The sequence below is a fragment of the Lagopus leucura genome, unplaced genomic scaffold, assembly GCF_019238085.1.
Source record: "Lagopus leucura isolate 7727_CA_CO unplaced genomic scaffold, USGS_WTPT01 Super-Scaffold_760, whole genome shotgun sequence".
In the NCBI taxonomy this organism is placed as follows: Eukaryota; Metazoa; Chordata; class Aves; order Galliformes; family Phasianidae; genus Lagopus; species Lagopus leucura.
This window is the reverse complement of record NW_024962257.1, coordinates 8357785-8479680: the sequence shown is the minus strand read 5'-3', so window position 1 is coordinate 8479680 and position 121896 is coordinate 8357785. Positions and strand designations below refer to the sequence as shown.

The window sequence follows — 121896 nt, the reverse complement described above, 5'->3', positions numbered from 1 at the left end:
TAACACCTCGAGAATATACAGCATTCCAAAAAGCAGTAAAATTGGTGGGAACTTATAAACCATGATTACACAGCATGTAGGACAGCAGCAAGTCAGAGAGCAGTTTCAACGAGGAGTTAAGTTATTCCACCTATACAAAACACTGCGGAAGCTATTTGATGTGGGTTTTCAGGCAGTTTATTAGTTGTACGTGCAACTGGGAGACCGACAGCGCAGCTCAAACAGAAAAACAGGCAAAATCCTCGGGGCTCAGCAGAGACCCCCGCCCCGCCCGCCCCTCACCTCACTGAGGAAGAAGCCCCTCCGCTTGCCGCGTCGTCCCGCCCCACACTCACCTCAGCGGGAGACGGCTCTCCAGCTCCTATTCCTCCCCACGTCCCGGCAGTCTGGCGGACCGCCCCGCCGCACGGACCCCCGCTCAGCACCGCCAGCCCGAGCCGCTTCCCGCCCCTCCACAGCCGGCCGTGTGCGCGCTGTGTTACGGCGTTGCCGATGGAGACGGAGCGGCGCCGCTTCCCGCCGCCAGGGGGCGCTGAGGAGGGCACGGCACGGGCCGCGCGGCTTCCCTCAGTCAGCGCAGGCACGGCCGGGGATTTTAGTAGACAATTTATTTTGATAAACTTGATAACAAAAATACAAGTGTGAAGAAAATTATGTTCATTTTTATACAGTTTGTATTAACATTTGTTCAGAAATCATCGATTAAAAAAAAATAAAAAAAGAAATGTTGTAAGCACTTAGAAAACACTCCTCGGTAAAGGCGGGCGGACGGACGCAGGCAGCCAGGCCTGGGGCAGGGAGCGACGGGATGCCCGGGCCGCAGAGCCGCTGGCAGACACCGCTTCCTTCATTATTTTCATCCTTCACACAGTTTTTAAAGGACAATTTTATTATCTACAGGTGTGTTCTGAAGTGGTTAAGTAACAGCTCTGAAACACAGGCATTAAACGCAGGGCCCAGCTGGCATGGCCAGAGGGTCGGGCTCAGGAGCACAGCCCTGCCCAGCTCTGGTACAACGGGTGTCCCTGCCAGCAAAGCACCGTGAGGCTGAATGTGGCGGGCTGTGCACTCAAGGAAGCACGTTCTGCTCACCCCTGGGACAAATGGCTCTGAGGGGATCGTGTCTCAACCGTAAGATTTACACCAACACATCCAACAGTTTTCATTCTGAAGGTATTTCAAGCTTCTGATCTCACGCTTTGTAAGCCGAATAAACAACGTGCACATAGCAATAACCCCCTGGAGAATTTGGAAGCAGGAGACTGAAGAATTTCTAGTGATGCACAAAATGTCCTTCAAAAAACCAATGGCAGAAATAGAAAAGTTTATGTAAACACTCAACATAAATATGGGATTACCTTTGGAGAAGACTTGCATGGGAACTTTTCCTTTTCATGAACTGAAAAAGTCTACAGATGTCTAGGCATGTTCAATACGAACTTTCTGTAGTTTAAACCTTGTGCAAATAGAACCTATAAATAATATTCAGCAGATTTTACAGTGATGCTCTTAGGTATTGAAGAATAATGTACACATCTTTCAAACAAAAGTAACAGACAGAAGTTTGACAAATGATTGCACCATAAAACAGTGTTTTATATACAGTTTACAAGATATGATTTTCTGCTATAAATTAATACTGTACTATATAGTACTTAGTGACATTAAAAGCAACTGTTGACAGCTGTCTCTTCATTTACTGATGGAATCATTTTACTTTTAATGCAGATGGCTGTATCTATTTCTGGACTTGAAATGCTCCAATTATGAATAAAAACAGCTGGCTGGGTACATCTGTTATTTAATAACTCATAGCAACAGCATTGCCAGATCAGATCAATTCCCAGCCAGCCTGCCACAGTCTGGCTATGCTTAAAGAACAATATTTGTATTTTTTAATTATGGGATGATCCATTTAACTGAAGCCAAAATCCACTGCATACACAATGTTACTATACCTGAAATAAGGAGGCGAAGGGTGGCATCTTGGCAGCCAAGAAACTCTTCCACCCTCTATGTTCCAGTTACAAGAACCTAGAACTATTTACAAAAGTGATATTTCTGAAAACAGAAGAGCTTTCCTTTGTCACAATTTCAGTCTAAGTTTGAGCAAATACTTCAGCTTTGGTTAAACACACAGTAATGCTGAAAATTTAGACATATCCAGCAGCTTAACCTGACATTTTATTTTTTGTTAATATATCTATCTCCATAATTTATCTTCATTAATATATATATTCAATAATTCTATGATCTTTCCTCCAATATCCACTGGAAGGACTTAGAACATTCATACTGATAAAGGCTTAAGTTAGGAACCAAATCATTTACAAATAGCTGGGGCCTGACTGTATTTACAGGTTAGACTACTGCAGTAAAATTTAGTATTCTATGAACACTTCCACTTGTAAGGGAAAAAAAAGTCACTCACAGACTGTTAGAATGACAGGTTTGTTCAAGAACATTAAAATATGAACTATCAACTGTTCAATTCAGCAGAATCAGGGAGAAGTGCTAGAACAGGAATCCTGCAGGAACCAACTGGTACACAGTTTAAAAGAATTGAACAGAACATCTCATTTCAAACCCTTACGCTTACCTGATAAGTGATTATTTTGGTAAATCATGGATTAACTGGAAAGCAGATACTGAGAGTGCAGGCAGCCTTCCTGGGACAGTAACAGAAATGTTACTTTCTGCTAGGTAGACTGAGTAGTAAAGAATGATAACACCTACGGAGCCAAAGATTTTTTCCTGTGTTGAAAAGTAAAACTGCTTTTTTGTGAGGAACATTTACTTTAAATCTGGTTGGCCTTTAAATCTGCATTTATAATCACTTTAGTGAATGAGGCATATGCTGTTTATACAGTGATATTGCTTTTTTTTTTGTTTCTCTTTTTTCTTTTTGTAAAGGTGAATAAATCCATCTGTCTTTGCAGTGAAATAGTGTTTGCATTACTTTAAACATTACATTTTACCTGTGCTAGAGAAATGCTCATCTATAGTAAACAGTTATGTTTGAACACAAATGACTGTTAATATAACAATGCAGTAGAAAAAGAGACTCTCTGTACAACAGTTGCTAATAATTTAAATAGTGTCAGTTTCCCAAAATTAGAATTTTAACTTTAAGGTATGACATGATCTCACCTTCCACCCTCATATACAAATAAATTACCATAAAAAGAATTTTAGCTTAACTTAAAATTGCACCTAAAAAGGCATGGGATCGTTTGTACCTAATACAAAAACTGTTAAAATCAAGGGCTGCTACAAAGAATGAGGTAAACTGAAGACTCTCAGCTATGTGGCCTTCAGAGAAATGGCTTTTTTTTATATTGAGTTCTAGTTTTGCACACCACAGTGTTTTGCTAGCAAAGCGTTCTGAGTTCTCTTCCAGGAACCATTTGTGTGTATATACAAATATATACATATATGTGTATATACACACGCACACATACACACACACTGTATACTGCATCAGCAAAATATATATATATTTATATATATATTTATATAAATATAAGGAAGAAATCCCCCTCTAAAATGTTCTTTAGTGTTTTTCTACAGCTTATGGGGGAGGAGGGGATGTATGTCTTCTGGATGGTACGTACATTTTGGAGAACGTTTGCTCTATTGGCTTCTTGGTGCAGCAACGAAAGACTGATCCATACTGGTGCCAAAGGCTTTGCTCATGAGACAGAGGATGTAAAATACTAATCTCCTACACAGCGAGGCCAGCCTCGCTTGCATTTCTCTGCAACCCTCTGGTCTACCACAAAGTTCATAAATACTTTGACTTCCAAATCATTAGACGTTAAAAACTAGAACAGTACAGTAACATGGGGAATTATGCTTCTCAGTGTAAAGCATTCTTCACTAGTTCCTATCACAGTGCAGACCTGACTGCATTACATATGCTCAGGAGATTAGTCAGCATTATCTGTATTTGGTTATGGGAAAGGCTCTCCTTTTTATTAATCCAAAGTGCATAGTGAAAAAAAGTCAAAGCATTCCTCTTTTCAGTGAGTGTTTGATAGTCACATCTAGGCATCCTCCTGAGAATGCAATTCTGATGTCTTGCTCTTTTCCAAAACAAAGTCCCGCAGTTCAACATTCATCAGCCAGGTAAACAAACTTTGCCAGCAAATAGAAGTCCAACTATTGTAAAGAAAATGGATAAGACAAACAGTACATACGAAGACCCAACCACTGTGTTATTGGGTAATTTATATGGTTGACCTCCGACTTCATTGATGTAAAATCCTATTGGAAATATTAGGGCTGCCATACAGAATAGAATCACTGCAAAGAAAAGAGAAAAAAAAAACCAAAACAACAGTGTTAGAATCAAAATATTTTCCAGTTCATAGAGCAGTACAGAAAAGCAAAGCATTTTGAGCAAACTGAAAAGCTGAGATATTCCCACTATCACTAACTGGCTTTAAATGACTGATAACACTTGAGAAGATCCCACAAATACCACGCTGGTATTTCAGCTCTGCTCACCGGATCATAAACTGTTTTTACATAATAAAAGCTTGGCAGATATACTTCTATCACTATCCATGAATGTAGTCAGTTACTTCTCCAGATATTTTAGACAGTCATTTCCCCCCATATCAAACTAACATTCAAATTCCCTTTTTATTATCAAAGTTGTCTTCTACCAATTGTAGTCATCCTCTCCCCTTTTGCACAAACTCTTTTCCTGTAGAAGTTTTGCTAAACATTGCAGAGACTGTTACTATGGTTTCTGTCACTAAAATACATCGGTTTCCTAAATTCATGATTGTTTCTTAAGTAACAAAATCTCCTTAAGATCTTCCATTGGAGTTCAAAGAAAGTTTTCGGATTCAATTTAATCTAAGATTCTTAGTGAAAAACATTCAAAGTTCAAATTTTGTGAACTTAAGAGAACCAAGCAATGGGACTGATTTCATTTGAGTAGTTAAACTCAGGTATGTGGTTCACACACAACTGACCCTGTGTGAATACGCAAAAAACACCCCACCAACAAACAAGCACAGAATCCCTACTAAAGCCATTCATTGGAATTACATTATACATTTCACAGCCCTTCAGATGTTAATAGCGGCCAGCATTCCTCAGTACAGAAAATGCAGTGCTGTAATCTTTCCCAGATGAGAACACCAGTGCTCCTGTAGATAGCTCTGGATAAGTAACCTTACTTAGTGGGAACACAGCAAGGTACAGATCCATACTGTCTCTAGCAAGAGAATGGCCTCCAAATATATATACAGCATCTCTAAGAGGCAAGAGATTTCTCACAATAAAAAAAGATTATCTTTTAAGTTGGCTTGAGTGCGTATTCAATACTATAGCATTAGACACTGTCTTTTCCCCATCCTTTCTTTTTCTTCCATCAGTATTAGAACATAGAATTTTATTACTAGATAAATCAATTAGTGCCTTACTCTTATTTCACTTTCATGTATTTCAACTTTCTTTCAAATATTATTTACTGTGCGTGGAACATCCTTATTTTATATCAGAGGGACACAGGCACTGAACTTGTTCTGTTCTTCCACCAACTCTATAAATATTCACACAATCATCTCCTAATATGAAGCACAGTGACATCACCATCTCCCAGTCCTCGAAGTGTATATATAAAATGAGAAAACAAAATTCAGAAAATTCAAGCCAAACTACAGCGCCTCTGCCCGTAGCGTACTACATACTGATTTATTCAGTCTTTTGAATGCAGATTGCTGCTTTTTCTTAGTTAGTAAGAAATATAGGAACTGTACTTAAGCAACAGCAAAAAACAACACAAAACCAAACCAACCCAAACAACCCCTACCATGGCAGTAGTAACGGCTAGCTGGTTCCTGTACAAGTCAGCAATGCTTTTATTTCCAAAGGTACCGTAAGCAAATTCAGCAGCTCACTTGCTCTTAACAAGGCAGTCTCTACTCTTTCCAGCTGAGGATATGATGGCATAGAGCAGCTTCAATATTTTGGAATGCAATTTCACTACTCTTCTTCTGGCTAATGCTCTGGTTTTTCCAGTGTTACGTGGCAGTACTAAAAGATTTTTTTAATGAACTCCACGTTTATATACAAGATGAAATGTTTATCACATATATCTTAATGCTTAAAACATTGTGATTCACATAGTACAGGTCTCAGCTTCATGGAAGAACAGTCATGTTCTGTGGCAGAGACTAGTCATGAACATGATGGAGCTGAATTCAAGAAATGCCTATGCAAGATTTGCACAAACAAAACAGGATGGTTTGATCACATAATGCACATCCAACCATCAGCTGTTCTTTGCATTCCTGAACGCATGAAACAGCTTACACACATCTTGAGTCAAATGCTGCTAATATAAGAATCAGCCTCTCTGCTTATACTAAAATACTTAGTTGGGAATAAATAAAAATCAGAAGAACTAAATACATCAATCGTTCCACTAGAGGGAGCTTGTGTCTTGCTTTTAATAAAACTACAGCAGCAGATTAAGGATAAAAAAGGGCACGAGCGAATCTGGCAGCTGCAGTTACTAAACTCGTGCTCAGTGCTACCACATTAGGCTACAAAACAACCAAAGAACCAGAAACCACATATTAAATATTATTTCATCGTAAAGCTTTTAAATATATGGTTATGGATCCACAGAATCCCACTCTACACAATCAAATCCTTAAAGAATATTTCCCCTTTTAAAGCTGTATCTCAACCAGCAGGCTGTGCAGCTGAGGAGAGGAAGCCCAGGTATGTATTTTTTGAGATCAGTTTAAGTGCTGAAGAGCTCTCCATTGGAGTGGTCCAGAAAACAGTGGTTGACAACAAGTACTTATTAATGCAACACATAATTAGTAACAGTTTAAACAAGGCTCTGAGGATGGCTGACATTACCATAAGTCAGCATTTTCTACTACATCCAGTTTGCCCCTGAAGAACATTCCAGTTATTTACAGAATTGCTGTTACATTTTAACAGCAGTAAGCATGTTGGAAATAGCTTGAGGATGCTGAAACCACCACGTGCACTTTTAAGCTCACATCTCCCTTATCACATTCAAGAACCATACGAGCGGAAAAGTTCTGATGGCCGCATGGATAAGGCTGAAGAATAGATCTTTATCTCTCTTTACTAAGCAAATGCTCTTTGAGGCATGTTGTACATACACAAACCCAGCAGTGCTGCAGGTCTGAGAGTTGCTGGTGGCACTCTATTGCCATGGAGAGCACATGCCCAGTGACTCATTGCATTTCTGCCTGAGGACAGAAGCACACAGATACCTCAACTCTCCCTCAGCTCACAAGAGCAAAATAAATAAATTCTGGAAATGCAGGCAGTGTGAATAATGCTGATTCACATCCACATTTCAGAAGTAACCAGAGACCTTTTTTCTTCTAAATAACAATAGTGCTATGAAGGCTTCCGAGCAATTCTACTCAGTGTGGTCTGAATTTTTAATCTACTGAAATAGCAAATGAAAAACAGTTTTCATCAAGTTCTTTGTCAGACTAGGAAGCCAAATTATGGCAATTTTTTGAGATGATAGTAAGAAAAGACCACATGATAAATGTACTAAAACAACAACACCGAAACTAAAGAGAAGATCTAAGAGAGGAAGCACTGTGTTAACTCAGTGTGTATTCTTTAAGAAGAAGAATTGTTGCCTAGAGGGTAGAAATTTCTCCTACAAGCTGAAAATATCTGTTCATATCTGGTAGTATAAACTCAGTGGATTTCCATCCAGCAACCCCTAAAGAACTTCTCCCTTAAAAGTCTGTTCTTACAATTTCAGGGAAAAACTGCAGAAAAGACAACCATTACAATTTCTATTAACAAAAGTATTCAGTAACAGAACACAACCATTTTTTGGCTACTTCCAGTGGCTGTCAGAAGAGGTCTAGATCCTTTAATTCTTAAGCTCAAAATCGTTTTGAGCATTCAGTGGCAATAACTTCTATGAACCCAGATAAAGCACATTAAAAAAAAAAAAAGAAGTATGGTTCAGAGATGCATGTACCAAGACAGTACCAAACCCAGGTTACTTTCCTGCTACCAATCTATGCCACCATATTATGGGCATAACCAGTGACAAAGCAGTACAGAGTTGGGATGGCAACAGACAGTTGGCTTGAGCAACAAGTAAACAATACCATGCAACGAAGAGCTGATAGATTTTTGGCTGCCATCAACAGGCGAGGCACGGCTACAAGTTTACAATGCCTCTTACTGAAGATGCACACAAAGACCTGGGCAGCACGGAAATGAACACCAAGATGGAATCCATACTTCATTACAGTGTGTGAATCTGACACTATGTTAACGGGGCTCAAAGAGCAATGATAGTTTTGACTGCATCTACACCCGGGTCACAATACCTATCACATCAGTTAGGAATACTGTGAGTCTTGAATAACCCTACAAGAAGAATATGAAACTTTTTGCATTTCCCGTAAGGAAGACTTTTATCATTCGTGCAGCATGGCCTGAAAGATTGAAAGCTCCCTCCCACCTACAAAGCTAGTTTGCATGGAAGCCAAAAAAGACAAGTTTCTGTGTAGTGAAACAATCAATGGCTGAGGAAAGATGCAAATACAATGCTAGTAAATACTCTCAGGTGCATCCTTTGCAAAGTGTAAACGGAAAAGAGCATGTATGACAGTAAAATTGTCCTTTGTGTGCCCGTTAGCTAACCAAGATAGAGAAGACCACTCAGCAATAACTCATATTTAGAAAGTGCACTGTTGAAAAGCATCATTGAAGATGACATCATTACAAGCAAGATTTCCACTAAAAAAAGTACATAATGCAGTTAGCTTAAATCTCAATATGATTTAGAAATCGAGGAGAACGGTTTCATTGCTGAGATAAAAAGTTTCTGATTCTTACTTCAGGAGAGCTACTCCTTTGTGATCTTTGCTAGAAACAAAAAGAAAAGCAAGCAGCTTTCTCTGCTGCCATCAGTAGTGCCAACAAAACCTGCTGAGGACAGAGCGATACGGGTGAAGGCTCATTCAGGGACCTATAGATCCCATCTACAGACATAACCTGGGTAAAATATTTAAGTGAAAATAGACTGCAATAGAAGCTGAAACCAACAGCCTGAATATTAAGTCATCACAATCCAAAACAATATCTAAAATCAATCTAATACTATCTTAATCTTTTAGTTGTAGCAGAAAAACACTATCCTACCTTTGCTTCTCTTTGAAGGTGTTGGTATAGGCATGCCAAGCAATCAGCACTAGTTTATGACCTGGACTCTTCTTCCCTGAATTATCATACTGTGCTCTGTAAAGTGAGCAAAGGAATGAAGTGCTGAAGATGTTTGCACCAATTTACTCTACAGAATTCTATCAATTGAGGAAAACATCAAATAGTCCCTTAAGAGTCTTTCATATGATTATCATAAAAATCAAGACAAAAGAATCAGGAAGTTCTTTTTCCCTACATTATATTGTTAAACCAGCTACGTGGAGCTGCTCTTCCAAGACCTTTCTCTTCTGCAAGGGAGGTCTTCATCTTCTTCCTCAAAAACAGAGGTATTTCAGATATCACCTATGGATAAGAACGAGACTTTCTCGTAACTTCTCTGGACTGCATTTCACCACCTTGGACAGAAGGTAGCTAGAGGGGATCTGCAACAAACTGACTTAACCCATTGGGGTCAAATTCCAGCACAAGCAAGGCAAGAATGACCTCTTGCCTGGCTCTCCTTGCTGCTGGCAGAGTTGCAAGGAAAGGGCTGAGCAAGAGATTCCTTTGTCGTTAGATGATTTCATCTAGACCCCCCTTGCATTTGAAGAGAACAGAGCTGCCAGTCCCAGAGATGCCTTTAGCAATCCCAGCAGACTTCACTGCCACTTAGGACAGCACATCCTATGTCATGTTCTGAAAGTTCTGCGAGGAGAGTATCTGCTAGCCGCCTGTACTGGGCTGTTCAGTCTTGAAATCACCTGCAGAAGAAATGTAATACAATTATGAAGTTTTCCCTACTCTGTTCTAATGAATTACCCACGTTTTCATAATAGAGCACTCTGCCACTTCACAGGAAGGTTCATGGTAGTTAATGCCACACGTTTGCATGCATGCTAATATCAATCTACAAATAGAATACTCATCTGTGTTGCCATACAATGAACCACAAAATTTCTTTACATTGACTTCCTGAAGAATAAATAACTCTGCCTTCCATTCACTTCTTTTCTTACAAGTGAGTTAAGGAATAAAATTTCCCATCATCATTGTTAATACAGAGTTCATAGAGTCATATGTATTGGAGATAAATATCCGCTGGTAAATTTCAGCAACACAGCAAATGTATCTTAATAGAATTACAAATAATTCTGAGTTGCAAGAGGACAAATTGATGTGCTTCATTTTAAATATCTCATACCAAAGGTAAGTGCTGAAACATAGCAGTATCCTTCTACAGTTAAGGCTTCTAATAGTGACCCTACTGCAAGCCCAAAGGAATCCACAGAGGGGAAAAATAAAACACCAAAACAACAAGCTCTAAGGTATCAGAATTTTTATCTGAAGTAAGCATCAAAGTTGTAGAAAATTAGAGATGCAAGGATTTGATTATTGGAAATACTTTAAAGAATATGTAAAAATCAAAATGCAAGCTGTGAACTGTGGGGAAAAAAAACCTCAATAAATAAATACTTTATAGTACCCAAAAAACCTCAGTAACCCACAAACAACCAAATACTTGAGAACTGAATAGCTCTGAGATCTCCTCACTGCAAGTGTCTTAATCTTATATAGCATTTCAAATTTAAACCCTTCTGTGTACCTTAGAAATATGTATTAATAGACAATGGCAACTAGAAAAGCTGGCATGGGACATTCAACAATCTGTATGTCTATTTTAGCCATTCATTGGAAAATGAATAAAAGCCAACCACAATGGATAAGCACTCCAATAGTTCCTTTCTCTGCAATTGCTGCACTGACAGTTTAATATGCTGCATAGAAAAGTTGTCAGAAAGACAGCTTTGATTGTACAAGTCCTCAGCAAAGTGTCTCTGCTGAAGCTCAGGGCATTTTGTTTGTTTGCTGTATTTTTTTTGCTGTTGTTAACATTATTCCCTTTTCCAAACAACCTTAAATTCATTTATATTAGATGTCATTAGATGCCACAGACTTCCATTAAACCTTACTTATGTTTGTATAAACCACAAGCTTGCATTTTCTAGTTAGTGTGTACACTGTTGTCCATATGTCAACTTAAAAGCAGTCAGATTTTGAATTTTTTCATGCCATCATCACCACCATTAAAGCACCATTTTACAGCTGGCATAAGCCTGGAATACACATTAAGGAAAAAGAAGTTTGAGAGCTATTCCCTTACTTGTGGGTTAAATGTTTTTTACTTTTGCACTGAAGTAGGCACAGCATACGTTTCCCTGTGTAGAAACACAGGGCTGCTGGAGGAGGCTCAGTCTTTGCTGTGAGGAATTATGCTGGCGTTCATGCAGCACACAATGAAGGGAGGCAGAAAAACATTAGTGCTATTCCCTGTGCTGAAGAGCTGCTGCAGGACACTTAAGGGAAGCAAGCCTCAGTGCTGTGAAGCACAGCAGGTGCTCTGCAGTGGGCAGTCCTCCCCCACAGCCAATTAGAATGCAGATACTGTGAATAAAACACCCGTTGTGAGCATCAAGCAGGACTGAACCAGTGTCAACGTTGAATGAGGTATTCAGCAGCAACACCTTAAGTGGGGATGGACTTCAGACTGCAGTGAGTCTCAGATGCATCAACTACACAGGGGAATTCCCAGTCATCCCATTTGGCTCAAAGTGCTGGATAGAGGGGCGTAGGGAAGGAAGAATTATCCGGGACTGACCTCTTGCTATTTCTGCTCATTTCCACAGGTCAGCAAATGGCACTCCTCAAGGAAGGCAAAGGGGTCAGGGCATACAAGGCCCTCCTTTCTCTCACCTTGGACTCACAGGCCATCAATCCCTCTCAATTATCAGTCACTTAAGATATCAATCTCTCAGTTTTTGAATAATTTCCTTTTCCTCTCAGATGCAGTATTTGAAGAGAAAGAGTATTTTGTAAAGAAGGAGCCCTAAGAACTGCTCCCTGACAGCACCACGTGTTATTTCAGACTCCACCAGTTTATCCTGTGTACAGGTCAACTGTGCAGTTGAGGTCACTTACTTCCAGTGAAAGCTATCCAGCGGGCATATTTAGTAGCTTCTCTTCGCCAGTGGGAAGCCACCAGCAAACCACATGTGACAGTTAGTGAAATGATTCCCATTATGATGAAAAATAACGTAGTGACCCACTCAGGAGGCAGCCGTGGAGGAATACAGGTCCTGTCACGTCCATGGATGGTTTGACACTGTCGCACAAGGCCAACTGTGAGAGCACCTGAAAATACACAGCAGAGAGGCATGTAAACTTTCAAAATCCTCTCTGAGGGGCGCTCAATTGCAAACTGCATCTCAGGTTTGTTCTAAAATAAGGGATTCTTTCTTTGATGAGCCTTAATAAGCCTGTCAAAGACAGTGGATAGAAGGGACATGTTTAAAGCATCTATCTTCATATTCTTTCATCAAACACTTGCATAAATGCAGTGAGATAGCTACAGGCTATATCTGTTCTTGAGTGGCAGTCAAGCTCTCATCAGAGCAATAAAGCACTCCTGTAAATCCTGCCACTGCAAGCTGAAGTGGTGGCGGAGTTGAAGAGAGCACCACTCCATCTTCACAAGGTAAGAAACTTTCATAATGTAACCAAACAGGATGCAGCCCCCTGAAGTGTCCTTAATTGCCTAATGCCTTTTCCCCTTATCCATAAAGACAGCTCTAAACTTCTAGGTCTCACAGTGGGATCTGCGTTTAGTTCACACTAAGATTTTAAGAATATTAAAAAAAAAGCAACAACCATACTTCTTGACAGTAAGTGTTTAAGAGCCCCTCTACCCAAGAGGCTTAGGACAATTATTTTGACAAATAACATGGGTTACTACACTCAACAACTGGGATATCTATACTACTGGTTGAAAAGATCCTAAGAACAGACCAAGACTGGTAACGGAACCATACTGTATTGACAAATTCTGCCAAGAAAACAAAAATAACGTAAGATGTATTTGACTCTTGAAATAGCAAAATGGAATGCAACTGGAGGGCTGAGCATAGGATATATCACAACACACAGAACTCTGTGACACAAAACGAGGTATTTTCAAATAGATCCAAATAGTTCTGATTTAAAAATCTATTTCAGTACTTTAGAGACTCATGCACAAAGCAGCGTTTAATGGAATTTAATAGCGAAATTTTCTTTATCTTGAAAATTTTACCTCAATATTAATATTTAAGGTCAAAATCCATTTCTTCCAGTGTCTCTTCTTAAGTCCTATATTTTTCAAATGTGTCTCTTCTGAGCTCTTTCCTTAAATAATCACAATTGTCCTTTATCTAAATTAGAAGTCAAAGTCAACAGTGGAAAGTATTAGAGTCATCTTCCTCCACAAATTTCGGTAAGTAAAAACTGTCTGTAGTTGATCTGCTTATAAAGAAGAGGCAACTCCTTTCCAGAAAGAAGCAAGCTAACAGTCAAAAGAACTAACACCATGTTGCATTAGTTAGAGCCTGTGGTACGCTCCCAGAGGATGAGAAGAACAAAAGCATTACTGATTCAATTCTTCTGAAGCATTCCTGTAACCTCTAGGCTACGGTCCTATTCAAATGTATCATCTTAATTACATATTCATCAGCTGAAAGATTTGGAGATTAATTTTTACTTAGAAGTTAAAGTCCTTAAAAAATGAGTCACTTCCAAAACCCACAATTATTAAACTACAAAATTGGCATTTTCAACTGCATCTGAAGCAGCTGAACCGTGGCTGTGCACCAGGATTACACAGAGCTCAGCCAGAGTCACCCAAGCACTCTCACCCCGTTCACATACCTGCACAGTACAGTTTTACATGAACTGCTTCTCAGTTGCTTTCTCATAGTCTGCTATGTTTTCATTTTAAACAAGCTGCCAGGCCAGAAGGGAGACATGCACATGTCTTTAAAAGTCAGTGTCCTCAAAACACACACACAGCAGAACCTCATATGAAACACTAAGTAGCTTGGGGATAACGAGGCTGTTCACTGCACTATCACAGAACAGGAAATTAACTGCAATCACTTTGCAAGACTGAGATTTAACAATTTTCCTAATAGTAGTTCTGTCTAAACTGAGTTGTAAAATAAAGAATGACTTCTAAAAATGTAAAAACTGTATAACTCTATCAATAGATGCTTCCTGAATTCAGACATACTGAAAGCACCTTAACTTTGACAAAAGCAACACTGTGAAGTACCAGTGTGCTGGCCTCCATTCCATTTTGTGCATTTCCTTCAACTACCAGTTGCTGCTTTATTGGACAATGGACTCACCTTTCAGACTCACTTTGCAGTCAGTACTGAAGATGTTTTTCAATTAAAAAGAGCACACATAACATGCCAGTTTCAGAAGGGATCAAGGCTAAGCCCAGTAGTGCCTTAGCTAAAGAAAACAGAAAATAACTGTACTTGGAACTAATGTTTTTAAGAATTAAATCTTTCTGCTGTCCACTCCTACTCTTCCATGGGCTGATTCCCAACCCCCTCAAGAACCAACCAAACAGGTTAAAGCTCCAGTCTATCAGTATCAGCTAGCACCTCTTCCAAAGACACAAGCATAGCTGCAAGAAGCTACTTAGATTACGGTTTGCTAAATATCACACCCGTTGCCCAAGTGTGTTGTTCCACTCTGTATTTTTAATCAGATTTTTAAAGCACTGGCAAATAAATTGCAGCATGTGTTATTTTGGATGACCAATGCTGAACTTTATACTCTAGCATTAAGCTTTGCTAACACATACTCAGTATTTACTCTTAAGTGTGCTTCACGGATTACAGATTTGAAGTAGATACACTCCATCACTCCATGTTCAAGGCGTTGAACCTGGAGACTGGAGACTCCTGGGGGGGCAAGAGGGCAAAAGAAGATTTCTGAAGCACTCCCAAAGGATCCGTAGAGGCAGCGAGGAGAAACAACCTCATTATATGCTCAGGAATTTCAAGTTTCCTGTTCATAATACAGGATACCACACCTGTACACTAAAACTCAGGCAGAAGCAAGTTAAACCTCACAGCACAGCTTACTCCCATAGTAACATCTGTTGAAGGCAGATCCTAAAAGAAGAATGGGTACAAAATGGATCAGTGCTGAGTGCCAGAGAACATCCTACAAGCCAGCTGGAATTACTCTGCTGGGCAGATTCATACCTATGTAGGCGCACAGTTTGGTTCCATAAATAAAACTTTGGTGTAGAAAAGGTGTATTTATTTGCCAAGGAATTCAAAAGAAAAGAGGGTTTGCATGGTTTTCGGTCCTGCTCTGAAGGAAGCATGTGAATAGTTGCCAGGCAGTTGCCAATGATCTAACGTGGTACAGAAAACCTTGGTTAGCCTTAACTGGTCTGCCACTGAAAGGAGAGAGAGACTTACTCAGCTGGTGGAGAACAGCCCAGTCGTTCATCTCAAGCCAGCCATCAAGTTCCACTCTTATTCCTACGAGGAAAGCTTTTAGCCATTACTTCCAGAGTAATTGCAGTGTAACTGCTGAGAATCTAAGCACCTAAGACAGCAACAAAACAAACAGCATAGATAATGCCAGTAAAAAAGGATGGATATGCTCTATGGCTGTGTACACACAGCAGCCCACCTGCAGCCTGAGGGTGGCACCAGGAGGCTGCCAAGCGCTGCAGACCAGTTCAGCCTTGCTCAAAATTGAGGAAAACAGGTCAATGAAGCAGTCCTTAGTCTTTCACAGTACATCTATTCCCTAAAGTACCAGGGCACTTCCAACAGATCAGCCCACCTTCCTCTAGCCACCGTCTGACTATAAACAGGCCTTTGCTTTGTATCAGTGAAAGATTTCATGATTGCATTCCTACATGACCTCCCCCCACTCCTCCAGACCACCAGCAGCACTCACCTTCTGACACTGCGTATTTTTACAAAATCTCTAACAACAGAACTCTTCAACACATACTCTAGAACTTGGGAGCATCATTTGTTTAACAACTAAGTTTCACAAAGCTGTTGAGAGAAAAGGGAAAAGGCCCCAGATAGAAGGAAGGTGAGTCTGTGTTTCACACCTGGACACAAGTGCTGCTGCTCCCAGCAGCCCCATGCCAGCACACTGCTGTGCCATCCCACTGCCGTGCCATCCCACTGCCGTGCCATCCCACTGCCGTGCCATCCCACTGCCGTTTCCGTGGCAACAGCACAGCCACCAGGAGGCAGTGAACACTGCCCAGAAACAAAGAGTGCTGCAGACTTTACACTCTTCCAGCTCTCCATCACTTCTGAATTATTAACACGGCACAGTGATGCCATGGCTGGAAATCAGCAGCTCGGCAACAGCTATGCAGATGTTCACCCCTCATCTATTTGATGGTGGGAACATGCAGGACCTGGTGGGCACAGGAGGGGTGCTGGTGTGGTGCACTGTGGCATATGAAGTAATTAATGTGGTAAAAGCACAATGCACTGCCAACGTTGCCAAGACACTGATAAGTTTTATGATTTAGTAATGAGCACAGTACATCGAGCTGTGCTATATGGGCACACTAAAACATTCATAGCTGCTGGTTAGGTAACAGTCACATGCCAGAGAAGGACATGTAAAATAAGGACAGCTCAGCTAAGCCATTCCCTGCAACTTACTTGGCCACAGAGATAAGGACAGGAGGAAAGGAAGTTATTTTTGGAAAGTTTCTGATCTGTACAGTTAATAAACCTGAATGGAAAAAGGTCCAGATCCATCTAAGAGCAGGAACAGACTGCAGCTGTCTATGCAGAGCTGCAGCATGCTCCCGAATCCAAGTGGAAGCTTCATAGTCTAAAGTGAATACAGTGATTTGGTCATGGCAAACTAAATCTCTGCATCAGTGTTTTAAGTTATGTATTATCCAAAGAAGGAAGAGGGAATGACTTACTCCAGAGAACTGACACTGCTGATCCATCCCTACCACAGCCTCAGAGGTCCCTGCAGGGTGCATACAGTCAGTGCTACTTTCTCCAGTATAAGTGTGGTGAGAACTCAGGCTCTGCATCCTCTCTCATGAGAAGAGCAGTCATGATGCATGTAAGCAATGCAGAGGGTTAGAGGAAAAAGCTATGCCTTTGTGGGATGCTTGTGGTTTCTGGTATGAACTGATGAGGAAAGAAGGATTAACAACACGGGGAAAACTTCAATTCTCAGAGGCATGCAACAGTCAAGCCAAATCACGGGGTCTCTAGGAGAGGTTCCCCTGAAGGATGCCCACAGATGGAGCTCAGATTTTGTTAATCCAAAAACGATCAGAACATTAGTTTTTTAAAAGAGACGGCTGGTTGTCAACTAGAGTTTAGACTTCTGACTCATTAGAACATTTACAGCCTCAAATAATGTAATCTTTGAGCATTTCGTAAATTATTAACTGTAGTTAACTGCACGTATGTAAGTAACTGTAAGTCAAGTAACACTTTCCTTCACATTTTCACTTCAGTCAGTGTAGGACAGCAATATCTGGATCGTATCTAAAGAACTATGAAAGGTACATAAGAGGGTCAAATATAAGATAAGCAGAATCAATTTCCAATCAAGCATAAGAATACCATATCTGCTACCACCCCAACATAAATACTTACTTTTTTTGAGGGTTGGGGCATAGTTTGAATACACGTCACTTCACAGTTACACCACTAAAATATCTTTGAGGTTGCCATGCAAGTACAGCACTCGGATGTGCCATGACAGATTGATTCTTCTACTGCGATGTTCCAGTATGTCACTCAGTTAGCAGATTGAGGGAACCAGGTTCTGACTCACTAAGATAAGATTTATGAATGTTAGAGGACGATTTAAAGAAAGGCTTAAAAGAGTAAAGGAGGATTAACTGCAAAGGCACAAAATACACACACAGAGTCCAAAACAAAGGGATTATGGATTATCACTCCCATCCTTTGTATGCCAGATCTTACATTTTTTACATACTTTCTCTCTTGCTTATCTCACAGCTATGGCAATCCTGGAAATGTTTTGGAGCTTCTCACTCTGAAGCAGACCAGTACTGACTGACCAATTGACCAGGAGCATGGTCAGCTCATATGCCCAGTAGATATTTGTTGGTTCAAAACACACATCTAAAAAGTATTTTTTACAGTGTTTGAAGATCAGTTTTAATGAAGAATGAAATTTACTTGCAAAGTCCTTGCTATATCCAGAGTGCAATTTTTAAGAGCAGTTCTGCAAGATATGTTATATAAACTGCTATTTCTCTTCTACTTCTATTCTCTTCTACTCCATTTATTCCCTCAGACTATTCTCTCCTCAAACCAAGTTTGAAACACACCATTCTTCTTGCACTAGAAATGTAAATTATGTTCCTCTATTTCAAAAACTCAGTGACTTTCTTACAGAAAAACACCAATTCTGGCATTAATATGTAGCTTCACTCGCTTCAAACTGTTTGGTAGCTGTCATGAACCTATTAATTGAAATCTGTTTAACAATCTAACGTCCAGACTAGGTACCATTTCTGACACTGTTTAGAAATCCAAAGTTTATTCCTGGCTTTTAAACAGAAAAAATTTCATCTCAAAATTTTTAAAGGGTCGAGACATATCAGCAGAATGGCCTGCCTTGTTGCTGAACAGCTTGTGGAGCCTCAATTGCCTCAGAAGTCTTCAACTCAGTACTGGTACCATGCATAATTCAAACCAAATCTCCCTCCACAAAGAAGAGTTTTTCCTTCCTCCCTCCTCCTACCACCAGAGAGAAGTCAATAAATCAGGGGCAGTACACTGAGAAAAAACCCTTACGACTGACATGTGCTGGAAAAGCATACTGCTGCCGATGGCAGTCTTTAGGATTTAGGAGCTATGATGTTTGAATTGCAGATATTTGGACCAACAAGCACCAATTTTACTTCTGAACTTCAGCATATAAGACTTCAATGCAAGGTCTTTATTTATATTGTCTGTTTCAAAGAGATGAACCACCAAACACTGGGTTATCCTCAGGCCAAAACACAGGAACAACTCTCCTGAGGACATAACAAAGGCTCTGTGTGTTCTCACGTATCACTGTCAAGAAATCCACCCACGCTGACAGCGTTCTTTCCAACTTTAGAAGACAGCATTAATTAAATGTTGGTAAACAGGATCTATAGTAAGCAGCATCCTTCTGCTTGTTGCTTTTCTTACACTGTAAGTGTTTGTGTGAGAGAATAGTACCGCCAGCAAACACTACAAGCTTTGGTTGCTGAAATGGCAAGAGCCTGGCAGGGAGAACTTGTTCTGCTTTAAAACAAATACGCTGGAAGTGTAAGACTTTAATTTTAAAAAATAAACAAAATAAATCCGCGGCTATTTCCATTTTTTCCCCAATCAAAGTAAAACTACTGAAAGATGACAAAATTCAGTGCCTAAAAAAAGAAAGATCAAAGGCATTGTCAACATTTAAATGGATTTTTTCTATCAGCTTCACCAGTTTTATGCCATGCATTCAGTAGAATACCAGAAACTGTGACACCTCCTGCTGTTCTGCCAACAGGCTTGTGTTGCTGTTGTTTTTAATGAAGTTATATTTGGCTTTAGACAGAGCCACAAAGAGCCACCCTCCACCCGTCAGCCCGCAGTGCTGCCTGCTCTCCTCAGCATTCCGCTCCCCACAGCACAACCACACACGGCCATGCGTCCCCCCACTCCTGGCCAGCACCGTGAGGTGGCTGCAATGGCTGGCAGTGGCAGCACCAGGGGCTGCTGTGTGGTACAGACACAGCTGGCACCAACAAATTCCAGGTCTTTCAGTGGATCACCTTCCTCACAGCGTCTTACGCTGACCTGTTCACGGGTTGGCTACAACTGGAGAGCAGGGCTGTTGGTTTTTAACTCCTGTGCATCTCAAAGTACCATTTCACCAAGCCTTTTGAGTTTGGGTCTTCACAGATGTACATTCAAGTGGATCAGAACAAAAGTCTCCAGATCACACCAAGTAAAGCATTCTACTGCTTTCTTCATTCACAAAGAAGAAATATCTGAAGAAATATCTGTCAACCTTCCTGCTTGCAATCTGAAGCAACTTCTCTGGCCTGGTCACAGAGGCATTCAAGGGGAGGCAGAAAATCCGAGCTCTGGCCCAGCTCTCGAAAGGCTTGTACATTCTAACAAATGAAATTCTGAAGGAATAAGGATCATTTTCCTCTGTCAGCAATAACTGCTTCCAGCCTTTACTCTATTTCACCCTTTTATTTCATGTTTTTCGCACAGTAAGCTTCAGGGTGCTTTCTGCAGCCACCAAACAATCCAGTAACATTCCACTGACAGAAAGTCTCCTGCACAATCTTGTTGCAAGAAGTTGAGCCACATGTGAGTTTAAAAAACAAACTGAAACATGCTTCTTCCCATAGAAGTTTCTACAGCAGAAAACTACATCATTAACATGTTAATTAAAGCACACAATCAGTTTCAGAACAGAATTCAACATATGGAAAAGAAGCCCCTTCTTCACCCCTGTGACATCTTGCCCTGCACAGCGCTCCTCACGCTGCCCGGCACAGCAGCATTTTCCCCTGTGCTACAAAGGTAAAATCCTTGACTTCAGTGCCCACAAACAGCCATTTGATTATTAAACCATTGGGAATAACTCAGAGGCAGCTCAGCCCTACTAGCGAGTGCCCAATATCTATGCAAAAATTGCTCACGGGGAAGTTCAAGATGTAACGTAAATTCTATTCGGCTGACAAAAATATAAAACACAGTGGATTACTAAACATTACACCCTGGAAGACTGTCATCCTTAATGACCTCAAAGTGCTTTGTAAATTATGGCCCAGAACTGCAGCTACCACGAGGCTCCTGGGTAGCAGCCAGCTGTTCTGACTGCACTGTGCATGGAGTGCTGCTGTTTCTGCAGCAGCTCCCTCGAAGGCTGGTGAAACCTCCAGCAGGGAGCACGTCAGTTCACCCCAAGGACACAGACAGAACACACTAAGCATGTCTTGCTTCAAGAGAGGCACTGGAATCTACACACTCTGCAGACCTTTGGAACCCTAACCAGCGTTTCAGTGCAGTGAGTGTCTCCTATCAGCTCACCCTGCAGACAACCAGCACAACCACACTGCGTGCCCTATGGTACCTAAGAGAGCCCAAACTTTTGCAATCAATTCTATTGACAAGATTTAAAGAAAAAAAAAAAAACAAAACAAAATGCACACACAAACAAGATAACGCTTAAGTAAAAAATCAAATGCAATAAAATAGGAAGAAACCAAGAGCTTCTCTCTCAGAAAGAATTTAATCTACAGCTGTTAATTCCATACCAATTCCTGGGGATTTGGCAAATGTCATTTGCCACTCAAACGCTCCAGCATGTTTTCCCCTCTGCTTAAAACAGGCACATACCCTGCACAGATCCTCTTCTTGGCCATATCTCCAGCTTTTCAGACCTGTGCGTATTCCAGCAGTCAGAGCTTAGAGAGCAAAAGTGAGACTGAGAAGGGCAGCTGAAGAGAGCAGAAGGGGATTGCAGCAAAGCTACCACAGAAATTCGGTTCCTGCATATTGCCCCCAGTAGAAGGCTCTGCCCATTAGGAAAAATGTCATCACTGTGAATTGTAACAGCTTACAATAAAGCATTACAATACATTCATTTCAAAAGGTGAAGATTTATAAACTCTGAATTTATAATAATTTCTCATTCTCCCGTATTACTCTGTACAAGAATATTGTATTTGTTTCACCACACTACAAACCAATCTGCATTTGATTCAAAAGCAGCACATAACCTCTACACACTGCTCCTCCTCAGCCACGAATTACTGCAGTTACCATTTTCTGAGATACACAGGTGTGGGCAACATCTGGAAGAGGACACCACAACCAGCTGAAGAACTCCCACATGTGATGTAAATCCTAAATCTTGCAGCAGGCAAGAAAAGTCAGTTCTCTACTTTGCTTCAAGACTAACAAAAACGCATGTAGGAAGCAGCTGAGTTTGTGAAGTACCTATTAAAAAAAGTACCACCTATTAAAAAAAAAGTAGGTCAGGCTTAAGAGTTTGACCTACTGATCTTTGCTTTGGCAAAAGTACAAACTGAGTTTACATAATGCTGCTTGCATCTAAGTGCTGGCTGGAACCTAAGCAAAACAACTGTTCTGAATAAGCCTCAGTCATAAGCACGATTCCATTTTTCAGATGTCAGTTTTAAATCCCTGATTTGCAGTACATAGCATTGCAGCCTTACTTTTAAGATTCATATTTTAAGTGACACTTCCGTTAATCCCACTGTCGTATCACATCAATGAATGTAGTAAGCATGCCTGAAAGCAGCTCTAAGTTGATTTAAAGAAACCATTACTATTATTAGCAGAACACAGACAGTTCCCAAAGCCTCAACAATGCATCTTCATGACAATTAGTACCGTTTATAAGGCAGATTTACAATGATGTGCTCCTTGGAGGAAAGCAAAGGGCAGACCAAGGCCTGCAGCCACACCACTGAATGCAATCCAGTTCTACAGCAGCCGTACACATGGCTGTGAGACGAACACTTCCAAGAGAAAGTTATTCTAAATACGTAAAACTCAAGTACCCCACCAAAAATACCTGCTACCAGAAAAAGACAAATGCAGTACCAGTTACTCTTAAATTTATCCTCTGCTTAACAAAGCAAAGCTATGATAGGAAACCAAGGTTTAAAATGAATAAAATGAAAGCTTTGCTTCCAATTTCTCACGATGAAGAATAGCACCTCTGTTCTACTGAGAGCCCTGCCATGACAACTTTCCAGCACCCAACCTCAGTCACGCCAGGAGCTCGGGTTGGAAGGAGAACACAAGTTACTGGCTCCCAGACCTGTGCTCCTTAAACTATGGATTTCTTACCCAGTTCTTCAACACTCATTAGAGACCGAGTAACTCAACAGGACTTGGGGAGACACAAACTAACAACTGTATACAATCACACTAAAGAGAAAACAAGACATTTGCCTAACAGAAGCAGTATTCAGTTGTACAGTAAAAAGCAAATGCAAAAAAACTCGGTTCCCCTCTGGACAAAACCAGGCAGTTCTCTCCTCCCTGCTCCAGCATGCTCAAGTAACCAGGCTAACACAGCACTCTTTTATGAGATTCTTCCTACACATAAAATAGTTCCATATGTTTAAAAGTTGAGCAAGCACAAAGTTAATTCATTACAACAATGCCTCACTGCTAGCTTTTCTTGTGCCTTAAGGCCTGGTCAGTGACAGAGCTCCAACACAGCACACATGCTCTGCTCTGTCAGACGTTGGCACTGCCTGGAAGACATGTAGCTGTCAAAGGGAATGGATGGAGATCCTGAGGGTGTTGGGGCCACTCCCAGCAGGGGCACCCTGCTTACAGGCAGTATTCAGGACGTGGGTTTCTACACTCTGCCAATCCTTACTAATTCTTATGTGCTCTGTGTGGCTCTTCTCTTGGCATTCTCAGAGGCACCAAGACCTTGGGACTTGTTGCCCTGCTCAGCAGTGTGCCAGAGCACTGCCTCTGCCCATCATCCACCTAAGGCAGCCAAAGGAAAGTGTGTACTGGGACATGATAACCAAGAACCTGATTTTAAACACGTCTGATGCTCACAATGGCTTTGCAGATCACTTTTTAGCAAGCACTCATGTCACCCAAACTTGCTTTGTGGTGTGTACACAAAGCAGCCATAAGATTTTACCCTATGTCTCACTGCGATGCACATACCAATATAAAAGGATGCAACAAACACTTGCTTTGCGTCCACCACACTTAAATTCTGACATTCAATTTTACTTAATAGTTGCTTTGTACTGTAAGTTGGAATCACCAGTGCTCCATAGAGAGGGATAACTAAGGCACACAAAACAAGTTGATAGCATAGCTTGCAGAAAGGAAGGATTATTTGATTAAATCTCCTGCTGAATTATTTGACCCACCCTAAAAGCATTCCAAACCACCAACCCCCCCCAAACACGTACCACATCTTGTTTCAACTGTGGGTGCTGGTTGTGTCTTGTCCACAAAAGGACTCAGCACTGCTGCTTAATAACCTGTCACCCCCTTTCTCCCATACAAAACATCAAAACCATGATAGACCATCCCACACAGAAAGGGGACACACCATCAGCTTTTGAAGTTTGTTACAGAAGCATACAGATACAGGAGCAAAATTCATTACTAGTGAAATGAGTGAGATTATAGGCACTGACTTACGTTAAAGCCAACTCTGCCCTTATTTCTCACACGGGATACCAGTTTATGAATAAAAGGATGTCAGTACAGGAATGCTGGGGTTCCCAGATGGGCGTTTACCACTGTTATACAAGAGGTACAACTGAGAGCTCCGTGAGAGAAAAATCTCCTTTTCCAACTTTCCTTTATAAGCTCAAAGATGTATAAAATACCGGAAACTAAAATAAGGAATGATTCTTGCAAAAATTCGTAGAGGAAGAGCACCAAACAAAGACTTAGATCCACTTCCATGGAGGTGTATTTCCTCTCTGGGCCTATAAGCATCTGAAACCTTCAGTGCCCTCCATGGCACTCATTCCCTCATAATTACAGAGCTAGAGAGGAATTTTTACAGCCAACAGTTTTCAACTTACTATAAAGCTGCTTATAAGAGTAAAACTTGGGAGACACATCAGCCCTTCTCCCATACTGTTCTCCTGAGAATATAAGCTCCTTTAAATGAAACATTTAAAGCTATCTACATTTTTCAGGAAAAACAAAACAAAACAAAATCAACATTAAAGCACCCAATTTACTTTGATATCCCATTTAGCAGAAAAAATCACCAGCACCAATGGAGTATGATGTATGCATTACTTTGCATTTAGCCCAGAATGGATCTTTCTCCTGAAACCCAAGCCCCGGTTTCCAGTCTCAGTGGCTGCAGAGGGCTGTGATGGAGCTGCTGCAGTGCTGTGTCCCCACATCTGCTGAGAGCTCTGCTCTACGCAGTCCCCAAGCAGCTGCAGCACTGAGGCTGGGCTGCTCCGTGCTGCCTTCAGGACTGAGGGCAGCAGCCAAGCAAGGAAACATGATCCCTCCCCTTCCTCCTTGGTACCAGGCTGACTTGTAAGGCAGCACCTAGAATTACTCCCACAGCAGATGAACCAAAGGACAAAGAGGCTACGCAAAGAAACGGTTCCTTTCACCAGCTGAGAGCAGGACACTTCAGAAGACCTACTGTGCGGCTGTGAGGGGTCGGGTCTGTGTGCTGAAGGGTTCCTGCATCTTGCTAGCAGCTGGGGCTAAGATACAGTCAGGGCAGCATCCTCACAGCAGTGTCCTCCTATGCTGTACTTCTCCACAGCATCTCTGGCTACTGAATGGCACTCAAACAGCCACCTCATCATTCAGTACCACAGTGCTTACTACAGAAGTCCTTGAGTGAATGGGCATCTTTGCACTTCCTTTGAGTTTGGGCAAAAGGTTCCTTTCAGCAGTTCTAGGCACTGGAAATGCATGTTTATATTGCTTCTAGCCAGAAATCCTAGAACAGAGTAATTCAAATCCCACATCGACAAAGATCTACCTAACAGCCATTAAGGAAGCCATGGTATGATAGCCACCTCTCCTTCGTGATTTCTAAAAGCCAACAATTTGTTTGGCTTCAAAAGATGGCAATAAAATAAGTCACTGGTCTGTCAAAACACAATTTGAAAAGTGCTGCAGAAAATCCATACAGATTTCATGTTTGCCAGCCTAACTGCAGGTAAAACCTGTCTGCAATCCTAAAAACTCTAAAAGATAGGAATGGCAGGTGGTTGTCAAGCAATCACCCATCAAGTAACTGAGAATTCATGATTTCTATGCACATTATATCAAGGAGCTGTTTTTGTATTATAAACAGACATTAAGCATTTTCCTTTAACAGATACTAACGGTCTGCGCTTAGTTCCCCATGAGCAATTTTTTCAAGACAGATTTTACTATCTCATTGCTGGAAAGGCAGAGAGAAACCAACATCTGACACACGGGGTAAGATCTAGGGACAGACACATCTACATGTTTATCACAAGGATTAATTTATGTCACTGCCAGCGCCTACAGAAGGGCTCCTTACTGCAGCACACTGCTGTAGGGATGTAAGAGGAGAGAAGCCCTGCTCCTCAGGGCCACAGGCAGGAAGATCACCGCGACAGGGAGGACGGGACGTCCTATGGGGAGTGCTGAGCGCTGAGCTTGGTGAAGTGACTCGAGCAGGACCAGCCAGGTTCCAGGCTGGACTGACAGAAACAACACAGCCAAACCATACGGATAAAGACAGCGGGTCAGAGGAACGCCCTGCCATCAGCCTCTGTCTGCCGAGGCTTTCAATACTCCACCAGAGTAAAGGACACGACGACTCCACTTGGAACAGCTCAGTCCTCTTATAGAAGCCGAGCATCAGGCGAGGCAGCAGCAGGAAGTTTTAGAGCACCCTGCTCGCACACAGGACAGAAGCCTCCGGCTCCGTTCCGCGGATGCTCGGAGCACACCCCGCTCCGGAGACCCGCAGGACCGGCCCGCCCCGCGCCCCTGCCGCCCTCAGCAACAGGCGGCGACCGGCCGCTCCTACCGACAGCATCAGCGCGGCGCGCGGAGCGCCTCGTCCTGTTTTAGAGAAAGTAGAGCCGGGTTCTGGGCTGGAAGCCCTCGGCAGCCGCCGGCCCCGCCCCGCAGCACCGCAGCACCGCAGCCCGCCCGCGGCCCCCGCCTCCTCACCCGCAGACTCGCCGGTGTTGATCCAGTCGGGGTTGGCCAGGCTGGCGATGGCGAAGATGTCCGCGGCCAGGAAGAGGCATCCTGAGATGACGGTCAGTTTGTCCATCTCCTCCGGCCGCCGCCCGGCTCCCGCCGCGGGCCCGGGCCGGAGGCGCCTCACAGCCGCGGCTCCATGGGCCCCGCGCTCCCCTCGGCGGCGGCGCCAGGAACGGCCCCGCGCGGAGACGGAAGCGAACCCGGCGGGCGGGGGAGCGGCGGTGACTCCGGAAGGGAAACCGCGGCGGCCCTGGGCGGAGGGAGGCGGGGCCGGGGGGCGGGCGCTGGAACCGCGGGACCTCTGCTCCGGCACGGGCGGCCCGGGCTCACGGCTGCGGAGGAGCGTCCCGTAGGCGTGCAAATGAAACGCTTGACTCGAATCAACGCGGTGCCGCAAAAACCCTGCCTTCGTCACGGGAAGGAAAAGCAAACGCAACCTGCTTCCGCTGCCTTCCTCTGCGTCTCAGCCAAACTGACGAACCCACGTTCACACCGACACGCTTTCAGTCCCCGTTGCCTACAGGGGTTCTGTGCTGTCCTTTACAGCCCAAATCTTCGCTGCAGCCACGGGAAAGGTGACCAAGAGCCCGCTGGTGCCCCGTTACGTCCATCTCCTGGAGGAGACACGGATAGCAGCACCTGCTCTGCGCTGCGTGCCGTGCGTTCCAACGGAGCACATCGGCACGGCAAGTTCGGAACGCGAGCGCGGCCCCTGCCCCGCGGGAGCAGCAGGGATCCAACCAGGCTGCTGGGAATGGAGAAGTTAACCCACACTGTGGGTAAAAACTGCTGTGGAAAACCCCCTTCTGTTATTCGGTACCCTGTTCTCTACCTGCCTTTAACACATCACTATTTGCAATGAATGTTTATGTAACAGCGCTATTGCTTTTTTTTTTTTTTCCCTCTTGGTAAAAATGTATGACTAAGAAATCAGCCTCTAAATAACTGCTTTCAGGCTCTTTATTTGCCCAGAGCTGGTTTATGGAGTAATACTTCTTTGTCAGTATCATTATACAATTTTTCAGCAGCAACGCAGCAGGCAATGCATGGCCAGAGAGGCACTTAAGGAGGAGGGACTGAGCCATTCAGACAACTGAGAACAGCTACAGCCCCTGGTAAATGTCTCCTTAAACATCTTATTCAATAATACATTGAATACAATTGAATTACAGTTTAAACTGCTTAAATTATCCCCTCACTTCTCACAGGGCAGCTGCCAGTGCTGGAAAACATCACTTAACACAGGCTACAGAACTAAAGGCAAACATGAGGATGGGGGAAACAAGGATTGGGTCTCACATCTGTACCAAACAGACCTTGCTGAGGAAAGCTCTGCAGCCAGCGGTGGCAAGCTAAAAGTACAAAGAAACAGCAGTGATATTCAAATTTAACAGCAGAAGAAATACTCCCTTTCTGCACTGGTGCCTCGGGGCTCTCTCTGATTTATTTACACAGATCAAAAGAAACTCAATTTAAAATGACAGAGCAAAGAACCAAGCAGAAACTGCATAAAGCTAAGTGCCAGAATTCCATTGTAATGAAATGCCTCTGATCTTAAAATAGCTGATATGGGCAACTGTTTCATCACAATCAAGATTTAAGGCTATATGCAAATTCTGCAGGTAAAAAAAATCCCCTATTCATCACCAGGCTTGTTCAAAAACCAGTTGGACTATTACCTTCCAATAGCAAGAAAGCTTAACATTTTCATTCTTTGTTCAGTGCATTCTTGTTCAAATTATTTCACTCTATGAAATAGAACATAAAACTTCCTGATGGCTTGAAATTAATTTCCCTTTTTGTTTGCTTTCTGCTTCTCTTCATTACACAGAATTACACAAAGCAGCAATAAACCAATCTCTCTTCTCTGACGATACACACAGGTGTTCCTCCACTAAATACTTTAAACCTGAAACACACCTTATCAGTATTAGCAGACTACTGCTGATGATTAAGGTTTCTTGAACATCAGACACTTCTATTAAGCTTGTAATTGAAAGCTCTGTAAATTTGACTGTTTCATACGGGTCCCTAGACCAATTACATTAAACTCATGAACTACAGTTTGGGGACAGTAGTGTGCTGTGTTATTACCAAACATTAATTTGTCTGTAATTAGAAATCTATGAAGCAAAGTCTTAAGGGTAATGAAATAATTTAGAATTTCCTGGCTGTCCAGTGGAAATGCTTATCTTCAAGTTAGAGCAATTCTCCCAGCATTGTCCTCATAGTTCCAGTGGTTTCCTTCTCACGCGTTTCAGAGAGAATGTCAAGCACTAGGAAAGAAGATCTACTTGTATGAGGAGGTGAAAGCCATCAAGCAGAGTTCTTCACTTATTTTTAGAGAAAACTTTTCACTTTTGGTGCAAGTGTAAAAATCAGAGAAGTCCTGAGCATAAATAAGAAATGGATTTGCATTTGAGCCAAGTACTTTTTTATTATTAACTTAGGAGCTGATAGCTTTCATCTATTCCCTAAAAAAGCCCTTAGAATATGAAGCCCTTAGAATATGAAGCATATCTATGATTATGGTTTGGGAATTTTTCCTCAGATAGGTCAGCAAGTCAGTAAGATTCCTTGGGCTGCCTAAACTTCCCTGCTCCTAGTCCAACTCATTATTTTAAACATTAATGGCAGAATGACAGTTGCATATGAAGGCATAAACTCTTTGGACGTGGTTATTCCTGGTATTCTCATTACACCACCAGAAGATACAGTGGATCTACCTCTACTACTGAAGCTACCACACACAGCAGCACCAACTAGCAGGCGACACCTGGAAAAACAGGTTTACTATCTCAGAAATTCCCTCTCTGATGGATTTTTGGATGAAGTCTGCCTTAAGTACAAGCAACAAGGTAATTTAGAACAGCAGTGCAGTTATGTCAGGCTATCATTAGAAACTAGATTGTTCTGGTAAGCACCCCAAGTAGTCAAGACTCAGGAATGCTACCAGCCTGAACACAGAAGTGCCCATACTGACATTAGTACCAAGTTTTCCATTACTACTATTGGGTAGTTTGATTAGTTTTATATAAATCAGTACACATGTAGTATGTACAACTGCCCTGGATAGCACTAGTAACAGTTTTAAAAGTGAGCGGCTCACACATTCCCGTATCTCTCACAACACATCAACATACAAAGTGAATTCCTCTAATGACATGGGGGAGTAGTGCTGGAAAACAGGGAACTGACGAATGCACACAAACACACAGGGCAGCTGCTTCCCAAAACAACACAGTTTACTGCTGGCAGCTCTGACAGATACCAAAGGGAAGTGCCATTGTTGGCAGAAAAAACTGAATTCACAGAGATCGCTGTAGGACGTTGCAGCACCCCCAGCCCTGCCCCAACAGCCGCCGTGCTGCAGGCCAGCAGTGCCACCCCCGGGCACTGCTTCTCCTCAGCCACTCCTTCCTCTGAATAAGGAGCATCAAAATACCCAACGTGATCTTACCAAGCCAGGAGCAAGCTGTCCTAAACCAACTTTCTGCCTTACAGAGGGAAAAAAATAAAAACACAAAGCTCCAGAGAACAGCTTTATTTTACATGGCAGGATTTTTCAACCCAGAGGAACAATTTAGAAAAATGGAAGTCTTTTTAAAGATTGCAAGTTTATTGTGTAGTATGCTTAAGAAAAAAAAGCAAGCCAGGTGAAAATGGAAAGTACAAAAATAAATACACTTTTATGATGATATTACAACCACACACAAAATAAAATCAGATAAAATTAAATATGTATAAATAAACATACTAAGTACAAAACCAAATTCTGGCACTTGTCAAGAGAAAGGCCTCATGAAAGTTCAAACAAACAACTGCAGTGCAACACCTTGTTACACAGACCAGAAACATGCTGGAAGTAAGAGGTTCAGATGTGAAACCTGGAGGGAAGCACTCACATTTACTAACACTACTTTTATATCAACACACTACCTATTCTAACAATACAGACAGCATATAAAACAGCCTTTAAATACACCAACCCTTAGCACTGATAAAACCACAGCAGGCTTTTGTGTCACCTGTGACACAGGTCACACTCCGTCCTTTTCCCTCAGATGTTTTCTACTCCCATCCTGTGATAATCCAAACACAGGAAAGGTGGGAGCCAAAGCAGACATTTGATGACTGCTGGATAAGCAGGAAACACATCAGGCATTTTTTGGATTGCAGTTTTTTTCTTAAAAAAGAAAATCACCAAATTGATATGAGGGCAGCAGGTAGTTTACTGGTGTAAGCTTTTGCATTTACACCAGCAGGGAACCCACCTTAGAGCCACAGCAGAGCTGCCAAGCAGCATCTACCTCCAAAGCCTTTCAGCAGCCTTTTGCCTCAGATTTGTAAGTATACAATTTGGTATCACCTGTTAGAAACATTTAACACTGTCACCAGCTGTGGAAGACAGACTTACTGGTGCAACTCACAACTACTGCCACAACCACGCCAGCTAATTCACCACTGTCCCTGCAGATACTCTCTTCATCCTACTGTTAATGTTCTTTTTTTATAGTGGTTGCAAATTATGTTATTGATCACTCTTTCTCCTCATATCAGTGAGAAAATGTTACACAGGCCCCACTGTGTTGCACTGTATTGACACTGTGAAGTTATTTTGATTCCTTCCCCTTCAGGTGATCAGTTTCCTAGTACGACTCTAACAGAAAACCAAAAAACAGCACTGCACAGACTGCAATAGCCAAGCTTCTCTCTGCTCACTTCTGATGTTAACAACCTATCCTGTCTGAAAGTTGTATCCTTAGAGACATAAATAAACTTCCAGACTTATGCTCCCCTCAGGGTGAAGCATAACACCCATCAGTATGACGATCAAGGCAAAATACAAGCATCTTTCAGCATTCCATTTTCTTAAGGATGGGTGTTTTCGCAGGATTTTGGTAAGGATTTTCTTCCCCTTGAAATCAGGAAACATGACTTCATTTCAATATAAGAGATGTTAGATAATGGTATAAGAGAAACTGCTTAGAAAAATGGCAATTGTCATAAACAAAACATAAGGCATATTAATTATTAGACAGTTGTGTGCAAGTCTGAAACGGTAAAACAATTGAAATCTTGCCTTCTCAAATTTTTGTTGAACATTACGCTTCTCTTCATCCAGCCCAAAAGCTGTTTCCATAAGGAAATGCCACAGATAGCAAGGAAAGAAAATCCCAGGACATCCAGCACAGTGGTTTGATTTATCATGTGTATAAATGTGCAGTTTCTACAGAGAATGGAAGTACACCTGGCTGGATCCGTGCCTCTCCAACTCAGCACAATTGCAACAAATTTAGGCCATTAATACATGAAGTGATGTAACTGCATTCACACAAATACATTCAGAACAGCTGCTGACAAATTCAGACTGAAGAGTTCAGTTTTGTTTAAGGTTGTTTTTTTTTTCCCCTTTCTGCTTTCAGTATATGGTGAGAAACTAAAACTACATGTGCATGACTTCTTATTGTGGCAAACCATACAGAGAAATTGCCATCTTAAATAACACAAAAGTCATGTTGAAGATACAAAGTTAGAGCATATGATGTCCCAAATTAACTTAACGATGCTCTGTGGTCTTATTTGAATAACATTATGGATCTCATATATGCACACTATTGCATACACAACTTTTAACATGCAATTTTCACACAGGGTTAGAGCTTTACAGCTCTTCATTACTTCAATATGATTGCATTAATATGTCCTCATCTGAAAAAGACAAAGGAGGCTTATCACTTCAAAAAGTAACTATGCATTTATGGATCAGTGCTGAGAATACCATCACCAAAGAACAGCCTGTTCATCCTAGTGAGTGCTGTCGTCTTAAATTGTCACAACATTTGGCTTCTTTCTTTGGGTTCTTCCTGCATATGCTCCTAAAAACAGAAGGAGAAAGTACCTCTTACAGTTGATAATATTGACCTTCGCAACAAGAATATCCAACAGAAATAGCTAATAATACAACATTAAGGCATTGTTATATATTTAGTATCTGCTTTTAAAAGGAGTTTTCCTTGTGTTACATTTGAAATGCCTTACAAATGCTGAAGTAAAACAGGTTAATAAAACTACTTATAAGTTTGCAAGTAACAACATATTACAGAACACTTATCAAAGAAGAAAATAGCCATTTTTCCACTACTCTAAAACATCTACAACTATAATTCAGAAGTTTTAAGATAAGTCTGTTTGTAATTTTACCAAGACAATGTGATTAAAGTATTTTTTAAAATGATATATAAATACCAATTTAATAATACAATACAAAGTCAAATGTTTAAGACAAGCTTTCCTTTTCCACCTCCCCTATGAATAAACAAAGAGAAGTTGAGACAGAGCAAGAATAATGCAAAGCATAGGAAGTTAGCATTACAGGTCTTCCAGTTACTTCTAATCATCTTCATTCTGATTTCTTTGGGACATTGGCCTAAACTCTATTCCTCAACATCCACACATACAGATCTCTCTTCTGTTGCACCTGTTCTTCCATCTGCATAGCAGCTGCCAGTCTGAATAACTTCAGCATCAGCATAAAAGTGCACAGAAGCAAAAGGGAAGCAAGTGTAAGGCATTAGCAAAATACAAAGTTCCTTCCCTTCACACATAACTCCTTTCCTCCTTCATCATGTGATCCAACTTTCTACAAGCAGCTAAAAATGCAAAGAAGTCCTGGCTAAAACTGAGAAAGAGGGCTCCAGAACTGAGAAATGGACACAGTGAGGTGGCCAAAACAAGGTGCACATGTGCTGCCACAACAGCAGCCTTGTCTTCCTGCAGATCTCTTACATGATTTAAACAGAAGATAGGGACCAAATCTTGCACTCACCACACCTTCATTAAGTTTCCACTTGCCAAAACCTCTCTGGTAGAAAATTACAGGAATTGTTGATCGAAATTACTTTGCACACCTTAAATTACATTGCATCAGGCATCCTCCTTTGAGAGCTATAGCTATCAGTAACATTAGCAGATAGCTACAACTTCATAGTAACTTAACTGTTAAGCCTAAAGAGAACTCAACAACCTATGAAAAAGGAGTTAGAAACATATGCCAGAGAATACTCAAATCTTAATAAAACTGAACTGTCTTTTCAAAGGAACAGCTGTAGGTTTCCATATGTTAATAAATACAACCAGAATTAGAAGTGCAGCACAAATAATATCACCAGGCAAAGGCTGTATGAAAAGAGAACTACTTGAGAAAATAAAATAAACATCTCTCCACATGTAACAAACAGATCTTTAGAAAGGCATATTACACTGTGCACAGCACAAGTTTCTTCCAGTAATAAGGCTTTAGCACTGCAGGCTGCTAAGAAGTCACACAGTTCAGCATTCCTTAGGTTCAAGCAGGTACTGAGTGCCTAGTAATGAGAGCAAACATTTATACAAAGCAGTGAACATCACATCACATGGTGCAGAGCAGTGGAAATGAAAGACAGCCATGGAAAAGAAAGTTCTCAGGCAATTAAGTGAGCATAACAAAGTAGGTGCCGGTGCTTTTTACAATTTCCAGTTCCTTTTTGCCAGACTTGCAGTAGTCACTTACAGGTGCCCAAGAGCTGTGTTCAGCACAGTGCAAAGCAGCTTTGGAAATGCCCGAGAGACCTTACCATCACAGGAACCCTTCACAACTGAACACTGTTTCCTACTATACAAAAAGGAATCCTCAGTGGCCCAACACTCTTCAGTGCTGTGTTCTTCAGCTCACCTGCGATCCCATACAACGAACCAGGATGACAGGTATGATGGTTTATCAGGGATTTAATGCTACTCTTAATTCTCCTTGTGTGCATTCCAAGTCATATAGAAATGTCACATAGAGAAAATAAGGGTACAATTTTTACCATTACGAAATAAATAGGTATATTTCAAGTCAGTTTCCTCCCTCCACCCACCAGATAACTAAATCTTATAGGAATTAAGTTGGTTTTGTTTTTTTTTTTGTTTTTTTTTTGTTTTTAATTTATAACAGTTACACGAGTTTAATTTTACATCAATTTATCCTTCCCTAAGATAAACTTATTTAACTGTACATAGAGCTAATCTATTTAAATGCAGAGAGAAACAGACAATATAGGGAATCTAGACTAGGAAATTAAAGAAGTCAGCTTTACTGAGAAGGGTTACAGCTTTTCTGGACACAACAATTACCCACCATTTTACTGTGCCAGGGCAAATAACCTCTTCTTCTCAGTCATGTAATCACCCTGCTGCTCTCACACCATAAACCTGATGCCCCCAGAAGCACTGTGTGAAACACCAATACATTTGGCAGCACACATTTCTCACTCAGGCCATCTGCTCCCTGCTCAGGCTGGAGAAGCACACAGAAAGATCACGCTTGGCTCAGCACTGCTACTGCCCAAATACTCTGTGCCTAATGCCCCACTATATCTGTCACTGAACACTTACTCAGACTGGGCAGAAATAAACGAGGTGGGAAGGCACAGTGGCAGCAGCAGGCTGATCTCAATCACCTTCTTTGTAACACCACATTAAATGCCCTGCTTAGCACAACTCTGTTCTGCTCACAAAGCAGTGAAACTGCTTCTGGCATGTTCTTGGCAATACCAGGCAAAGTATGCATGGGTAGGCCAACAGCCATATACAAAAAGAAGACCTGAACTCACTCAGCTGGCGAAGGGGATTTCTGAACAAGAAGCACTCCTCAGGAAGCAGCCCAAGTCCAAGAGAAGCTCTCTTTCCAGTGCCCAGCCCTTATCTGAGCTGGGCATCTCAGAGGAAGAGGGACTCCACCCTTTAAGGTCACCTGGGGAGCACAGGTGCAAACCATCCCCTCTGCTCCCTAGACAGCCACAGCCCTTCCCCAGGTGCTCAATCACAGTTCAAGTTGTGACCTCACAGCTCCTTACTCCTCTAACAAGCACAATTTAACTGGGAGTCAGGGACAAGTAAGGACAAGAAATGAAATAGAAATACTATGGGTTAGGAATATTGCAAACTGGCATAGTTACACACAGAAGTAAGCCTCTGGAGGTGAGCTGGAACTAGATGATCTTTTAGGTCCCTTCCAACCCAAGCCATTCTATGACTCTATGATTCTGTACTGTCAAACCACTGCTGTGAGTCTACATTTTCTGATTTGTGCAAGTTCTACTAAAATGAGAGAAGAATACACACTTATTTTGCATTTCCATTTTATTTATAGATTGACTTAAAATTACAGTTTCTGTCTCTAGTTTCAGACAGAAATTGCTGCCTCGCTACAGATGACTCTCAAGAACCTCTCTAGAAAAGATTTCTTGACTAAGACCAGATTTTTAAAGTTGCTAACAAAAGGTTCTAAAAACAACTGTTCAACATATTGCAAAGCCTTTCCCTATTCAAATTTTATCCATAGAGAAAACCACATCCCATATAAATGTATTCAACTGAAGGTATTTTTCGTTGTGCGAAGTTATGCAGATTTCTTTCACACCAAGCATTCCCTGTCTAATAATTTCAGAATGTATTCCTACTCACTTAACACAGCAGTCCAATCTATTCATAAAAGAGCACATGGAAGTACTGGTATTATACCACAGTACACATGCGATGTCCAAACACCAACTGAGGCTATGCTGTACAATCATACTAGACAGCACAATATTGATCTATTTTAAGTTCCAAGATGATCATAAGGAAGGCATTAAGTAGCTTTCCAGTTACTCAACAAACACAGTAAGAAAGGTAACGAGAAATTCAGAGGTGTGCTCCAGAAGATTCCTTCCATTACCTACTATCAACTATCATGACTTGCATAATTACAGCTAAGGGAAACTCAGAGACTTGATAAAGCAACACATATATATGGCCAACACAGAAGAGTGATAGAGAATGTTTTAACTGGATGTCTGATGCCAGATCGAAATGTAAAGAACACCACATATCATTATAGATTCAGCATCAATTAGAAGAGATCTGTGTTCCCCAAAAATTAACTCTAAACTCGATACTGCACATCCTTGCACTACTACTCTCCTACAACTTCTTTAACACTCTAACTGGAAGAGTTGACTGTTTTTGTCAAACTCGTAGATAACAACTGCCTTACAGTTAATTTTGTCTGCTACTCATATATTACATAAAATTCTTACTTATATTTCAGGAGAGATTGTTTCCCATCTTTGTTAATTTTTCAGTAATGTCACTGGGTGCAACTGAATAATTGCTGTTTCATTGTGTTTTATTCTCTTCATGCCTGTGCAGGTTTAATCATAGAGGTTTGGCACTACTATCAAACTTACTTATTAAAAAGAGTAACCTATCAGTAATCTCTGTATACAAGCTCAGGAAGATTCCACTTCTGAATTTGTCTCTTTGAGGTTCACGCGTTCTGTAAGATGCTACAGAATAAATGGCAGTCTAAGACTGTGAGTGTGGAATGCCCACTGCTAAGTCTTCCCAAACTATCCTATCTTCAAAACAAAGCCTACTGAAAGGAGAAGTTATACACGTACAGAAATACGATGGCAATATGATTCCAACCCACCAGTTTGACTGCTATTAGTTTCCCAAACAGTTACAGTGAGTATTTCTGGCAAAACTTTTTAATGGTTGGGCATCTGGTGAGTGAAAGCAAATGAGCTATAAAGTACATTCTATACACTATGTTTATAGAATCTTAGAGTGGATGGTGAAGTTATCAGCACATGTCCAAAGAGATAGGTTAGATTTAAGACACAGCAAAGCAGGTGCAGAAGAAAAAGAAAAGAAGAAATCCCCCACTCAGTTTTTCTTGACACTGGAACTTATTTACTATACGATCCAAGCACCAATTTTCTACACACCTGAAACAGCCTTGTTAGACACTCTGCTCTCTGAGGCCTTCTTTCTATTTTGCTCAACCCCCTTCATTGAGGTCTTAGGGGTTCTAATTAAATATAAAAGAGTTAATAAGTCACTTGCATCAAAGCTGAAAGACTGTATCCAACAACATAAAGATACTAGCAAACTGTTAGGCATGAAATCACTTTTACACTGTCCTATATAGTATCCTCCTAAGTATGTGTACAATTCCTACTGAAATTATACTTAAGAAGATAGAGTAAATAGCAGAATATTTCCCCATGTACATATTTTAAAATCTCTGCTCAGGAAATGGATTCATTTCCAACGCTGTGGCATTACAGCCTGTACTTGAAAATACAAATGTTTCATTAAGGGGAAGCAAAGCTTCATGGAATGAGTGTTACAAATAGAAATGTCAAAACAGTGTAAATGGAGACAATACACAAGGAGATGGTAACACTAAATAACTTTCTTGCAGTGTAAGGTACAACAAAGCTTTACCACTCTCTCAAAATACTGTAAGAATCATTTTGCCTTTAAACAACAGTTGTACCATTAAATGTAAGTACTGTGTAGAAATTAATGTGTTCTTGCATTTTACATTTACTTTTAACCTTAGGCTAGGAACATGCTGTGTCCTTACCCTTGTCTGCAAAGTAATCTATGAACTGGGGCATTCTGTCCTTGATTTGGCTGAAGTACTCTGTCAAAACACAAACAATTTCTGTTAGTACCTTTTCCCTGCTTAAAAAAAAAATAAAATAAATCTTAGAAAGAATATTGAATTATGCATCATCTTCCGAATAGCGACTTTCAGAATGGCTGAAAGGCTACATAACACAGATGATGCATGCAAAAGTGCCAGGCATTAGAATTCCTGAATAAAATTACTGTTTTCACTTGTTCTTTAAAGCAAAGAAACTAAAAAAAGCAGCCACAAAAAACTTTCCTCAAAAGTGCCTTGGGTTTATAGTCATTGATAAAACATACAGGAAAAAAAAGCGTTGATGCATTTTAACAAGTCATTGTAGACTAAACTATACAATTAGATAGCACATCTTCAGAACTATCAGATAATCATGGAATAAGAAATGTTTTTAAGAGATGCCAGGTATCTGAGTTGTCATAGCAGAAAAAGCAGTAAGGCAGCAGCCCCTCTCTTAACAGCAAGTGCTGAGTACTGTCATTTCTGGGATCCAAGTTAACAACTGCACAAACTAGAAGCAATAACTTTTTTCCAAGAGAGATAGACACTTATTTTCTGACAGCTTTCTAAAGTGAACATTTAACATTATAAAGGCTATTAAGAAAGGTACTGGTGTCAAAATGAAGCTTAAGAGTTAGTAACAGTGTATCTGAGAGAAACCTGGAACCTGAGCACAGAGTTAAAGCCATAAAGAAATTATTTTTGAACTGACATTGAAAAAAACAATTTTTAGCTTTTTCCCCAGCCCTTACCAAATCTGATTTCATTCCTATTATAAATTGAGCAAGTCAGTAACACAGATCAAAGGATCCAACATTCTAAGACAATTCTTTAAAAGAATCACAATGTACAAAGTAACCTTCACTCACCGGCTCTCAGGACTTCTTTGTTTTATGACTATTTTTTTACTAGGCATTCCCATTTCTGAAGCCCTAGAAAAACAACAGCAACGATATATAATTAAATTACAAAATCATCATGTAGGTCTTACATGGAAATAGAACCAGAAAAACAGCAACGAAAGCAGCATCTGCATGTTATACTGCCATAACTGTTCTACAGATTACTGCTTTTTACTCAACTGTGTTGCAGGAGACAGATAATGCCTGCCACCGTCCCAAAAACACCCTCAAGGAACTACCAAAGACATCTCTTGCTAAGCACTTTGAAAAGATTTAAAAGATTGATAACATAACCTGCAAAAATCTACCACAAGCTGAGAGCATGGGGACTGTTTTTCAAAACTGAAATCTTGTACATCATAAACACAAACCAACCATTTTGCTCACAGAGACAAGAAGTCTCTCAAAAGTTAAACTCAACTACCACAAGTGGTAGCGTACCACACACCTGATGAAGGTTTTTTCGTTAATACTTTCTAAAAGATATACTATTTTGCAAAGAAACTGTTCCCACAAAAACCTATTTTCAGTATCTCCTACTCTTCCTCATCACCCTGTGGCCCCCTCCCCTCACCACAAAAGGAGATCTGCACATACTTCATGTACTTTTTCCTATCCAGAGATTTCTGTGTAGCTGTTGAAAGTGTTGCTCTCTCTCTTGGACTCTTTACTTTATCCTAAAAAAGACCATATTCAGGCTAAAGTTAAGATCTTCTTCCTTAAAATCTTGGAACAGTTACACTCTCTTGCCTATCACCCACCATCTGCCTGAGCATCTTCTCTTTACGAACTTCACGATCGTGACGCAGAATGTTCATTCTTTCTGATGCCTCCATTGTGAAAAATATGTCATGGATATCATACAGAGCAGCTCGGAGCTGAAAAGAATAGTTAAACACTGAATGAAACAGATTAGAAATTTCGCTTAACATGTCAGCAGAAATTGGAATATTTTCATCACAGACCCAGCTCCAATTTGTTCCTTTAAACAAAGCCCCCATGCACGTTTTATCAATTTATGTTAGTGCACACAAACAAGTAACTTCTTTTTACAAAGGCAGAACACCTAGGAAAGCAAAAAAAAAAAAAAAAAGTTTACATTTTTTATAAAAAAAAGAATATAAAGTTTATATATTTCATTTATATATTATTATATTTATATGAAGTTCATATTATAAGTTTATAAAAGTTTATCACCTGAGCCATTACTCTTTCATGAAGGGATGCATCTTGTGCTGAAACACTTCCTCTTTTTAATGGGGCTTCAGACTGAAAATTTCTTATGAACTCCATAGTATCCTGGGGATGAAGGAGAAATAAGATGAAGCAGCAAGCATGACCCTTTTCAACCAATGGATCATCATAAACTGTATGGATAGGGCTGGTCAGCTTTGTTTGACTTAAACCTTATAACAGTAAGCAATGCACCACTCAAACATGGTCATGGGACAGACATGCCTAAATTCTTTGTATAATTCTTTGTAGAAAATACCTGATTTCATGATGGGAAAAAAAAAAAAAGAAGAAGAAGAAAAAAGAAAAACCAAAACAGGAGTAGAAACTGCGTAATGTAAAGATGCTGATCTCACTTTTACAGTCTGCTTGAGATGTTTCAGTTTCTCTGTCTGTAGGAGCCGACGCGTAAGAAACCCCTTTGCCACAGCCGTTATCTTATCAAACTTCAGTTGTATCTCTGGAGTGAAAATCTTAAAAGAAAATAAGCATTTTCTAAACACTGAATAAACAAAGCAGAAGATTTTTTTCTTAAATATCTTTAATTAAATTTCCAATATTTCTTAAGTCACGTGATTCAAGTTTTGAAGTAAGAAACAACTGTTGATTAGAGGTAAAATGTGTTTTGCATTTTGCACAAGAAAAACACACCATACAGTTCTACCACGTAATCTAAGCTGATATAGGAAGGGACACAGAGCTTCTCTGTGAGATTTCCTACTGCACAGCTACTAGAAAGTTACCAGAATCTTACAAAAGCTGAAGGTCTTTTTAAGCTGTATCTTATTTCCCTTACCTGGGTCCACCTGGTTTTGATCCTGTTACTTGGCCTAGATACTGAGGTTTTTAGAACTCCGCTGCCTGATGGTCCCCAGAGAAAGAATGAAGTTTCACTTGTTGAAGTAAAGGTGTGAGGTGATGTAGCATGAGCAAAACCTGCACACACAGCAGAATACAGTTTAACATAGAGATTTTTGTCCATAAGGTAATAGCTATGTGTGCAAGTACACACACAGCCATTATGCTTAAGAGCAAAAATAAAGCAGCACTGTGCAAAAATAACCAAAACCAAAAATAAAAAATAAAGTATCAAGCACACACATAAACATTAACTTAAGCTACAGACAGGAAGTCATTTTGGCATTCAGAAACGGAGCGACTTCCAATTTTTACTCACATTTTAGATGATAGTATTTATGTATTGGAAGAAAAAATATCCATCTACAGCATGAGAAAAATCACTTGCTTAATATTAAAGTTGCTACACAAAATCTCATCCATAAAGTATCTCAATGAAAGTCGTTTTGAAGTGTTTAATGCTGCTAACATAGATCCTAAAAATGAATCATAAATAATCAAAATCATATAGTTTAGCAGGTTTATTCTCAAAGTTCCTCTGCTCTTCACCTGCTAAAACACCAGTTTTCCATTTGTGTTTGATGAGAAACAGAGGTTAAAACCAGCAAGCGAGAACTCTGCTCAGAGGGAGCAATGTTGTTTGTATGAAGTCAACTACAGGAAAGAAGCAATCTGAATATTCAATTCATTTCAAAGCACAATTAGCTAAACCAATGGGAAAAAAGAAACAAGACAACACATTTTCATAATTTTATGGAACAGGTGAGAGGTGGCCTAGGGCAGCAGCACAGGTAGCCTAGGGCAGCTGGTACAGTCAGTACCACAACATTTATCTGCGTTCTACCCTTAGTTTAGTGTTAGCAGTCAGTTTTTACCAATGCTTGTAGAGTTTGCGTTATGGATCGTCTCCAGCTGAGACTGCACACTTTCCACTAAGCCACTTTCACTTTTTCTCCACTCCAACTCCATCCTACTGTTAATATTCACTTTGGAAATTTCTATTTCTGTTGTAGCAATCTTCTTTCCCTTTCTCTCCTGTTCCTCCAGTTCCTATGAAAGAAAAGTTCAATTGTAAGACTAGCTTTCTAAGTCTGCAAAGAAACAGAATGTGCATTTCAAAACCACCTGGGTCCTGACAACAACACACGGGACTTCAGCTCAGACTTCTTCCTCTTTCTGCTTTACCTTCTGCAATTTCTCCTGCTCTCGCTCTTGTTCTGCTATCAGAATTGACAGTTGTTGTGCATGCTGCTCTTCGAGTCTCTTCCTCATTTCTTCAAACGCCAGCATTTTAGTCTTCAAAATCTCTTCTGAGAAGACACATGCATTGCAAAGAACCAAGCATTAAATATTTTATATGTGATCGTTTGTCACAGACATACATGCTTCAGAAGAGTAATTCCCATCTTCAATAAAAAGGACATTTTTTATACCGAGTTGCCATTAAGCACTGCAAAGAAGCTTATCAGTTACAACAGTCCTTCAGAACATTTGCACGTTGCTCTCTGTGGGATAAGCATGTGGATGGCACAGCAGTAACACCAACAGAGCCTGTATTAAAATAAGGACGTAAAACATCTGGATCTGGGAACAGAGTACCTGCACGTGATGAGTAAAATAAAATTATTTGTGCCACTTTGGCTTGACTTGATAGACACACACAAATGTAACACAGTCCTGAACTGAAAGAAAGCAGCTACATAATGATTTGCAACCTCGCTATTAAAAGGTATTTTAACTTACACAAAGCATCTTTCATTTTAGTAGTCTTTTTTAAATCTAATAGAATAAGAAATTATGTTCTTAGTAAAACTAAATTCAAACTTCTACATTTAAATGAGAACGCGGGTTTTGTTTGGTTTTTTTTTGCCTAAAATTATATCCCTGAGAATAAATACAGAATCCACAAAATTCTGAGAAACTTTTCCTCTGATGCTTCTTCATAAATTATTCAATGAAGTATTTGTTACAGAGAGCTGTAAGACTTCTTTCCATCAGTGAATTCTAAACAAGCAATCAGTCCGTCCTGCTGCCAGTCAGCACAGCTCAGGTAGCAAGCTGGAGTTCAGAGCTGGTCATTAATTAAAAATTAGAGAAACAAGGAGATTATTGAAAAAAAGAAAGATAACTGACACAATAACACTTTTGATATATACATACTTAGAATCACCAATAATTATAATATTTTAATTATAATTTTACAATTAATTATAATATTAACAGTATAGCATCAATAATAACAAACTTGATTATAATACAATATTAAGAAATCAATCTAAACTGAGAAGTTTAAAACAAGCAAACACAGCAAATCTTTTACCTTTTGCCATACTTGAGTCAGGGGCTGCATTCTTGGCAATGTAAACCGACGTCACGGGATATTTCTGCTCTTGCAACCATTGCTTCTCCTGTTCCTCCATCCCAACTGTCCCAGCACAGGGGTTGTTATCTTTCTGGCAGTTGTCAGTGTCCAAATCAAGTCTACGTTTTACCTTTTCAAAACTGTTTTCTGTAAACTGTTCATTTGCTGGGGGAACACTCGGAGTGTCCATGTGCTGGCACGCACTCTTGCTCTGCATTAGCAGTGGGGATGGGCTTTCTACATCGTAAGATTTATTGAGTTCTACTGGAGATTTAGTATTTTCTTGCAAAGTGGACACTTTGGTTTCGTTCACAGCTAGGAGTTTCTGCGTTACTGTAGACTGATTGATGGAAAATGGCTCGTTCAGCTTTGCACCTACAGTACCAGTCTCTACTTTATATAATCCTCTGTTGTCCATTACTACCTGTCCTTCCCCTGCAGCAGACAACGTCCCTTTGCCTTCTGGGTGCCCAAAGGAATGTCTGTTTGGTTTGCCAACCAGCAACCCGTCGGAAGGACCTGAAGAACTCCTGATGACACCAGGAACTCTGCTAGGGCAAAGCATACTGAAGTCCATCATGAACTTGGGCACTGTCTCAGACACATTATTTTTATCAGCAATATCTTGCATAATTAAATCCATCGCTCTACCCTTGCCTTTGGGACTCAATTCGTAAGCATTCACGGGGTTGTTTATAACTATGTGTCCCATTGACAGAGGCCTTGGGCGCCGCCGGTGCATTTTTGGACTCATGCTTGGCTCTGGGCTTGGCAGTTTGCTATATGACCCTGTGAGGCTCCTGACAATGCTACTGTCACGGTCAATGGTGGAAGCATTCTTAAATTCTTCATCTGAATCTGAATCCACCAATGGGGGTGTTCCAACTCTCATAGGTATATCCACTTTAGAGAAACTGGATAAAGTTGACATACCTGTATGAGTAGAGGCACCTTGAATATGAGTATTTGATTTATTAAGACAGGGTTTATCAAGTGGCACAGCAGTGGAACTTCTGCCTGTAAGCTTCGCTCTCTCTTTCACAGAATCCGATGTTTTAACTGCATCATTTTCTTTATCTGAATGGCTTTCATTCATACTCTTCTTTGAACTGCTTTTTGAGCTACGCCTGCTTTGCTCTTTCTCTATGTACTCCCTAGACTTTTTCATCAGGTTCTGAAGACTCACTGCATACGGATCTTGGACTTCCTCGTCAGATGGTGGCACTCCTTGTCCCTCTTGCTTTTGCAAAGCAGGGGACACAAGTTTGCTCTGCACACTGTCAGGAGACGCAGCCCTTGGACAAGGTACATCTTCTGAGAAGCGACTCCCACTTTCCTTTGAAGGAACACTTTCTTCTGCTGGTTTGCCTACTTCTGTTGCATCTGATGTCACTTGCTGCATAGAGTCTGATGGCAAAAGCTCTTGGCTTTTTTCAAGCTGCACAGGACGATGCCTTTCAGGAGAACATGGCAAGTTGGCACCTGACAGAGCTGTGAGATCAGTTAAAGCTTTTGAGTCTGAACTGGGGCAGATATTCTCAGCATCCCACGTGTTCACATCACTCATACCAGACACTTTCCTGTTCTGCAAGTAAAAATTGAAAAATATCACATAGTTTGGTTGAAATCTCTGATTTCCAGATTACAGCAAGTCTTACCTGTACTTAAATGAATGCTACCTTAACCTTAACTGAATGCTGGTTCTTGAAAGTTAACTGTTATTAATTTCAGGTTTATATTAGAGAATACCTAAACCCCAGCCCTTACTTAAAACACACACAAGGAGACGTTTCCTTTAAAGCTATGAAGTTAGTCCAAATCCTACCTGAATGTTTTCTAGAATCTCCTGAACACGATTCAGTAAGGCTCTTTTGTGGGAGTTCTGTTTCCAAGTCTCCAGATCCAGTGCTTTCTGTCGATACTGCTGTATTTCCTTTCTCTTTTCAGAGCTCAGCTGCAGAACAAGGTGTGAGAGACAAACTTTATACCACTAAATGCAAATTTTATATACATATATGTACATCCATCTATGTTGAAACTTGGACAAACTTTAACAGATTCTTTCTAACAAAATACTTTTTTTTTTTTTTTTTAATACAGATGCACAAAATGCTTTTCTGGTACATATGCTAACAATTATTAATTTAAATGATTGTTTATAAAAGTTTGTACGAACATTACATTCCACAATGCCAACTTCAAATGATACAGGACTGCAGAACAGGCCTTTCCCAGCCCTCTATGAGATGTGAGGATGTGGCATCCTGCAGAGCGCTGTGACCAATCTTCCCACTTGCATTCAGCCTGATCAGGTCTATGAAGCTTGCACTTGCCTTGTAAAAGAACCCCATTAAAATCTGAATCAGAAAATCTTCCAAATTGCAACCTGAGAATGTGCAGTTTGGATAAAATTCAAAACTAAATCTACAAAACTTCATCTACAAAAATGGTTCTCCAAAGTCAAGTACTTCTACTCAGATTACACATTTCTTCTACAAAACCTGAAAAGATCCATGCACTTGTAGATGAAAAATACTACAATCCAGTGTTCAGCCTCCAACGTATATCCTCACATTGGAGACTGCTGTCAGGAACGCTCTCTGTTCATACTTCCCATCACCAAAGCAAGGAAGTCAGCTGCATTATGATACAAACTATCCACAGCTTTCTGCTTGGTTCTATTCGGATTAAGCACGGAACAACTTAATGTAACTGATGAGCTTGTGAAATACATTTCTAGAAATTGCAAATACATGCAAAAGAAGTTTTAATTAAATGTCTTTTAACAACCTCTGTATTGCCTATTCCCACTATCACATTATTCACTTTTAAACAATCTCACATATTATTCAATGCTTGGGGTGTCTATGTGGTATTACACAAAGCCAAGCAGTAACATTCACCAATTTAACACTGCAAATATTTTCACTCTCCTTACAAAGACAGTAAATGTCAAGAAATGAAAGCAAACAGGCATTGCAAGAAAAAAAATAAATTACTCCTTAAGCTTATAAAATTAAAGCTAAGGATGCTTAGAATGCAGTAAGCAGAGGCCAGAATACAGCTCCATTTGAGCTGTACCTTGAGGACAGTCGGTACACACGGACATCAAAGCCACAAAATCACAGTTAATACGGCAGGGAAGAAAAAAACGCCTTACCAGAGGGGAGAGCACTGGAACTCCATGGAATTGAATGAGAGAGACATTTCTGTGCAACACAGCGGGTGAGTTTTCTCCTTTTGTTGCCTCTTGGATTCTGTACAGATGCTTCTTACAGAATGTTTCGTAGTCCTCCATTTTCATGCAGCTAAACAGCACGGATAATAAACATATCCTATTGTACTTCCAAGACCACGAAAGAAAAACACCACAACCAATTCCACCTTCAGTTCTGAAGCGCTGTTATCGGGGAAACAAATCCCACATCAGACAGCTCAATTAATCAAGCCTTTTTCCTACCATCAGCAACAGCGGCAAAGCCAGCTTCCTGACGAATTCTGCACAGACCAAGAGCACAAAGCCAGCCTCAGTCACAGACACGTCGTCAGGACGGCGGAGCGCTGCGCTGACCGAGAGCCGCCCCAACGCCGACAGGGCTGGCAGCGCTCCGTGCCTCGTCCCCGCGCGCCTGCCTCCCCGCACCAGGCACACAGGCCAGCCCACCACCGACAGTACTAACCAACAAACCAACAAACCGCCGCAGCTCAGCGTCGCTATGGAGCCCGAGGGACGGCCCCCAGCCGGGCAGCCCGCAGCCCGACTCGTGCCGCGCCGCCCCGCCCCGCGCCTGGCCCCAGCAGGGGACAAGCGCCCGGTACCGGTGTGGGGCGCGCAGCCCGGCAACCGCCCAGCCCCGGAACCACGGAACAACTACGGGCCCCGGCGTGCACCGCGGCGGGCGGAGCGGCTGAGGGACGCAGCTGCGTCGTGCGCGGAGGGATGGGATCGGTGTGTGGCGTTCGGAGCGGCCGAGCCGCGTCTCGCCGTGCCCGTGCAGCCTGCCTGCGGGCTGTCAGACAGCCACCGTGGCGGACAGGCGTGTGAGAGCTTGGCGGCGCGGGGCGGCAGGGCGCTGCCGGACATCGACCCGACGCTGACCCGGCGCTGGCCGCAGGCGCGTTACCTCGCGCGTGAGGCGGGAAGCGCTCGTAGCTGCGCCCGGTGAGGGTGCGTGAGGGTCTCCGAGGCGACGAGAGGCTGGGTCAGAGCTGTCCTCGCGCTAGGCGCAGCTCCCGCACCCCTTCCGTGCTAAAGCCGCGGGCTCTCTCCATCCCGAACCTCCGTGCCGCCATCCGCCTGCCTCTCCTCGCGGGACCCGCGGCCCGGCGCCGTGCGGGGATTGGCCGGCGCGACGGCTGCCGCGCGCTGGTTGGTCGAAGGCGGGCGAGCGGCGGGCCGCGATTGGCCGCCGATCGCTCGCGGGCCGACGCCGCTGCCGGCGCCCTCGCTCTGAGGAGAGCGGCCACGGGCCCAGCACAGCCGGCACGGCGCCGCCATGTTGTGCGGCGGGGACGCGTTGGCGGGCGCCGTGACGGCTCTGCTGGGCGCGCTGCTGGCGCTGAGCCGCAGCCCGGTGCTGGCGGCCCTGCTGACCGCGGGCCCCTTCCTGCTGCTGCACGTTTTCAGCCTGGAGCCCGCCTCGCCTCACAGCGCGCGACGCGTCCTGCGGCCCCACGGCGCTCCCGCCCGCATCGCGCACCGCGGCGGCGCGCACGACGCCCCTGAGAACACTTTGGCGGCCGTCCGACAGGTCAGCCCGGCCGTGCCCGCCGAGCGCCGGGGGACGCGCAGGGCCGGGGGCTAAGTTAGGAGGTGGAATTGCCGGGCCGTCAGCCTGACCCCGGCGTGGGGAAGGTCGCGGAGCGGCTCGTCTACAGAGCGGGGCATCGGCCCGGCCGGGGGGCGCTCGCTTAGGGCGGATCCTGCGTGACCGCCCGGTGCTTCCGGCGGCAGGGGAGCTGTGCGCGTGGGCTGCAGTGCTACGGAGAGCGCCCTCAGGTTGAGGATGGCGCCGAGCTGGGAGGAAAAACATCGATCTGCTGGGGGCGGGGAGCCCTGCAGGGAGGTGTGGACGGGCTGATCGCTGACACCTGGGGTAAAGCTCAAAGTCACAGCACCGCGCAGTGCTGCAGCCTCGGGGCGGCGCTGGAAAGAGGAGAAGTTCAGGGAGTGTCAGTTCAGGTGTCTGCTAATCTATAAACCCGCGTTTGTCTTTAACACCAAGTGTACAGAAAAGAACGTTAATAGTTTATTAATTTTTACCAGAATGCAAATGAGTTGACAGCAATACCTGCATTAATTCTGTAACAATACATTTTCTGTTATGTATGTGATTATTTTTTTTCTTTCAAGGCAGCTGAAAATGGAGCAACAGGTGTTGAACTGGATCTTGAATTTACTGCAGACGGTGTTCCCATCCTAATGCATGATGAAACAGTAGAAAGGACAACTGATGGGTCTGGAAAATTGTGTGACCTGACTTTTGATGAAATTAGGAAGCTTAATCCATCTGCAAAACACAGGCTGTGGTAAATAAATGTAGTGCAGACTCCTTAGTGGTGCAAGTAGCATCTTCCTAGGCTGTTACTGGGAAGGTAATCACCTGAGCCACACAGTGAGAACTTTTGCAGCTGCTGTCACCTAATCAGAAATAATCTTTTGCTATGTGAAGCTTTTCAATATTCACTTTGTCTTGCTTATTCTGTCAGGATCTGCATTTCTGTCTCAGTGGTCAGGAACACCATCAAAGCAGGATGAAGTGGGAGGATAGGTGGTCAGCATCTGGGATTGAATGCAAAGGAAAGGAGGTGAAAGACTCAGACCAGTATTTCAGTGGGGTCAGTAAGTAAGCATCAAGTTAGACCTTGAATTTGGAAGGATAGAGCTGTGTAGCTGTGGGATGCTGAAGGAAGAAGAAAGATGCTTGTAGCTGTGGAGCATTTCACAGCATTAGGGAGCTGCTGCTGCCATTGCTAGTGGTGCTTAACCCCTAATGCTAGTGTCTCTCTTGACTGTGTTTAGGAATCCCTAGGAAACAGTTCTGTGTAGTTGGGGATGTGTGTGTGCATCTTGACTGCGTTTCAGGGAGTTCTCTGTTTCTGCAGGAGCAAATTCCAGAATGAAAAGGTACCAACTCTGAGAGAAGCTGTAGTGGAGTCTTTGCAGCACAATCTTACAATCTACTTTGATGTCAAAGGCCATGCAAATCAGGTACCACTTATTGTACTATAACCCCTTCTTTGGGTTTTCAGCCTTTTTTTGTTGGTCTCAAGCTGGTCTCTGTGGTACAGTGCCTTCTCTAACGTGCCTGAAAATGGGTCTGCTGTTTGCATCAGCCAAAGCTGGGCTGTCAGAAATAAAGACAATGTGTTCCCTCATCCCATTGCTTTGTCTGGCAAATGGCAATTTAAAATTCGTCTGACTCATGGCTACTGAGTTCAACATCACCACAACAAAGCAAAACAAATTCCCTGCCTGTGCTGAGGGAACCCAGTGTCTGATCTTCAGTTCCAGCGAGGGATCCCAGTCATCTCTAATTCGTATTACTGAAGGCAGATACAGGTGAGCAGTCATAAACATTTTATGCAAGTTAGTAAAATATGGAAATAAATTATTTTTTCCCTTTGAACTAAGCCTTACTATGCCTTCTTCATATTTTTTTTTTTCTATAATCTATTTAAGGGTATTTCAAATATGAGAGCAATGAGTAGCATTCTCAAACAGAATCATAATCATAGAATGATAAAATGGCTTAGGTTGGGGGAGACCTTAAAAGATCACGTAGTTCCACCCCCTGCCATGGGCTGGGTTGCCAGCCACATCAGACTGCTCAGAACTTCATCCAACCCGGCCCTGAACACCTCCAGAGATGGGGCAGCCACAGCCTTCAAGTACTGGAAGGCTGCAGTGAGGGCTCCCTGGAGCCTTCTGTTCTCCAAGCTAAACAAACCCAGCTCCTGCAACCTTTCTTCACAGGAGGTGCTGCAGCCCTTTGATAATCTTCGTGGCCCTCCTCTGGACCTGCTCCAACATAAAGACTTCTGTTGTAAAAACCATACTGGCATTTGTGTGATAATGCTATAAAACCTTTTTTTCTCCCTTCCTGGAGATTTCAGACTTGCTACACAAAACAGGAAGTGTTTTTAAAGAAATAAAATGACTTTGCAGCAGAAAGTAAATATTATGTGTGTTTGTAAATATTACATCTGTGTGTATCTCTAATTGGCAGGCAGTCGATGCCCTAAAACAACTCTACCTGGAATTTCCTCGTTTGTATAACAGCAGCATAGTCTGTTCTTTCATGCCAGATGTTGTTTATAAGGTGATGTTTCCTCAAAGTTTCTGTAACTTTTGAATTCTGTCTGGGAATTTCAGTAAGGATTTACAGCTTCCAAAGTACTTTTGGGTTGCTGAAATTGCAAAAACATTAAAAACAAATGAAGCTAAATCCTAAATCTACTGCATGATCTGATTAGATCACACTGTGCTCATTAGATGCACGTATTCTGAACCTACAGTAATTCCCTCTGTTCTGAACATTATGTAGAAATGAGTAGTAACCAATTAGGTGCCTGTGTGCAAGATAGCAGTTAAATAAATATCATCTTTTGATGTAAACATAAACCTTTCTTACCACAGCTTTCTAATTGTTGTTAAGGCCATTTGTCATGTATTTTATTCAGTTTCCTGAATGTTCTGTTCCAGCATCACTGTGATGTTGGTTTTTTTTTATGTAAGAGCAGTTGCTTATTCTGTACAGATCTAAGAAAAAAACTACAATATCATATAGTTTTCTAAGTTACAAAAGGACCTGGGGGGAAAAGGGGAGAAGGATTCTGGTACAGCTGCACATTCAAGCTAGCATTAATATCTAACTGCTCCCAGTTTAATGCTTTGTGTGCATTCATCTTTTCTGCTTGGACCTTCCAGATGAGACAAGCTGACAGCAACGTGGTAACAGCACTGACATACAGACCTTGGCAGCTGAGTCACTTTGGAGATGGGACACCTCGCTTCAGTTCCTTCTGGAAACATTATCTGTATATGATGCTGGATGTCATTCTGGATTGGAGCCTCCACAGCTTCTTGTGGCGATTATGTGGGGTTTCAGCTTTCCTCATCCAGAAAAATTTTATTTCTCAGTAAGTGCCAAAGCTCACTGATGTACCAGCAGGCCATAGCGTTCTATTAGGATACGAGGGTGGAGTTAAAGCAATACATGTTAATCATTACCATCTCTCTAGCATTGTGTAAGATAGTTTCTTTACTGCATGCCATTTTATTCTTTAAGCCTCTACTTCTTACAAGAACAAAACACACAAAAAATGGCATTTTGCAGAAGATAACACAATATCATTCCTGATGAGCTACTGGTGTAAGACTGAAACTCAATTTTAGCCTCAGTACTAAAGTCTGCCTTAAATACCATGTGTTTGTTCCTTACAGAGATTACGTGAGGCACTGGTCCTCAAAAGGAATTCAAGTGGTTGCCTGGACAGTGAACACATTTGCAGAAAAAATGTACTATGAAACCATCCTTGAATCCAGCTACATCACAGACAGCTTGGTGGAAGACTGTGATCCTCATTACTAGACCTTGGAGGGACTCACCAACTAACAGAAGCTGTCTTACTCAGGTGTGATTACCAACAAAAGCAAACTGACTCTTCTTTTGCTTTGTTTAGTCTTGGTTATAAAGTCGTATCAGGCATTTTTGATGACGTACTGAACAGTCATCATCCTTGATTCTAGTACTTGAAAGCTTGTTCTATAACTGTAATAATTTGAGATTATTTATGGTATCTTAAAAGCATCCACATCGCTGTTCTGAGAACAGTGGCAAAACATGGTGCCAAAATAGAGGGCAGGTATATCTCCCTCCTCCTTCATGGAGAGATGGCTGTGCTGCATCTGGTAGAAAGTGCAATCATGTTTTGGGAGGGCAATTCCTTGTGCTACTCAGTTGTTGCAGTCACTGATTCCTTATGCGGGCACTGCTGTGTTCCAGCTGACACGATACTCTGAGCACTTTGTGTTGTGCCCTGGGAAACCTTCACTTAGCAGCAACAGAACGGCAGGTTGCATGGATCACTGGTGCAGTTCACTATACTGCTTTGTATATAAATGTTCTTGATAGTGCTCCTCAATTAGAATTAAATATCAGAGCTAGCTGATGTTTAAAATCAATGTTAAGAGGCAAAAGATACTTAAATAAAATACTTAGTTGTAAGTGGAAAGAACTGTACAATCGTGCCAGTGAAGTTCAGACTTCTAAACGAGTGGTAAATTAAGTGCATCTTCTTCATGTGGTGCAACAGCACTCAGATCTGCAACTGCCTGGCATGTGCTGTTTGTAGCTTTCCAGTCTGGTTACAAAAACACTTCGGTTTGCTTCAAATTCTGTGAGATGTTCTGAGACGAGGCAGCAGAGGCACTTAATACCACAAGGATGAGAAGGTCAAATACATTCTGGAAATAGCTTCATACACCAACCCCAGGTAGGAACAGAGCTGCTCCAGGTGCTGCCACATGGACAGTGACAACACTACTGCAGTGCTTGTTTTTTTTCTTCAAAAAAATCTCTGTTCTCACAGAGAAATGCAAGGGTCATCAGCCAATGATTGCTGCCTTCTGCAAGCTGAGGTAGCTTTTTTCTTTCTATCTTGAACTACACATAAGCACAAAGAAACATGGGAGTAAGGGTGTGTAATGCTATAATGTGATGGAAAGCACCCAGTGACAGCATAGTAGCAAAGTCCTAAGCTGCAGCAAGTGAGGATATGCTCAATGCAGCAGCCATGGACACAGAAACAAAGGAAAGAAGCTGGTTACCCTTGGGAGGCCTCAGGTAGCAGAATTGGCAGTGAGATGCCCTGGCCTCCACAGTCAGTCCTTAAATGAGGTCTGGGAAGGCATGGATCCTGGCTCCACCCCTTCCAGTCACTCACATGCACTGCACACACCTGAGCTCCCATGGCTTGGCCCTGCCTTCCCACCAGGTGCTCCAGCACTGGTTCAGGGTATGATTTGCCATTTCTGCTACAGGGGAATTCCCTGATGTATTTTTCCTATCACATCACTCATCCGCTGTGTACTGCAAAACCAACAATCTCAGTTTTCTGCTTTACATGCTGTATGATCTGTACATTTGTCACACCTCCATCTAGTTTGTGGCCAGCCCTGAGTGCCAACCTTTATGTTTACTGCTGCGTTCTGCAGTCACTCTCCAGGCTCTGCTCAGAAGAGCTGCCTTCACAGCAAGGAATCTTTTCTCTAAAGGTCTCTTGTTGCTACTTGGGTTGCTGGCACAGCGGAGTTACTCTCTTTGCTGCCTGCCCTATTCACAGCCTGACCCACAGCCATGCATGCACAAACAGAATAAAATTCCATCTCTGGTCTTGACTGTATGCTTTGTCCTTTTTTTCTGTATCTTTGGTGACCTGTTTCCTGTTGTCCTTAAAACAAACTGTAAGCTTAAGGAGCAGATTTACCTTTTTCCTAGGCACTTTTGTCCAAAGCAGCTAGGGAGGAATAAATAAATAAACCAGGCACTAGTAAAAGACAGGCTAAAAAAATAGTACTTTTTTTTAATTAAAGCTTGTTAGCTTTATTTGTGGCTATGAATAAAAAGAAGCAAGATTCACCTTCGGAAGAGTCCTTGTTACTTCCAAACTGGACAAGTTGTCACAACCTTTTTGTTTGTAAGGGGTGGTTTTACACAGATGAGAATTTTGATGAGCAATTTTTTTTTTTTAAAAAAGAATTCCTCAAGCTGGTGTTGAACAACTGTAACAAAGCCTACATAAATGGCTCAGAGAAGGGCAACTACAACAGGATTAACAATCATTCACACAAGTCAGTTTGCAGCCATTGAAACATCACAGTCATTCAAAGCAATTGTGCTTTCATTTTATTTTCTCTGTATTTGACCAATGCTCAGTTGGCTCAGATCGCATTTTGCAACCTGTTTTTTCTTCCACGAGAGGGAATAAAAAAAATCAGTGTTGTTTTCAGTCGTGTGAATCAGTATTGCCTTCTGCAGAACATCCATGGGTTACTCAGCACCCATTGCTGACTGCCTGCTCATGGTCGAAGATGGCTGTTGTCATTTAAATCTTCCCACTGAGCCGCCTGCCTCGCACGCAGAGCCAGTGCCACTGCCTCAGACATCCCTGAGCTGCTGCTCGGCTGGGGTGTTTCCCAATCTGTTTTTCACAAGGGAAACAAATTAAAGCGTGCTGATGTAGGTGCAATAACCACCCTCTAATAGAAAGCCCCGCACTATTTGAACACCTCATCTGCTGGAAGGAACACGTTTGTATAAACCAGGAAGCTACCGTGCAAGTTTCCATAGCTGTTTCACCACACAATGTGCCAGGGACTCCACATTAACAACCACTTCCGAAACAACTGAAGTACTCCCTTAATGATCTAATATTCTTGCCTATGTTCCCATAAGATGAACTGTCTCATTTACCCAGAGATTCAGCTGTTGTGTACAGAAGTTTGTGATCACTCTTCAGAAGTCACCACTACCATCACAACAAGCCACCAATAAGCATGCTCTGTAGGAGAGCTTTAGCCCCAGAAACTCAGTTTCTTGTTTCTATTGCCTCTTTCTACTAATGCTAAAGTGTCTGTTACCTCTGTTGCATCTTGTCTATACTAAATCAAACATTTGTAAGCTGAGCTTACGAACATCGCTTTCTCTGTGCTCACCAGATGGGAAGCCAGTCCTCCTCGAGATCCCAGCAGAGTAAGGATACTGGAAACGAAATTCACAGGTAGACGTAAGTCAGCGTTGTTCTCACATGCCTGTTATCTTGTATTTAAGACTATACTTTCCCCATAACAAAGCCATACTACCTCTACATCTCAAGCAGGACTATGAGCACAAATATTCCAAATACAATTCCAACTGCAAGCTATTCCAATTATATTTTCTTTCTGTTCAAATCAATTATTTCTACACATAAGGGATGTTCTCTTTGTCCAACTGTATAAAGCCTAGGGCATGATATAGTCAATGGACATCAAGCAGAGACTTCTATCTCTGACTCTCACCTCATTGTAGGATGCATTTTGATTTCTGTCAAATGTCCTTCGTGGATAGTTTGATTCTTGCTGGGCAGGTGGCATGGATGAGTGGGATAAAGAAGAAATTCTCTGAAAGACAGAGTATTTGACATTAGCAGTAATACATAATGGCTTCCAATCGTGGCTTGATGGTCAGCATCCACATCTGTTACCCTTCCTTTAGGGAGAGTTCTAGAAAGCAATAGGCAATCTGATATGTCACCAACAGACTGCCTGAGTGCCAAGGCTTTTTCCTTTGTATAGTCCAGGATTACATCTCACAGTGACACAGAGATGCACCTCGGTGCTCTGCAAACAGCACTGTACTAACCTGAGTGGGTGAAGAAAATAAAAGTGATCCTGTCTTATTTTGAAGCACTAAAAATGCACTGAGCAAATGCAGAGCAGAGCAGCAACTGCAGACAAATAGCACTGGCAAGCTGTTCTCCACAGGACAGATACTCATTTGATGGCTCAGCTAGCAGCCACTTTGAGTGGACAAAGTGATTTCAAATTAAAAAATGTTAGGTGTCAAATGATGCTATGTGGAATTTAAAATGGAGTTAAGTCAGGTTTAAACCCAGTTTAACTCAGCTGAAAAAATGGGTGGAAAGGGCACAAAACATAAAGCCTGAAGGAAGCCTGGAGTCAGAGGAGGAGGGCAGCATCCTTCTTACTCTAGGCAATATCCAAGTGTGACCACACTCTTTACTGACCATCACTACACACTGAGGCAGGAATTTTCCTGCAGCTTCATAACCATAAATAACTTCTAGTGAGGGCAAAGACCTTTCTATCTGTGCTCCCAGGTTAAGTTCTACTCTTTAGCAAGTAGGAAATTTCCAAGTATCCTTTAGTCTTCTGGGGCTAGCTAGGAAGCAAGCACTTCAAGTTTTAAATACAGACATAGCCAAAATGGCAGCATCTTCACAAGTCTAGACGAATCCCACACAATTTTACAGTCACTGCACATCACTGCACAGGGGGATCTGAGCTACCAGACTGACCTGCTGCTCTTGTCCTCTTGGTGCAAATGGGTTCTGTGTTCTCTGTAGCATCTGTAGTTTTTCAAGTAAAAACCTTTTGTCTTTTCCTGCCTGCACACAAAACACACTTGATCATTAGCTGGAATGGACTAATAATTAAGGGAGACTCAATGAGTAACTGATCTACAAAAGAAGCTGCAGCAGCACAGTTTGAACATAAAATTCCTTTGCAATAACATTATTTGTGAGCAGTTTCCCCACAGCTGGCACACAGGAGGGCTTCCACCTTCCTCTGCATTGCTGCAGAAAAAGATTACAGCTGCACAACAGCAGAGTGAGACAATCAGCAAGAAAGCCAAATTTTAAACAAAATAAAGCTGAAAGTCAAACTTACATTAACAATTTGCTCACGTAAGAGCTTGGCCATGGTTCTTCTTCCTCTTATTATTTGCCAGAAAAGGTAAGCAATAACTCTAAATAAACAAAAGTCCATAAGATGAACGCTCATACCAATGTGCTCCTCCCAATCACTGCTTAAACAGACATTTGTCTTGGTTCATTTCATCCACCAAATACACAGGTATACACACATACATAAGTATATGCATACATACACACAATTACATATGGAACTTGCCAAACACGTGAAATTGCTTAAGCCATTATCTTGGAAAAGACCCAAAGGTTTATGGAATCTTATTCAAGAAGGGAGGCACAATTAAAGCAAGTCAACAATAAAAGGTACATTTCAGACTACAAACGAATACAGTGTTCTTATCTAACTTTGTGTCATTTACTTAGACCTTACATCACAACACTGAACAGTCCTGCTTCCAAGCCAATTTTATTTGCTCTAGCATGAATGGCAGCTTGTTTAGTTAGAACAGGTTTGGGCTCTTAGGTGAGCACGACAAAATAATCCGGCAGCACAGCTACAACTTCAACCCCTGCCAGCAGGCCAGCATCTTGAAGATGCACATACATTAGTACCTATATAGCTAACTTTAGGCAGGGAGGCAGCACAGGAATTTACCTGAGATCGGCTGACTTAGACTGCAGCTGACTTCGGAGCATTTCCCCGCACTGCGTGCTCACTTCCACACGCCATTCGTGCACCACCATGCCCTTCCTCCAGTGCCCACACATTAACTCAGATATTTTTGCAAGGTATCAGCACCTCCACAAGTGACTCCACTGAAGAAAAATGGTGAAAGACAAAGCAGCCACCCACAAAACCTCTACTTTTTTTTTTATGCTGCCCAAGGCTCTAGCATAGATCTGACACGTTCTACTTGTGAATGACAGATCTTTGCCTTCTGATTTATATCTCTTTAAATAAGTAAATAAGTCAATTCATCCTGCCAACAGTATGCAGATGTTCCCATTCACTGATGTTGCTGCAGCTCAGAGTGGCAGTGGTAATGAGACCTGGAAGCCAACTCACCAGTGAACTAAAAATATTAAATTAAACGGCAGTATATCCTTCAGTTAGCATGAAACAAAGAGAGCTTTGGCATCGTAACATAAAAGGAATAGGTTTTATAACTTCTTTACATACTTCAAATACATGAGTTTCCCTTATATTAATCGTTTCTAGTATTCTAAAATGCACCCTGCAATTGTTACAGAGAATGGCTATGGCCTAGCCAGGTTTTTCCACTCCGTGTCCTTTTCATCAGCAGGTACTCACATGATAACGACGGAGAGGATGAAGAAGAAAAGTTCACTTGCTATTAAGTTGTAGTAGACCCATGCTACCCATTTTGAATCAATGTAATTTTCCAGTATTTTTACCCACTCAGAGATTGCTGTGTATATAGAAGGCAGACCTCGGAAAGGACCACATTCTTTTGAAGGTTTCAACCTGAAAGCATGAGAAAGCAGCTATTTAACATTTCCTACACTAACAAGCGATTTAATTCAGTGCATTGTTGTTCTCTGCCTCGCTATTGCCCTCCACTTCTTTGGGACCCTCACAGAATGCCATCATCTATAATTGCTGACTTTTTGGGGTCAGCTCCAAGACATTAAAATTCCACCTCAGTACCTCTGAGCCTATTGCAGCCGGAGATAAGAGATGCTGCAACAGATCCCTGCTAAGCCATGTGCACTGCATGCAACAAATCAATCACTGCAGCACAGACTACAGCAGTTCGAAAATCTGTATTTTCAAAGTTGCAGCACAGCTGCATAATGGAAGTACCATCACACCTCGCCTTCCAGGACACAAATCACTGTAAACTTTCAGCAACAACAGGCTGTGGTGAAACGAGGTAGTTCTTAGCAAAAATCCACATTTTGGGGCAGATGGAAATAGAGAAATGTTGTTTGCTTTGAAATTGGACCAATCCAGATAGAACAAAATTGCCACCTGGCCTCTGGAAATATGTTTTCTGAAGTACATCACCTCCTGTGTTTTTATTTAGTAAGACAGGTGGCTACACATGAAATCACATGGCTGAGAATTGCTAAGAAAAAGAGCTGCATCTGAGTTTCCATCATTACTGTGACCAGAGTAACACGCACATAAACAAAGCAGCTTTAAAACGCTGCTAGTAACCCAGATGCCTCGTAGCAGAGCTCTGCACACTCTTTAAAAAACAAAACAAAAAAAAAACTCAAATCAAACAAAAAAATCTGAAATCTGCAAATAATCCAGAAGCTCAGAAGTTGACCTGCTCTGTTTTCTTCCAGGTGTTTCTGCACTGCACACCCAGTATGGCCCATAGCATTTAAGCCCAGGAGCAGGCAAGGTCACAGAAACTTTTGAGGGGCAGGAAAGGCCAAATCAAAGAATCTTCTGTGACATTAACACAGAATACCAAAACTTGAAAGCAGTCTTGTCTCACCTCCCACTTTAATTATGGGACAAGTTACTGCATTAACCACACTTGCAAACTTACTGAACCTGTTTGCAGAACACAGAACGCTACGAACATCTGCAACCTGCCACTAGCAGTTATTACAGATTTCCTCTGCCTGCCATCAGGTCACACAACACAATGTCATGGAACTGAACGTCAGCACTCTTCCATACCTCCAGACAGTGACTGCAATGACAGACAGGACTCCAATGAGGGAAGGGAAAAACAGAATGAACATGAAGAACGTTGTCATTTGAGCAGCTCTCCAGGCTTTGCGAGGAGGTTGGCAATTCCTCATCAGACTGACCTTGTAAGAGATGAAGGTACATACACTTGGAATAGCATCACTTGCCACTTTCACTGCATTTGAGTCGATCCTGCTGAAACCACTGGAGGCAATTGCTGGAAGAGCATCTCTCAAGGGTTTCCATCAACTTCTTTTATAAGAACTTGACAGATAAGCTGTAGTTTTCTAAAACTTCAAGAATACAGCCTTCCAATCACTAAGAGATGATACGAGGTTCTGATGGGTTTTACAGAAACTCTGACAGGCAGAGTTTGCTTTTGAAGCACACATAAAACTTCCCACAGCTCAGTGAAGTTTGAATCTGTGCTTCTAGTTATAACTATGTTCTTCTACATTTAACACTACAGACTGTTCAGACACCTCCTAAGAATCTCTTACCTAGTCACACTAGTGAGACAAAGAACTCTGAAAGCTTCCTCCTTGATATTAAGCAGAATCACCTCACTTAGACCCAGGAACCCTTGGGGGGAGGAGGCTGGTGAGAGTAGGAATCCAGAATCATAACAGCAGGCTGAGTGTCTGTACTGACAGATGCACTGTTTGCTGTTAGTTTCCTAGGCTTTAATTGTGCTCCTTTCTTTCTTTAAGAAAACAAACAGCAAAAACCCACTACAACAAAACAGCAAAAAAAAAACAACCAAACAGCTCCCCAAGCACCAAACTCCTCAGCCTCCAGGCAACCCCAGCACTCAACTTCATCAATCCTGTGTAGATTTCAAACAGTAATTTCCATGGCATTTTATGAAGCAAATATGTAAAGCTTCTTACCTTTTTCACATAAAATACTATAGAAAATGATATCATCTGGATACCAGGCAGCAGAGGTGAGAAGAGAATACCGATCCTAACAGGAAGAATTTATAAGAGAAAAGAAGTCGTATTTCCACAATTCATTAACACTAGTGTTTCATTTGGCAGTTGGCAACCCTGCCTGCAGCCTGGAACTTGATGATCCTCGAGGTCCCTTCCAACCAAAGCCATTCTATGATTTCTTTTGCGTTTTCTCTCAGACCAGGTGGCCAGAAGGAAAACTACAATAATACTGGAGGTAGTAACCTCACTCAAAGAGAACTGGCAAGTCAAGGTACTTAACATAGCATCTCCCCCAGGCATTTATCCTGTTCTTTCTTTCATGATGTAAAGTACCCATAAACATCTGAATCAGGATGTTCATGGCATTCCCAAATACCAATTAAGGTTTTGGCCACTTACCAGGTCAATGTCTGAGCATAGATCAAATCTAAAACACTTCGTCCAATATCAAACTCTGGCACCCCCAGGCTCACACAGACTGTAGTTCCAATAATTCTGGGTGAAAAATTAAAAATAAAAGAATAAAAAAAAATAGCATTTGCTAAATAGTTAAACTCATTTTAGAAACCTCAACAAATCACCTCCTGAACGCAACCATCAGTGACAGATTATTCAGGGTTCCATTAACCACACATCAGTCAAAGCAGCCACAGCTGATTAGACTGCACATCAAAATTGAAGCAGAACTTCAAATGCAAATTCCCATAAAACATAGTGGTGTAACCAAGACTGACAGAGTTTTTTATGCAAGTCAATAAAAGAAGAAGAAGAAAGGAGGTAGTATGCTTATGATTCAACAGATGAAGTAATGATTTACCTCAGTAAAAACCCTTAACTTCTTTTCCATTCACAAATCCTGAAAGCTCTCAGCCTCAATCAAAAAAAAAACCTTATAAACTAATACTTAATATATTCTACAGCATATTCTACTTTAATGTAACCAGTCTTGCAGGCAGCTGAGATACACACAGATAAGTAAGTACCCAGAGGACTTCTCTCAGGGTCCAGCAAATCTCATTTTATCATTTCATTTTCTCCTGAGCTACAAAGATTCAGTTTCAGGTTTCGTTGCTGTTTGTTTTTGTAACAAGAATTGGAAAGATTTTGGTAACTATCCCATTTTGCCTTGAATAGAGGTCTTGGTACCATCTGGTAGCTACATTATCAACAATAAATGTTTCAGGGCTGTGCTGGCTGGGAATTACTCTGAAGACATACAAGGAATTACAAGCAATCGTGCTTCTAATCTTTTACAGCTGTAACCCTGCTGTTTTTGCACGGCTTACTGGATGACATTCATAATGGCTGACACTGCATATTAGTTGTGACCTTTTGCTGAAGGTAATTTCCTATCTCAACAGAGCAAGAACAGGAGAGGATTAAAGTACACCGACAAGAGCTGAGGAGGGAAAATTTACAAGGGCTTCTCAACACTGTTTTGTGTCAATTTAACACAAAAGTCTAAGTCCTCATTTGTAAACCCATCTTGTCCTCAGCTCAGTTGAAGGGCAAACAACTGTAAAGATCTCCCCAGGTGTGTGGCTAAGATGCCAAAAGCTTTGTAGCGCAGGTAAAATTCAGTACTGTTATCTTTACAGTTATCACAAGGGAAAAGCAAACAAAAACAATGAAACAAAAACAACAACAAAACACGTATTAGGCTAATGAAGAAAAACAGGATTGGAAAAAAAAACAACTCACCTTCGCAAAAATTCTCCAAAGAATGAGCCAAGCAAACAAAATATGAAGTCAACCAACACAAGACGATAGATATCTTGGCCAATCAGTGTTTCCCAGCACTTTAAGGAGTAAGAAAGAAAAAAACCAAAGATACACACGTCTAGAAGTGAAAAACAATGTAAATCTAACATTCCTGAATGCTTGGGCATCCAAAAATTTGTGCCATGAACCAAAGCCTTGCTGGCATCCTAACCAATGGCTGATCTCTCACTGAACGATGCTGCAAACCAGATGAGATCTTAACTGAATGTAGGAAAATGAGTTACCCATTTCTCTAGAAATTCAAATAAAGAAATATCAGGGTAGCAAATTCAGCTGTCCAAGGGACTACAGGTACTTCTCTTTGCTTGAACAGGCCTGCCATCAAAGTGGCTCTCCATGAGGTACTGTAAGTCAAAGATAGATATTTTTGAAACTTTACCTGTGACTCCGACACAGCCACAACGTTAAGCCAGTAGTAGCACAGTATTCCAATAATGGATATTTTCAGGATTATAGTTCTACAAAGAAAACGTAGCATTAACTGCACTGGCAACAGGTATGCAACCTCCCTAGAAAGAATAACAGCAGGATGGCTGCTGGTCACATGTTACTTCTGTTATAACAACAGCATGCCATAGTGCCAGGACTAACAGAAGCAATCTTTGGAGCTCAGGTGCTGCATTACTTTACTGTCCGGGCAGAATCAAGGACAGGTGGGGCAAATTTGGCACAGGCCTCTGCTCAATAGGCCATTGGCTGTGGGCACACACTCCACAGAGAAGGAAGGTCTGAGGAGCACAGGTAGTGATACAGTGTTAATTCCACGGATATGCAGTGAAGTCAGACCTCCTCACTTCTCTTACCACTTCTTTTCCTTCCTCCAGGAGACCCACAGCTCACTCACCATCAATAGGAGCTATAAAGCCAAGCCCAGGGTCACCATATTGCTAACTGGGAAGGAAACGAGGGTAAGTCTTCATGCAGAGATGCAACATTCTAGACAGAAGACTTACAGGAGGCTAACAGAACTTTGAGGGAAGATTGCACAGAAGCCTTTGGGAAGATGAATTCACCTGCTCCATAGCTCACTACTGCCCACCACACCACCTAGGTACAGCTTGCTGTAAAAAAGAAGAGTCAGCCAACTTCAGGCAAAAAGCACTAAGTGGAGGTAGCAACAAATACCTGGCAATAGCAACATATATCTTGCGTTTGGGATTCTGAAATTTCTCCAGGTTTCCAAGCCATGAGTAGAAGAATGGGATGAACACATTGAGGAGGGATGTAATAATGGGTAGCACCAACATGGCAGCTTGGCTTTCCAGTTCATTTTTATTCCCTTTCATAAAGAGCTTTGAGAGAAGAAAAACAAAGTAAAAATAAAAACCAACCCTGAACTTAGAACTTTAGCTGAAATGCTGCCTCAAGTTGTGTCCACAGGGAGGACACCTGGCACACATCTATTCTCAGATTGGACGTAATCCTGTTTCACAGTTCCATGTCTGTTCAGCATGTAACCCTGCCCTTCCTATGAGTCGCACAGGACCATGGTGGGAGCCGCATTTTAAAAACCATCTGCAGGACAAAGGAGAGGCAGGCCTTCTTCTTTAATGACAGCAGCTGCACTCTAAGACAGCCACGATTTGAGGCAAGCAACTGCTGGGATGAAGGGCTGCAAAATCAGTACTTACCTCTAGATTATTAATGGAGAGGAAGTAAACACCAGCACAAGCAGCTACTGCTGTTCCCAAGGAAGCAGCCCATGACCCAAGATGGATAAGAATACGAACAATTCTCTCTGTTACAGTAAAACTTAGAGCTTCTTTGTTTTCTTCAGCGAGGTCCTCCTGCAAGGAAACAAATCCTAATGAAGAACTCCTTGGGTGACAGCATAAAGCAAAACCTGCTTCAGATAACTGCCTCAGAGGTTGATGTATTTTTTTCCCCTTTAGAGTATTGGTACAGTGGGAAAATTTACTAGACAACTATGTGTTCCTATCCCAAAAGTTGTTTATCTTAACAGCTATACTGTACTTAACATTTCCTATAAGCCTGCTCTTCTTTGAGTTAAATTGAAAAAAAAAAAAAAAAAGAAAAACAGAAGCAATATTCTGTTTAGCATATATTTAATAGTCACAGACTCATTTAATAGGAAAAAAATATATAAATATATATACATATAAGTATTGTATATAAGTATTTACATGTAGCTTAAAGTGAAATGAAAAACGAGTAGCTAAGACAAATCCAGGAGTTCAAACCAAGTTAAACATAACAACCAGGAAGACTGAAGTTTATTAGAAACAAGACTGGCATGCTCAGGTCAGTGCCAGAAGCTTATTTGTGCACACGCTCTGGCAGTGTGACTCCAGCATGCTGATTCTGTACCTTTGCACCTTTTTGTATCTCCTGTATTTCCTACCTTTATCTGTGTGCTGAGATTCTTTTGTTTCAACTTCACAGCTTTTTCATTAGTTATGTTGAAGTCCCAAGTGCAGAGAAGTTTGCTTGCATTGCCAGAGTACATCTGAGGGTTAATAATGTTTCTGCAGAAGGATTTTGCCATGCTGCAATTAAAATTAAATTTGTGAGATGTGTAACAGGAAAATCCATCAAGGTTGCACAGCAGAACAGGAGTGGGAATGTTAGTTTTTCTCTCCCTTCTCTGGGCTAGCAGATCTACATCAGAGCATCTCAAATAAGAATACACAGAAAATAGACTTTAATATGTGAGACAACTCTCACAGTTCTTTCACCCAGCTGCTTCTGACAATCTTTAGCTCATCAATTTCAGAAGGACACGTTAATACCATGAGCAACACGTTACAAAAGGGGGATCATATTAGTTGCTTTGAACTGGGATTCGTTGCATGACCCTTAATATTCTGCACTTATTCTTCATTCATCTACTGAAGTTTTTATGCATGATACTGGCCTCTGAGTTTGTTCTATAAACAGTAACTTACAGAAACATACTCATGCAACCATGCATGCCAACCATACAGGGTTTTTTTTTGCTAATATAAATGAAATAAGAACATATAGCTAGTTTACCTGAACACCAAGATAAGCAAACAGATGACAAAATATATTCCAACAGTGAAAATATAGGCCAGCTGCATGTTATAAGATGCACCATTCTTCGTTTGACTGATTGTAGCATTGGTGTAAAAGCCGTAGTAGAGTACTGTTTGTTGAAAATAACCCTGAAAATATACAGACATCATTCAGAACTGTTGCTGAAGTACCATCATCTAAGGCTTAATTCACACCTGGGAGCTGCTGTACAGTGAAATCAGAGGAGCAATTAAATTTGTAAATATCAAGTTCTTTATTTGTCTTATACCCCCAAAAAGCTGTGGGAGTTTTTAGAGGCACGTGATTACAGATCTGTATCATATGGATGATTGTGAGCAATCTATGTTTGCATGATTTGGTATCTTCTGAAAAATCCTGAAGAGGGAAAGGCACGATCACTTCTTTCTCAGGAGCAAAGTTCTGTACCAACAAACTGCAACAACTGTGAAGGAACCAGGAATGAAACATGTGACATTCTGTGCTGAGTTACAACATCACAGCGGAACTCCTGCAACAGTGCCTCTGCTTTGCAAAACTGAACAGTGTTCTTACTACAGAACACACAACTTTAAAACCAACCCTAGAAAGAAAAGGCAGGCATCTTTTTTAAAAAACATTTCTTCTCAACTAAGTATTAGGGAGAGCAGAATCTTGTTTATTGGACAGAGGAATCCTTTAACATCAGTTAAACTGACAGAATTCTTAAAACGGTCAAAGATAGAAAGAAAAGGAGCAATTCTAGGCTTAGAGCAAAGTCCTTCTTTCCAAATAGCCTGAGATTTTATGCCACAAGAAGAAATATCTCCGTCAACTGAAAAGCTCCTTCTAAGCCACACTTTGCTCAACAGGCTGCCACACCAAGATCTGCACGCTCCCTAGAAGAACAAAGCTTCAGAAATAAGCAAAAATCACAGGATCACACACTGAAATCCAGACTGTATTATTAGAGGAAAACTAGCATGGGAAATACATTGTCCTAAAGACTATCGTAGTTGTCTCCAGAAAGCCTGACTTCCACTCTTCCACTGCTTCCTACAAGGAAAAAGTCTTGCTATGTTGCTTAACATAGCAACCATCTGCTTTAAGACAAATTCATCAGAACACATACATTCCACTCTGAGTCAACTTTTGACACAGCCTCCTTTCCTCAAGTATGTATGAACTATTTCTTCTAATCGTGTAAAAATTTACCTCCATCTCTCAAGAAATAATTAGTTTTTACACTGCCACAAGTCTTTAAAGCAGAACTGTTGCAGAGAAAAATAACACACATCCACTGTGACATACTTACAGCTCCAGTGAGCAGCTCCAGACCCGTGAATGAAAGGTTATTTGGTTCTGCTGTAACAAACTGAGGGATTGTGATGAAACCAAAGTTTATGAGGAATGAGAAGATGTTGAAATTCAGCAGCCATTTCAAAAAAATAAAATAAGAAAGAACACTTGTTCCAAACTCTCCACCAATGCTCTTCAGAGTCTTGTGCCAGAAATTCAGTCGCTGAAAATATTCTGACAAGGTATTTCTAAATTGCCGAAATGACTACAGAACAAAAGATGAGAGGTGAACCTCAGTGAGCAGCCTTACACAGGACTCAAATCCACATAATACACCCTCACATTTTTACAGCCCCATTTTGATGATAAGAAGAGATTTCCACCTTTCAGTGCATCACAGAATGCTTACGCACTCTTCCTACCTAATGCAAGTCATTATCAATGAACAGTGAAGAAACGAAATAAGACCACAAGATGCCCAGCACCTGTGGAGATGGTGATAACACTGCAGCTACAGCTCCCTCCAGCTGTTACCCACTGACATGCCTGACACTCACCGCTTTTGCTCTGTGCAGACAGTGCTTACAGCAGCCACACTGAGTACCACAGCCCCCTGATTTCTTTGAGATTTCTGTGAGAACTTTATTCCTGTGGGAAAGCAGGACAAAGGAGTGACAGCATGAGCTGTAATTAGAACAAAAGCCAAAGAAGCTGCTGCAAACATGTGCTCATGACCAAGCCAATAACTTGAGATGGTTCTGCTGGTTCTTCTTGTGTTAGCTGCTAAAATGGTCTTTGTCCATTACAAGCTGAGGTGTGGCACCACATTCCAACTGCTCTACTAAGTCACTGCTAGGAACAACATCTAAATATATTCACGTGTATAAAATAAATGTACGCAATGATCAAAATGATGGCTGAAATCACGTGGTCTCTTCTCTGTTTTTAACAGCCAGCATTCAACTTTCCTTTGAATAAGAGTCACAAGACATACTTGCATGCAGAAGGGCACGGCCTTGCTATTGTGCTTTATATTACATGAGAGTCTTCTCACTCAGGGAAAGGACACTGAACCATCTTCAAATTATTTTTCCTTGCAAGATGTTAACTTTTTAAAAGCTATTTAAAAAGTACTGTCAGTTTTTTCGTACTCAAAGGGACAAAGCAAAGCTGAGCAGCTAGCGCACACGCATACTTGATAGCTACATGTCAAGAATTGTACTGCTTGTAAAACTAAACAGAACTTTTATTGTTACCTGATCTCTCTCTTTCTTTTCATGGTTTCTGGCATTTTCTGGATTGCTTTAATCCTTTCACGCTTGGACATGCTTGCAAGACTGTCAACTAATTTTTCCTCTGCATAAAAATAATGATAAATCCAAATTTGGGGGTGATAATATAGTAATTGTTATTAAAAAATTGAAACTTTATATAATCATTCCCATTTTCACAGCTACTAATGCATGTCATGTTCTAAGACAATGATTCTGTCTAGAATATCCTTACTTTTACCAGTGCTCTAATACAGACGCATGGAAGTAGCACAATACTGCACATTAAAAAGTAAGTATCAGTTGTCTACTGTTTGCTGAATGCTAATACAAAGAGCTGTACTGTAAGGAAGACAAAACACTGACAAACTCCGAAGAGCTGGTCTATTCCTTGATCACTGACAATCACACTTCTAAAATACTATTATCAACTTGAACTCTAAGCTTTTATTCTGTGATTTTAGTTCATGCTGGTCTATGTAAAATAGGCAGAGATATTACTTGTCATTCATCTTATTTCCACATAGTTGGAATTCGATGCTAACTCGAGACATCTAATAAAATAATAAATCATCAGCTGGTCAAGCAAATCCTAATAAGTTATAAAAAGAAAAGCTACACTTCTCAACAAGAAACCATACTGCATTTTGCTTCATTTATGTTGTAGTGTGCTAGGGTACACTAGTAGTACAAAAGATGAAATACTAGCCTTAACTAAAAACAAGCTGCTCTTGTAACCACAGAAAAACTACACGCAATTCTGATGATAAATCAAGAACAGTATCAGCCACAGCATAACTGTGCAAGATGTTACCTCACATAAAAACACTTCTCTAAACTCCTACCTCCTCTGCACTCTGGAGTTGCTTGAGACAGGGTTGCAAATGTCACAGTGTCAGATGGCCTTCTGTTGCGTCTCCGAACAAAGCTACCTAAACAACAACAAGCACCATTTAATAAGCCTGGATACTCCTAGGCTAAACTGATTTAAGACATTCAAATTTCACTTTCATAGAAACAGTTTAAAAATATACCCTTCCATCTCTCTAAGTACATGCAAACATACACTCTCCCTCTAACTTCTCCCTAGGTGATGTGTGATGACTGCAGGCAATTTCTCAGACACACGCTGGCAAAGTGGCACAGAGTCTTCTCCTGCTGTGAAAAACTGTCTCATTTAACCCATTCATACATGTACACATTGATTCTTAAGTTTTTCTTTCTAGAAGAAAGCTCCTTTCTTTTAAAATCCTTCCACGGATTTGGAGTCATTGTTTTAGATACATCAAGCTTCTTTCATCAAATCATTCAAACAAGTTTCCTTAAAAGCATCCACGTTCCAGCAATGAAGCAGATGAGTTCAGCCTTACTTTCACTTACCTTGACTCCCCAGTAAGACAATGGCCAACCTACTCAGTGCTACACCCACATGTTGAGCACAGTCCCTCAGTCTGGAAGGTCCCAACTAACTGACATGTCTGCTCAGTGACACACATGCTGCAGGCTCACTAACATTTACTCCTCAGATCTAAAAGCACCACTGTCATTTCTACTTTAAGCCAACTTGTTTTGTAGCAATGAAAAACATCTGTATCTCCACGTGGACGCACTTTCAGCACTACACATTTAATCCCTACGTGATTATGTTGGAAATGCACTCTCTCCTTCCTACCTGGTATTAAAAAAATACCAGCAGCAGGAGTGTTAGTGTTTGGAAATGGCCCATCTCTGTGGCCACTTACGGGATGAGCATTTCCAGGTACCAATAAAAGAGTTACTATTCTATATAAACATAAGATTTTGCCAAATCCAATCCTAAATCAAAGACTGTGTTCCCATGAAGAAAAAAAAAAAACAAAAAAAAAAGACCTCAATTACTTTCCAGGCAGGAAACAAACTGTAACAGAGAGATTACAGGATACAGGAAGAGCAGATTCCTCCCAGAAAATGATTGATAAGCTGCTATGCTGGTCTAAGAGAGAACTCAGATTGTATTATTTCAGTCCACTCCATTTTCATTAACATAAACCTCTAGTTACTGCTATAATCATTTACACTTAGACAACACAGTAACAAATTCAGTAACTACAGACAGTCTTGAAGAACGCATCCTATCCTCCTCTTATTTCCTCCTACAGTATGCCTCTTCAAATAACTGTGTAAGTTTATTTTATGATGACCAACTTATTGGGAGCTTCAGTTAGAAGGCACAGGCATTACACCTCTCATTGCTCAAGAAACAAAGATCATCACTTTCAGAAATACTGAAAAATTCAGCCACAATTATATAGTAAAATATAATTCATGTATTCTGACTCCTTTCATTTTGTGAAAATCTTCATACTCGAAGCAGACTTTTAAATCTTTACTATTTTAGGGAGAGTGAGACTGACATCAATATCCTGATAGAGCACTGTGTGTCTTACCTTCTGATGCACTGGAAAATCTGTGAGTATAGGGGTCATCCAAAGGACCGAAGGCAGAACGTGGGCTGTAGGCCAATTCTGGCTCAGGCTCAAAGGAAAGATTATCTGTTGAAGGCAATCAGAATTATACAGAAAGTTGTGTGCTGCTATAGATTATTAACACACCCAGAATATCAGACCTTTTGATCAAATACAGCTCTACTATACGTATGGCAATATATCCTGTCACTTCTATATCTCTTCCCAGTGTACAACCTACTATTCAATTAATTATGTAGTACATAAAAGTAAGCATTTACTGATCTGTTAATAAAATAGTCAGTGTTCTCACTTGGTAATTTAACATCTGGACTCCTACGAAAAAGGCAAAAAAACCACTGCCAACAAACACAAATTCGTGCAGAGACTTGAGCCTTCCAGAATGGCAGGACACAGCAAGCTGTTACTTGTTTCTAAGCATGTTCATATGAGAAATTACATACCCTGGGATCTGCCATATGGACTTCTGCTCAGGACTTGAACTCTTGGTAAACTTTCACTGTATTCAGAGTTGTGTCTCAGAGAAGCCATTGGTAAACTTTCACTGTATTCAGAGTTGTGTCTCAGAGAAGCCATTGGTATGGCTGGAGGATAATTTTGTCTTCTTCCTCTGTGCTCTCCTTGGTAACTATACGACAGAGAATCGTAAGGGTTTCGGTGAGAGAACTGATTCCCTTCAGAATTCCTGCTGTGTGAATAAGAAAATGGAAAACCTTGAGTGCCATAAAAAACCTTTCAATCAATATTCTTATTAAATTGTTACCTAGTATCATCAAATTTGATTATATTACAAGAGGAAGTCAGATACTAAGAAGTATTTCATATTTGGAACTTCACCATTAAAATTCTGATTTGGTCATCAAATGAATTAGAAAGACTAATGCCTTTCTCCACTTGAAGTTAACATGGAGCCTACCTAAACAGGAGTAAGTGCTTGAAAAGTTAAGACATTCAAGATTATAGCATGTTGTAAACATTACCAGAACTAAACAATATCCCTAACATCTATGCTATAAAACTTAAAATCAATTTAACTGATAAAATTTATAACACGTCAAAACCAAGCATGCAATTTCTCGACTGATGCCTTCCTTTTGACAGCTTCAAAAACTTGTGTCTGAGAAAGCAAACATAAAGGAGGTATTAAAAGCATGTCACAAACTAAAACTCTGAAGAAAAAGTTTGCCCTGCACATAAATAACGATTTCTCACGGCACAGTCACAACAGCCACATGAAATGGACTCATCTCCTATCAACTTCCAGTGTCTCTGAGAAGTGGTAGGCTGGATTTTCAAAGGCTTCATTGTAATGGTAAGACATGGCAAGTCTTTGGTTTGAGAGAAGAAATCTCCCTTATTTTTGTCTCTGCTGCTCCAGTAACACGTTCCTGGGTGGACCGATTTCTGACCTAATTACAAAACATATATATATGTATATATGTATGTATGTATACACACACACTCATACAAAATGGAAAGAAAGAACCTCATTTTTGCCTTTAGTTAGAGTTTGTCACCTCACTAACATGCAAAATACAACAATATAAACAGAAATTAGAACCATCTTCGTGCTCTGACTTTATTTTGTTTATCACTGTGAAATTTAGGGTCCACTACAAGACTCCTGTAAAACAAGAACTCCTATTTCTCTATAGCTAGCTCTACTGTTGCTTTTCACGCCCGTACCGAATTTCCCGGGAGACCGCAGCTTGGCCAATTACTGAGGCGACACCAATATGATGAGCAGCAAATGGCGTTTATTACCCGTATACACTACCTTATATAGCCTAATTACTTCGTCAACGCCCCCAAGGGGGCACATCACACATCAATCATTAGAGCAGGGAGGGAGCTTAACACATCAGACCCCGCGGGGGGGGTCTCGCAGTTTCGCAGTTGCTGACAACACTCTACACAAGATTACAGAATTGGAGCGCCACATGAAGACTTGACCAGCATTGACTAAAAGCAGGTTTTAGGAGCTTGTTAAAACATTAAGAAGAAGGAAGTACATCCTCTTTCTTCCTCATACAGGAAAAAACAAACACACAATTTTTCTCTGACCACTGTGACTCCAAAACCAACAGGTAAGAAAAGTCTGCCCACTTCCTCACTAACAGGGGCACCTCCAACCCTCAGCTGTGAGCTTGGGACACTGGACCATTCTCAACAAGGGCTCTTCTAATGACTTCATGTATTGATCTTGTAAATAGTTTCATCCTTAGCTTTACTTCTTAGAGTTTCACTTCACCTTTAAACAAACCAAACCTGGTCAGAGTTTAAAATTATTAGCAAAACTAGTCCAGGTTAGTCAGTGAAAGGACAATCTTCTATTCAAATTAAAGACAGAATCCAAATTAAATAGGTAGTTCTTGTAATTAATCAAAGCTGTACTAAAAAAATAAATTAAAAGGAAGTAATTTTTAGTATTTGTTCTTAAAGGCATCGTGTCAAGTTCGACCAGCTAGCAAGCTATTTAACAACAGGGAAGGAAAAAAAAAGAAACAAAATACAAAATAATAAAAATAAATTAATAAAATGATAGATCTGGCAAAACCGATCAGACACCTTGCTTTAATCTCAACTCCACTCCCAGAAAAGTGGAGCTGAGCTTCATTTAACACTGCACTCTCAATCAACCTTTCTGTCTTGAATGGTTTTCACTTAATTTCTACTGCTGTAAAGAAAGCATCACACACAGAAAATTAATCTTCCAAACAGATAATTGTACAGTGCCTTTTTAAGGCTTTTGTCTGGCTTTGCAGGCCAGGCAAAATCTTCTCATTTGCTCAAAACAAGCTCAGGATTGTGTCATTTGCACCTCTAAGGATCCTGGACACAAAGACATACAGATGTAAAACATAGTCCAGGTTTTGCTTGATGACTTGTAGAGAGATTTGAATGTAAACGCTAATGATCGATTGAATTAAGTCTTACATTTTAATTAGAAAATTGTCTATACTTCATTATATCGTGATGAAGTACGTTATAACAAGGCCCACATCTTGAGCAAATACTCAATAAAAGCCTACACCAGACAAGCAGCCCGTGCTGGAAATAATGGACTTCCATCCCTGCCAACACAAAGCTGTAACACCACTTCCCACAAGTGAAATGTGCTTTTTTCGTGCTGCAGCTTCGTATGTACAGAAACAGGGTGAGATTCTCATTTAGTCAGACAAGTAATTAGCAGAGCCAGAGAAATCCAGCAATCCTCAGAGAAAATCAACAATCACTCCAGGAATCTAACAGTTCCTATATGAAAAGTCTTGGTGAGTTTTATTTGCCAGAAGCCACTGAGTTCCTCATCATCTTTTCAGATATACTGTAAGCCAGTGCTGAAGTTCTGTACAAACTATGCAGGAAAGGGCATGTTCTGTCCCCAGGCTCCATTTAAAAGAACATATACATAACTCTGCAATACATGACGAGGGTCTGCTGCAACAATTTGCCTAGAAAAGTACATTTCCCTCTAAAAATATTTAACATTTCAAACTGTAATGAAAAGCTAAAGAAAAGATGGCCTTCTCAGAGGCAGAAAACACTCAGACAACTCTCTTAGAATGCCCCAAACGACATTGTTCTGCTTTTCAGCAGGTTTCCAAGAAACCTCACTTCCTCAGACCCAGCACAAATCTTAATGGCTTGTCAGCTTGCCTGTTCTTCAAACCGTAGAGAAGAAATATTTGGATGTAAACATGTGGGTTCTGCACAACCAGCATTGCCCAGCAGCAAGCATCCATCAGTGATACCAACCAACTTGCTGAAGTGCAACCAACAAGAATGAGATCAGCTTGTCTGAAAGATACAGCCATCACTTCTTTCTCTTACTTCTTTTGAAGACCTCCAGACCTTCAATATGCCCAAGACTGACAGTCCACTGGCTCCATCATTATCCACTTCCTTTCCTCTGAGTCCTAAGATGCACAGCAGTGCATAAGTGTCAGGATTTCCTTGCAAATCTACAAGGACAATTACAGCCTCACATGGAACCCAACATGTGAAGCGAGTCGCTGTTTTTCCCTGCTCCTGAAGTTTGGAGGACTTAAAATTAATTTCCTACGTACACAGACATTTTCTTCCAACTGAAAAGGAAAAAAAGATTTTTCCTCTTGCTAGCTGAGGATATTAGGCCCCATTGAATGGCATTTGGAGTAAGAAAACCCATGGAAAACCATGTGGAAAACGCTTGTTTCCTGACTGCACCCATACTCAGCCAAAGACTGCCGTGGTGCACAACATGCTCTGGAGTGGGATGAGTGCACATGATGCTACAGGTGTACAAGTAGCATGCCAGGGCAGTGCAGGTAGCACACAAGGGCGTACAGATGGCACACCAATCCACCCACTTCCTCCATTCCAAACCCCAAAATCATGAGAAACTTTTTCTATCAAATCAGGTGTGTACAACATTGGTTTGGTTTGTGGTTTGAGGTACTGGCAGTTTATAGATTTCTTATCAGTCACACTTCATTGGAAAAGCCAGAAGCATGAAATATACAAGCTAAACCACTCTCTTCTCCTCTTTGAACTATGATGGGATCCAGTAAATCATGGCTCCAGGAACGGATATGAAGTTTAGACTTACCCTCCCCTTCAAAAAGTTATCTTCCAAAAGAAAAAAGTGAACAGTTGAAGAACAAAGATTACTCAGGAAGATTAAAAGCTCAGCAAACCTTCCCTTCTCAGGGTGGCATTTATTTGTTGGGTGACATTTTGGATTCTGGCAAGCAAATAGATAAATCTTGTCTACTTCTCACACTGGAGAACAGAAAGTTTTAAGGTCAGCTGGCTTAAGAATCACAGACAAGCAAATAAGTTACAGTATAGGTGGAGATGGGGTGCTTCCCACTTAAATCCTTGAACACGCTGCAAAGACATAAAGCAGGAGCATTCAAGCAGTGCAAGCTCGTGCTTCTGGACCACTTCCCAGAATAAATAACGGCCTTCACGTCACAAACCAACAGCTATCAGAAAATACTCCCAGATTGTTTCATCCACTCCTGTTTGGGTAATTTACTGCGACACCAATCCTCCTTTAGAATTTTAATCAAACAAACACGCATGGCTGGCTAAACTACATTTTGGTGTGGTATCGCATTACAGGAGAACCCTCACACCTTCAAGCCATTTACCTGCTTTCCTCAAAAAGAACACGTGAAGCAAATTCTACTTACAGAAATCCTGTAAGTCAACGCAAACAGTAAGCTGCAGAACTACATCATAGTTTACTTAACAGTGCTGAACAAAGGGAACAAATTACGGAAGAGCTGATTCATCTGGTTCAATGTTTTCCTTTAGCATAAAGACCATTTAATTTTCTAGGGTATGACCGAACAGCCCTCCACCACTATGTAAGTTATTTTGTTGAGTCCCTCTCCTGTTGAACAGGATAAGAGAAAGCTCAAGGCAGACCTGACTGTGGCCTTCCAGTACTTAAGGGGAGCTTATGAACAGAAGGGACGCTGCCATTTACATGAGCAGATAGCAATAGGAAAAGGCAGAATGATTTCAAACTACAAGAGGGGAGACTTAGGTTAGCTGTTAGTGGAAAATCTTTACTGAGAGGATGGTAAGGCTCCGGCACAGGCTGCCCAGAGCTGTAGATGCCCCATCGCTGTAGGCATTCGAGGCCAAGTAGGACAGGGCACTGAGCATCCTGACCTGCTGGGTGGCAATCAGACCACGGCAGGGAGTTGAAACTAGATGACCTTTAGGGTTCCTCTGCTCTTACACCATTCCATGACAATGTTCCACATAGCTTCAAACTGAAAAATCAGATTGATTTCTGGAAGCCAAAAGTGAGTTTGAGAGACAGAAGTTCTGTCAGCAATTAGGTTCCAATACTCACCGCTGCTTTTTCACTAACTCAACTCCAGCAGTTTCAACACTACTGCAAGAAATAGGAAGTCTCCCAGAAAATCCAGAGGGCCTGTCAGCTGTGACAAAGCCTGAACTACATCAACAGCCTGATCTTAAACTGACATATTAGCAATGAAACAAATGTGAGTCATACAAGGAAGTGAAAGTCAATTACTTTTTATGCACACTGCCAAAGTACCTGATCCATACCGACAAACACCACCTCCTTCTGGATTTCCTTTGTGCTTCTATTGATGTTACCATAGTGAACAACAGGAGCTGATGTCACCTTTATTATCTTTGACTCTCAATAAATTTTAGCAACGCAAATAGCCTCTGTTAAAAGACCTTCTCAGTGAAAGACAAGTGATAGTAGCAAAGACCCATCTGCTTAAAGCAGCATTCAAATGGCAGACAGGAACACTGGGAAGAAAATGGGGGAGAGTGACAGCACTGTCATTATGGTCACAGCGCTGTTGCCTCTCCCAACCTCAGCTCACAAAGAAAGGCACTTCCTTGCCCTACAATACAATGCCCCCACCAGAATACAGATCCCATTCTCTCCATCCCCCCACCTTTTCTTGATGAGAGAGAGTAGGGTACAGGGTACCTGTAGCCAGGCAGGCTGACATCAGCTTGTAGAACAGCATCCATCTGACACTGGGGAACATCCTACTGATGGACTCTCTCTGCTCTCAACAGGCTGCTCCCAAAGTCTACAGCTACAGCTTAAGCCTGAAGAGCTCAGCTCCATGTCTGCTCTATACCCTCTTTTTTTCCTCATCTGTTTGCCTGTCCTTTCCGTTTAATAGTCCTCTTGTAATTTCTCTCTGCCCCAAAATATATTAAGACTGCAACATTTCATCCTGTCCACTTCAATTGCAAGTTAACACCACATCACCTGTGGCTGTTTAAATAAGGCTTTCAGAGGATTGCCAGCTACTTCATGTTTGCAGCATTTCAATGGGATTTGACTCTTCACCTGAGTTTAAACACCTTTATAATGAATGTGACACTGGAACATTAAAAAAAAATAATTACAACATATAGTTTAATTACCCTGTCCTGAGCCTTCAGAACTTGGCACACATTTCAAAATTTTGTCTAGTAGCAGTGAATTAAAGTTCAGATTCATTAATTTATCACAGAAACAAGTCCAAACCACGACAGTGAAGTTCACAGTACTCTCCCTCATCTGCCACATCCATTCCTCTACCTAGAAGATCTCACCCAGTCACAACCCTTATGGACAGAAGAACATACCACAGTGATTTTGTATAACCCAATTGCCTTATCCAATCCTCTCTGCAGAGATTCCTTTGAGTGCAAGCCTCTTCTTATCTTTGCTGCTTCTATCTTATTACCTGTGACCTCAAGTTGCCAACTTAATCCACTGGGAAAATTCTAAGAGTTGGCTAAAAACCATCAGGGATATATAATAACTACTAGAATTGGAATAGGGAACTTAAGAGTAAAAACAGCACATGTGCTTCCCCTGCAGGAAAGATTAGTAAGAATAATTAACGATGAGCATTTCTCTTAAAAACACTTGAAAAACATAACCTTGTTTGTAGACGGAGACTAAGGCAAACATCTCTGTATCCATGCAAGTCAATCTTGTGACTACATTTCCAAACTACAAACTAAGCCTTGCTTTGCAAAATGAATATTTTTGTCTATCTATTAAGCAGCATTACCAGCTACTTGCATTAGAAGGAAATGTCTGATTAACAAAAAAAAAGTGGTATTCAAGAACACTTGCTTGAAATTAAGCTTTCTGCTTTCACTGTAAAGACAGCCTAACACAGAACATCCATTAGAGGCACAAGATACCAATTACAACAGCTCTAATGTTTTGCCTTAAAAAAACCTTTGTTTATGCTGTGCGTGCAATAGACAGCTATCCAGACTAAATGCAACCTTCAAATTATACTTTAATGAGCAGTATCAGTTACAGGAATCTCATTCATAAGTTCAATTGGAAAACCACACTAAAACTACAGATATGATCATTTTAGATTAACAAATGGAGCTTTGAAGGTGCACAGTTTTGTCCAACAGAATAAAGGTATTGTTCTGTTTGTAATTCCTGGTTTAACTTCCTGTTCTGTTACTGTCATTGATAACTATTTGTGCAGCCAGCACTCACAATGACCCTGAGAAAAAAACAAAAGCTATTCACTGCGTGCTAGTAAATCAACTAACAAGTCAGAAAATGGCTGGAGAGAACCAGTCAGCAGAATGGAGTCACAGGTTTCTCCTCGCACTTCAAAATCCTTGTAAGTGGTTTTCAAATTACTGGATAATTACTTTCACATAAGCTAAACACTTTTTTTCAGACAAAATGTAGCTAAGTTATAATATAGTGTAGCATGTGAGTACATTACAATTCTATTGTTCAATAAACAGAAGGAGTACATTAGTTACAATTAGAGGCTTGTTTACAAAAGTGAGAGCAGGGACATCTACACAGCACCAGTTCCTGTTATGTCTGCCCACAGAACAATACCACAACACTTCATTACTTTCATAGCCAGAATAAAAACCTTCCCCATCTACTTCTGGCTTCCCATTACTTGTTGCAATTTAGGAAAATCACAACCCGCTCTTTGGAAAAAGCAGCACCACATCCATTCACTAAGTGGCAGAGTCTGAAAAGCAAGCTGCCCCAAAGCAAGAGCAGATGCCATGCTAGCAGCTGGTGATCCCAGCAAGGCTGGCACACCTCGGCACACCGAACACGCCAGGGAACGATGAAAGTTGCTGCGGCAGCTGATCCGTACGGGATCAACCTTTCCGGCTGAAGACAGCAGAAGCTCTGAAGTGATGAACAAGGAGATGAAGCCACGAGGCGCCACGTAACTGGGCACGGCTTCGGGTGGCTGCTCACCTCCCAGCCCGCAGAAGCTTCGCACATCCCTGAGCAAACCCGCAGCCCAGCTTTCAGTTACATTCCTGTACACCAATACGGAGCCCTAGGATACCGGGCCGGCCGCTCGAGCGACAACGGCGGCACAGATGCGTGGCGAAACCACCGGAGAGCGGCCGCATCCCGGACCCCCGCGCCGCCCCTACCTGCCCTCGGCTCGCTCCGCGCACGGCGCCGAGGCCCGGCCCTGCAGGCGGTTCCTCCCGGCGCCCCAGGCCCGCCCCGCGCTTACCCCCGGAACTCGGGGCCGTTGTCCAGCGTTTACGGCTTTGTTTCTGCGTGACCGCCGGGTCTCTCGCTTTCTTTCCCTCTGTGAATTAACGCCTCCTTTGCTGTTTACCCGGATCGCAATAACAACACAATAAAATAATACAAAGAAATCATCTTTAGGGATACGATGCATTTACCTTTATCTTCGGATTAATCATTTATAGAGCAGAGATAAACAAAAACCTTGACCTTACAATCTTATTTCTTACAGGAAAGCTCGTGCAGGGCCAATTAAATACATACTTACACAGACACGCTATGCCAGGCAGTACTTGGCAGCTTCTGGACAGGGGATTTACCACCAGCCCAGCTTTCTGGTAGAACGTCGTGAACACACGGCATTTCTTCTCTTTTAGTGATACACACCTATCGATTTTTCACATTCACTTCTCCTCCACATCTTCCCTTCAAGCTGACCGGGACAAAATTCTGTTTGAAGCTACAGCTGAGCACGAGCACAGTGACAGGGAAGCACCAGCGAGGAAGCAGCTTCTCCTCCAGAATACCTCAGCAGGGCTGGACGCTGACGGGAATTCATCCCTACTTGCACTGAGCTGGACCGGGCTTTCCTCCAGCACAGCCAGTCACTGCAGCCCTTCCCAAAGGCTTCTGCTGTCCTTTCAACAGAGCAGCATCCTTGAATTCAGTGTGGGGCCCAACAGCCACCACTGGGACAGGCAGTAGTGAAAAGAGAAATGGGAGGAGGACTAGACTGGCTCTGCTGTATCACACCCATAGGATTGCCCATCACTGGTCTCCTTTCCACTGATTCTGTACAGAACCACAGAACCCATCCCTTCCTATGTTTATATAGTTTGTTACACCATGTTGGCACATTTAATATTCACAGCAAGCACATATCTTACAGCTTCCAGAAATTATTCCTAAATAGCTTCTCTGGTAAGCAAGATGGTAATGATGATGATGATGTAAAAACAAAATGTCAGCCAGCCTTTGGAGTGAAGGCCTTCCCAGCTGGTGGGAAGCAGTCACAAACCAACCTCCCCTGTGTTCAGAAGCTGCACTGTTGTAGTGCACAAGGATCACTTTTACCAAGTGGACAGTGCTTATTCAGTTCTGAAATTAGGTAAACCGTGCCTATATCCTGTACCAGATGCATTCAACACAGAATTAGGTGAAATTTTCTAGTTCTGCTTTAAGAACATGTTTTGCCCAAAGCAACATTCCTGGCGTGACTGCAGAGGACCTGTCTGAAGATCTCTCATGCTGATCCAGCTGCTGCTTGCATGCGGCGCAGATCCACAGCAAAACAGGAGGTGGCTGAATACAAGAAGTGCCCAGAATTGAACACTCAGAACTTCTCTGAATCTTAGAAGCTTGGGTTTTTTTGAGCATTAAGAAGAACCACACACATACACACAAAGTGTCCTGGAAGCGTGTGCTGTTACTAAATGACACCTTCAGGTCCCCATGATCATGGCAGAATATGGCACAAGCTTCTGTGCTCAGCGCAGACTGAGAACTGCTGCTTTGTGAGTGGGGCGCATTGGAGAAACAACCCGAAAGAGGAAGTGGCCACAGGCGTGCGTGTGACTGACACTGGCTGTATCACCTGTCCCCATCTCCTTAGCACTCTTTCTCTTCCTGCTTTCCCACCTAAGATTGCTGTGAATCGTAAAATGAACAGAAACATTGCCAAGGTCCTGAACAGCTTTTGCTACTCAAAAAGAGAGAAGAGAGAATGCTTTCATGGAATTCCTGGGGAAGTCAACCTTGTTGCAATTCCTGCAATCATTATCTACATCTGTTCTTAAAGAGTTTCTTCTATCACACAGCATTTCAGAACAGCAATCTTATTAACAAGTGTATTACCTTTCTTCTTTTTATTCTTAGAAAAGGAACAAAAATAAACAGCAATATTGACACCCCACATAGCACTGTGGGAAAGCATCAGCCCGTAACAATTCCTATTTAAGTCAGAGCTGGTCCTGCTTTGCAGCCACAGCCAAATATCCATGCTTGGTTGGCTTCCATGCACCAATAAAAGCGGGCACTTAGGCTCTGGTGGTGCTATAAATGTACACAGCTGGTGCACACTTTGCAGATGTTGCACGAATGCTCAGCAACACGATTTTCAGGGGTTTCAATTTTTAACACCCAATTTTTCAGGAATGGTCAAGTGGAAGTTATTCAAACAGAGAGCATTAAATGCGATGCTCAACCAAGGAACCACAATAACCCCTGTAAACACATTTCCCTGCAGTACCTTGCTCTGTTACAGACAGATCTTGTACATCCTAGAGCTAAAGTGCAGCCTGGCCTCCAGCAGCCACACAGTGTCAGGATTTGCTATGCAAAATGTGCCACCTGGGAAAACCACCATGGGAAGAAACAGCAGACATGACCTCCTGGCCTATGAACTGGCCTTCACAGTGACCTATGGAAACATGAGCACATACTATAGATTTTTCTCATAGGAAAAATATATTAAAAGCATGTTAATTATTTTCTAGACCAATATACCAGCATGAAATCTGGAATATCAACAAAATGTTTTTTCTGGAAAATAGCTCCATGCAATAAGGAAGTAGTTCCATGTCTCAGTGTTCTCTAAGTTCTTGTTTCCTGCACATAATACACAAACACACTGATAACCACGCACACCTACATTACTTGCAGTACACACAGATGCTAGCTTGCACTTTTATCGCTAACATTTTATGATTATGAAAACTGATGTGACCATATGAATTCCTCTTGCTAATAAAGCAATTCAAAAACCAAGTCTGAGCTGACATCACAGAGGTGAGTGTCCTTACTGATGCCTGACTCAGCATCCTGAAACCCAATGATTCATTTTTACTGCAGAAAGATTACTTTTCCTCACAGAGTGCTTTCCTACTTCCTCACTTACGTATTTTCACACTGAAGGTAAGAAGTGCTCACAACAAGTTGAGGAGTTCAGGCCGAGGACCTGGCGGCTCTCAACCACACATCAGTCTGAGTTTTCGTTGCTCCTCGCACCAGACGCAATGATGAATGAGATGACAAAACAGAACTTATTTCTAAACCAGCGTACCACAGCCTCGTGCCCTCGCTGCTGGGGTGTGTGGGCATCACTTCTCTCCAACGAAAAGATTTTTATTCGTGTCTGCACGCTGCCTTAGGGAAGTGGAATAAGAAGATAAACGCCCCGAAGCCTGACTCCCCGATTTTCAACCCACAAAGCCCTGCCACGGAAGGAGAGGGCTCAGTACTGAACACAGCGCTGGGTCAGAGCAGCGCGCAGCCCTCAGCCGCTCCCCTCACCCCGCAGCGCCGCCCCACTCACACACGGACCCGGGCACAAACCGCCCCCACCTCCACCGCTTGAGGGAGGGGCTGCGCGCGCCTCCTGCAGTCGAAGGAGGCGGAGCGCGGACGGAGCGCGGAGCTTCGCCCCCGCCCCGCCGGTGGCCCCGGCCCCGGCAGCCGCCGCCCCGCCGCTCCCCGAACTTCGCGGCGCCCGGAAACGGCAGCGCGGCGTCCACAAGCAGACATGAGCGAGTTCGGGGCCGGCGCGGAGCTGCCGGGCTGGGTGGCGGACAACCGCAGCTGGGGCGGTAAGGGCGGCAGGTACCGCGCGGAGAGCTGCGGGAAGGGGGGGGGAGGGGGCAGCGCGGGGCCGGGGCGGCAGGTGGTGCCGGAGGTGCTGGTGGGGCTTGGAACGGGGGCGGCCGTGCCGCTCGCAGCGCCGCGGGGTGTCGGCGATCGCGGGGTGCGCGCTCCCGGCCGGGTGCCATGTTTTAAACGCGCTTCCTCCGTCTCGCAGAGCTCTTTTCCCCAGAGGAGTCGCGCGCGGCGGCACCTGTAGGGTTCCTGCAGGAGCTGCCCAGCTACCGATCCGTGCGGAGGCGCCGGGCCGCCGGAGATGTCCAGGAGCGGCCGGGGAACCTGCGGGGAATCGCCGCTGCTGAGCTCCGGGGGCCGCAGCCCGAGGGAGAGGAGCGCGGGGTCGGGCACCTCTGGGAGCTGCCCATGAGCATCGCCGAGAAGAGGATAATAAGGTCCTTTACGTTTGCTTTTCTCTGCGCTTTTAAATATGACCTGCACCTAAAGGAATGTAGCACGCGTGAGATGAAAGGCAGGCACAGAATGGGGCTTACTTGTCCCTGCGGGGCACTGTTTTGAGAAGTTGCTCAGTCTCTTCTGTCAGGAACCCGTCGTGGCCCCACCTGCAGCAGTGTGGTTGCCGGGAGCCTGACTGGGTGAGGGAGTGCAGCGAATGGGAGGTACACGCTCACAACGAGGAGCTGACCTGCTGCAGATGGACGTGTTTCTTGCTGGCTTCTTCCTCTTGTCTCAAGAGTTTGTGCTCCTAAGGGTTCCAGCAGCTGACCTGTCACTGCAAGCAGCCCAGCCTCTTCATCAGCTCTGAGCACTGCTGTTTCCGTTCTTCCTTGCATTGTGCTCAAACACAGCGTGCTCTCTATTGTGGAATTGATAAGCATGAGACAGCTTTTTAAGACCATTTTCTCCTTTCACATCCTGTAAGCTCTTCTCTGCTGTGAGCAGTTCCTGCCCCTCAGCGTAGCTGTCAGCGGGCTGTATTTCTCACTTGTGACTTCAGCTGTCTCATATCTTAATACTAGGCTCAGAGCTCTTGAGAGCAGAGGGTACATCTGTTGTCTTTGCAACATCCCCATCCAGCCACATTTGGACCTTTAGGTCTGGTGCTTCACAGTTGTGGTTATGAGCTGGGGGACAGGTGGAAGTACAGCCCTCCAAGGAGCTGTACATCAAACAGTGTTTGGTGCTCCACAGAGAACAGGAACAAATTGCTTGCAAGAAGAAAGCTGGTAGAGTGGCTGGACTTAGCTAAGAACTACAGACTGCTTTTAGAGTCAGGCCCAACTCTCTGTAGATGCACAAAATGCTGCAGAAGTTCTGTGTCTCAGTGCACTGAATTTTACATAAAATTGGGTGCTCCACTCCTCCAGAAGCGGAACTGCAGTTCTGTGGCCATGGTGCTCATCAGGAACGAAGTTGGGATATTCTGAGGTGGTTTATGATCTTGTAGCACCATGGGATTCTGGTAAGGCCTCTTGGCACTTCAGGGATCAGTAATTGTGCCTGTATTGTACAGCAGCTGCCAACACAGCATGCTTAATATAATAAATGCTGTGAAAGCTGAACACTCAGTGTCTGGAACAAATATGCAGCCCACACCTTCGTTTAAAATGCAGCACAAACACAGGCTAGACAGTTCTCCAGAGAGTTTGTTTAAAACATTACATGCTGTAGCCTGTAGTTTCCATAGAATGGAATCTTTTGTGAGGAGCTGTGTTTACGATCATGAGGTGGTGTCATCTGTTGCATTGTTTGATTGTTGCAAGCAGGGTTTAACGTGGATTCCTGCTCAAATATTGATTTCACCTTAAGCTGAGAAGGGCGGTGTCAGCACAGCACGTGGTAGTAGCGGTGCTCCTGATGCTGTATGCAGGCAGCTTAGTGCATCGCTTGCACATGTACCAAATATTCTAAATTGGAACCTTTGTTGTCTCCTGCACGGCTGCTGCCTCCTGGGTTCCTAACAATGCCTTTCTTCAGCGCTTGCTGTGTACAAGTCAGTGGTCAAGCTGTGCTTCTGGAGGAGAGTTGACCATCTTAAAAGAAAAAGATGCAAATACGAGCCACTCAGAATTTTCCTTGATGCTGTTGCTGGATACCAGTTTGTAAAATTGAAGTACATTCATATGTTACAAAAAAACACCGAAGAAATTATAGACTATCGGTGGGTCATTCCTGGAATTTGTTTGCAACTTCTGAGAGCAACTAATTCTTAGATGCCAGTATGCTGGCAAGGAAATTTCAAACTTACTGAGCTGGCACTTTACAGTGAATTTTAGGAAAATGGAATGATTAAAAATTGATAATAGGGGTAGCTAGCATATGTTACTGCATCTTCTAGTGCTGACATCTCTCTGAAGGCACCGTTGTGCTTGGTGCTGCTATTTGTGTTGAAGAAGTGAGTCAGTAATTGTATTTCTTATCTCCTAGGGATTCTCAGCAGTCTGATATAAAATATTCTTCTGGGTGGAAGCAGTGGAAAAGAACTAGTAGTAAATCATGGAAAAAAACTCTCAAGGATATCAAACAGTTGTCATCTTACGTGGAGCTTTGGCGGCATGATATTCACAGCATTGAAGGTATTCACCTTCTGTTGGTTTCTCCTCTTTCAGGTTGCTTCTGTTATTAGTGGTCTTACGTGTGTGAGCATAGTTTCACATTTAACTGTATGGCTTAAACACTTACAGCTTAGGAGTGATGGGAGAGTTAACTTCATAAAATCTGTAATGGGGAAGGTGGAATATAGTGGAGGAATTGATTAGAAAGTCTCATTGCCTTTTCACTTATTTCTTAAAGCCAATAGTACTGAAAATTAGCTTTTAATAATGTTTCTTCACTATTATTATTTTTTAAATTATTTTTGTCGTTTCAATTAGTATTACACATGCTTGTTTTATCCCTAGGGAAATTTGGTACTGGCATCCAGTCCTATTTCAGCTTCCTGCGTTTTCTGGTTGTGCTGAATTTTTCAATGTTCATCCTGATGTTCAGTTTTGTTATACTTCCCACTGTCATCTCTAATTATGGAATTTTCAACAGCAGCTCTGCTAAAATTTCTCCACATAACACAGGTAAACATCTCTGTGTACCGCTGTTGTTTTTTAGATTCCTCAATTCCTTTGCCTTCTCCCCCACCCACCAGGGCAGAGAAATTGTGTTTTGTTTTGGTTTTTTTATTAAGAACATGCCATATTTTAATTAACTTGAACTTTCAATTTAATGAGGATTAGTATGTTAGTGACCTTTCCTGCCTTTCTTCTGACAGAGCCTTATTGCACAGTTTACACACCTAGTGGTAATAAGGGACTTGTTTACTTCTATACGTACCTCAAAGATTTGCTCACCGGCACTGTAAGTAATTTGATTTTATTTTTTTCTTACAGTTCTAAGTTTCACATAGCACATAAAACATGAGAGCATTTTACTTAGGAAATGATGCTTTGATAATTTTGAAAAACAAGAGGCATAGGCATCACTGGGTAAAATTAGCCTTTATCCTTAATCTGTGAGATGGTAGTTTTCACTTCTGAGAGCCCACAGGGCCTAGTTAGTCACACACTGCAGCCTGTGCCTCTCTTCTCCAGCTCCTGAATGTTCCATGAGCTGGAGCTTGCTCCCTGTTGTGCTCTCTGTGTAGGTTGCTAGTGTTCTTGACACAGTGCTCTTTGGTTGGAGAGGCGTGGAATTTTTTGCATGTGGTGTCCATGGAAGTTTGTTAGAAGTGTGTAAATATTTAGAATCTACAGATCCTTGTAGTCTGCTTGTGACCCCAGCAGTAATCTTACGTTTACAAAATGCTTCGTTTGAGCCAGGAGGGATTGAACAGTGCAGTTGTCGTTATTGTTATTATTCTGTGTTCATTTTAAACTTGGCCTTTTCGCAGGGGTTCCTGGAAGTGACAGTTTTGTTTTATGGCTATTACACAGTGGATGCTGCATGGCTTAATGTCCTGAGATATAACTTACCTCTAGCATACTTGCTAACAACATTTGCCTACCTTGCACTAAGTCTTTTCTGGATAATCAAAAGGTAAAGATGTTGGTATCCTTCATTTACTGCTCCTGTTGCTCAGTTTGCATTCTTGCTTGTAGGGGACACTGAATTACAGAACAGTTTTACATAGAAATTGAGGATCTTTTGCTAGAAGTTACGATGCCACAGTACCCTTTGTTTGATTTTGAGGAGCTGAACCAGCAAAAATGATATATTGAAGCTGTGTTGACTTCAGTTGACTTTGGTTCCTGCAGAACCACTCACTGAAATTTTCTTAGAGATTTGTTGGTATTATAATACAGTGCTTTAGTCTTTGATGAGCCAGGTTGCCCTAAGTGTGGTGCGTGATTGTTTGTCCTCATGGCTAAAATATGTCTGTATTGAATGAAGTAATGTTGCCTTTTTTTTTTTTTTAGATCTGCGAAAGGATTTAGGCAGAACTTGGTGCATGGTGTAAATCAGTTTCAGAGTTACTGCAACAAAGTCTTTGCAGGCTGGGACTTCTGTATTACAGATCTAAATGCAGCACGGCTAAAGCATCGCAGCTTGCTATATGAGCTCCAAGTGAGTAACTTCTTTAGTTTTTCTACAATTACTATTGCTATATATATATATATATATATATACATATACATATATATATAAAAGAGAAGTGTATAATTAAACAGATAGTGGAATAGGGGTAAGAAATATTGAAGTAGTTTACACTGGGGACAGGGGAATCCACATCATCTCACGTACTTGCTAGTTATCTAGAATTGTGGTGCAACGTGACAAGAATTGGTAGTGAGGTTGAAGGCCCTTCCCCCATCCACTGGGGACTGAAGCCAAACCCTTTTGCTGCTTGTGTTATCTGCCTCTTCCTCACACTCCAGCCCTGTTTCCTGTATTAGTTTCTACACAATCTAACAGGAAAAGCTTGTCTAGCAAAACCTTGTACCACTGGGAGTCAGTTTGAGTATACTGAGTTGTAAGTCTGCAAAGTGTTAGGCAGTTGTTATGCTTAGAAAACACAGAGCTAATGGACTTCCCAAATCAGAAGCGTCTATAAAGGGAGAACCTGAAATGCTTTTTTGCTGAAACTAGAACTGTTTTTTTCTTAGTACACTGGAAGCAGAGATTCATGTTGTGAAACAGTGACCTCTGAAAAGATATTTCTACCTCAAATCACAAAGCAATAATTGCTGATTTCATGAATTAGAGTTGCTTCCTGTTTCAGTAAAGTTCAGTTGTCATCTTAAGGGATTTTTTATTTTTTGCTTTTAAATCCTAAATCTTTTGCCTCGGTAATTCACACCTTGAAAAAAGTTGCCCATTAGTGTTACTCTTTAATTGAAGTACAACATCAGAAAACAGCTGAGTAATCTGTGCTTTTGTTCGGTTTATGTTGCTCTCACAAGTAGTGCACTATTTTTACATCAGCTAAGCTGAAACCTGCTAAGTTGACGTGACCAGCTTCTCTGGGCTCTGCTTGTTTTTCTGTGCCAGACTCCGATTTTTCTTCACAGAGCAGAAAAAATCCAAGTCAGGGTGGTGAAGGCTGGTAGCTTACCTGCAGAAGTATGGAGATGAGTGGTCTGATTTACGCTTATCAAAGTGTAGTACCAAACTGAGTATCTCACAATAGATATCTTTCTCAGGGAGGTACTGACACAGTAGAAGAGGATTACAGGATGCTTTTCTTTGGGTACAGAGCTCCAGACTAGGAACTAGGAAGCTGACCAGGGCTTCCAGTCCTGTGTGGGCCTGTTTGTGTCAATGAAAAGGCATTTTCAGTCTGTTTGAACAGCCTGTATAGTGACCCTCCTAGAAAAAGCTATAGATTTAGCTTCACTGAGGCAAGAATACTCCAGAGGTAAAAGATACAGTGTCAAGACTTGTGTGCTGCATCAGAAAATGATATGTTATTTTTCTTTTGTTTATAGGCAGATTTGGAGGAAGAAAGACTGAAGCAAAAAATAGCTGACAGGACTATCAAAAAAAAGCTACAGATCTTCTCTCTCAGAATATTTATAAATATAGTTGTCATTGCAGTTTTATTAGCGTGCTTTTATTGTATTTTTAGAGCAACTGTCTTCTCTCAAGAAAACTCCAGTGTAAGTATCAGACGTAACATTACAATAGATTACATTGGGGCTGGTGATTTGAGCAAGAATTACTGTGAAAGAGTCAAATATCCTAATACAGAAGCTTTCGTGTAACGGTTTTGAAACACTTGCTTTCTAACTACCTATATTTTTTTTAATAGCAGGGAGTGAGAAGGATAAAGAAAGATGTGCAAGAAAAAACAGTGGTGTCTTCCTTTAATACAGAGGCTTCAGATGCCAGTCTGTGCCTTGGAGCTAATGCAGCTGGGAAGAAAAGCAGCTCGCTTTCTTTCCAGTGTAGCGGTTCTCACTCCTCTGATCTGCTAGTGCTAACACTTGTGTGTCTTGGCAGTGATCTGGCTCAGGGAATGGTCTGGGTAAAACAAACTTAATTATCGTCAGCTTTTTGATCTAGTTGATTGTTCAGCTGTAAAAATAAACAGCAATGGAAGGCAAAGACTACAATCTTTGGTTTGTGGTTTGAGTTACAGCTGTGTGGGGAAACAAAGACTGATCAGGGAGCACTTTGCAGAAGAAAAGGTTCTTGCATCGTTATTGGAAAGAATCAAGTTTGATGGAGTGCTCCCCTCTGTCAGGACAAACAGATGGGAAGAGTGATTCAGAAGTAGAACAGCAAGAGCAGCCAGCTCAACAGTGATTGAGTTCTCTCTAGGACAGCAGGGCTTAAATAGCCTGCTGCAAATGGAGACTGCACTCTTTCCTCTGTTCACTGACGATGTGATGGGCACTGGCTGTGGAAGAGGAAAGTTGTATTCTTGATGGACTTCTCTAAACTGTCAAGATTGCAGAGAGGGGGAGGACCAAAATCTTTATGTCAGCAGAAGTGTTTGAGAACAGAGAAGGATGATAGCACAACACTGAACAACTGAGAAGATGCCTTCGCTTGCTGTGGGCTTTATATGTAAGGGTTGATATCTTGAGCTTGCCTAAGTGGAGGTTGTTAATGTGGTGGGAAAGTCAGGTGAGCTGTTTGTTACCTGTGAGAGTGACTCAAAGTGTCTTTTGGTACAGGTATAGGTCTAAAAGCTGATACCCTTTAAAGTAGAGCAAGACAATATAATCAGGTGTGAGCCTTGGTGAAAACAGCCTTTTCAGGGAGAAGCTTTGGAGAAAAGCAAGGTTGTATTGCAGCGGTCAGCCTTGTTCCAAATATGAGTGCATGCTGAAGACAAAGTTTTGGACAGGAAAGAATGGTAGGTAGCTGAAGAGAGCACAATGCCAGAAATACCTGAGTGTACTGCCATCTTTCTCTTTTTTTGTACAGGATGTCAACAATGTGAGCTTCCAGGCTAATCTTTTAGTTCAGTATTTGCCATCCATCGTGATCACAGCGGTCAACTTGATTATTCCTCAGATCTTTTCAATTCTGATCAGATTTGAAGATTATTCACCAGCCTTTGAAATCAGGCTGACACTGTTGAGGTAAAGATATTTTTGCTATGGGGCCTTGGATGTTTGAACAACTTGTTCTTGGTAGATTTGAGGTATTGTAAACATTCAAATACCACGAGTCAGAGGTTGGACTCCCTGCAACAGAGAGCCTGGGCACTGGAAGCCAAGCAGGCATTATTTGACTTACGTTTCATTGGAAGCTTGCATTTCAGATCTGGAAATGATCTCCTCTTTTGTTGACAGTACAGTGCAGTCATTTAATGTTCCAGTTTCTGTTCCGTTTAGCTGTATGATCTGGACATCTTCAACAATCTGAAAGTCAGTAGGTAAATTAGTAGGAAAGTGCTGACTGTAGAGCTGTGAATTCACACCACTGTGTGCAGCAGTTCCCTGGATGTGCAGCTGTTATGTGTGCACAGCAACCAATTTTACTCATTTTAAAGAGCAGTATAGCAGTAAATGAAGCAGGGCGTTGCTTAGGGCAAAAGTTAATTGTTTTGGAATAAAAGATACTTTAAACTGAGTGTGTGAACTGGCATTTGGCAGGCTAAGGTGGCAAGATCAAGATTGAAGCATTTGAACATTGTTAAACACCAGTATTTGTATTTCTGGTTCAGTTAAGTGCCTCTGAAGGCCTGAAGCCACCTGAGGGGAATGTTGCACATAAAGTTGTCATCTGGCCTCTCCACTGTACTTCAGAGAGCAGCAGACCACTGTGGGTTGAGCTCCCATCAAATGAAGAGCCTGGGGGCTCAACTTACAGGACTGGTCTAGGAAGAATAGAATGAAAAGAAACAAAGAGCTGTAGCCTAAAGCCAAGAAGGTGAAAGGCAATTTAACCTACTACTAAAGAAAGAAATGTATGTGATATCTGCCTGGTCATTCCATTAAAACTGCTGCATTTTCAGTCTCTGTGTTCTTCATTGGGCTCCTCTGTCAGTGGAGTCAGATGCCAGAATAGCTGTGTTTTGGAAAGTTTAAGATTGCTTTTTGCTTTTCTTCCAGGTGCATCTTTGTGCGGTTGGCCAATATTGGTGTTCTGTTGGTCTCACTGTGGACTCAGATCCACTGTACCACTGACCAGTGTAAGGCCTGTGGGTACAATTACGAACTCTATCCTGTAAGTAGACTTATCTTGGTCCTTAATCACCTGGACTTGTAGTAAGATCTTTTTCCATGAGGTTTGGTTGTTTAAAAGTATTCAGAATTGGACTTGTGGTTCCTGTTCGTGCTGTAGATCGTGCTGTGTGCATGTGTATCTATCTGTCTGTCTATCACTTATCTTCCATTTATTTACAGCTGATTATTTTATTACATTAACAGATGGTAATTTAGCAGAGATTTGCTGGCTACTGTGAAGTCCATTTGAGGTTGTGTTGTCACTGTCTTTTTCTTCAATAAAACAAATTGTCATGGAAAGCAAATAGAACAGTTGGTTTGGAAGCTCTGAAACACTTGAAAACTTTAGAAATGGAAATTATTATGGTTTTATCTTTATTGGTGTGAGCTGATTGAGAAGTGTGTTGCTTTAGTGATTGATAGCATATTTATTTTTATTTTTTAACCATTTGTCATTAGACTTTTAATGCTGATTTTTTTCCTGATATGTTTTTCTAGTGCTGGGAGTCTGCAGTTGGGCAAGAAATGTACAAACTGTTGATGTTTGATTTCATGATAATAATTGCTGTGACCCTGTTTGTGGACTTTCCTAGGAAGTAAGTGTCTCTGCCTTTTGAGCATACCTTTACAAAATGATTTATGATTTTTTTTTCATTTATTAATTCCCTGTATTTCTAACCAGATTGACAGTTTTAAAGTAAAATATCTCTGATTATTTGAGTACTTATACAGATAGATGCTTTTTTTTTGAGACTTGTATCTACTTCAGACATCTTTCTGTCACGTCATTGAATGCTTCAGTGCTGAATTTCATGTGTATTAGCGTTCAGCTAAGCTCTGTAGCTTCACTCTAGAACTTAGTGATGTTCTTTGTTTTTAGGATACTAGTTACTTATTGCTCTTGGAAGCCAGTTCAGTGGTTGGGTTTGCAGGAATTTGGAATTTCTGACAATGTCCTGGATATCATTTATGGACAGACGATCTGCTGGATTGGAACCTTCTTTTCACCACTTCTTCCTGCAATAGCAACTATAAAATACTTCATCATCTTTTACATTAAAAAGGTAGTGATGTTTGGTGTAAATACAAGTAACAACAACAAAGAAAACATTTTTTTATGTTGGTATACAGTTGATTTAAAACAAAACCTTAAAAAAAGATACAGTATGCAGGAAATGAGGTAATAAAATTCTGTTTTTTGTAACTTTTATTTTACTTTTAAGAGAAGATAGGATTTTGCTTTGACATAAAGGAAGGGAACACTTTAATGACTACATAAATTATTTGTAGCCTTTTAAAAAAATCTTTTCTAATAAAAGTAATTTATAACTCCTTTTGCATTGATCTGTTTACTGCTTACAGTGCTTAGAACTTGGGCAAGATTTTGCCAAACTGCTAAATGTTTGGGAGCAGAATGGAAAGTCCAAGCTTTATTAGATATATGACGTGGTTTCAGCATATCAGAAACCTTGCTCTACAATTAGACATCTCCTGTGCAACAAATTCTTACCAGTGTTTAATTCTGGTGAGGAGGGGTGTATCCACTGAAGCTTTGGCAGATCGTAGCAAAAGGCTGTGTTGCAGATCATATACTCTGTGACTGATGTTATTTGGCTCTCCACAAGTGTGATCTGGATCAAACTTATTCAGAATAAGAGATGTTGGTTTATACTACAATGCAGAGCATTCTTGTCTTTGTCCGTCTCAGTCCACGTACATGAAAGGAGGGATGGCTGCCTGGTAGCATATCTGAAGATGGAAAATACAGTTGGTGGGGAAGTAATACGTTAATACATAAGTAGATGTAACATTCTTGCTCCTTTTTTCTCTCCAGATCAGGTTGATACACACATGTAAACCTGCAAGTAGGCCCATCAGAGCATCAAGTTACAATTTTTTCTTGGTGGTGCTGTTGATTGGGCTCATCTTAGCTTTCATTCCTTTGGGAGTCAGCATAGCACAGTAAGTGACAATTTAACTTCTGTGAAGTTGGCATTTGCTTTAAGGTTGTCAGTTCCCTAGAAATAGATCAATAACTTCTAAATGATAAAATAGAATACTGTGTACCTGCCTATAATAAAATCAAACTTCTATTTAGTTTATATCAACAAAAAAATACCGTTTTTAAGATGAGGTGCACTTTTACCCTATCAGCAAGATGGTGCTGGCTTGCGTTGGATTATTTTGTCTTTACATTTTGGTGTAGCATCTCATTTATCTTCTGATTTTTTTTCACAGTATCTCCTCTTCCAAGGCATGTGGGCCGTTCAGAAATTTTAACACCTCATGGGCTGTTGTTCCAGATACAATACTTGGGTTTCCAATAGGTCTGCAGAAATTCCTTCTTGGCATAGCATCAGAAGCTTTTGCAGTGCCTTTTTTTGTGGTTGCCTGGTAAGTGATATGAAGACCTGATCCTGTTATAAATGACTAGTTTCCTTCATTACTGAGCTGATAACAAACAAATTTTAGACCATATTTTCCATTTGCAGTCAAAAGCATCAAAGCCCATATGAAGCCTCACTCCTTGTGTCTTTACCCATTTATCGTTGTTTGTTAGCTTTATTCCACCTCATCTTTCACAGCCCATGTCCCACATTCTTCTTTCTCGGAACTGTTAATTGTTCTGCAAATTGGTGTTGTAAATCCTATGATCACAAATTCTGTTCATTAAACTTCGTTCAAAAGGAACAAAAAAAAGTGAGGAAGAAGGACTAAAATAGCCATTCTGTAAGGTAAAAATTGGTATGGTTTCATAGAATTTTGAGGGTTTGAGGTTACCTTTGGAGATGATCTAATTCAGCCCTCATGTTCAAAGCAGGGTAGCCTAGGGTAAGTGCTTGGGAACCATGTCCAGTTGGGTTTTGAATATTGCTAATAGCGGAGACTCCACAACCGTGCAGTAAAGAGAGAGCTGTGCTGTCAAAACACAACCTATAAAATCTGAACTGGGCCTTGCCTCTACGTCTTCTAGAGCTCTGTCCCAGCTTGGCAATAACAAAAATAACAGGTGCTTCTCAGCAAAGCTATATCCTACTGTATTTTTTCCTCATCTTCTTTTCATCTGAAACATATATGTAGACCATTGATTCCCTTGACCTATAACAGCGTTTTTGTTTGCATGGTGCTAACATAATGTTGGTTTGTTGTTTGCAGCCTCCTTATGTTCTATTCGATTGCCTTGGCTGGAGCGCACAAAAGAGTGGTTGAGCAGCTAAGGGAACAACTGGTTATGGTAAGATTTAACTCAATATATTTTTGTACCCCAGAAGTTTTCCTTGTGGCATCCATAATCAGGCATACAGAGGAAGAACATTCTTCCCACACTTCTGCACGTTTGGTGTTCGGAGGCAGTGAAGAATGTTTCATAGATTACATAGGAAAAGTAACTGAAGCACAGAAGTATTTTTCAGTCTAGTTGGTGTGCTTGGGCTGCAGCTGCAGCAAGGCCCAGTTGTATCAGCAATGCAGGTGTGTGGGATGCACTGAGAAGTGATGTCCCTGTTCTTTATTTGTTGCATTGCTTAAATCAACCCATCTGCGTGGTTTTTTTCCTGCCATAAGAGAACTTCAAACTTAAGGCTTCTGTACCTTCCACCGTCTTTCAGTCTTTGTTTCCTTCTCCACGCTCAGAGACAGACACCTGACTTCTTGCCCTTCACTCCAAGTCTGTGTTTCTACTTTACCATGGCTGGACTTTTTTTTGAGTCCCAGCACTACGTGCAATGATTACTTAAGGTGGAACAAATCACCACTAACCAGTCTTTGGAGAATGTTGCCGGTGTTATTTGCAGCCATCAAAAGCTACTAGTGTTTGTCAGTTTAAGAGAATTTGTATGCTGTGGTCTGTCAAACAGCTCTGGTCCGAATCTAACCTTTCTCCTAAGACTTCTCACTTAATTAGGAAAGATCGTGGTTTTGTTAAATGCATCTTGTAGGTATGATACTTAACAATTTATCACCAGGGAAAAAAACAAAAAGCAAAAATATTCCGGGTGAGAGATTTCTTAAGAGTATAAGGGATTTAGGAGCAAAAGCCTTTACTTTATTGCTGCTTGCACACTGTTGTTTGGCTTCTGGGAAGTACAGTTCTAAATCTCTAGGTATGTCAGATGTTTCTTTTTGGATTCAATACAGAACTGATAACATGTGGCCTAACACGACGCAAATTATTTCAAAGCCATTGTTAAAATAGTTTTGGCATTTGAGAGAGTGCTGTTAACCACTAGAGTACTTGGTGATGAGAGCAGCTATCTGCTTCTAGTAAAGAAATGAGTTGTATATAGAATTTGTACATCGTTTTATCTGGAGTGTGCTTTTTATTCTGTCTTTCCAGGAGAGTCGTGACAAGTTGTTCCTAATTGCAAAACTAACAGAAGCTCAGAAAAATTATTGAAAACCACAAAAAGCCGGAAGATAATGGTACCACTGGCTAAGGATAGAGGATCTGCAGCATGTAAAAACAGAGCAGCTGACCAGCTCCGTGATCTGTGTAGTGGATGCTTAACATTCTTATTAGTGTTGATTATGCTAGTGGGCCTTAGTTTCCAAGACTGGAAGTTTAGCTTATTTGTACCATATTAGACCTGTTCAAAACATTGTATTGCAGAGCACTTTATTGCTGCCATTTCAAAGCTGTTAGAGTTTGTGATAAGTTCCTGGTTTGTTCATGTTTTTCGGGAGTTTTGGGCAAAATGTGATTAGAACTGAAACTATTTAAAAACTCTGCACAGTTTTTATAAATTATACTTGTAAGAATTGGGGTGGGATGAGGGGGGAGGGGGGGTGGTTTTACGTTTTCCCACTCAGATCTTTTAAAATGAAAGCAATCGAGACTCGTGTCAGTATTTTGAAATAGCACAGTTGAACACTAGATGAAGAAAACAAGCAGGAGAACCCAGCTGCTGCACGCTGCAGTCCCTGCTCTGTGGTGCCCAGCTGACTGGTGTGCAGGAGCCTCTTTTAAATGGGTATGGCTTTACTACTTGCATTTCAGTTTTGAACAAGTGCCTCAAATACTGTTCTGTGTTCTAAAATGTGAATTTTTGGGAGTTATTTATAGTTCAGAAATGCAGCATTCAGAAACTCGGATGCCACTGTCCTTTAACTGCTTGTTTAAGTGGACAAACGAGCTGTGTGACTCAGAACAATGTTTCCATGTAGCCTTCAAGACCGTCCCTTTATTTGAAGGCTGATTTTCTCCAGATTGCAGTGTAAAGAATTGTGTGCATTACTTGAAATTCCTGGTAGTACACTGGCATTTAACGTAAGATACTTTTTTTTCTTTTTATGATGTTTTGTAATGTTTTCTGTCCTCAGTTGTAAAGAAATGAACATGTAATAAATCAATTTTAAAATCTAATCCTAATTAAAAAAAAAAAAAAGTTTTATTGAACGGTGTAAACTGAGTTGAGAGTTTGAGATTTTATTGCTTTATTTGCCTGGGAAGCACATTTACACGAAGAAGAGCTGTGTGGACGCCTCCCAGAGCTCCCGCTGCGGCACCGCGCGGGAATTGCCTCGTGGGCTCCCGCCTCAGGGGCGGAGCGATCCCCTTTCGTTCCTATAGAAACCAGCAGACGCTGGTCTCGAGTGACAGCTCCGCTGGCCAGTGTGGAGGCGGCTGGCAGCCAATGGGAATCGCCATGGCGGCGGGAGGCGGGCGGCCCGCGGCGATGACGTAAGCAAGCGCGACGCAGAAGGCGTCGGGGTCAGCGGGATGGCGGCGGTCGCGGTTCTGACTCCGGCGCTGCGGTGCTCACTGGGGCGGCACCGAGCGCTGAGCGGCTCTGCGGGTACAGAGCCGCCGCTGCCCGCTGTCGGCCGGCCGGGGCCTTTCGGCTGGGCCCTCGCAGCCGGGGCCGGACGGCGGCAGAGCCCCGCTCACCTCTGTCCCTTCGGCAGGTCGCTGCGGAAGGCGGCCTTTCCCCGCCGACGGGGCGTCCCTGAGGCCCTGCAGCACGAGGGCGGCTCCGGACGGCGTCAACAAAGCCGTCGTAGATCGCATCATCCGCGTGGACCACGCCGGGGAGTACGGTGCCAATCGCATCTACGCCGGGCAGATGGCCGTGCTGGGCAGGTCGACCGCGGGGCCGCTCATCCAGGTGCGTGGGACCTGAGCCCTGCTGGTTTGTGTTGCGCTGCTTGGTTGTAGCAGAGAGCTTAACTTCTTGGGTCTTTGCTGACATTTGGCTCTGTTGCAGCAAATGTGGAATCAAGAAAAGGAACACCTGAAAAAGTTTAATGAGTTAATGATTGCATACAGAGTCCGTCCTACTGTCCTATTGCCTTTTTGGAATGTAGCAGGCTTTGTTTTAGGTGAGTTTATGTTATTATTGCTGTTGTTGGTTTTGGAAGTCTTCATGTGCTTAAGTTATTAACGTTGTTTCAGATTTCACTGTTTGTATGCGTTTGGTACTGCAATCACAGGGGCTGGAAGCTCTCTACTTGGAAAGAAGGGCGCAATGGCTTGCACAGTGGCTGTGGAAGAAAGCATATCAGACCACTATAACAACCAGATCCGAACTCTAATGGATGAAGATCCAGAAAAGTACAAAGAACTGATGCAGGTAACTGTGGCTTAAAAAGAGCAAAAGAAATTCATTGAACTTCATAATGTGACGTGACTTTTAAAATATTGCACCAATCTGGATTTCCAGCATCTCTCTCTTCTGTTGTTTAGAATTCTGAAGTCAGTAGAAATTTTAGGATAAAAAGATGGCTCTTCCTCTAGCAGTACTAAGCCTATTGAGCAGCAAACTAAAATATACGTTAGATTAACTTCATTTTTCAGTGCTTCATTGCTCTTCTTTTCACTGGGAGAACTGGGCCTTAATTGTGATTACTTCTAACTGAAAGGAAGAAGTTAGAAGGGAGAAAAGGGAAAACAGTGACTACATAACCATGTCTAGCATAAGCAAAATGTTACTATGTGAGTCTAGTTTTGAACGCTGCTCAGAGGAAGGAAGGAGCTTGTGTTTGTTAGCTTTGCAAGAGAATTATTTCCCAACTACTTTAGGTGTCACTTTAGGATGCCCTTCTGTAGGGTGTTTATGAAGGGCTGAACTGTTCTCAGATATTGCAAGTTCAGCTCATTTGTGGTAGGAGCTTACTCTACAGCTTGTGTATACATTTCTAGTTCCTTGCTGAATGTTACTCTGTTCAGTTGTGTCTAATTTAACATGCTGACAGTCTGCTTCCATCCAAATTGTATTTGTGTTACAGGAGTAATACCTCATGGCACCAGATTGTGCTGATGTTCATGAGGAAAATATTGCCTATGAAAATAAAGGCTAGTATCTGAGTGCAAAATATAGAGGAAAGAGTTGAGTAGTAGGGTTATTCACAGTCTCAGCATGAGAAACAGTAATGAAAGCAAATTTCTTGGATGAGGACGGTGGCTGAAGGTATGTTCTGACCATGTTATTAAGCTGTCCTGCTTATCTCCAGTCATACCAAGAGAAAATTCTTTAGATCTTTTTGTCCTAGTTGGAAAAAGTAGAGGAGAAAAACACTGTTCTTCAGACTATGCTGAAAATGGGCAAAAGCTGTGTTGGGTTACAAGGAAATACCCTTACTGATTATCTGTCAGATGCCTCAATGTTGTCAATTGAATTGTCAGAGTAACAGTTGTAGTCATAGTGACTGACTGGTTCAACACATACAAATTTTCTTAAAATTTTTAACGAGATAGTGGTGTAGAATGGCCTGGGCTGAAAAGGACCTCAGAGATCACAGTAGCTTAGTTTTCTTCAATACTTTTGCAGAACATTTAAGTAACTTTAGTTTTGGGAGATGATATAAATAATCCCTTTCTTGGAAGTTGAAGATTTGGAAAAGCTTCTGAGAGACCTGGGCTTGCCCTGGTGCACACAATGACCAACGGGCTGTAGTCCTATGTTCAGCTGCCTTGACTCTTCTGCAAAGAAGACTTAATAATTACTTGCTATTTTTAAAGATAATAAAGCAATGTCGGGATGATGAACTGGAGCACCATGACATTGGGCTTGAGCACGATGCAGAGAGAGTAAGTACAGTGTTAACTAATTGGTGCTGTTCTAATTCAAATAAAACTCCACCCTGCGGGGTACTTCTATCTTTTTGTTCTTTTTTTACAGGCACCAGCTTATTCTGTTTTGAAGACGGTGATACAGCTTGGGTGCAAAGCTGCAATATATTTATCAGAAAGAATTTAGTGCTATTTTCCAATGATGCTTGCGGTAATAAACTGTGAAACAAAATCTTTATTTTATTCAGATTTGTACAATTTTCTTAATTGAGCATCTGTTTCAACCATATCTGATTTTGTCACACTGAGAACCTGTTCAAAAAAAATCTACACTTGAGTCATTTGGGATGAATGGGAACAATGGGAGAACTGGCAGAAACTGTTCACAAGGTGGCAGTAAAATATGCATGTATTTACATATGTACTGTGGGTATGTGTTACATACATATCCACACACATCAACGTAGGAAGTTTTCCATTGCCTTCAAATTTATATATACTTGGAGTAAGTTGGAACTTATTAGCTCATTTTAAAATCATCAATATTGAATAAGTAGGATATTTTAAAATTGTAATTGGGAAAGTAAAATGAAGTGAGCACTTCTGTTTGCTCTGCCTCGAATAAAGATTGGTGATTATAAGATTAAAATCTTTCAAGTCTTGCCAACTTATTCATTTATTTTGTCTCAGTTTTTGGATTTTTTGTTTGTCTTCCCTTGCTTCTGCTCTCTGTGTACACAGAAGTAATGGATGTATGAAGCAAGTGGAGAGAGCAACTTGGAGCACCTATGGAATTGCACTTCATGTTCTCTTACAGCTTTCGAGTTTATGTTCCTTTGGTTCCAGTCTTCAGTGGCACTCCGTATTGAAATTATTTTTGCATGCTTCCTGCTGACGTTCTGCCTTGGAGCAGTAAAAATGCCCGAGACAGAGATCATTGTATCTGCTCTGTTAAACTCTAACCAGAGATGATAAAAATACAGCAGCAGAATTAGTATGTTGTAAACCAGTAGGGATGAAAAGCATTTTCTGCATAATTGCATCTCTTGCTTGTTAGGTCTTAAAAAGTTATTAGCCAACACTTAAAAGTCCCTGACAGAGACTTATATACCTGGAGAGCACTGTCTTTTTATCATACATGGCAAGGAAGACCCTATGAATAATAGTGCAGGTGACACAGCCTTTTATCTGTGCTTCTAAAACCTTGAACAGCTCAGCTTGTTTAAGCGCTGTAAGCTACCTTTTGTTTCCCAGTCTTAAAAGTCTTCCAATTTTTAGAGGTTTTGTGCGTGTGTGTGTGTTTTTCCTAATAAGAATAATTAACAATGGCAGATCAGAGAGCAGAACTTGTGTCTTTATGTAGTTAAAAGCCACGGTGTGTAAGAAGTCAATATTTTTTTAGCCAAAGCAATGGGGCTTAACTCAAAAGGTCAGCTCTGGAAGTGGAATGTAATGCATGTAAGCCTAGCTGAAAGGGAAAGAATTGGAAACCAAGAAGTAAAACAGTAGCTGTGTTGCCCATTAACTGTCATGAGGAATGCACTCACCTTTGCCAATCTTGTATTTTACCTCATCTGACAAAGCCATACGATTACGTGCAGCCTGTTATATGGTTGTATTGAGTTTGTCTGTGTGTGAAATTTCCAGTTCTGTTCATCTGGCCAAATTCTGTGGACTGACCTTGTAGCTGCTTTGAGACCAGAGGAGGATAAGCAATGCTGAGGTGTGGGCAGGAGTCTAAGACCTGCATCTGGGGGCTTGGCAAGGGTTTGGACAGCAGGTAATCCAGTGCATCTCTGATCCTGTGTTTTTTGAGGAGCTCCTTTGGTATGTGTAGCTACTGATCAGTGTCTAATTAGTCATGAAAGGATTATTTTCCCTCTTTTTGTGAAGGAGTCTAGATTGGAAACTAAGTCTTTAATGCAAAAACTCCTGTATGATTAATTACACTGGCATTTTGTAAATTGAGAATAATTTCTATCAAAACATTACAGGCCTGGCCTGTCTGTACTCAAACTGCAAATGTTATTTGCATTGTCTGAACAATGTGGCATTTGGCTCTGTCTCTGACTGATCTGCCCATCCACTGGAATAACTTCAGGAACTCAAAAGCTAAATGGCTGATTGCACAGGGGCTGCATAATAACGGGGGACCTCTAAGGGATTCCCGTTTTTCTTGTCTCACCCCCAGACAGTTGTGAGCAATGTGCATGTCAGTGGGAATTTTTTAAAGGGAGATCATATGAAACTTAAGATGTCTTTCCAAAGTTGACCAATGCAAGTCTCAATTTCCTTGCCTTAATTGCCCTGAAACGTTGATATGGTGGAATGTGGAAAATTCCTATATTATCTGAATAAGTATGAAAGAACGATTAATTAAAGTGGCTAATGAGGTAGCAAGTGTTTAAAGAATGCACAATGCAGTTAAGTTATGGAGTTTAGTAATTGAGTATTAAATAGTGCTAAATAAACAACTCTGTGCCGTCAATTACTTAGGTTAGGACTGGATGCCAGGCAATGCTGGTGGCAGCTGCCCCATAGGGGTAAATGGCAGGCAGAGGCTGAAACACCTCTCTTATGCAAGTCTGTTATCTTAGTGATTCCCAGTCAACTCTGGTCTGGCTTGGGTTGTGCTGACTGAGGAAAAGGAGCCTGGTCAGACTGTTGTGCAAAGAGCTGATGGCCCTGCACGTCCAACTGTGACCCTTCAGACCCAGAAAGCTGCCTGCACGGCAGAGCTGTGTGACCTGCAGCAGCGTGGTCTGGCTGTGGGCAGTGTGTGTTGGTCGTGATGCCACACTTGAGCTGGGCAAAGATCCAGCCTGTGTCTGCAGTTGATGTAATGATGCTGACATACGCTGAATGGAAGTTGTACCAGAAGTTATATAAAATGAAGCTTGTAAGATTGTTTGGCAGAGAGCTAAATCATTCTCTGAGATGATAAATATTACTGGTACAAGATAAATGGCAGACATAATGGGCTTGAGCTTTGTCTGGACTGAATCTGTGTGGCTCACTTGCTCTCACAAGAGAGAAAGGCTGGCTGCAGCTTGGCTGGGGAGATGGACTGCATCGGGTAAAGCTTGTTGGCATATATGTTTGGAGTTGTGAGCCAGTGTTGGGTAACGGAGTCAGCAGGTCATTGGAACAGGCTTGGTGGTACCAGGTCTCTAAAACAACTACATTGGAAGATTTTAGAAGAACAGAATGAATTTCTTAGCAGTGTGATTGTGTTAATAAAAGGCAAGTTTATTCCATATTAATAAAATATCCAATTACCATGAAGCAGGAATATATTTTTTTGTGCTATTGTTTCCAAAACTGTTCAAGATATCCTTCTGTTTTATGCTGTGCTTTAGTAAATGTAACATTCTATTGGTTTCCTGCTCTCATTCATTAGCCCTGAGTGAATGGCAGTGTAAGGATGTTCAGTAATTGATGATACATTTTTAAAATAACGTCATAACATCCAAAGGAGAGCTGTGATGGTGGGAAGGAGTCTGGAAGACAAAAGGTATGGGAGTGAGAGAGGCCCATGGTTTTGTACAGCCTAGAGAAGAGGAGGCTGTGGGAGTCGTCATGGTGGCCTGCAGCTCTTCACTGGGAGAACAGGGCAGAGCTCAGCTCTGCTTTCTGGTCTCAGTGCCTAAGAGAAACATGCTGGGGACTGCTGAGCACAAGAGCAAGAACAGCATGTTCCATAGCTAGAAGCACCCAAGGCTCTGCCTTGAGCTCTGTGACTGAGTCACTGACAATGCAATAGTCATGTACTTCATTTTTTTATATTTATTAACAAAGATGGATGCAGTCCCTGCTAATGGCGCCGTTGGGGTGGCCTCTTGCAGGGCCGCAAAGTGCCCTGGGCGCTGGAGGCCCTCCTCTTCCTGGGGTGCCGGGACACCCGGGCTGAGCGGTCCCTGCTGCGCTCAGTGTTGCTGGGGCTGTGGCTGCAGCCCTGGGCAGAAGGTCCTGCTGCTGCCCTCTGCTCTGCCTGCCCATGAGGCTCCTCTGTCTCCCTGGGGACGGGAGTGGTGTTTTGGGGCTGTCTCCGGGGAAACCTGTTCAGCCTGAGAAGGCTAGAGGGGACTCTTTATCAGGAAGGCAGTAATGGGACATGTGAGTCCTATCACTGAGTGATAGGGCTGTGAGTTTAGAATAAAAGAGACTGGATACTGATTGGGTGTTGGGATGAACTTGTTTCCTCTGGGGGTGGCGAGGCAGTGGAGCAGGCTGCCAGGGGAGCTGTGGATGCCCCATCCCTGGCAGTGCTTCAAGCTGTGCTGGATGGGGAAAGGAGCAGCCAGCCGAATGGGAAGTGTCCCTGCCTGTGGCAGGATGGTTGGCACGAGATGATCTCTCCGGTCCCTTCCAACCCAAAGCACTCTCTGCATCTGTGAAGAGAATTCCAACCAGCCCCAGCCTGTGTTGCCCACTGCAGTACTGTGGTGTTGATGTTGGTGTTTCCCAGCAGTCACCCTGGCCTGGGCCTGCTCTTCCCAAAGCCCTGCCAAGTGCCCTGGTACCTCCCTTTTACGTATCCAGCCTCCTACTGAGATAAACAGCTTGTCCCTATTTACTTTTAGCCTCATCCATCCAGACTGATCTACAGGGATTTGCTGATGTGGTGTTTTGGACACAGTTCTGACCCCAGGTCCACAACTCCTCACTGGGAGCAGACTTGCTGCCCATGGTGAGGCAGTTCTGCAAGCACAGCTGATGGCTCGTTACATTCCCAGCCCATGAACTGACTACTACTTCTGTCTTCCCCTCTTACCTACCATCCTTCCTGGTTCAGACTTTAGCAGGGAAAATGTAACTCGCTTGAACACTCTAGAGTGACTGAAATGTGTTTTAATTTTTTTTATTATTATTATTTTAAATTTCTGAATGCAGGAACTATCTGCTCTTCAAATGCTTCATCCAAATATCAGAGGGTTATTTGCTAATGAGAAATAATTACATCTCAATATTAAGTGACACAAGTTGTTGTTTACATACAGTGTGGGAATCTAACAAGATATCAGGCATATGTTTAGGGGGATTATGCATGAGAAGTGATTTCTCTTGTCAGAGCTGAGCCTTGCAAAAGAAAATGACAGATACATGTGTTTATAGGCAGACTCCAGATCTGGTTGTATTTGCTTGTCATTTCTCATAAAAGCAGATCCATGCAGCACAAGTACTAATACAGCATAAGCTGGAACATATGCTCCTCTCCAGCAGCTGTGGTGTGAATCTTAACACTCATGGGATGTTTCAGGTTTGTGACCAGCAACAGATTTTGTTCTGGTATGCTGACATGAAAACTTGGATCTTTCCTATTGTTGCACAATCCATGGACAAACCCCAAATGGAGAAGGTGAAGTACAGCCCAGCTTTCAGCTTGTGTTGTTGGCAATCAGCTGCTTTAGCAGTCATTGATCTAGCTGTCGCATTGCTTGTCCATGATGTTGCAAAAGTCTTGGAATATGAACACTTATGTCATGTCATGGCTTTGAAGTGACCTGTAGGAATCACATAATGCTTCAATATTTCCTTCCAGGTCACTTCAAAGCTGTAACTTCCAGTATTTATATCCCAACATCTTGCAGAAACTCCTTGAAAACCACATCTGCTTATTTCATATGCACAGGCACTTTTTTAGTTGGATTGGATTATTATTTATTTGAATGTATATTTACAGTTCATCTCAATGACTCCTTCCTGTGAGCTCAACTGGAGGATGCTTTTCCATCACAGTGAAAGAAATATCTGATTTTACCCAGTCACAGCATGCAAGGAGGGAATATTATTAATACTCCCCTAAAAGTGTATCCTGGGATGTAGATCTTATTAGTCAGTGAGATTTTAGTAAAACAGTATTTTGGTACTGATTTTTCCACTGAGACTAAATACAAAAATAAGTAAGTAGGTACAATGAAAACTAGGTTATATTTTTACTACCTTTTTACCCCTATCTTCTTTGATCAATTGGTTTGTTGGTTGGATGGATGGATGGAGGGTGACTGTTCTTCATACAGATACCTGCATTTGTAGTTGTTATATATATATGGTCATCTTATCAGGCAACAAATCAAAACCGTAGCTGCACACCCAGCACAAACCACAGTGAGATGACAATGGAGGCAAATGGTGTCCAAGAAACCCACTGATTAAAAACTATTTGTTCAAGGTACTTGGTGAACAACTTGAAGTGAGATAGATTTCCAAAAGTTCATGAATGATTCATTAAAAGGAGGGAAATTAATCCAATGAGGCATTCATTCATTGTAAATATTTCATCGTGCTCTAATGTATTTAGGAGTGATATTTAAATATATTTCCTAGGTTTATAACCAATACATCTGAGAAGAAGCTGACCTAGAAGCAGAATAGGCCATTGATTCCAGAGCCAAAGGCTGGTGCTGAAATTGAATTGAATCTCTTCATGAGTTCAGATGCTGCCCTTGGTATTTTACAATTCCTGAGCGACTCAAAGTCTTTCCACAGAGATGAACTGCTAAAGCTCTCACCTGTTTGGCTCCCAGAACAGCTATAGCCACAGTGAAGCAGAAGGGATAGAAATTCTGAATGTGACATTCAGTATCAGAGTGCTCTCAAGGGGAGGATGGGATTCGTCCAGCTTAAGCCTCTATTGCCAGGCATGCCATGGCAGCAGGCAGAGCAGAGACACAGGAAGGGAGTAACTTGCATGGGATGGTGTCACTTTAAGAGCCACAATTTGAACAGAAGTATTTTTTTTATGTGGGTGACTGTTCCTCTTCATTTTTCAATTCAACTTTTTTATTCTCAGATCACCATGGATGTCCGTTGTTTCTGTTACTGTGATGATCACCAAATGGTTGCAATGTCTGCTCTGCAGTACATCTGCTGTCGTGATGCTGTGACGATATAAAGATGCCCACCTGTTTTGCCGGAACGTTTTCAATGTGATCTTTGTTGTTCCATGGTTTCTCCAAACATTTATGTTCTCCTTTAATTATGAATATGTTCATTCAGAAGGGACCCCCGAGGTGCTGGAGACCTCTGTGCTAGGGAATGCAATGCTTTCACGGGCATGAGGCTGGCGCTGGTGAGAAGCCACCCGCTGAGGCCTCATGTTGGTGCTGAAAACATGTCCTCTGGAAGGTGTCCTGGGGTCATACCTGCAAAATCTCTTGTAAAAGCCCCTACCACAGGACTGACTCATGCCAACAACTGACTCATGCAGGACCTCATCCACATCCCCTTTCCATCCTGCTGAGATGGGAAACCTGGCCACTGAATGCACTGTTTGCAGGGAGCAAGAGAGCAGAGGATGGAGCACATTCCTAGAAGTAAAGCAGGAAATGAGCCACAGCTGTGAACCAACTGACTGTAAAGCCAGTTCATGTTCCATCTTGGTCTCAGGGATGCAGCCTGTGCAGTTTCAGTGGCTCAGCTTCACATTTGCACCTGTGTGAGATGAGCAGGACAGCTTGCATTTTGCAGCTCCAGGGAGCAAAGATGATGCTTTCTGTATGGTAAGTGGAGAAAAATAGATTTAAATTAAATTAGATAGAATGTGAAAGATGATCCTATCTCTGTTCAAGTGGTTGGCACTGTACTAATAAGGAAACCTGTGACACCAGATGTAAAAATAGCTGTTGTTTAATGAGCTAATCTGACTGGCCTCAAACAAAACTAGGGATATGCTGCACTTGCTGTATTTCTAATAAGGTAATTGTGTTGCTTTTTATCGATCTGGGAACATTTAATCTTAGTTAAAGGGCGCAGTCTGAGAAATTGGTGTGGAGGGATGCTGGGGAGAGACCAGCTCTGGCTTTGCAGGCAGGGTTTTGGGCTCTGACACTGCAATACCTTTATAAATAATTACACGTGCAGACATCTCCTGTGCCAGGCGCTGTGCTGCTTGGCAGGATGAGGTAAGGGTTTAGCACCAGGCTTCCTCAAGCTGCCTCCATGTTCCAGCCTTACAGAATGCGTGCTGTTGGGGCAGAACATCTGCCTTTTCTGCCCTACTTGCAGTGTGACTCCCTTGCTCTATGTGCCTGCGAAATAGAAGCGAGTTGGTTTGTTTGATGGCGTCAAGGTTATCATGATCACCGAGGAGCTATTTTTGCTCTCTAACACTAGGCTTTCTGCCAGGGTAAATTCATAAATCCTAGTGGAAGGGGTTTATGCATGCAGCAGTGAAAGTGAGAGAAATTTCAACCTGCTTTATAAGAAGTTGTGGTTTTGAATGTGGAAAAGAACAGGTGATGCTCTGAGTGTCTGACAAGTCTCTGGCCTTCGTGCTTCTGAGGAGAGAGAGCCAGCAGGGCAGGGCTGGTCTGGGGACACCAACGGGAACTTCCTTGCATGAAAACACACAGTAACACTTTGGGTTTCTGCTTTTTTGAATTTCAACCAAATTGGTTGTGGAATTAGTTGGAGGGGGAGTGTGAGACAAGCCCTCTTGGGAAGCAAGGGGAAAAATGTACTCTAAAAACTTGAGCAATACATAAGAATGTGAAACTTGTGTTACATTCTTTCTCCAATGTCTTCTTTTTGCTAGCAAACAGGCAATAAAAATCTAGATCAGTTTAAAATGTTCCAATCTTGCTAAATTGATTTTAAAATCGATCAAATGGCACAACAGCCCCAAACCGGCCTAATGAAACCATTATAATCCCCATTTAAAAGACTCTGCCTTAACCAGCAAATTAGAAATCAGCTATGCCATCAGTTTTCATTAGTTTTGTAAGTTATGGTGCATCTCAGACAGAAGCAAATACAAGTTTAAGTGGAGTACCGTTAATTAAGCTAAACCATCTCAGTCAGTGATTAAATTTACCTTTCAGCACACACGTATTGAAGCTGTGTCCCCAGCAGCAGCAGCCTCAGCTCCTTGGAGGTTTCACAGCTTGTTGGGCAGAGCTCAGTGTGCAAGCATATCTTAATGCACGTATATATATGTTTTTTTTGTTCCTGTTTTATTTGTCTTTATTTGGAAACATAAAGATGTAGCTTCCTGACTGACAGTGTAATGGGCAACTATAAATGCTCACGAGTTTCTACTCCAAACAAGTCCACGAGTGCTGAAAATGAAACCTGCTAACCTGGAGGTGAGCCCACCAGTGCTTGTGCTTTTCACCAGCACAGAGCCAGTGTATTTCTGGCTATAGTAAAGACCAACTTGGACAAGAGGTTGGTTGTAAGAATTATTCAGGAAGCCATCCTTCTACAGCAAGGAAATCCTGTATTGGGCTACGTGTGGTTCAGAGAAGCTGAGTCTGCCTGCAGGCTACCTGGTTCACAGCTGTTCCACCCTGCTGATAGCTGCTGAGCAGACAGGTGGAGGTGGTGAGAACATCCCACTTAATAAATAGAAAATACCTTAAGAGAGGATATGTAACAATAGTCCTACACACCCAAACTCCTTGATATCCACGGACATGCTCTGGAGGCCTGGGTTGCTCAGTCTCAGAAGGGACTTCCGACTCAGGTAGGTGGTGAGAGCACCAGACTGACTCTGGCACCTGTGTGTGCCTTCTGTCTCTGCTGCTGCTTCTCCCTCCTTAGATTGTGAGCTCCTTGTGCGGGCTGCTTTTCTCACACCTCAGACGGGGTCTGGCATGCTGTAGCACTGACATCTCAGCTACAAGGTTGTATGAAATACCGCTCGCTGTGGAAAACTTAATGGATGCCACACACCCAACACGTCTTTTTGCCTCCACAAACCTCCTCTGGAAATATCACATGAATGATATGGACCGGGATGTCCATTTTTAGTTCAGTGTTGTATGTGATTAAATATAACACCATTCCCTATTTAATGAACAGGATATCCTGGATATGAGGCATTCTGAAGCAAGTGCTTAGATAATATTTATTTAAACAATGGGTGATTTAAACAATGGTAGTACAAATCAGTGTTGTGCATTCTCTCTGGCTATGATCTTGAGGTCATGGTTATTTGTGTACAACCTGTTATTTTTCTAGAGCATGCAACTGTAATAAAAAAACCCCTTTCATTCTTTATTTTTATACAGAAGGGAAAAAAAAAAAGATTATTGCTTAAGGGGGGGGGGGGGGAAAGGAGCAACAACGTTATAACTTTCTTGCAAGCATATTTATTTTAATCCAAACAAATGCATTGTTATTTTTTGGGAGAGGCAGAAAATGCATCTGACAGCCGCCTCAGAAGTGAGTGTATTGCATGGAGTCCATCTCCCACACAGCAGTGGGAGGCCAAGCAGAGGGGCAGCCTACCACTGCTCCTTGTACCCAGGTTCAGTCTGTTCTTGCTACCTGAAACAAGAGGAGCTTGTACTCCAGACAAGATAACATGGTTTGTTTATTTTCCTCTGTGATGAGCTGTAAAATGCAGACTGTTGATAGGATGTAATAACATGGATGAGCTGCTTCCATTGCAAAGCAAAGAGTCCCAGTGGAGTAATTTTGGTAGGACTGGAACGATGGGTAATGAGAAATGACACTTCTTGCTATTCGGTAAGTGGAAGTAGTTTTGTGTTTGACCCCTTTGTTTCTGGTACAGCAGCCAGAAATGCTGTTAGCCTGGGGGACTGGGGAGATGGAGTCACTCTTTAAATGGCAATTTCCAAGTAAGGTCTTGACAGCAAAACTGGGCAGTTGCTTGTTCCTGTTGTCTCCAACATCTGACATACTCAGTGTTTTGTCCAGAGAGCTGGCCTGTGCTCAGAGTGTGCTGAAGCAGCCTAGGTTCTGCAGACAGGCCACCAGCCCAGGCTCCACAGTTCTTGCCTTGCTGCTGGCTGAAAGGTGAGAAAGGACAGGCTGGTAATTTAAACCATGGAGATAAAATCAAAATTGTGAGCTAACTCGGGTCCTGATTTTGGGGTCGTGGTTATTGAGTACAACCTGCTACTTGGCATCTTGAGCAAGCCTGCCACATCACTGCCTGGGAGACATACAGGTGTATGCTGAGCCCCAGCTTGCACTCCCCTGAAGTGGCTGCTGGAACACTGCTGTTAGACAACCCTGGCTCATGTCCCACTAGCTCAGGTGATGTCTGGATTTTCTCCAGCCAGAGGACCTCCATGCATGGCTGTGGGGGACTGCAGCTTTCCCCGTGTGCAGGTCCTGCTGCACCGGCCATGTTGCGGAGCTCCAGGCCTCAGCACAGCTCTGTTGCCTCCTGCAGATGTGGCCATGTGTCTGCCAAGCACTGTGTGCAGCTCATCACATCAGCCCTGTGTGAGGAGAGAGTACAGGCTGGATCCAAAGCTGGTGTGCCGACAGCAAGACCTGAAGACATGAAACGTGCTGGCTTGGGGGTGTAAAGAAGCAGATGCTATTAAGAACTGAAGCTATGGGCCAATAGGTTTATATAGTTCAGTGGTGTTTTTCAATATAGCATCTTAAAGGATGGATTTCATACCAGCACAGATGTGCTTTCTAAACATTTTTGCTTTGGTTGCTTTTGAAGTAATTCACTTTGCTTGGCCTTGGTTACCCGCTTTGACTTCTCTGGGGGCAGCATTGTGGCTGCTCAGCTGAGTGCTTTCTGCAAAGCACAGCTTGATGCACTTGAAGTAATGGCTTGTTTCATATGAAGAGAAATCACAAAAACAAACATTCGCACAGCCTGTCTCTTGTGCTTAGCTCCTTCTTTTAACTCCTTTCTCTGGCTGCAATTGCATTCTCAGTTTGCTGGGCTCAATCTCCTGCCTTCAAGCACTGCTCCTTTGCCTTCACGGGACCTCTGGCAGGTCTGCTGTAATTACACAGCACTGATTCCATCACCTTTAGTGAAACCAGGACACAGTGCTTACAGAGATGCTCCTTCAGCTTCAGTAAACAGCTTCTAAGTCCAGTAAACATGTACTGAACAGAGAAGGGCCAAGGCCAGGGCTCCCATCTGCCCTGACCTCAGGATTGCTAACTTCTATTTATCACAGCAACCCAGCTTGAGGACGTTCTGCCGTCTGGAACCAGAGCTAAGGGCCGCTCGAACGGCCGCAGCAGCCGCGTCTGTGCGGTGCTGCCACGGAGCAGCGCCTGGGCGGCCGCAGCCCGACGCTCTGCGCTCCCCTCGTGCAGCGACAGCATCGCGACGGCAGCGGGGTGACACCGCGGCAGCTGTCATAGGGGAAGGAGCCCCACGCGGCACACAAGGAACTTCTTCGGGGTCCGGACCGTTCCTTGGCCTTCAGGGTGCGGGAACCCCGATCCCCGCGGGGCGCCCCGCGCCGGCGGCTCCGAGGCCCGGGGGGAGGCGTTGGGCGGCGCCCTCCCCGCCCCGCTCCGCTCGCTGCCGGCCGCCCCCGGCAGGCCAACGCCCGGCGCTGGCGGCGCGGCCGGGCCCGTGGCATTTCCTCTGAGCTCACTGCGGCTGACGCGGCGCTGCTTCCCTCGGAAGAGGAAGGAGAGAGGGAGCCTCGCGGCGGCGAGCTGACGGACGCGGGCCCCTCGCCCTCGGACGGGCGGCGGCGCTGGGGGCGGCCGGGGCGGACGAGAGGGCTGGCGGCGGCGGCGGCGGGGGCCGGCATGGACCGAACCCCCGCCGCGCCATGGCCGCCCGCGTGCCGGAGCCGCGCGCCTTCTGGCCGCTGCTGACCTGCGCGTGCACCGCGCTGCTCTGCCTCTGCCAGGCCCTGGGGGGCCGCGCGGCGGCGGCGGCGGAGGGCGAGGAAGAGGAGGGCGCGGCGGAGGCGGGCTCGGTGCCGCTGCTGAAGGGCTCGGCGCTGCTGCTGCTGGGCTGCCTGCTGGCCCGCTGCTGCGGCGCCGCGGGAGGCGGCTCGAGGCCCGGCGGGGGCTGGGGCCCCTCGGCGGCGCGGCGCAGCGCCCTGGAGGGCTTCCACGCGCGGCGGCTGCGGCTCTCGCCCCACGTGCTGGGGCACAGCAAGGCGCACGTCGGGCGCGTGGTGGCCGAGCTGGTGCGCGCCGCCAAGGCGCAGGGGCTGCAGCCCGGCCCGACGGCCCTCAGCCTGCGCGGGGATTTCGTGCGCGTCGGCAGCGCCTACGAGCAGCACAAGGTGTGCAGTCCCGATTGCTTCGACGTCCTGGTGCCGCTGCGCCTGCCGCCGCGCCTGCAGCCCGAGCCGTGCCGCGCCGCGCCGAGCGGAGCCTTCCTCTGCGGTCTGCGGGCGCCCGCGGGGGCCGGCTGGCCGCGCCGCTACCGGCCCTTCGTGGAGGGCTTCTGCGCGGATCCGCGGGGACGCCGCCTGCTCTCCTCGGCGCTGGTGCTGCGCTGGTTCCAAGGCCACCTGCAGCGCTGCCTGGGCGCCGTGCGCTACCGGCTGCAGGAGCGCTGCCGCATCAGCCTGGCCGCCTGCCCCGGCCGGCCGCCCACGCTGCACATCCGGCCCTGCTCCGACTACGTGTGCTGCCACATCTCCATGGCCGTGCGCCTCATCCCCGCCATCCCGCTGGGCGACGCGCTCTACCTCACGGCGCTGCCCCCCGACGTGCCGCCGGCCGGCCCGGCCCACGAGGCGCTGTGGGGCCTCAACGCCTCGCGGCACGAGCAGCGGCTGCTGGCCTGGCTGAAGGAGCAGGCCCCGGCCTCGTCCTGCCACCTGAAGTGCCTGCAGCTCCTCAAGGGCCTGCGGGACCTGCGCGGGCAGAGCCTGGAGGAGCCCTTCTGCTCGCAGTGGGGCCGGGTGCTCTCCTCCTACGTGCTGAAGACGGCCCTCTTCTCCCTGATGCTGCACGGGCCCCTGGAGGCCTGGGACGAGCGGTTCCTGGTGGAGCGCCTGGAGGACCTGGTGATGTACCTCAGGGACTGCCTCCGCAAGCAGACGCTGATGCATTTCTTCCTGGGCAACGCCAGCCTCCCCGAGGCCGTGGCGCTGCCCAGGTTCCTCAAGGAAGCCGCCCCGGTGAACTTGCTGGCCGCCTTCGATGGGCCCACGCTGGACCTGGCCGCCTTCCAGCTTCTGTACACCTGGAGCCAGGCGCCGCACCTCATCAGGACGTACGGCGGAGCCCGGTACCTGCGGCCGGCTGCGTGCCGGCACGGCGCCGAGGCGCGGCAGGAGCTGCCCGCGGAGTGAGGGATCGCCGTGCGCCCGGCTGCCCGCGGTGGAACCCGCTGGGATGTTCTGTGGTTTTATCCCCGAACCTGAGAAAACTGGGAAACCGAAGGCTGAGACTTAAGGAAATGGCGATAGCTTTTATTTTTAATGTCGTCGTGGTGGGTTGTTCGTGGGAGGATTACAGAATTTCTGGGGAAGTGCCTTGGTAGGAAAGCGTTACTTTTGGTCGGTTCAAACTGACAGTTCTGGAAATCTATCTTAACTTGCCCTAGTGGCAAAACTGACCTTTTCTGAGATGTGATTTTTAGGGTACAAAATCCATTTGGGATTTAAAAATCCCATGAGCACAAACAAAACCTCTTACTGTGCCGAGGTGCTCTTAAAATGAGATGAGCATTTGAGCATAGGTATGGGTTGCAGTCTGAAATGCTCAGTGACATGCTTTAAATTTCCTGTGTAATGTAAAACATCGTGCTGAATGGAAATGTAATAAGCATCTTAAAGCAGAACTAGGGGGAGAAGTGAAACTTCTGATGATAGCATGAAGAATCTACTTGTGCATTTCTGTTTTAAACGAAGGTTATGCTGAAGGATTGAAATACTGAGAAAACGAAACAAATAGCACTTTATTTTCACAAAGGCCTTAATTTTAAGATAATTGGCTGCACTAAATACTCACTGTGGAGAAGGCATTAGTATTTTATTAAGGGGTGATGTTTGAGTCATCCTCAGGAAAACCTTCTTTTTACAGAAATACTCTGGGTTCTTGTTCTTGAGATATGTTGCATATGATTTTCTCAGAACATGCTCTGACACAAGGACAACAACAACACAAACTTCCTGTTAGGTTTGGAACCAGGCTTCAACCAGTCCGCATCTCACTGATGTGTTCTGCCTGCTGCGCCCCTGTGCATTCCAGGAGCAGTTTGGTGGCTTTTGGGGCTGCCACCATCTGTCTGCTTGTGGCACTGTTTTGGCCAAATGACCTGATGGGATTTTTCTAGTGTGAGCAAATTGTTATCTTACCGTGGGGAGGAGGAAGTAAAATATTTCAGGGTACTCAAAAATGGTTTAGCACTTATTCATGGTACGGCGAAGCAGCTGTGGCTTCTGATGTATTGTAAATGTAAGCATCAGCGAGGTAATTTCCCCCCCTTATGGAAAGAGTGCATGAGAATACTTCCCAGAGTTCTCACAGGGCTGAACAGGCAGCACTGAGCTGTTTGTTATGCTCCTCCCTTGTCTTGGTTGTGAGGTTCAGCTTGAAGGAGTGCTCGGGCTGTCAGCCTCTGCCTGGTGTCTGTGTCTCTGGGATGGCGTGTAGAGCTCTACTGCAGCCGGTATGGGACCCTCATGTCTCCCAGGGTATCAGCAAATGTAGAATTCTAAACCTTTAAGTTAAAATATCGAGTTACTGAATTACTGATGCTCAGGAAGTTGAACGTGTGCTTCATTACCACCACTCTGCATCCTAGGTGAGCACTCTGAAATGGATTATAAATTATGAAAGGTAACCCCTGGGATGCTTCAGGATGACTTGAAATTACTGAGACACTCCTCCCTGATGTACATACTGGTGTGCCTTATTCACAGCTCTATGCAACAAAGCACAAAACATTTGTAAGATGTACAAAGCTTTATACAAATCTATTTTTCTAAATGGAAACACTCCCCAGGCAGATGTTTGCCTGCTTCTGTCTCTATTTTTTTAACTGCTCTTGCAGTCTTATTTTCAGGTAATTATAGACAAGGTCATACCCGCAAGTTGGGTTTTTTTTATATTTGAAGCACCGTGCTTCTTTCTACAAATAAAACCAGTGTATTTAAAGGTAGTATTGATCAAATGTTCTTTGCACATGGTATTTAAGGCTAAGTAAGCTACCTTGGTTGTCTTTTTGTAGCAGACCATATGTACTATTTTTGCAGACTTGTATTATTTGGTGTTTGAAATGACTGCAGGGCTGTGGTCAACACCATTGGATCTTCAAGGACTGGATGAGCAATCCAGGGCATTGTGGCTGCCTGCACACCCAACAGAAACACTCCAGCTCTTTATTCTGGCATCACAGCCACTCCAGCTGGCTGATGGTTTGTTCTCATCACTGTGCATCCCTCTCTCAGAAAAGTAATTCCTTCTGTGAGAGGGATGCATGCTTGGTGTGTGTCCTGTACTGGTGGAAGGCTGTAAGGGTGAGAACTTTGTTGTGGAAGTGTAGGTGAAGGAAAAGATGGTTGCGTTCAGGCAATTCTTGACAAGGGGAGATGGTAGAGAGTAGGAGTGGTTTAGGTGATGGAAGTTGGGCTGAGGGATGAGTGAGAATGGTGGCGAGCTGTCAATGAAGATGCACTGAGCTGAAGGATGTGAGGATGAGGCTGGAGGAGATCTGAAAGTGGGGCAGACCTGGAGCAAGGGAAAAGCAATTTAACTGAGTGTTGTTTTGGCTGTATTTCCAAATAGGTTGAATCCATCTCGGATGAACAGGCAAAAACTCTCTTTAATAAGCCACATAGGCTGATACTCAGTATAAGTTCTTGCTCAGCGAGGAATTTTGAGTTTATGATGACTGGTGGCAGAAGATATTTGCCTTAGCCTTGGTTTGGGCAAGCTTTCCCAAAGCACCACGTGCATGCTGGTGGACCAACTTGCAGCTGTTATGCACCTGAGACATTAAGTATATTTTCTTTATTTAATGTAGGGCAGACATTCATGAATACGATTGGCAGAAGGAGCTGATGGCAGTTGGGTTCTGTTAGAACCACGACAGCAGTAGTAGTGGCTGCAGTGCCTTGGTGCTCTCGCAGAGCCCCATCTGCAAGGAGGAGCGCATGGAACTGAGCTGCAGGAATCCCTCCTCCCAGCAAGCAGTGCTGCAGTCACACAGCAGTGTTCTCAGCATGTATGTGCTGTGCATGAAGGTCAGGACTGTGCTGTAAGTTCAGCGCGGCATCCTCTGTGTGTGTATAAGCTGAAATGAAAATGCAGAAGAAAGAGCATGTGACTTAGCACTGATGTGGGCTCTTGGTTCTCTTTATCTGCAAGCTAATTTTACAGAGGTTTTGTGCAAACGAAATCGTTTTTATTGAACACTGAAAAGTTGCATTTGTAAAAGAATAAGTTTATTTACCAGAATGCATATGTGTGACTTCTTTTTGTATCGACAAATCCTATGTATTTTGCAAGGGCATCATTTCTTATCTGACTAAATGTTTCAGAAACATTCCTCCTCTTTTAATTTGAATCTACAGAGTGATGTAAACTTTACATGTCTGTCTGCAATGGATGTTTTTGGTACAACTATTTTTTGCTGGTTAATAATTAGACCAAAGATTAAAGTGTTCAGCTGCTATTTTTTTTTCCAAAAAGTGTTAATAGGCTCAAAATGTCCATTTTAAGGCATTCTTTTCCTATTTAATACCAAATTACAATTGCACTTTTGTTGTTTCCATGAAGTTGGTGTTCTTATTTTAATATTTCACTGTAGTAATAAACAGCTGTTGTAATGCATCTGTGCCTCGAGATTTAAATCCCTTCTTGTGGTTGTTCTTTTGTTGTTTAGTAAAAGCAGCCTGCAACCATAAAGGTTTCTGTGAAGGTTTATGTGCTCTTTAGGAGTAGACTACTGCAGCAGCAAAGCTGTGTTGAACCAGGAAATCCACGCCTTGGAGTGTGCAGAGATACAGGAAGGGAGCCAGGAGTGCTGAGTGTGGCTGGCACGGACAGTGGTGGTGTGGAGCTCTGACATGGACCACGTTGGGTTTGTGGTTATGTTGCTCTGAGGGTAGGGAGGCAGTGGTTCTTGTTTCCCTGGTTCCCATTTCAGGTTGCTGCACAAAATCTGCTTTTCCTGGTGCTTAATGATGAGCTAGGACTTCATTTAACTGCATCCCTAGGAGCCTTTCAGTTCCAAAGCTTGCAAGTTGCACTTCATTAAATATGGAAAGACTTGCACTGAAGCCAGCAGGAACTGTGTGAATAGACCAGCAAGTTACCTGTCCTCTGCTGCTCTTAGGTAAGATGTCAAAATTACGTATTTGTAGTTTGTGCCGATGCTCCCTATTAAAGAATGAAATAGCAGCAAGATCTCCACTTTTTTAATCATTAAATTAAAGCTGTGCTGAAAGTACACAGGTCTCCAGATCTTTGTGTGCCTGCCTCCTGCCTTGCAGACAGTAGCTTCTCTAGGAGGGGCAGCAACAATTGTAGAGTTTTCTGAGAATGTCCAGATTGTGGGCGTCTCACTTGTAAAGATTTAAAAACTGATAATTTTTACTGTCAACACTCAGTCACCCAACTCAGTGCTGGGGAAGTACATTTAGATCTTTACTCTTTAATAAAAATGATCTCATGTGAATGTTTTCCTTTGGAAGCAATAACAACTCGCTTCTCTGCAGTATTTCTCTGCTTGAACCCTGAGTTTCCATTAAGCAGAAAATCATCAAAGAAAGACAGGAGTTTCTTTTCATGATAAATCTGTTATTAACCAAGAGCTGGCCTAAGGACTTGCATGTGTGGTGTTCAAAGGAAAAACTGTTTGCATCCAACTCACTGGATAAATTGTTTAAAATCTTTCCACTCCTGTGCAAATACCTTCCTTGTAACGCAGCCAAGGTCACTCATGAACTGCTGATTAAGTACTGCTAATGCAAGTTAAAGCTGCCTGGAGGGGAAGGACTCTCGTGCGTGCATATGATTTTCACAGAGCTGCAAAGGAGTTCAGGTAGGATAAACATGCTTTACAAGGCTGCTTTATTTCCCGTGTCAACTCTTCAGATATCTGTCTGTTCCATTTTCCCCGAGGTAAGTGCAATTCTGACTGATGATAACTAATTGGGGGAGCTGGCAGGAAAGCAGCCAGTCCTGTGCTGTGCTGATCACACCGAGGAGGTGGCCACTGACACAGGGTCAAGGAGCACGTGCCCTGCGGGTGTGTGGGCTCACTTTGGTGCTCACTGGTGCTCTCCTTGTGGGTCTGGGTAGCTCGGCACCCTGAAGTCAGCAGGCTGTGGGGCTGCCTGTAGGCAGAGCTGCCTTTACCATGTGTCACCACCTTGCACTTCTCAAAGGCACGGTGTGGCTGATAGGCTGCTTCTGCTCCTGTGTGTGTCTACGGGGCCCTGTTTTAAAGCTGTAGCCAAGAGCTGGCATATTTGCAACTGCTTTACAAGAGAATCAGTGTCATGCTATTAAATCAGCAATAGAGCTATAGATAACATATGCTCTGTATCTGCATGACAGTCTGTTAGTACTCAAATAATGATGTACGTGCCAAACTCCAAAAGGTTGTTAGAAATGCATATGTATCAAATGTCATTGCATGGAAGTTTTCTGCATTAAGGAAGCCTTATTTTTTCCATTTACAGGATAGCAATGCTGATTCAGAGCCTTGGAAAATTTCTGTGTACTCAAGTTACAGGTCTGCATTTCTTGAAACCCCTGGGTGTTTTTTTCCCCCTAAAACCAGAACCAAAGCTATATACAGAACAGTCGGTTCTGTGGCTTGGGCTGGGCATGATAAGGGCTTGGAAGAGTTGTCACGGTAGTAAAGGTCTTCTACAGGTTTCTCTCCCTCCTCCAAAGAGTTCACACCATAATAAAAGAGATGGGAGGTAAGGAGTTGAGAAGATGGTGACACTGTGGGATAACTGATTTTAAAAGACGAGCACCACTGGAAATGCAGGCCCTCCAGCCAGGCTCACGCTCGCTGAGCAGTGCTGCGGCGTTTCCTGGTTCCTGCTGGCACAGAGGCAGCGGCCGCGCTTTGTGTTGAGCCGTGCGGGAGCAGAGCTGCAGAGGAAGTGACTCATCCCTGTGCTGTGTGCGGCTCTGTGCTGTGCAGCGCGCTCAGGGATACCACTGGGCTTCTTGGAAACTGCCTGCGGGCCTGCAGTGGGGCAGCGAGGCAGCAGAGGCGCGTTACAGAGCCTCGCTTGGGATCTGTGGGCTGTGCCGGCCCGGCTGCTGCGGGCAGCGAGTCCCAGGGCGCTGTGCTGTGCTTGGGGCGAGCAGGCTGCTGCTGGTGGTGGCTGTAGGGAGTGTGTCAGTGTGCCTTTGGAACGGCTTGCTTTGTCTCGTATTGCTAGAGGCTCGTTTAAGTGTGATTGAAAAAGGAAAAATTCGCTTATCATAAGGATTCTGAATCATGGGCACTTCTCCAAAAAGTGTTTCTGTTCAGGGTTTAAGGTACTTTCCCAGAAGCTGTCAGAGCTCACCAACCCTCCGGGCCCTGCCAGAGCCAATGAAAAGGGCCAAATGTTAAAAAAAATGAAGCGGAGGGGAGTTGAGGGAAACACAGCACCATCAGAAGGCTCCAGGAAGCCTATGAGCCCCTGCTTTTGTGTCAGTGTGGTCTTTTCCAGAGCGCTGTGAGCATGTGGGCAAACTCTGGTTAAGGCATTGGGAGGCACGGCACTACGCAGTACAGCCTGGTGCTGACAGTGTTGGTCTCTGTGTCTTCTCAGTGCCGCCCTTGTAGGGGGTGACCAATTAAAGTGGATTGGCCTTAGCTGTAACATCTGCTGTGAGAAGGCAGCAGTTCTTGGTGAGGATTTGGCAAATTGCATACAGTCAGTTTTCAAATCCTGCAGGAGCTTAACTCATTTAGGAACAAAGCGAGTCTCAGGCAGAGCTCTTGTATCTGCCAAAGGATGATGCTGAGTTTTTTCTTTTTATCTCTTTGCTTGTGCGAATAACAGCGCTCTAAGCTGTTCTCGAAAACCCGCAGCGTGTTTACAGGGGGCATGGGGCACATAATGTGCTTTCAACGCTCAAATAATTCTTCAAGAAAGATCGTTAAAGTCTTCCAAAACGATCCCTTTGTTAAGAGGCAATTAAGGGCTTATTAAAATGAGATGCTGTGGGATGAAATTAGTATCCAACTTGGAGTGACAACAGAATCACCCATGTAGAAGGGCTGGGGGGCAGATGGGAAATAAAGAGCAGGGCAGGAGGAGGCAGGGGCAGCTCTGCAGCCACGGCAGCTCAGGACTGCCAGCAGAAAGGTCTGCCTTGCTGGAAGATGTGGCAACCTTGCTGAGAGCTGGCTGGGATTGGCACAAACCTCTTTGCACAGCGTGTCAGGGTTTGGTCTTCTGAGGAGGAAGGTCCTGATGTGAGCTCTGCGCTCTGCTTTGCAGTGTGTCCTGGTGCGGGTGCTGCTCCCAGCCTGGCAGTGTGGGGATGTGTTCCCCAACGTCTGGGGAAGGGCTGCACCAACACCAGGTTCTTTTTGGCCAGTGGCAGTATTTAAAACAAGATTTTCACATCAAACAGCTCTGGGAGCCCCAGAGTTTGAGTATTTGTTGGATCATGGCTGGAGTATCTACTTGTGCTCAGTACGTACAAGCAAAGAGCTATTTTATTTGAACAAAACCTCTTGCTCTTGGTGGTTAGCAAATGGAGTTGCCCTGGGCTTTCTCTGCTTCCTACCCTTGCGCGAGCTGAGGGACTGCTCTGGTGTCAGCACACACACGGGCAGCAAGCAGTGCTATGCTGGGAACGTGCAGATGGCAGAGAGTAACTGTGGGCGGATAGAACTGCTCTGACTGAAAGCAGGCTCTGTGTGTATGGCAGCATGTGTGTCCCGGCTGCTCTGGCACGTTTCCTCCTTGAGAGTGGCCAGAGCTTGTTCTCAGCAGATTTCCCACCCCCGTGATGGGTTGGGACCTGCAGGGGAGGCAGCAGAGAAACAGCTCCCTTCTTCCAGCATGGTATTTTCATAACCTTCAATGGCATCCCGGAGGAGCGGGGGCAGGATGGTGACCGTGCACTGCCTGCAGCCGCTCTGCTTCTCCCACTGGGGAAATCCAGAGTGAGGTAATGCTGTTTTGCCTCCCTTCTTGGAATCCGCTGCATTGATCTCCAGTACACCATGTAACTGCTGCTGTTTGCGCCATACAAACACTGGTCTATGCTCAGACCCCAACAGCAAGGATGAATTTCCCCACCTAGGTTTTAGCAGCTCCTGCAGACTTTTGCACATGAAGTTGGCTCATCTGATGATGAAGACAGATTTGCCTTCAAAGCATGGGCCCACCAGGTTTAGGTCTATTGTGTGATGCCGTATTTGCACGTTTGCTTAATGAGATGGGGAAACCTCACAGAGTGGTCTCTGCTGGTGTCATGGCATGATGGTAAAAAGAGGCTTTTGCAGTAA

The 121896-nt window shown here is 42.8% G+C and overlaps 7 protein-coding genes and 2 long non-coding RNA genes across 16 annotated transcripts; 6 read left to right on the top strand and 3 right to left on the bottom strand.

Annotated features, from left to right (window-relative positions):
• Positions 1 to 651: 651 nt before the first annotated feature.
• Positions 652 to 26903, bottom strand: MOSMO (modulator of smoothened). Of its 3 annotated transcripts, XR_006177699.1 has the most exons (5): positions 26760 to 26903; positions 12163 to 12375; positions 9443 to 9947; positions 9187 to 9282; positions 4223 to 4305 (listed from the first exon to the last, which is right to left on the bottom strand). XR_006177699.1 is itself a non-coding variant. In XM_042864771.1 (3 exons), exons 1-3 carry the CDS (start codon positions 26863 to 26865, stop codon positions 4121 to 4123), a joined length of 504 nt encoding a protein of 167 aa, XP_042720705.1. In that variant the 5' UTR covers positions 26866 to 26903; the 3' UTR covers positions 652 to 4120. The 3 variants fall into 3 exon arrangements, 1 of the variants encoding a protein (XP_042720705.1); XR_006177698.1 differs by having other exon boundaries at positions 9187 to 9947; XM_042864771.1 differs by lacking the exons at positions 9187 to 9282; positions 9443 to 9947 and having other exon boundaries at positions 652 to 4305.
• Positions 26904 to 27076: 173 nt separating this feature from the next.
• Positions 27077 to 28577, top strand: LOC122176216. The gene is made up of 2 exons (XR_006177650.1): positions 27077 to 27910; positions 28004 to 28577. It is a non-coding gene; the product is annotated as an uncharacterized LOC122176216 (long non-coding RNA).
• A 1815-nt stretch (positions 28578 to 30392) lies between these two features.
• On the bottom strand, positions 30393 to 47939 carry CCP110 (centriolar coiled-coil protein 110). 3 transcript variants are annotated; one of them, XM_042864565.1, is made up of 15 exons: positions 47778 to 47939; positions 46814 to 46961; positions 45479 to 45607; positions 43612 to 45238; positions 42477 to 42601; positions 42167 to 42341; positions 41230 to 41369; positions 40790 to 40906; positions 40398 to 40499; positions 39962 to 40078; positions 39798 to 39877; positions 39168 to 39230; positions 38236 to 38295; positions 37592 to 37674; positions 30393 to 32674 (listed from the first exon to the last, which is right to left on the bottom strand). In XM_042864565.1, exons 2-15 carry the CDS (start codon positions 46955 to 46957, stop codon positions 32622 to 32624), a joined length of 3015 nt encoding a protein of 1004 aa, XP_042720499.1. In that variant the 5' UTR covers positions 46958 to 46961; positions 47778 to 47939; the 3' UTR covers positions 30393 to 32621. The 3 variants fall into 3 exon arrangements, with proteins under 3 accessions (XP_042720499.1, XP_042720498.1, XP_042720500.1); XM_042864564.1 differs by lacking the exon at positions 47778 to 47939 and adding an exon at positions 47334 to 47417; XM_042864566.1 differs by lacking the exons at positions 37592 to 37674; positions 47778 to 47939 and adding an exon at positions 47334 to 47417.
• A 210-nt stretch (positions 47940 to 48149) lies between these two features.
• GDE1 (glycerophosphodiester phosphodiesterase 1) lies at positions 48150 to 54297 on the top strand. The gene is made up of 6 exons (XM_042864008.1): positions 48150 to 48404; positions 49007 to 49182; positions 49759 to 49864; positions 50883 to 50975; positions 51584 to 51795; positions 52100 to 54297. The coding sequence occupies exons 1-6, from the start codon at positions 48150 to 48152 to the stop codon at positions 52245 to 52247; spliced, it is 990 nt and encodes a 329-aa protein (XP_042719942.1). The 3' UTR covers positions 52248 to 54297.
• Positions 54298 to 54556: 259 nt separating this feature from the next.
• Positions 54557 to 79507, bottom strand: TMC5 (transmembrane channel like 5). 4 transcript variants are annotated; one of them, XM_042864005.1, is made up of 23 exons: positions 79448 to 79507; positions 71758 to 71919; positions 70954 to 71198; positions 70472 to 70576; positions 68891 to 68977; positions 68031 to 68130; positions 67332 to 67422; positions 66791 to 67039; positions 65476 to 65627; positions 64844 to 64988; positions 64113 to 64268; positions 63607 to 63773; positions 62861 to 62939; positions 62401 to 62498; positions 61099 to 61194; positions 60655 to 60730; positions 59753 to 59886; positions 58406 to 58579; positions 57110 to 57188; positions 56737 to 56826; positions 55718 to 55819; positions 55373 to 55418; positions 54557 to 54858 (listed from the first exon to the last, which is right to left on the bottom strand). In XM_042864005.1, the coding sequence occupies exons 2-23, from the start codon at positions 71829 to 71831 to the stop codon at positions 54737 to 54739; spliced, it is 2667 nt and encodes an 888-aa protein (XP_042719939.1). In that variant the 5' UTR covers positions 71832 to 71919; positions 79448 to 79507; the 3' UTR covers positions 54557 to 54736. The 4 variants fall into 4 exon arrangements, 3 of the variants coding, with proteins under 3 accessions (XP_042719939.1, XP_042719941.1, XP_042719940.1); XM_042864007.1 differs by having other exon boundaries at positions 70954 to 71195; XM_042864006.1 differs by lacking the exon at positions 79448 to 79507 and adding an exon at positions 79263 to 79420.
• Positions 54741 to 68621, top strand: LOC122175951. The gene is made up of 2 exons (XR_006177584.1): positions 54741 to 63389; positions 65910 to 68621. It is a non-coding gene; the product is annotated as an uncharacterized LOC122175951 (long non-coding RNA).
• A 3513-nt stretch (positions 79508 to 83020) lies between the features above and the next one.
• TMC7 (transmembrane channel like 7) lies at positions 83021 to 97087 on the top strand. The gene is made up of 16 exons (XM_042864693.1): positions 83021 to 83134; positions 83344 to 83578; positions 85572 to 85720; positions 86045 to 86212; positions 86407 to 86492; positions 87025 to 87170; positions 87551 to 87698; positions 89060 to 89230; positions 90507 to 90664; positions 91640 to 91754; positions 92252 to 92349; positions 92634 to 92817; positions 93588 to 93715; positions 93992 to 94147; positions 94910 to 94988; positions 96090 to 97087. The coding sequence occupies exons 1-16, from the start codon at positions 83071 to 83073 to the stop codon at positions 96147 to 96149; spliced, it is 2145 nt and encodes a 714-aa protein (XP_042720627.1). The 5' UTR covers positions 83021 to 83070; the 3' UTR covers positions 96150 to 97087.
• A 377-nt stretch (positions 97088 to 97464) lies between these two features.
• COQ7 (coenzyme Q7, hydroxylase) lies at positions 97465 to 100410 on the top strand. The gene is made up of 6 exons (XM_042864333.1): positions 97465 to 97548; positions 97658 to 97857; positions 97957 to 98071; positions 98183 to 98322; positions 99711 to 99779; positions 99871 to 100410. Exons 1-6 carry the CDS (start codon positions 97473 to 97475, stop codon positions 99946 to 99948), a joined length of 678 nt encoding a protein of 225 aa, XP_042720267.1. The 5' UTR covers positions 97465 to 97472; the 3' UTR covers positions 99949 to 100410.
• Positions 100411 to 112276: 11866 nt separating this feature from the next.
• On the top strand, positions 112277 to 117248 carry ITPRIPL2 (ITPRIP like 2). Its single transcript, XM_042864658.1, has one exon. It carries the CDS (start codon positions 112277 to 112279, stop codon positions 113759 to 113761), a length of 1485 nt encoding a protein of 494 aa, XP_042720592.1. The 3' UTR covers positions 113762 to 117248.
• Positions 117249 to 121896: the final 4648 nt, after the last annotated feature.

Coding starts and splice junctions, on each gene's coding strand:
- ITPRIPL2 (XM_042864658.1), top strand. CDS start 112,277: ATGGCCGCCCGCGTGCCGGAGCCGCGCGCCTTCTGGCCGCTGCTGACC.
- GDE1 (XM_042864008.1), top strand. CDS start 48,150: ATGTTGTGCGGCGGGGACGCGTTGGCGGGCGCCGTGACGGCTCTGCTG. Junction 49,183..49,758: donor TCTGCAAAACACAGGCTGTG/GTAAATAAATGT, acceptor CTGTTTCTGCAG/GAGCAAATTCCAGAATGAAA. Junction 51,796..52,099: donor CAGAAAAATTTTATTTCTCA/GTAAGTGCCAAA, acceptor TGTTCCTTACAG/AGATTACGTGAGGCACTGGT.
- COQ7 (XM_042864333.1), top strand. CDS start 97,473: ATGGCGGCGGTCGCGGTTCTGACTCCGGCGCTGCGGTGCTCACTGGGG. Junction 98,072..98,182: donor TGTAGCAGGCTTTGTTTTAG/GTGAGTTTATGT, acceptor CTGCAATCACAG/GGGCTGGAAGCTCTCTACTT. Junction 98,323..99,710: donor AGTACAAAGAACTGATGCAG/GTAACTGTGGCT, acceptor CTATTTTTAAAG/ATAATAAAGCAATGTCGGGA.
- TMC7 (XM_042864693.1), top strand. CDS start 83,071: ATGAGCGAGTTCGGGGCCGGCGCGGAGCTGCCGGGCTGGGTGGCGGAC. Junction 91,755..92,251: donor ACAATTACGAACTCTATCCT/GTAAGTAGACTT, acceptor ATGTTTTTCTAG/TGCTGGGAGTCTGCAGTTGG. Junction 92,350..92,633: donor TTTGTGGACTTTCCTAGGAA/GTAAGTGTCTCT, acceptor CTTTGTTTTTAG/GATACTAGTTACTTATTGCT.
- MOSMO (XM_042864771.1), bottom strand. CDS start 26,865: ATGGACAAACTGACCGTCATCTCAGGATGCCTCTTCCTGGCCGCGGAC. Junction 12,376..26,759: donor CAACACCGGCGAGTCTGCGG/GTGAGGAGGCGG, acceptor GTGTATTTTCAG/GTGCTCTCACAGTTGGCCTT. Junction 4,306..12,162: donor CTGGATAGCTTTCACTGGAA/GTAAGTGACCTC, acceptor TTTTCTTTGCAG/TGATTCTATTCTGTATGGCA.
- TMC5 (XM_042864005.1), bottom strand. CDS start 71,831: ATGTCTTACCATTACAATGAAGCCTTTGAAAATCCAGCCTACCACTTC. Junction 68,131..68,890: donor AACTCCAGAGTGCAGAGGAG/GTAGGAGTTTAG, acceptor ATTTTTATGCAG/AGGAAAAATTAGTTGACAGT. Junction 67,423..68,030: donor AAAAGAAAGAGAGAGATCAG/GTAACAATAAAA, acceptor GCTTTCCCACAG/GAATAAAGTTCTCACAGAAA.
- CCP110 (XM_042864565.1), bottom strand. CDS start 46,957: ATGAAAATGGAGGACTACGAAACATTCTGTAAGAAGCATCTGTACAGA. Junction 39,878..39,961: donor AGAAGATGCTCAGGCAGATG/GTGGGTGATAGG, acceptor GGTCTTTTTTAG/GATAAAGTAAAGAGTCCAAG. Junction 39,231..39,797: donor GATAGGAAAAAGTACATGAA/GTATGTGCAGAT, acceptor TTGTTTTTCTAG/GGCTTCAGAAATGGGAATGC.